Here is a 144,179-nt window from a genome sequence, read left to right as displayed (position 1 = left end):
TGAGACTGCCACCATCATTCTCATTACTAATGAAGTTAGTTTGACATTTACTTGGTAGGATACACCAGAAAATAGTTGTCAAGGACAAGAAAATATGAAGATAGATCCAGAAGGTGACACTGGAGATATGGTGCAAGGAGGTTTTTCTTTTTTCTAAAATCTTTAGTAAAACAAACGTGCAGACATTTTGGGAAGATACTATTAGACTTTTCATCAGAAGCCAAACTCAAATGATTTTGGGAAAGATTTCTGAGCATATATCTCTGACTAGCAGTTGATTTCATAGTTTAGGACTAGACACATTCCAAGTGATGTAACAAAAATCTTGGTGACTAGCAAGTTCAGGTTCATGGCATGTATTTTATAGTTCATACTTCATACCAGCCAGAGAGCACAAGCACTGCCCACAGAACATCTGACGAATCACAGAAACCTCAGACCATGACAACATATGAATCACTAGTAAGCTAGTACTGAACTACTAGTCCAAAGCTAAATGAGAACACTACCGGGACATTCATTTGAAACATTTCATAATAGTCATTTTATGCATAGAAGAAATTGTAGAAGCGTATTGATAAGCATCAAATATGTTTGGACATGAACTTTAACAAAACATCTAGATGGTAAGAAAAATCCAGGGACAGATTATGGGAACCAATCTTTAGGATGATCATCCTCGTTGAGAAAATCACCAGTATATCTTGAGTCAAATAAGGGTAATGGAAACAATAGTTCTACATTATGTCATTGTTAAAGTGAGATGAGAAGATAATGGACAAAAAATAAACTACTGAAGAGAATGATTTGCAGATATTTTCCAGTTTTTTTGGCTGAAATTTGTCAGGTTAAATGTTTACATGTGTAATTGCTTGTGGTAATCTAGGGAGTGCTCGCCAATGTGTATGGTTTTGTTTTTGAAAACAGAAACAACCACCAAATCGGTAAAAACAATATAATTTTGCTGATGTAGATGTTTTTTTGTTTTTTGAAAAGAAAACCATAAACATGCGAACACCACCCTAATTGTGTGGATGTGATCTTCAATTCTGACATCCATAGCACAAAGCATTGTTGTTTCAGACTAAAAGCACAAGGATTTTGTACATTAGTCAATCTCCTTTTGATTGTATTTTTTATGGTCATATGGAACCTAGTTCAACCAGCTAATAAGGTCCAATTTTCAAAGCACTGCAAGCTACTAGTATCATCTATTGTGGACCTCATCATGCATTGCAACGAAGAGATAATAATGTGAGACCAATAATTGAGATGCCAATAGAAGCAATTCTATGGATCACTAGCCTATTAGATCAAGAGAAGAGATTGATGTAGAGTCTAGGAAGTAGGAAGTTAAGAAGCAATACAACATACAGATGAGTACAGTGGAGGTTCAGATGTTAAGATGGATTAGTGGCAAAACTAGAAAAGATAAGTCAAATGAGAGTATTTATAGAGATTTAGAATAGCCAAATAGGTGGAAGTAGACTAAGATGGTTTTCGTGGAAAGAAGATAATCTACCTAACTAGTAAGATAGGGGCAGGCCAAAAAGAACACTAGTTAAGGTAATGAGAAATGATTTTTGAACTTAGCCAATAATATTATATAGTCCTTGATAGAGTGGACTGGCAAAACAGGATCTCTGTATCCACACCCACGTGGTCGGAATAAAGTTTTTGTAGTTAATTTATGTGTATGCTTCAAACTCAAAAACAAAAAAGCAAAAAAAAAAAAGAAAAAGAAAGGAAAGAAAAAAGAAGGGTATACACCACATACAGTTAAATGTTTTTGCAGTTGATTTATGTATATGCTTTTTTTATCAGCAATAATTTATGTGTATGCTTCAAACTCAAAAACAAAGAAGCAAAAAAAGGAAAGAAAAAGAAGGGTATACACCACAAACAATTAAATGATTTCTTCTTTCAGACCAATAAAAAACATTTAACTAATTGTTAAAACTGGAAGGATAAAAGGAGTAAGACCTGTTATTTATTTCCTCATTGCTGATAGAGAATATGATAATCAAATTCTTGCCCATCATCAATGGACACTAGAAATGAAAGGCAATGCATCAAGCAACAAGAAGAATCAAATAAGTTTCACACCTCTTTCAAAGTAACAAGGCAATTATCTATCGCACACTTTAAGATCATTATTATGATCATTTATTTTGAACAAAAAAAGAAGAAAAACCATAATATGTAGATATATAGCTTTGATGTATGGCCTTATTTCATTTGATTTGCAAATTGTTAAGAGAAAACTGACAACCCATTAACCACATCAGCTTTTGCTTGTATAATTGGGACCAAGGTTCAAAGTATCCATATGATACGAGTTTCGGTCACATCGTATCGGTACTTAGAAACAGCCAATACATACTTTTTTTTTAGTTTTTTTTTTCAAAGTTTAGTTTTTTGGATAGCTTATAAGATATTTTTTATTATTAAAAAAAATTGGGGGTCCAAAACACCAGGAAACAGGCGTTTCGGACCATATCTTTTTCAAAAGATACGATACGATACGCCCCGTATCGGGCGTATCGTATCGATACTTTGAACCATGATTGGGACTAAATAAAAGTATTTGTTTTGTGTAGAGAGGAAAAAAATAATAGGGTAGACTAGAGAGACAATAAGGATGAAAAGAAGAGAAACAAGAGAAATAAATCAGCTAGAAAAAAACTCGAGATGGCATGCAGCCCCCATTCTCTTATTTGCGTCTTAACAATACATAGAATGACAAGCATACCCCTGGCCAAGCATAACAAGAAAAAACAAATAAACAATAAATAAAACAAAAATAAAGTATGCAAAGTATCCCAATACTTATCCTTAGATTGAACATGGACATTTAGCATGCCCACCTTGCCTAAACTATGACTTTAGACATTATAATCCCCTAAATAAATACATTAGCTAACTGCATGTCAAATGTCAAAAATGGAAGACAAACCTCAAAAAATCATATGTTCCCCAAATGAAGTGCCAATCAACCTCAATGCATTCAGTCCTGTCATGCTTGAGGCTTAGGCTTCTTACAGAAATCACAGCAACTACTTTCTTGTCTTCCATATTACTCACCCTATCAACAAATGTAGGCATTGGCTTTAACATTGGATAAGCTAAACTGATCATCTATAAAAGTCTGTAGCATCTGAAACATCCTACTCTCCCCAATAACTAAAGAATAGGATTGAAATAAATAATACTATCATAACTGAGAATGTCCTACTCAACTGCCTCTAGGTGATCAATCTCTTACCATAAAGATTTCAACATAGAAAAGTACTCCACATATTTTAAATGCATGCATGTGTGCAATTATGCCAACTCTAAATAGTTAACACCATCAAGTTTCACAAATAAGTGCCTGCACACTCGAGCTATCCTTGATACCACTCTAAACAAGCTCACGCTCAAAACCATGATTGAAATCACTAACAAAAGAGTCCATCAATTCCAAATAACTATAATCAATGGTCCTAAATCCTAAAATGCAAAAATCCTTGACCTAAAATCAAGATTCACAGGGATAGATTCCCCTGGCACCAAAATAAAAGGGGAGAAATAGGAGCATTCACTCTAGAATGTTAGATTGCTATGCAACCAAGATTGAGCTCTAAAAGACTTCAATATACATTAATTTACCTAATTGATCAAAATTTTGCATTAATTTGTACCTAAACACCATGCCAAATGCTGCTCCCTAAGCTTCAACCAAGCAAAAACTTCAAAACTCTGTTTTTTATTCAATTTCTGAGAATTTCTTTGGAACTGCTCCAAGGTGTCAAAACACTCACAATCAATCTCCAAATCTTCTAGAAATCAGGCAAATCAAATAGCATTGACCAGCCTTTTCAAAATTCCAAGTCATATGTTCATCATGGAACTGTATGGATTTCATCCCAAAGAATTGTAGAAACTCCTTGTATATGTATGTGTATGTCTGTCTTAACAATACATAAAATGACAAGTGTTTTTCAAAAAATACATAAAATGACAAGTATTTATCAAAAAAAAAAAAAAACATAAAATGACAAGTATACCTCTGGCCCTAGTCAACCATAATAACAAAAACAATCAACATCATCATTCAAGCCTCATCCCAACTATATGGGGTGGGCAGATAAGAACAAATCAACAATAAATTAAAACAAAGTGTGCAAAATATATAAATGGAAGTGTTTTCCTGGATTTCTTCTCAATTACACAAATTCTATTCCAGCCCAGCATTATTTTCCAATAATTTCAAGCAACAGAAATTTCAGTAAGAAAAATTTCCATAGCAAACTTAAAAATCTAAAGAGATGGAAATGCACCCACCATTTCATGGTTCCAAAAACAATATTGCATCCAACCAGTGTAGAGTAGTGCAGCATTCTTTTCCGGAGCTCCTCTTGACCAAAAACATCAGGATCTTCCCAGTCAAACAGTTCCTTGGAAACCCACTGGCTGCAGATAATTGAGATCCTACTCAGAGTAAACTAAGGAGGCTATCATAAACTAGATAAAAAATAAAAATAAAAGAAAAGAAAAAAAAAACCAACAACTTACACACCAAAAAAATCAGCATTCCAATTTCTTACATCTATTAATAGATGGTTGCAAAGAATTTTAACTTGTTCACCTCACTGTAAAAAAAAAGTCCAATAGAAATATGATTAATTGATTTAAGAATGTATAAAGAAGATTATTAGCAACAATTATATGAGCATGCACCACTAATAGCAACTACAATCTCAAAAAGGGGAAGTTTGCAACCTATTTAGCTTAAGGAGGAAACAAGGAGAATTAGAAATGGATAAATAATTTGGATCAAAAACTTTATTTATTACTATGTATAGAACAATCCTCCCATGTCTAGATTTCATGTACATGAAAACAATAAGCTCACCTAATAATGAGATGATTTCTTATGCAAGTAGAAAACACCCTCAATTTGGCTCTTTTTTTTTAAATTTCATGCACAGATTCAAGTGCATTTTGCCTTCGTGTACATGAAAACAAGAAGCTCACCTAATAATGAGATGATTTCTTATACAAGTAGAAAACACCTTCAAGTTGGCTCTTTTTAAGAAATTTCATGCACAGATTCGAGTGCATTTGCCCCCATCTGCTTGATTTAAGAGAACATAACATGTCAAATTAGTTACAGGTGCATCATTTGACATGAACACTAAGTTATTTACTTTGCAATAGAAATCGAAATCCATTTATAATTAAGAGAGACTTATGATTTAACATGTCATCTTAAAGGTCTAAATCACCAATTTACAAATATAGATGGAAGAAATCATAAATAATTATGAGAACGAAAAATTGTATCAAATCAAGCAAGACAGACATAAAGGTAGCAACTATAGTTTCCCATGGAAGATGATGGTCTATTTACTTCCTCATGGTGACCAGTTTCCACAACCCAGAAGAACTTCTCAGACATCAGGCTTAAATCTATGAAGCCACCATACCCTCATCACTACCTAGCAAAGAGAACTGGCAATCTTCTCATCCTCCATTGCAACTTTAATTGATGAAGGATCATTAACAGGTTTATCAAAAAGACACTTGGGACTTCCTCATTGCACATCTATTACATTAAACAAGAATTTGTCTCCTAGTCATTAGAACTCTCTAGTCATAAGAAACAAATTAGTTAATGAGCTACTCTGCCAACATAATCTTTATAGAGGATGTGGAGACGAAAAATCAGAGAAGATGAGTGATCAAGATGTGGCTGCAGTGTTTCACAATTCACGATAGCATCAAACACAATGTATGCTCTTTTGGATGTTGTATTCATGACAACAACTTCTGATCACGTCACTGAGAATGATTAGCCAATCATCCAAAAGGAATTGAAATCCCACCAGTACATGTATAACTCAAAATTGTGCATGCCAAGGAAGACTGCACCTAAACATGCCTATGCAGATACTATATGAAAAGATTGTTTTGGGAAGAACATCGCACATGATTTACTTATTGATATAGATAATGAGATGGTAAAATATCGCTACCTTTCATAGATGGCCAGTAGGGTATAACAGACAAGACAATGAGGCAATAAGCAGGCATTTAATGAAGCTTGCATCACTTGGAAAATAAATAACAAAAAATCAAGCACAAGGGCCTCGATCTAAAATAATTCACTTGACTTGTCTACTTTTGGTGGAACAGTTAACTTTGTCTTCACAGCTGTCTTTTTTCTCAACCAGTTAAGTAGAATGGAAAGGTAAAATAAAGAGAGAATATATAGGTGTAGCCGTAAATTGTGCCGCATTGTTATTTCAAGTCACTTCTCTAAACTGTGCAAACCTTTTAAAGAAATCCAAGAATAGCTGCCCAACAGCTCTCTTCAAGATTATTAATTCTCAAGCGGGACAAACTTCTGGTTGCATCTTACAGAAACTTTACCCCTAAAAAAGGTTATATGGGAGGCATAAAACCTAAAGAAAAGTGAATCTACAGTTTCAATTTCATGGATAAAATCCGATAACATGTGCTTTATTCAACTGGTGTGCTGAATTCATTTTTCATAGAAATGGTCAATACTCGATGCCACTCCAGCCATCAAGAACTTTCATACAAATAAAATGAAAACATGAAAACTCAATTTAAAAACTACAAATGCCTTCGCCTCAAAAGGGAAGTCCATGGGTTATTCACATTAAAGAGGAACAAAAATTTGGCATCACAAACACAAACATAACTTGGAACAAAACTTCATTTATTCACAGAACGAAATAAACACATTAAAAAAGACTTCTTCCACTTTTTAGGTTTTCAAATGCAAACTCCAAAACATCCGACCTCCGCTTGTTTCTCTTTTCTCTATTTATAACAAACTGGTCTAATGAGAATCAAAGAGAATAGATACAAAGCGTACAGAAAATTATCTAATCAGTCATCATGTCCCATGGCAGCTAAGCAATAAACCTAGAAAAAAATTGTTATCCCGCGTTATTGTAAACAAAGAGAAATATCATATTCTTCCATACATGTTACCAAACCAAGTTAACAGATTGGGAGAAACACTGAACCAGTGAAAGAAACTACAAGAAAAGAGGTTCAATTCAACCATGGGAGCCACGGAACTGTAGATTGAACCAAAATAAACTAGACCATCTCAGCACATTCCTGCTTCCATTTTTCTTTTGGTTCTGTTTCCACGAATAGCAACACCAACCATCAATTGTAAGAAGCATCGCCCTTCTAGCCTTCTAGGATCTCCGGCTCCGAGTCCGAGAAGCTATTGCATCCATAGGACTAATTGGAGAAGGTGACGAAGAATTGATTATCTTTTCACCCTCCCTCGTTCTCTTGTTTTTCTTCAATGGGCTACCCCTGCTTCTCCCTGCAATAATAGATCCATTTGCACTTGCATCCTTCCTCTTCCCACCATCTGTTTCAACTTTCTTCAGTGCAGGGCCACCAACAACCTTATCAAAATCATCTCCAAGCTTCCTTGCCGCCCGCCGAAGTCGCGCAACAGGGGTTTCTTCCACTTCTTCCTCCTCTGAATCATCCGCATTTATACCATCAACCCTCCGCGAAGGTGCCGGTGGTGGCGATGCGGGAGAAGCAGCAGATCGACGGGCTGAACTCCTAACCGGTGAGACCTTCTCCTTCGCATTCTCATGTACGACTTTTTTCCTTAATCTCCGAAACCGAACAGTCGGGCGTTCTTCTTCCACTAAATCGTCCTCATCGACAAGAAAATCGCCTCTCCGGGTGAAAGGAGAAGGAGAAGGATCCGCATTAGGCGAAGTAGACACATCGATATTGCTTTTCTTGAGGTTCTTCTCCGTCTCTTTGGCTTTCAACTTGTTCTTAAGCTGCTTCTCCTGCTGGGCTCTGAGCTTTTTGACGCTGCCTTCGATCCTTCCTTGGAGCCTGCAACGCTTGAAGCTAAGACCGCCCATTGACCAGTGGGCGTCGTTGGCCCAGGAAAGCAGTGGCTCGAGAACGGGCAAAGGGGGATCAACCCTACCCTCGTCGCTCAGCTTCACGTTTGTATAGATCCATGGCCTCGGTAGGCTGCTCCCGTAGAACTTCCCGGGACCGAGCGCAACCACCATGACTAACCAACGTAGATCGAGAGAGAGAAAGAGAGAGAGCGAGGGAGGGAGGGACGAAAGGATGGAGAGAGATGGCGCGAAAATGGCGTCCGGATGTGTTCCTTTTATAACGAACGGTGCCCATGGATATGGTGGCGGGATTGTTTTGGCGCGAAGATTTGACCGTTTGGCGGTAAAAAGAATAGAAAACCCGCCATGCTATGCACATGATCTCATCAATGTGGAAAGAGGGAAGGAATGTTGTAGATTCCGGGGCCCGGGCCCGGGCTGATGCCAACTTGGCTCAGCCGGCTTAATGTATTTTCAGCGGACCACATCCTGGCCGGGTTTAGACATTGATCCGATAGGAGTTAATTTCTTTCGACTGAAAAATAATGCTAGTTGGCGTTAGGTGTGTCAATTGGACTGGATTTAGTCCAATCCGATCCAGAAGAATGTGAGCCACTTGCAAATGGACCAGATCCAATCCAATCCAATTTAATGATTTTTTGGACCATTTGGGACCAGTGCAGTTTAATGTCTAGACCGTCTAATGATCAATTTGTTTTAATTTAGATATAAATACATTATGGATGCATCAGGTCCAACCCAATTCAATAAATATTTTAGACGGGTCCAATTCAATATGTGTTATTGGTTCATTCAATCCATCCAAATCGATTTTGGTTTGAACGAATCCAATCCAAAACAGGTCCATTAACACCCCTAATTGGCAACAGAAACATATTAATACACCAATAACACAACACAGATAAAAGTCAAAAAAACCACCAAATTGGGTGTTCACGGGAAATTTGTACCGAGTTGATGAAATCGAACCCAAAAAAAACAGTTAGTTAAACTGATAAGTTCAGTTTTGATTTAACTTAAAAGACGTAATGGTGATTAGTCGACTGAATGGTATAACAGTTCATGATTGCACGCCTCTCCTTTCTCCTTTAATCCTTTCATGCTTTCTTCTTAACTCTCTCTCCTTCCTCCCTTTCTCTTTCCCAACCATCCATTAAGGAGGGGCTTAGCTAGGATTTTGTATCAATGGAAGCCAAAAGCTAGCAAGCATGGATAGGGGGCAAAAGGTAGTAAACATAGGCATAGGTAGGGGCCAAAATCTAAGAATGATTAAATTGAGTACTATGGGGATTTTTAAGGCAGGGCCATTGCCCCCCTTTGCCACCTGTTATTAAGCCAAGCCACCAAAGATATAACCTATCCCATTAAACCACGTCACCCCTTTCTTCCCAAAACCTCTCCCTCTCTCGACGAGTCATGGCAAGCCATGAGAGAATAATGGAAACCACATTCACCAATAGAAATTTCTAGAAATAAAAAGTTGTTATCCTATAACCTCCCCCTCTTCTTTATCATTTACCTTCCTCCTTGTCAACACCCAATTTTTGTTTAATACCCTCTTTAACCCACTTCTTACACCCCAAATGTCTTATATGACCTCACCAATATCTTTAGAACATGCTAAAACTCTAGGAAACCAAATCTCAACTCAAATACCCTCAAATTCACTCTTAAATCAATAAGATTCCCTTTTGATGGTTCCGATTATGCAACATCACCACACTCGTTACCCTACCAGACCCCATCACATGAAACCAAACCTTCAAACAACCAATTACACAAAATTTCAGTCATAAATTCCCTGATCTTGTCATTCATCCATCAGATATTCCATTTCAACGTACTTAACATTACAACAATTATTGAGCCCAAAACCTGCAATCCACACGTCTCTAATGCGATCAAACCTTCACAACAACCTCGTAATTCAAATCCATGCCACTCCACCAAATTCCAACTTAGAATTCCCTTATTTACCCATCAATTAACCCAATATTCCATTGTAAGCCCCTTCATTTGCCAAAATACTCATAACATAGATCCTCATGATTCCCACACCACTAAAACCACCACACACTTCCATTAGACTCCAAGGACCACAAGATACCCACCGCCCAAATTTCATATCCAAAATTCCCCATTTTGCCCTCATTTCAAAAGATTTCAAATCGATCACTCTTGTTGCTTGCTACTCTCAAAATTTTAGATATTGGTTACGACATCCCTCCCAAGACAAACAAGTCTCACCAAAACCTTCATCGACAACTTGATTGACCATCCGACAAAATTTAGACCCAAAATACCCATTTTACCCTTCATCCAAGAAGATTCCAAATAAACGATCCCCATTGGCCACCACTCTCCTAATCCGAGATCTTCATCGAGATACTCCATCCAAGACCCCAAAACCTCCATCAACTTCCCGATCAACCATCCATCCAACTTCATACCTCAAAATACCCATTTTTCCCTTCATAAAAAAAGATTCCAAATTGACGATTATCATTGGTTGTCACTCTCCAAATCCAAAATCTTCATCGAGGCACATCATCAAAGACCCCCCCAAACATACCAAAATCCTGATCAACTTTATAATCAACCGACTGTCCAACTTCAAACCTCAAAATGTCCATCTTGCCCTTAATCCAAAACGATTCCAAACCAACGATCCTCATTGGCCACTACTCTCCAAATCAAAGATCCTCGATTTATGATCCTTCACATTTCATGCCTTAAAATGACCTTTTTACCCTTCGCCCAAAAGGACTCCAAATAGGCCATCATCGTCTTCTGATACTCTATGAATTCAATATATCCATCGTTACACATCATCCGCTACATCCAAATCTTATTAAAACCTCTCGATCATCGACTTGTTAAACTTCATACAATAAATTTATGATTTTACCCCTCATCTATAAAGATTCCAAATCGAGGGCTCTCATTGGCCACTACTCTTATATTTCAAGATCTGCATTGTGGTACACCCTTTGATACACCTAGACCATGCCATCACCTTCTTAAACACCTGGACAAACCCTCATCCATTTTTAAAACCCAAAATGACCATTTTAGCCTTCCATCATGAAAAATCCCGATTCGACGACCCACATTGCTTGACACACTCCAAAACATGATTTATCACTCTTACACACCCCTCGAGCACATCAAACCCCTTCATTACCTTTGTTGGATGCCCTATAATCCTCATAGAAATTATCGCCACAAAATTCCCCATTTTCCCCCTCCATCTACAATGATTTCAATTTGTGCAATCTCGTCGGTCGAGATAAACCCTAACATCTTGAGTTTAAATCTCAACCCTTGAATCCTACACATCATATGCCTTCTCATTGCAAAAAAAAACGTTATATTTTTCATTTAAGTCCGTACACATTTTTGAAATTCACCTCAAAGCCCTCACTAAACCTAAAATCAATCCTAGCCCTAGATTTAAGCCCCCCATTGCTTCTCCACCCTAGGATTGGCCTAATCCTCACTTCCACACCCCAAAACCCTAAATTCTAAAACCCTAGTCGCCCCCTATAGTTTTGGCTCCTAATTTTGAATTTTAAAATTTAAATTTCAAATCCCCCTCATTCTAGACATTAAATGAGGGGGAGACAAGTGGGAATGAATTAAGGAGCCTTGTCTAGGAGACCCCACCCATTAGATTAGCATAAATAGATCCTAGCCCTCCAACCACTTTAGCCAAACCCTAAAACCCTAACCATTATCACTTAAACCCTAACTAGACACTAACCCAATTTGGTGCAAATACAAGTAGACCACCCCAATTCGGTCCATTCCCAACTAATTGAACCAACCACCCTCCCTTCAGTTTTAAAGAAAACCTATGAAAAAATAAAAATAAAAAAAAAGAAGAGAAAAACTATAATACAACAAACTGAACCAACCCTAAAAAAAAAAATAAAAAGATAGTCCCACTCTTCCCACAAAACTCTCCTCATCTTCTTCCTCCACCTCCTTCCCTCACCACCAGACACTACCTCTCTTCAGATAGAACCCCATTCTCACAACTCTCTTCTCCCCCTCCCACCCATCTTTTCTCCCTCACAACCATTGAAACATCATCGTCTCTATCCTCTATCTCCCTCTCCTTCCATCATATTCTCTCAAGCCAAAAAGAGAGAAAAATAGTAAAGAATTTTCATTCGGCAAGAAAAGAAGAACAAAGAAGAATAAGAGGAGAAGAAGAAGAAAGAAGTTAAGAAGGAAAAGGTCTACTTGCCCCAAGGAAGAAGAAGAAAAGCTCACCCATTTGTTCCAAGAAAGAAGGTAAAGGAAAGCCCTTCCTACCCCGTTCAACCAAGTAAAGAAACCCCAACCCCTCTCTCTCTCTCTCTCTAGCTCTCTCACCCCTACACCTAAACTGAAAATCCCATACTCTTTCACCATTCATCACCTTCTACTTCCCTAATTGAAATCCACTCCTTTAGCAATGTCTTAGGGTCGAGTTAATCCCAATAACAAAGCAAGAAAGGAGATTCAACCATTGCATTTGTGCAAACCTGAAGTCAATATTTCAACATCCTCCATTCTACAGGGTACTTGATCAAAGACCACAAAGAGGTGAGTTATTCACCTCATCCCTTTTTTATTTTAATTTTTTTTTATATTTTCTTCAATTTTACTAATGTTCTAGGATATATATTTTTTTCAGCATTATGTATCTTGTTGGTTAAAGGTTGTTGTGTTTTTTTTTTTAAAGTTGATTTCATAATTGATGCGATGCAATCCGGTTGCTCCTAACTGGAGATGACTTGGCTTCCAATAGACGACAGACTTGGCTTCCAATAGACGACAGACTTGACTAATCTGCACAAAGAGAATCAGAGAACCCGGGGGTGCTTACCCGACAAGGTCGCTCCGATGCTTAAGTCAGTAACTTGCGAGCTGATGGTAGCTTAGAAAGTAAGGGAGCTAGTGAGCAGAGATTACGCATCATCTTTCCCCCATTTCTCCTTATTTTTCCTCCTCCTTCGCCCCTGGGGGGTGAGCTCTCTATATACTGGAGTCCTCGCGGGTTTGGTGGAGCAGTTCCTGGATTCTCGCTGTGATGGGACCTATTTTTGTGTCAGGTGGGGATAAAGCCACCAACCGATAAGCTTGCCAATTTCCGCCTAAATGTGCCAAGGTAATTGCCGACAGCCTAGCAGCTATTTCTGATAACCCCCTTTAGTCACTGTGATCACCAATAGGACTGATTTTGATTTTCTTACTATTAATGATATACTGGGACTTCTCTTAAATCATGAGGCATGGTTGGAACAACACAATCAGCCCGCCACTGATAACCCCCTTTTGCAAATTTTGCCGCTCATGGAAAAAAAATTGGAACTCCAAAAATACAAATCGAGGGGGTGGTTTTTCTCCCGGCAATGGCAGAGGTCGCGGCGGTGACCGCAACCGCAGAGGTTATCCTAACCAGCATAATGGCGGCAAAAAATAACGGTGGTGGCCATGGGAAAGGAAATTTTTCCCAAATCATCTGCAACAAACCAGACCATGGTGCTCTTACCTACAGGAGGCGCTATAACTTATCATATCAGGGAGAACAACAAACTCCTTCAAACATTGTTGCGTATCACACAAGTGTTGGGAATGAGTTTGATCCCACGTAGTATATAGATTCAGCCGCCACTCATCATCTAACTCCAAATGTAGACAATCTGTAGAATCGGTCCGAGTACATGTGTTCGGATCAGGTTACTGTTGGTAATGGATCAGGTTTGCAAATTTTTGGGTCTGGACTCTGGACTAGGGAGGGGAGCGTGGCTAGGAAACAAAACATTCGATGCTCATGTGAAACCGGGGGTTCTCCACAGACCACGGTCTGAGATATTTCCCTTGTACATGAATATGCATAGCATTGATGTTTCTTTAATCTGGGTTGGAGAAGTTGGCCCTGTTTCTTGTTTTGGAATCGTTAACTTGCATAACCTATTATTCTCTATTTGAAAAGTTTAATTTTGCAAATGGTACTTTATTCAAATCTATATTCAATCTAATTAATGTGGTCTAATTTCATCCATTTAAATGGAATATGGATAAACCCTAATCTTTTCTGATATGATTCAATAGCTAATATAGCCGTTACAGGTCACAATCCCATAAAATGTGAGGTACGGTGGTGAGCCAAGTTGCTTGGTGGCGAGCTGCCTACTGCCTGCGAGTGCTGCATGGTGACGAGCTGCCTGTAAGTGGCGAGTTGCCTAGAAGTGGCGAGCTGCTTGGTTAGTTAGCACTTAGTTCTCATGAGGTGCCAGGTGTCATAATGTCATTAGAGGGCCAAAACCGCCCTCATCATTTGCACCCCCACTCCCGAGCTAAAAGTAACTCGGCGAAGGGAGTAGATTTATCCTTTTGGTCTGTAATTCGACGAGATCGTAAGCGCTGATTCAGTTTCTTAAGCTCTGGGAGTTGCTTGGAAGCGAGCTACCCGTAAGGTGCCGAGGTCTATGCCAGTTTGGTACTGTAGCCCTTAGGCTCTGGGAGCGACTTGTAATCCACTCCTGGACTTTGCCCACGCCGAAGAGGCGACTGGGTCTTATGAAGTATTGTAGCCCTTAGGCTTCGAGAGAGACTCGTAATCCACTCCTAGATTCTGCCCATGCCGAAGAGGCGACTGGGTCTTGAGTAGTATTGTAGCCCTTAGGCTTTGAGAGCGACTCGTAGTCCACTCCTGAACTTTACCCATGCCGAAGAGGCGACTGGGTCTTATGCAGTATTGTAGCCCTTAGGCTTCGGGAGAGACTTGTAGTCCACTCCTAGATTATGTCCATGCCAAATAGGCGACTCGGTCTTGTGAAGTGTTGAGCTGCTTGTGAGGTGCTGGGCTATCCAGGTGTCGAGCTGCCTGTGAGGTATTTGATTGACCAGGTGCCGAGTTGCCTGTGAGATGTCGAGCTGACCAGGTGCCGAGCTGCCTGTGAGGTGTCGGGCTGACCAGGTATCGAGCTGCCTATGAGGTGTCGGGCTGACCAGGTGTCGAGCTGCCTGTGCGGTGTCGAGCTGACCAGGTGCCGAGCTGCCTGTGAGGTGTCGGGCTATCCAGGTGCCGAGCTGCCTGTGAGGTGCCGGGATGACCATGTGCCGAGCTGCCTGTGAGGTGCCAGGCTATCTAGATGCCGAGCTGCCTGTGAGGTGCCAGGCTATCTAGATGCCGAGCTGCCTGTGATGTGCCAGGCTATCCAGATGTCGAGCTGCCTATGAGGTGCCGAGCTGACCAGGTGCTGAGCTAATGAGGGCAGATTTGGCCCTCCAATGACATCGTGACATGTGGCATCTCGGAACAACTGGGTGACACACGGAACCACTTAGGCAACAACTTAGCCAAGATGATGGTGTCCCGAACTGGCGACCTGGCAACCTGGCACTGACGCCGACCTGGCGACCATCCTTTATGCCGAACTAGCAACCTCGACCACAACTCAGGTCGGCTAAAAGCACCTCATCCAGGGCTGATCTGCAGCACCTCGTCACTGGCCGAAGTGACCTCGACGCAAGGAGCAACCTCCCTTTAGGGCGTGCCGGCCTAACTGAGGTCCAAGTGGCGACCTGCGATATGTGCTCGCTGACAAATTCGGCACGCATATCCCAACACTCCCACGATCCTTGGAACTTGGCACACGTATCGAACATTCCGGAGGGTGGTCAATGTGCATGGCGGTTGCCTCCGGGAATCTCGAACCACTTAGACGACCTCGCGGAAATCTTGTATACGGTGCGTGAAGCCCACGCCAAACAATGCCTATATAAAGGCACCAACCCCAATTACATGGGGGGGCAAGTAAGCATATTCTAGCTCTCATACTTTATGATTTTTTAGCTCTCAGTCTACTATGAGAGTACTGACTTAAGCATCGGAGCGACCTCGCTGGGTTAGCCACCCCGGGTCCTCTGACATTGATTCTTTCCAGGTCTCTAAAGAATTACGAAGCTCAACAATCAATCCAGCTCGCCACCAGTCAGCTCGACACCTAGCCTACCCCCAGTTCGGCCTGGTCAGCTCGGCACCTAGTCCACTCCCAGCTCGGCATCCATGTTCTCACCCAGCAAAATTCTCCACTTTGGCCTTTGAGTCATCGGCCACTTGGAAGCAAACCGAATGACAAGGTACTTAGCACCAAAATTTGATTCATCAATAATATTTAGGTGTAGGGAGCATTAGAGTTATTTTCTTTATGGATTGGAATGAATATTCATCGTCTTGTCTGGAGTTCTTTAGTTTAACTTGAACCAGTATTAGTGTTGACCTTTTTTATAGTGTTCCAATTCAGATTTGGCAAATTAAGTGAATATGCGTGCTAGTTTTGTTTGTTTGAATGTTAAAATACATGTGTAATAGAGTTTTAGCTTATTTTAAACTTTAATCCAAGCTAGTTTTCTATATTGTTTATTGGATATTTTTGTCTCATTGTTTTTCGTTTTAAATCCTAAATGTAGATTGTGTTTAGTGAGCCCTAAGTGAGGTGGCTCATAGGGGATTGATTCCCTTGTATTTTGATTTCTCTCATTAGCCTAGTGGGAATGAGGGGAGCCTTGGATAAAGAAGGAGGATGCATGTGGTTGCCTAATCCTTTGCTCCTTTAAGGGTTTCCCTCACCCAAAAAGATAATGAGAGGGTTGAATCACTTGGGAAACAAGCCACCATGACTATTAGGGAAATGGTACTACATGTTAACTATGGAGGAGGGGTGCTTAACACCTTCCCTCTCTCCCCTAAAAATACCTAGAATAACCTTGTTTTGGGTATGTATGAGTCATGTCTTGTTCCTTGAACATGGGAGGCCCATACTCCAATGTTTTTATTCTGGATGAGTGGCGGCTATACTTGTTCATGGGCCGAGCAGCGCAATCTAAGTCGGGCTTGGACAATATTTCAGGCCCATGGACTCAATCTCATGCTTATTTTGGGCCCGACCTACGGGCTTTATCTAAGGGTCGGGCTTGGGCTCAAGACCTAGGCCCAATGGTCGGGCCGGGCTCGAGCTTGGGCCTAAACATATTCTGTCAATGTAGAGGTAAAGTTCCGGCCCAACCCATGAATAGGTCTAGTGGCTCCTTGCGTTTCAGCCAAGGAGTGAATCCCAAACTCAATTTGGATGTTCACACCCCCCACATTTGGGTAATTATGCTCACAAGCATGTATGTATGTGCCGCTTCAATCTTATTAATTCTATAATATATTCAACTTATTTGTTCATTGTTCACAAATAGAGATTTTCCAAAACGACCATGCCTATCAACTGTATATGGTTTTCTTCAAACTATAGTGAACAAAGTAATGGTTTAAGCTAACAGAGATTTTCTAAACCGCAACCTAATGTTCTATGTTCAAGCCATTAGTTCTATCAGGTAATGGTCCAAGGTTTCTCTTATATGAGTTTCCTAAATATTTTGGTTAATGTAATCCATTAATCGTAAGTAGTTCATCGTCATCCATTAGAGCTTCCTCTTACATTCATGTTGACTTGGTATCTAGAATGGAGAGAGAGAGAGAGAGAGAGAGAGAGAGGTTTCTTAGGTACAGCTATCACTTCATGTTTTAAAATAGAAAAGCATGTTTATTTGAACAATTTCTTATTAGGAACCAGTTTTGGAGAAAATCCTGATTTATGTGGGGTGTTTTATAATCAATGTGTCTTAACTTCCAATAACAAAGACAAATAAATGTTAACTTCAAATGTATATGTTACAAAAGACTATTTCTGGTTCAAAACTCTATTTATCTATACTATTTATAAAAGTGTCGATGCAATGTAAAATTTTTATTATACTAAAATTACACTCTATTTATTTGTTCGATGAATTGTGTAAAAGTTATTTTATTATAGTTTTAATGGCTACTAAATGTAATGTACATATTTGTGTATTTAATCCATCTCTGATTGTAAGGGTTAAAAATATAACTTAAATTATTACTTTCCACCTCATTTAACGCCCTTTCATTAAGTGTTATACTTAAGGAATTAAATCCCATTTGCTCTTATTAAATCCAATATTTTTAAATTATTTTTCACTAACAAATGCTACTAATTAGATTTATGTCAATATTTTTAACTAAATAAACCCATATGTTTTAAAATTGATTGAAAAATAAAAACATTTTTTATCCAAGTGGTGTTAAGCAATTCAATCATTCGAATCAAATTGATCAACCTATAAGGTTATAGTTAGGTAATAAAATTTTTATAATGAAAATAAATATAGAAAATTATAAAAAATGCATAAAAAATTAGACACATTTATGATATTTTTATTAATCAAATAAAAAAACAAATGTACTAAACAATAATTATTTTTATTGATAATAAAAAATAAATACATAATTTATAACTAACCAAAAGTGAAATATAAAATTAATAATAAATAGTTCACTTTGGGGTTAAATGTGTTAACCTTTAATTTCATAGATAAATAAAAATTATTGAAATATAAAATATAAAAATGAAAAAAAAACATAAATTTTGCAAGAAAACATCCAGGCACATGTATAATATCATATATTTATCATATTAAACAAAAAGTAAGTGTGACATATCAAAATTATTTTATACACAAAAAAACAAAAAAAAGAAAAAAATTGAACACATCTATAATTTCATATTTACACTATTATTAAAAATATGAATAAGATTGTGAAACTTTCTTTTGATTTTAGTCTCTATTTAACTGTAAGGCTTAAATTGTAAATTGAACTATTACTTTTCACCTCATTCAATTCCCCCATTTAAATCTTACATTTTTTGATAAATGAACAAAAGAAAAAAAGATGCACCTAAAAATTAAAAACACTACAAAAAAAAGTGTCTAACCAACACAACTCGATTCGATTATCACATATTTGGATGAGGTGTTTATATAATCATATTTGAATTTTGCAACTTGCATCCAATTAATAATAAAAAACAATACATATATATATATAACATTAAAAAACACATAAATTTTATAAACAAATTTTGATACATTATTACTATCATTATCATCATCTATAATTGCTATGTGCAAAGCACATGCACATTTACTAGTACCTTGCTGAAAGATAGCAACATATTACATGATAGGCTAACCATTTCACATTTGATTGGTTGTTAATGCTTGACAATAAGGGTGAGCAAATGATAGGTTCTACCTGAAACTGAATGGAACTAACCTCAAACTGGACTTGAACCAACCCTACCCAATCTATTACAGGGTAGGATATGGTTCGAAATTATTGGAACTGACCTCTACCTAGGCCGGTTATAGGGTATAGGGGTTTACTAAACCCAAACTGACTCGATGAACAAGCCTTGGTTAGCCTTGCTGGAACCTACTGTGGAATTGAACTTGTACTTGAAATAAACCACAAAATACATTTTGGAATGTGAAGATTTGAGCCCAAGCACTCATGGTTATAAAGGCCATGGTCTCACTTGACTATTAAAATACTTAGTTGATTTGATCATTTGTTTTCATTATAATGTGTAGTAAGTATTGTAAAAGGTAATATTTATAAAATGTAAATTTACACATAAGTTTCGAACCATGCAATGATAATCTACTTATTAATTTACTCAATTTAATCAATAAAGATGATATAAGTTCTAAAACTATATATTATATTTATTAAAAATAAAGTTTTTAAAGAACATGCTTCATTTTTTGAATGGGGGAGTAAAAGAAAAAATACAACCATAAAACCACAAAGGCCAGAATCGACATTTACAAGGTAGGTTATATTTCCAAAAACCTTGAACCAATCCCTACAGGATAGATTCCAAGTCATGTCATGGAAACAAACCGAGCCAACATATGCTCGCCCCTACTTTGACAACAATGTGTTTTGAGGATTTCGTATGTGTACCAACAATTTAGACCTAACAACCACTTTCCGGCCATTGAATGAATCCAATGTCATAAAATCAATTAGTCAAATTCAGTGAAATTGGCTAAATTGCCCAACAATTTATCCAACCCATTTTATTTAATTACCAACTTTAAGTGATTTGATCAATCTAGTTTGGTTGGCCATGTTTGGGTAGGTACATTTGACCCTGTTATGTAATTTTGAATAAATAATTGATACATTACTAAAAATAATGATACATATACCAAAAAATAATGGATTATTTTAGTCAAAATAACAAAAAAAAAAACATTGACTGATATTTTTGTGGTTAAATAATATAAAAAAAGTAAAAAATTAAAATTAATATTCTCATAAGATAGATACAAATAATAGGAAAATATCACAAAAATAATAGAAACATATGTCCATACTATTAATTTCTATGTAAATATTTATGTTAAACAAAAAAAAACACAAACACAAAAAAGAAATGTAACAATAGAAAACTTAGGAAAATAAAGCAAAAAATTAGCACAAAAAAATATGCTAATTAACATCAAAAAATAACATACATTTTCTCAAAACTATTGATAAATATAACTCTACAAATTTCCATTATCCAATTAGATACTAGGTTTTTCGGTACATCCCATAGGGCCCTAGAAGAGAGAGGGGAGATAAAGGGGGAGGAGATAACCAACAGAGAAAAAATAGTACTTAGGGAGATCCAACACATAGAAAAAAAAAAAAAGAAAACAAGGGGATCCATGCAAGTCTAGCTTGGTCACACTAAATAAGAGCATGGACCATGGCCTCAAATTCCTTTTCCATAAAGAGGGCACATAGCATTGGCATTGGCATTCATACCTCTCTTTGCTATATTATTTTTAACCATAATACCATTGATTCAAAATTTTCAAGTGAAGTTTCTAATGTTTTTAACGACATTCAATACCCATTATTATTTTTGATGTTTCTTTGTTAAACCAGATAAATAATGCATTCCATTTCATTTGAAGATGTTTGATGAGCTATGGCATAGATTTGACATATAACTTGCCTTTAGAGTCCAAAGTCCACATTAGCATATCAATACCACTTATTCTATAAAGCTTCGAGTTATACTTCATGTTAGTGACAGTGTGTTCAAACATGTTTATATTTTTTACCCCATTACAACAATAATTGTTTTAGTGATTCATGAGTTTTGTAACCCGTTTTACTTGATTTGCCTTTACTATTGGGCCAATAGACTTGAACTCAAACATAAATTATAACCAAGGATCATCCCACGTATTAATAATTGGGGTGTCAACGAACTTCAAAAATTTGAATATCCAATTCATGTTGATTATCTAATCGGATTTAAATTCGGATATGGCCTGATTCAATTCGATAAATATCCAAATTCGACCGGTTGTTTAGTTCTTATATATAATACATAAAATATTTAAATGTTTTATGTAGTTTATATATATGATAAATTAAATGATATAAATAATTTATATACTTTATATAAATAATTATTTATTATATATATTACCTAAAATAATTAATTGCTCAAATTCGACCCATTTACACCCCTAATTAATATTCTCCCTATTTCCATATTTTCAATAAGAGCACCACTCCTCGTTAAAAGACTTTTAAAACCCCAAGAATAGTTCAATGGAGCATTCACCAACCAAGAGTAGTGGATCCATCATTTCTCGATGCAGTGAAAAAAAAAAATTAATGAATCTTGAATAACCAAAATCACACTCATGGTGGTGCATAAAACATAATTTGTGAAATAAAAAACACAAATCTATTATGGAAATACGATGTGTTAAAACAATTCATTGGAAAATTAATTCTAACTGCAGCCTCACAATTGTTTGGCATCCAATATTGTTTCACATAAAGCAATTGTAGTTAAAATTCCCAATCATATGCATAAATCATGATCCAAAATAAGATGAGAGGGAGAAAAAATGGTTAGGCAGCTCCAAGATTGCATTGACGATCCTTTGGCATATGGTTCAGAAGACAATGTATTTTGCAACCATAGAACCCACCGCCTTTTACATCGTATATAGTTTGCACTCATTTTTCAATTAGGAAGCTTTGTAATTACAATTACAACCCTAATTGTTTCAATTAAGTCCTGTATTAAGACTCATGTTAGCGATTATACACTTGTTCATACTTTGTGTGTGTGTTTTGCCCTTTAATGTGTGTTGTTTCTTTGATTCAATATTATTAGGCAATGACAAATAATGTAGAATTCATTCGACATTCCAAATATAACTTATAGTTAAATAGAATTAAAAGTCATTTATTTCTCCATTGAATGTGAACAATCACCATTATTCATATGGGTTAGACATACAATGAAAACACCTACCGGTATAACATTATTCTAACAACTTGGATTTACCATGAGTAACATCTACCGGTATGACACTATTCCAACACCATTATTCGCATATAACAATTTCTCTCATCATGGAGAATAATTCCCTTTTTAGGGCATAAGTATTTTTACAATAAAATTGCAATGATCCATACATAAAATATTCACGATGTATCAAATATAGGGAGTATTTATATGTTTGAAATGTTAGTTATCAATTACAATGGAAAGTAACTCCATTGTAAAGGTATAAATATTTGCACCATAAAGTTACAATGCTCCATAAATAAGATATCCATGGTGCATCAGATTTAAAGAGTATGTATATGCTTGAAATGTTAGTTATCGATTAATGACTTCATGCAATGTTTAAAGTATCGGAAACACCAAGTGTATCGGAAGGGCAATTTTAAGAGACGTATCGAGATACGCATGCGTATCGGAGAAAAAATAAGATACGTATAGATACACTTCAAAACACTATAAATACTTTAATAAATCACAAAAATACATAACAACACTAAATATAAGACCTAAATGAGGCGTATATACATTAAATTAATATATTTTAATGGTTTTATGAAGAAATACATTGTAGTTAATTATAATTTCATTAAAAATCCTATATCTAACTATAATTTATAAATTATAATTCTTAAGTTTTAATTTAAGGGGATGGGAAAAAACCAACTCTCTTATCCAATCATAAAATATGCATTAACACAACTTCTAAGTGAAAATATACTTAATAATTATTTATTATTTATTTAAAAAATAAATAAACATTATATAATATATTCAAAAAGTAGTTATTAAAGAAGAAATTTCAATTGCCTTATGGAATATAAGATAGATATTCCATAAAATTATAATATATTCAATCATTGTGATCAAACAATAAAATATAATTAGTTAATTAATTATTGTTCTATGGATATGATAGATAAATCTATAGATCTAAAACATATTTAGTCTTTATATGCGGTGAAAAATTTATATTTTCAAATTTTTTGTTAATTTATATTTTCCCTAAATATCTCATGAAATTTCCATAAATCTACAAATAACACAAAAAAAATGTGATTGTGAATGTAAGAAATGTAGATTACCATAAACTTATACATTCAAGAAAAACGAAATCATATGATATTATAAAAAATTGATATAAATTTACTTATTTTTTTTAGAATTTGAAAATTCTTAAAAAAAAACGATTCACACTTGTTTCTTGCAAAATTTTGCAATTCAAGCACTCTAGGAATGAGGTTTGGAGTATTAGAGTCATTTGGGGGTGAAAGAATCTTACTTTTCCCATTTTATTTTATTTTTTTGATTTTTGGTCCTATCTTTTTTGTCAATACGCTACCGATACATCTCTGATACGGGTCCGATACGCATGAAAAAATACGATACACACGACTTACATGCGTATCCCATATCTGTTTTTAAAAGATACGATACGATATGTCCCGTATCGGGCATATCGTATCGAAATTTTAAACATTGATTTCATGTAACTGTTTTATTATGTGTCATGTTAAATGAACATGTTCTCTATTAGCCATCCACATGTTTGGTTTATTGTCTCTACGTAAGTGACTTAAGATTCATCACCCCACAAGGCAAGCATAATATTTGCTAGTTTATCTAACCTATCAAAGACCCTATTATAGTCTTATGAGTAAAGACCATTTTGTAATATTTGCATTATGTGAAAACTTGTATCAAAATTTCTAACATATTTGCGAATATGTTTATTTAACAAATAAACTATGTGCAAATCATACGAAATTTTGATACAAGTTTGGTTTTAGTGGATGGTACAACATTGTCCTTATATATTATCACACATTTGGTTTTAGTGGATTTGACTAACATTTTATATTCACACGAAATTTTCAAGCTAAATTTGTTAACAAAACCTTATTACAATCTAGTGTCGCTCAAAAGTAAGTCCCCCAAAATTTTTCAATTTATCCAAAATATTATTTTATTATTATCCACCACCACCATATGAATATTTCTTTATACCAAGTTTTTCACACAATATTTATGGAAAAAGAAAACATGGCATAATTAACATGATATCAATCACTGTTTTTTAAGACAAAGGGGATGCCAATATAGGTGGATGCCATATTCACCTTTTTTATGTCAAATGCTTTAGATAATTTTTTTTCGATAATTTGTTGATGAAAATCTAAAATCAAATTAATAAGTTAGAATGTTGTCTTAAAACTAACTCATATATTCCATGTAATATTTATCTCTTCAATGATGTTTGCTATAGAGAAGATATATGAGTTTTTTGCAATAAAAAAAAGTATCAAAATGACAGTGGTTATTGGATTTAATGCCAAAATTGCACCATTGGTCTAGAGTATTTGCAAATAACAAAATGAAGAGATACAAGAACAAATGGTTTCATTGCTACAAACCTATGGTGGAATTATTTTGGGTACTTAGACTTCAAATTGTGATAATTTAATGGGTTTTTCTTAAAATATACTATATTATTCATTCAACAAATTTCTTTGACTTCTCCCCAATACCTATTTTCCACATCACATATTTAAAAAAATTAAATTTTATTATATCATAAGCCTTGTTAATGTTTGGCATTATTGTTGTCAATCAGTGCTTTTACTTAATAGTTTTCATAAAATATATGATTTAATATGAGACTAATATTTTGTTAAAATATAGTCTAGATGACAATAACTCGCTTTTGTATTTCAATGTTATATAAAATTCATATTCATCAAAATATTTGCAATAATTTAGTAAATTTAATTATAAAAGATAATAGGGTATAATGTGAATCCATTTTAAGATTTTTGCAGTTCATAGTTAAGGTTACAAATGTATTTTTTATTTTCTTTTATTAAAAGCCCATTTGAAAGTGAAATAATAGTAAACTTATAAATGAATCAATTTCATAGTTAACCCAAGATCTTAATGGGAATTTGACTATTGCAGTTTTTATTTTATTTCATAATTTCATATTAAATATATTGATTGCAATAATCAAGTTAACCCAAGTTGTTATTTGATATAAATAACACTATCCATAAATTTGTAACTTTTATGTTTTATAAAATATATTTATTGGGCATTGAAAGTAATAGTTGTTGTATACTCTATAAGGTTCAATTTTCTCACTTTGTGGTTTGGATTAACTATTATTGTAATGCTCTTTATATATTATATTGAGATATAGGTAAATTGGATGGTGTGAGATTCCTATAGGGTTTTAAGACTTAAAAATTAAGATATAATAGAATAATATAGAAGCTCATCTCCACCACTAGATATAAATTTTTTATTCAATTTATATTATGTGTATAGTTAAGATTAAAATATTTAATTAATATTGTAATTAGGTTCAATAATTATTTTGCAATTACTCTGAAGTGTATATAACTTATTACTTGTGGCATCCTATTCGAAGTTGATTTTAATTTTGCCATTTCACATAACACTGTCCTATTGTGATCATAAAACCACATATGCGCAACTATCTAAGAATTATACTTATACTTAAAAAACCCCTTAAAGACATAAAATTTGCTTAAAAACACTTTCAGTAACAATATTAACATATAATAACCTGGATATAATAGAGATTATATAATCAATCAAAATATTATAAGATAACCATGTAAACTATTATATGTTATAGTTACAGTTTGATACTTTTTATATTCATCAAATGCTGATTTATGGACAAAATACAATAGTAATTGTGCAATTGGGATTCCTCCATTAGGAATCCTGATTTGATTATAATTCCTTTCACATTTACCCGGTGTTATCCATAGACTTATATGATTCATTTAATATAGTCTTAATGCATTAAATTTATTGGTTATGTCAATTTCATATAATTTGGAAATGCATATCCTTATTGCCATTATCTAAAATTTTAATATCACTTTACAATCTCTTAACATACAAAGCAATTAATTGTGATCCAATTGTAATTATACACGTAGTTTATCAAAATAATTGAACATGATACTACAACTCAAATGATCTCTAATGTCCAAGGGCAAGGTATCTAAGTGATTTTATTCACTAACAATGACTAACAAAACATGTGATTGACCAAATTCAATTGGATCAGTATTAGTGTGGACATAAAATACATATCTACATGACAACCCATAATCTTACTGTTGATAATCAAAATATCAGTATTAACTACCCATATAACAATCATAAAACGAACTATAAAAATCTACCATTTAGTTGGGATATAAAGATATCATCATCCGAATGCCTTACAACGTGACATATGGACTAGATAACAAATAATACATGCAAATAATAATAAGAATGCCTCAAAATGCATATTTTTATTAATCAAATAAACAATACAAACATACAAAATAGCTTTAAATAAGTACATATATGTTATATTTCCAACACTATTGTCAAATAAGTACTTAAGAACATTACAAATGTCCATGCCCACAAAGTTAGGAAAACCATATGGTTTATAAGCCATTTAGGGATGCATTTGAAAATAGTGCATATTTTATTTCATCTCTCACTTTTTCCCATATCCACAATCACCATTTTCAATAAATAAAAAGTCAATCCCAAATCACCATTTCTAATAAATCAAAAACTTCATAATCCAACACTGAATTGGGGGTTTTGTACATTTATTTAAAATGATTTAATATATCAACTCCTTGTTTTGATTTCGACATAAAACTCACTATTCTTGATCATATTTGAATAAGGAAATTATATTTTTTATTCATCTTTTCTTTGTGACTACATTAAATGATATAGTATTCATATCCCTCAATTTCAACAAGTTTTGTATTGACTTTAGAATCCATAAAACCTCTTTCATTTTTAATCATTCATCTAAAAAAATTTCTAACTCTTGAACATTTGTTTTGACTAAAAGAATTTCCCACGTTTTCCTCCTCTAAACTTAACTCCAATTAAATAACATTTATTCTATCTTGAATCTTCCATATAACTTGTTTATTCCACTTCAACAACTTATACTTATTTACATTTCATCATTATTGTACTTGTTGTCATTAATTACCATGATATCCTCTTCTCAAGCATTTGAAACAAGGTTCTTACAATCTTCGTGAGGTATAAGTGATTATCAAATCGATGGGAGGTTTAAATGATTGTAAGATAATACTCGCAAAAAAAAAGAGATTATAAGATAATTTATAGACTTTTTTTTTTCTAACCATTCCCTTTAAATGAATTTGGATGTATTCCTTGTATAAGGAATTTTTAACAATTAGAGGTGGGTTTAAGCTAAGCTAAGCCAAATATTTGGTTATTTTAGTTCAGCTTGCCAGAAAACCACGAGGCTCGAACTCGAGTTTGGTTAGAGAGTTGAGCTCAAGTTCGACTCAACTCAAAAGATCGTAATCTCAACCTCGAATATGAGCCAATATTCCTATAAAATTATTATTTTTTATTTTACATATAAGAATATAAGAATTATAAAAACTAATTATTATTACACGTATAAAAATTATATATCTCAGATTGATTAAAAATGAGCCTATATATTGGGCTTGAATTTGACTCAAAACTCAACTTATATCGAAATGAATTGAGCTTTTTTTTTCCATGAGATGAGCTTGAATAAAAGGCTTAATTCATTTCCACTTATAGACAAATAGGGGTGCAACTCGGATTGGCATGAATTGATATTTTACACTACTCCATACTCGGGCTTCACATTGGGCCTTTCAATTTTTGACAATATCTCAACCCTAACCCACTGTGCACTCGTATTTAAATTGCAGTCATGCATTAGGACTATGACAATTTTCTTAAACTACCCTTATGGTTTAGCTAATTGATTAAGTATACCCCTATTGTTTGATTATTGTCCAATGCTACCCTTACCATTTCGAAAATTTATCATTGCTGTTAAAATATTGATGGAAGGGCTGAAATGTCCATTTTGCCCTTAAGTCAAATGTGAAACTCCTCTTCTTCATCTTCTTCGGTTTGTAGCCGGTAATTATCTAGTTCGAACTGAGAAGAACATGAAATGTTTCTTGTTAGAGATATTCCACATGCACAAAATAGGAGAGAGAGAAATGCCTAAACTCCATTAGTCGTTGCAACTCCACTAATCGAATATTTGCATGACTAGGGCTCTACAGACTACAACTCCATTAATTTAATATTTGCATAAATAGGGCTCTACAGAATACAATTTCATTAATCGAATATTTGTATGAATAGGGCTCTACAGACTACAACTCCACATTGACAAAAAAAAAATCAAATGTTTGATGCCTCAACTCTCTTGATCTCTTTCCTTTGGACTCCATATTGAGCAATAACTTGATTAAAAGCTTCCAACACTATTCATCTAAATTGGACTCCATGTTAGAAGGCGGAGAGCTTATGGATGCTATTACATTATTGGTTTAACTGTTGATCTACAACCCCCCGACGTTTCCTCCAATAACTCTGTTTCCCAAGTTTCTTCTCTTACTCCTTCGATCTATAAACTCAAGGTTTCTCCCTCCGGTAGTCTAGCTTTGTTTTTATTTTAGGTTAACCCTGTTATAAATAATTAGCTTTATCGCTACTCCCTTAGATTTTCTTTATTTGTTACAATGCTTTTTGCTATATTCTTATGTTGTCGGTGCTGAGCCTAGACAATGGAATAACCATAGACATGCCACTAAGAGTTGCATTATGGAAAATAGATGGGAAAATTTGTCCTTTTCCAAAAATAAGTATGACCATTTATAACAAAATTTTGACAATAAACGATAATTAAAGTAGATATTAACATTGCTGCAAAAAGCTGCTTGGTGAAAATGGAAGGAAATAGGATATGATTACCCCAAGTAATATATGCAAATCTGGATAGAGGGGAAGTAAAGACGCAGACATGGCAGAGTAGGAGTAGCAAACACAGATATGGACGAATGGGAAGTAGTAGATGCAGATATGAGCGGATCTGGCTTTGAACATATGCAAACTTGGATGGAGGTATAGGGTACACCGAGAGATAGAGAGGGTTAGGAGGTGGAGGAGGCTATCGCCACCACCTGCCATTGGTTAAGGTTTGAGCCAGCTTGATTACCGCTATTGAAAGGAAGAAGAATAAGAAGAAGAAGAAAGGGAGCGGGATGAAAGGTAAAATTGGATTTAGTGGATGCTAATAGTAATAGTAAAGTTAGTCAAAGTCAAAAACAATAGGGGTGGTATTAGACAATATTCAACACACAAAATTTATGTTTGATTTGAAGGAAAAGATAAGGAAAGGCAAGAAAAAAAACTAAACATAACCTAGGGTATACTTAGTTTAGCCAAACCGAGTAGTTTAATAAATTTGCCCGAATATCTCCTAACGAAGACAACAATAAATGTGTGAGGCGCTCCCTGCGAGTAGTAGTCTCCCGGTCTCCCCTGCAAATCGCGCCGAGGCTATTTACGTAATTCCCCCGATGCCGGAAGGGTATGAGTCGTATGACAGCGGAAGAGCTTTTACAATCAGAGCGGCTATTAACGGTTTTCTTTCTTCCATTTTATCCTTTTTAGATGCATTCTGATTTCTGATTCTCATAAGAAGGGCCCACTTGCGTGTGCAAATACGGTCACTTTGGTAAAACTTTACCACTCAGCGCTCTCGGCTCTACCTTCTCTGCAACTTCAGGACCATTGGAACCGAAAACCTAGCAAAAATTTTGATTGAAGTTTGAATCTCCGTTCATTTTGAAACACTTGAAACATAGCGATCTCTGTTGGTTGGTTGATCGATTTTTTTCGCCCATTCTATTGTTATTCAGCGTTACCATGGGAGCCAGTCGAAAATTACAGGGTGAGATCGATCGAGTTCTAAAGAAGGTCCAAGAAGGTGTCGATGTCTTCGATAGCATTTGGAACAAGGTAACTTTTCCGATAGACAACTATTATATACTTCATCTAGTCTCGATGACTACCTTATACACTTACATCTCGAACACCTGCTATTTTCTTATAGTCCCATTCCTATTCTTTTTTTTTTTTTGTTTTTTAGGTTTACGACACCGATAATGCGAACCAGAAGGAGAAATTCGAGGCGGATTTGAAGAAGGAGATTAAGAAACTTCAGAGATACAGAGACCAGATAAAGACATGGATACAATCTAGCGAGATAAAGGACAAAAAGGTTAGATGGTTGCCTTCTTTTATCTGGACATGGTATCTGCATTGCAATAGAGTCAACTGGATGAGGATCGATATACACAATATTCACTAATAGGCTGTTTGTCAATATGTACGATTTTGTTTTTTTTTTTCCTAAAAAAATCAGCTGGCAGTTGTTTTTGTTTCTAAAAAAAGCAAAATACCACACATTGGCGAATTTCTTCATACTGTTCTCTGTAATGTGTTGCAAGGCGTCCATTTAGCATTTGCTTCTTTTTGTAGTATTCATGGAGCATCGTTCTCTAGAACTTGGCAGACTAGCTAAAAGCTATCCAATTTAGAGCCAGAGAGTGTTCGCCATGATAGTACTGTGATTCTGTATTCAAGTTCTTCATCACAAGTTTATTTATTTATTTGATAATAAAGGAAGATTCATTAAAATAAAAGAACGATACAAGATAAGGTGAGAAGGTATAACCAGGAAGCAATAACAACATAACAGCCTTACAAACCACCCCCTTAAAGAACAATACCAAGACTGACTAGTACCTAAGTCTTCCTTATAAAGTAACAACCAAAATCCAAAAGGAAACTAGACCCATTAATCATCAACGAAACATAATAGTCCATCCAAACTCAAATTCAAACAACAACTGAACATCACTCTTCACTAAGAATCTCCTCTGGGACTTCCTTCCCCCACTGCACCTCTGTTAACTTCATTATAAGCTTAATACAAGATGATCTCAAGAGACCAAAAGGAACTGGGGTTCAAATCCTTCTCTAACATGGCTATCAGCTATTGGCTAATATGGAGATTGGAGATCCAATGCAATGAGGGGCTCATCTTAGATATCAAAGATATTGCCTCTCCAATATGATTGTAGAGTCCTCAAGGAAATCCTTTTTTTTGATAATTGAATGAAATTTATTAATCGGCAATAATAATTAGTACAAGGTCCCCAAGGAGAGGCACGAGATGCAACCTCTCCAAGCTAGTTAAGTACAACTTTCCAATATACTAGAACAAGTTACAATGTAGCACAAAAAAGACCTTCCCTGGAAACCCCCTGTTTGGCCAAAAAATCAGCCATAGTATTAGCCGACCTACTTACCCATTTAACCTCAATTCTCATATTATTGGTTAACTACTTTACTTTTTTGATGAGGTCTTTGTAGCCCCAAATGGTAACATCCAGGTTTAAATGCCACCCTGTTACCACCAGTGAGTCCCCTTCAACTAGGAGATGTTCCACCCCAAGTTGGTTGGCAGTCTGGATCCCTTTTACAGCCGCTAGTATTTCTGCCCTTGTAGAGCCCCCCACTCCCATCGGTCTAGAGAATAAGGAGATGATGTTGCTGTCCTTATTCCTCACAACACCCCCTATACTTGAAGGCCTAGGGTTACCTTGGCTGCTCCCATCAAAATTTAACTTGATGACACCTTCTGGAGGCGGATTCCATCCTACCAAACTTCTATTCTTCTTGGTAGAAGTATTAGCTATTACTGACTAATTCCTCCACAGGCCATCAAAAGAGAAATCAGCAAAAATATCCAAGGTTTTCAACCAAAGTATTGCTCTTGTTAGGATATAGTCCTCTACTTCATCCAAGCTTCTCTCCTTCTCTAAAAAGACTCGTGCATTCCTTTCCTCCCAAAGAGTCCATAAGGTGGCTGCCCTGATACATTTCCACATGATCTTGCCTCTTCTTGTATGCCAAACAACAATAGATGGGTTAAATAACAAACTCACATCAGATGGTGGATACCACCAACCTCAAAATAAACTAAGGCTCCAACTCCATAAGGCCGTAGCAAAGGAGCAGGAGATCAACAAATGGAAACAATCCTCATTTTGTGCCTTACACAAGGAACTACAGTTCAGGGAAAGACAAAGAGAAGGTCTATTTTTCTGCAAGTTTTCCAAAGTATTGATTTTCCCATAATAAACTTCCCAGCAGAATACAACAATTTTTGGAGGAATAGGTCGCACCCAAACTTCTTTAATAGGGAACACTCGGGAACTGGGGTAGGAGCTGAGGTCTCTTTCTCTGCAAATTTTCCAAAGTATTGATTTTTCCATAATAAACTTCCCAGCAGAATACATCAATTTTGGAGGAATAGGTCGCACCCAAACTTCTTTAATAGGGAACACTCGGGAACCGGGGTAGGAGCTGAGGGATTTTAGAAAAGAAGCACAAGTAAGTGTACCTTTTGGAAGAGGAATCCAAACTTTTTGATCAGAAGATGTGGGGTCTGTTGAGCAGAAGAAGAAGAAGAAGAATAAAGGAAGGAAGAAGAAGAAGAAGGAGAAGAGAAGAGGTTGCAGACTTAAGGCCTCAAAAGAGCTGCTTCATGCGAGTGAAGCATTTGTATTTATACTATACTGGCCGTACAACACAAGATGTCTACAAAATTACAAAAATACCCCTGCGGGCACTCAACCTGTGTACAGTACATACAGTACATCTGTCAACACTCCCCCTCAAGTTGGGGCATAGATATCAATCATGCCCAACTTGTCACAGAGATCTTGGTGTCTGGAATGGTTTAGCCCTTTTGTAAAGATGTCTGCTAGTTGGTCTTCAGAGCTGATGTATGGAGTGCATACTTCGCCTGTGATGATTTTCTCTCTGATAAAGTGCTTGTCAACTTCAATGTGCTTTGTTCTATCATGTAGTACCGGGTTAGCAACGATACTTATAGCTACCTTGTTGTCACAGAGTAGAGTCATGGGTTTGTCCACTGGAAAACCCAACTCTCCCAATAGATTCTTTATCCACATACCTTCGGCTACTCCGTGTGCATTGCACGGTACTCAGCTTCAGCACTGGATCTAGCTACCACGGTTTGCTTCTTACTCCTCCAAGTAACAAGGTTCCCTCCTACAAAGGTGCAGTAACCACTAGTAGACCTTCTATCACTTTGAGATCCAGTGCAATCCGCATCTGTGTAAATTTCAACTCTCAAATGTCCATGTTTCTGGAATAATAAGCCAGCACCCGGGAACTTCTTAAGATACCGCAGTATTCTCTCCGCTGCTTCAAGATGAGTGGACCTAGGTGCATGCATGAACTGGCTGAGGACACCAACAACATATGCTATGTTTGGACGAGTCATAGAGAGGTACAACAATATCCCTACAAGCCTCTGAAATTGCTTCACATCCTTAAGAGGTTCACCTTGGCTGTCACTTAACTTATGGTTGGGGTCAATGGGAGAGTCAACTGGCTTAACCCCAATCTTTCCAGTGTCCTTAAGCAAGTCTAGGACATATTTCCTTTGGGAGATGAATATACCCTTTTTTGATCGGGCAACCTCAATTCCAAGGAAGTATTTGGCAGGTCCTAGATCTTTTACTTCGAACTGAGTGGCAAGGAAGCCATTCAAACTTTGAATTTCATCCTTCCAGTCACCAGTAACAATTATGTCATCCACATATACTATTAGGGCAGCCATTTTACCTTCTCCCCTTTTTACAAACAGTGTGTGATCTGACTGACATTGCTTGTATCCCTTCTGTTGAACTGCAGTATGAAATCTGCTAAACCAAGCTCTTGGTGATTGCTTCAGCCCATATAAAGACTTCTTTAACTTGCACACTTTCTGTTCATTTCCTTGAGCCAGAAAACCGGGGGGCTGAACCATATAAACTTCCTCTTCAAGGTCACCATTCAAGAAGGCATTCTTGATGTCGAGCTGATGTAGATCCCAATTCAGATTGGCAGCAAGAGAGAAAAGTACTCTAATGGAGTTCATTTTGGCAACAGGGGCAAAGGTTTCTGCATAATCAACTCCATATACTTGAGTAAAACCCTTTGCCACAAAACGAGCTTTATACCTCTCCACGGTTCCATCAGCCCCATGCTTAACTGTGAACACCCATTTACATCCAACTGGATCCTTTCCCTTAGGGAGATCAACAAGTTCCCACGTGCCATTCTTGTAAAGAGCATCAATTTATTCCTTCATGGCATTTGTCCATCCTGTACTGAGAGAGCTTCTGCCACATTCTTGGGAATAGGGATACTGTCAATGGAGGTAAGGAAGGCACGAAATGAAGGTGAGATGTTCTCATAGGAAACAAAGTTGGAAATGGGGTGTTTAGTGGTGCACGACCTAACACCTTTCCTGTGGGCAATAGGAAGGTCAAGATCATTAGCAACAGGGAGGTCAGGACCATCATTGGGAGTCAAGTTACCTGAGTGAGTATGAGCTTCCCCCGAGGAATTTGATGGCACTTGAGGTACAACTTCTGGATTCTCCATAGCTCTTGAACCTGGTTGGCCTTTACGACAACGAGAAAAAACATGGAAAGGTGGAGGGTCAGAAGGAGGAGAAGGATTAGGAAGAGGAGGAAGCTGAACCAGTTTCTCCTCATGTCTACACTCCCCCTGAGGAGAAACAGGAAAGAAGGGCTCATCTTCAAAGAAGGTAACATCCATGGAGACACATAATCTCCGAGAAACAGGATCAAAGCAATGATACCCTTTCTGAGAGAATGAGTAGCCAAGAAATATGCACGGGATAGCACGAGAGTCTAATTTCCCTTAGGTGGGAGATAGGTTTTGGACAAAGCACCGACAACCAAAAACACGAGGAGGGATAGAAAGAAGAGGGGCCTTAGGAAAGAGAAGCTGATGTGGGGCTTTGTACTCTAACCAACGAGAGGGCATTCGGTTAATGAGGTATGTAGAACATAGGACAACCTCAAGCCAAAATCGTTTGGGAACATTCATGTGGAGTAGTAGACCCCGTGCCACTTCAAGGAGGTGTCGGTTCTTCCGTTCAGCCACACCATTTTGTTGTGGCGTGCGGGCACAAGAGCTCCGATGAAGTGAGCCATGTGAAGCAAAGAACTCCGTGAGGTCACTATGAAAAAACTCTTTTGCATTTTCTGACTGAAATATTTGAATCTCGGTCTGAAATTGGGTGAAGACCATCCACTGAAAATCTTGGATAATTTTTGGTACTTTCTCACGGGTTCGCATTGGATATACCTAAGTGTATCTGGAATAATCGTCAATGAAGGTAATGAAGTACTTGTAGCCACTCTCAGAAGGTAAAGTAACAGGGCCCCACACATCAGAATGCACAATGTGAAAAGGAAACTCAGATTTACTATTTACTTGAGGAAATTGAGTTCTACAATGCTTGCTTAACTGACACGTTTGACAAGAAAAATTAGAAACAGACACTGACTTACACAATTTTGGGAAAACAACTTTCAAGGACTCAAAGGACAAATGACCCAGACGACAATGCCACAAATATATTTTACTCTTTCTGAACTAACTCATAGACTCTGTAACATGAAGGCCAGCCGTATTCTCCTGCATGTAGAGTCCATCAACCATACGTCCCCTACCAATTGTCCTCCCCGAGGCCAGATCTTGAATCACACAATAGGAAGGGAAAAAAGTCACAGAACAGTTTAAGGAATTTGTAACACTACTGACTGAGAACAAATTCATAGGGAATTTTGGAACATGAAGAACATCAGAAAGAGTAAGGCCGAGGGGAAGAGAGAGAGTTCCTTGACCAGCTATGGAAGTGTATGATCCATCAGGTAGTCTCACTTTATCTCTTCCAGAAAGAGGGTGATAAGTTTGAAAGTAAGAGGACATACCAGTCATGTGTTTTGACGCTCCATAATCAATGATCCATGGAGAGTCAAGGTTGTGAGAAGCAACATGGAAAGCTGTGGCAGGATTATCTGATGTGGATGCAAAAGAGGTGGTGGGAGGAGCATCCACCTGGCAAATTGCTCTACCATAAAGCTCCAAATGGTCACTGAAGGAGTTTACAATATCCTCCCTTGGGTAAGATCTAGAGTAGCTATGTTGGCCATGTGGTGTTTGAGTCACAGTAGAAGTGGAGGACTGATTCTCCCGAGTAACCATGTTGGCCATGTGGTGTTTCTTGGTACCCTGTTGCCCGGGCCTTCTAATTACATCTGAGCCTTGCTTCTTAGGTAGATCCTGAGCCCACTTTGGTTTCCCATGGAGATCCCAACAAGTATCTTTGGTGTGCCGGGGCTTCTAACAATTAGTGCACCACAATTTTTCCTTATCTTCTGCTTTCTTCTGGAGATCCCCTCTCTTGGAAGAAGGTCCACCACTAGTAGAGGTTCCCCCTTTTGCCGCCAACACAATTGCATCCCCTCCGGTGCTGTTCATCAAGTTTCTCCTGCTCTCTTCAGACTGGACAAGAGCATAGACCTCCTGAATTGAAGGAAGATCCTTAGAACTTAGAATTCATACTCTGATGGATTCATAGATAGGATTGAGACCATGTAAAAAAGCAAACACTCTTTGCTGTGAGACAAGTTTCTTATACAATTTTGCATCTTCATCACACTTCCAATCAATATTCTGGTAATGGTCCAACTCCTTCCAAACAGTGGTCAAGTCAGAGTAATAAACTGATAAACTTCTCTCCCCCTGTTGACAAGTAGATGAGGCTGCTTGTAGTTGATAAATCTTGGCATAGTGTCGAAGTTCAGAATATGTGGATTTTGCCTGTTCCCAGATCTCATTTGCAGTTTCAGCCCACATGAAGTTCTTCCTTATTTGCGGTTGCATGGAGATCAAAAGCCATGACATAACCATACTATTCTCCTGATCCCATCTATCATGTTCTGCACTTCCAGAAGGTGGTTCTTTGATTCTTCCATTTATGTAGCCTATTTTTCCCCTTGCAGTTATGTATAACTTGATCCCTCTTGACCACTCTAGGTAATTTAATCCATCAAGAGGAACAACAGCCATAGGGAAGGATAGGTCACTACTCCCACTCATTCCATTCAGCATTGTGGAGATTCCGGATGTAGCTGAATCTTCACTATTCATGATTCTAGGTTTAGAAGTACACAAAACCAAAGGCACACTGCCTTACAGAGCTGCTACAGTCCACAACTAGGCACTTGCTGATTTTCGGTTTCACAGAGAACCAAGCATAAACACTGCAGCTGCAGTACTAGTTTGCAGTGTAACCAGGTCTGAATGACCTAGGAGTCCACAGAACAATATACGAACACTGCACTTGCAGTGTAACTAGGTCTGAATGACCTACAGTTTTACAACTTTCATGAAGCTCTCTCAGTAGGAACAGCAATACAAGTGGTGGTTCACCACACCTAATCGGCTGATATCCACTTTCCAGGGCAGCCGAACAGTCCCTTAGGGTTTAGGGTTCATCAATAGTCCCTTAGAGAGCTGAAAAGAGCAACACACAATCGGAGGAGGGAAGAAAAAACAGCCGAACAGTCCCTACTCATATTTTAGGACATTAACAGTCCATCGAAATAGTGCAAGAAGATAACCATAAACAGAGAAACTTCAGTTCAGTACCTAGGTCACCCGAACTGTGAATAGGCAGTACACTCATGGACTCAATCTTCTCTGCAGGCCAGAACCCTTCTTCGTACATCTGGGATGGTTTTCTACAGTCTTCTTAGCCGAGCAACTCCAGTCACCAGCACCTGGGCTGGAGGATAAAGAAGAAAAAACTTGTAGCAGAACCCTTTTCTGTGCTAGGAAGTTGAGCAGTCAGCTTTCTTGTAGCAGAACCCTACTCGGCTGTGGAGACTAACCGAAGCACTAGAGAATGCTTCCTCTTCCTTGTCTTCGAGCATCAGGACTATAGCTTCTATGCAGCAGTGGAGAGAGACCTCAGCTGGTTGTTTTCCAGGCCTGGTTGGTTATGCTCTGATACCATGTTGAGCAGAAGAAGAAGAAGAAGAAGAAGAAGAAGAAGAAGAAGAAAGGAAGGAAGAAGAAGGAGAAGAGAAGAGGCTGCAGACTTGAGGCCTCAAAAGAACTGCTTCATGCGAGTGAAGCATTCGTATTTATACCATACTGGCCGTACAACACAAGAGGTCTACAAAATTACAAAAATACCCCTGTGGGCACTAAACCTGTGTACAATACATACAATACATCTGTCAACAGGGTCCAAACAAACTGGCTCAAGTAAATGAAGCAACTCAATGACATAAGTCAACTCAACATCCCTTAACCCCCTACGAAATCCAAAATCCCAGTTTAAAGACAAGGGATTAAACGGGTTTGGAAGAAACTTTGCCATTGGCTCATTTTTGTGAAGGGAGAGAGAGTAAAGCGAAGGGAACCGATCTTTGAGGGGTTGATTACCTGCCCAAACATCCTCCCAGAACTGAATAGAATCACCAAAACAAGCATCATACCTGAGGAAGCGAGGGAGTTGGAAGGTCACCAAGGAAATCCTTGATCTGTCACCAATACAAAAGTGGGTCTTTTGGGGTACTTATAGACAGATTGGATAAGGAGGTTGACAAAGAAGGGGAGAGGAAGAGGCTTTTGATAGGGGATAAAGGAGGGTTTGGGAAAGGATATAGAAGGGTTCAGAATGGAGAGGTGGATTGAGGGTAGGGTAGTTGAAACAGAAAACCAGACAAGTGGTGGTTTGGAAGTGGATAAGATTGGGGGTGTAGTTGGGGAGGAGATTGAGAAAGAAGTAAGTAAAGAAGGGGAAGGGAGAAGAGAGAAAGATGAGAGCAGAGCTGACTGATCAAAGGTTTACAAAAGGAAAAAGAGCTGTAGAATTTTATTTTTGATAATTAACAAGAGCTATAGAGTGAAGCCACTACAAAAAGTTAAGGAAGGTGAACGAAAAATATTTGAGGACTTGGACCCAGAGGAAGATGAAATTATTATTGATGAGACTCATGAAACTGGAAGTTGATTGACTTGGACATGGTGGTAAACACAGGGGTGGAGGTGAGCAAATTTTTGGGTTTGTATTTTATTAGAGGGTCGGAATTACCAGGGAAGCTTTTTAAGAAGGTGGAGGAGAAGTCTAGTTTGCAGTCGAAGGATGAAGAGAAGAACTGTATGATTCCTGGTGTGTCAAGTGTTAAGGAAAACAATGTGGGGGTTAATGAAGACTTGAATCCTGAGGAAATGGTAAGGGACAACTCTCAAGAAGGAATTAAGGAGATGACAAATCAGATTTTTGTGAAGAATGCGGTCTTTGACGTTCATAAAAAAAAAGAATGTGGTCTTTGAGTTAGAAAGGAGAAATCACAATTCAAAGGGTTCAAAGGTTACTGAAACCTTCCTGAATGCTTCTACTAAATGGTTCAGAAGCTGAAAAGATTACCAGTACAAGTGTCAAGAGTGTTTGCCAGGTTGAAAGGGGGTCTATTTGGGATTGGATGGAACAAGAAGGGGAAGAAGACAAAGAGGCTTATAAAAAGAAGTAAAGAGATTCGTAGCACAGACTTTGGAATTGTAGAGAAATCAGTTGAAGGATGGCAAATCATTCGAAGGGGCTTGGGTGTGTAGGGTTGTAAAGGGTTAGTTGGCAAAAAGCTTCTGCAAGGTGTTTTGGGGTATCTATTGCATTTTTGTATTATGTTAAGGGTGTTTTTGTTCAGGGATGGGTTTTGAGTTTTGTGAATGTGATATGGGTGATAGTTCTCTGTTGGAAAGCGAGATGGCCTAAAGGGGTGTTTTGGCTTTTGGTTTTCTTTGACGTACTCTTTGTGGGGCAATTTCTTATCACCTTTTCTTGTATCTTTTCTCCTCTTTTTCTAATTTAACTTTTTTGTTGATCTTCAAAAAAAAAAAAAAGAAAAAAGGATTTGTCACCACTCTTAGCAGATGCTATAAAATGGATTGGATTGAGAATTTTTGTCAAACAGTGCTAAAATGTGATTGTTCTCTTACAATCTATATCTATATCTGTATCTATACTATTATTAAAAGTATGGATGAGAGCGTGATTTTTTTTGACTAAAATGCCCCTATTTTTGTGAATTTGGTCCCTCTCTAATTGTGATGGCAGAAAATATAATTTTAACTAGTACTTTTCATCTTATTTAATTCCCTCTCGTTAAGTCTTATATTTAAGGTATTAACTCCCATCATCTTTCATTGAATTCTATTCTTAACTAAACTGCCATTATCTTTTAAATAAGAATTGTTGAATTTAAGAATATAAAATGCCCTTATCTTTTAAATAAGAATTGCTTTATACACAAAAATATAAAGAATGTTGAAAATTTGGAAACATATCATTACTATCATCATCGTCGTCTAAAATTGCCATGTGCAAGTGCAAAGCACATGCACACTTACTAGTATCAAAATAGTGTGCTGCATATATTGCATTCATATATGCCAAAAGAATGGAAAACTTTGGAAAGCTGTGCAGCAATTTCTAAGTTTTAAAGGTGTTCAATCCTTTTTGGTTGTTCACCAAGAGTATTTAAACTTGGGGTAAGCCTTTATGAAATGGGGATAATTTGAGAGAAAATCTACATTGGGTCTGGTTTGAAAGCAAAAGGGTTTTTGACTTGATATCCAATCCAGGATAGCTTGGGTTTCTCACCCATGTTATGTCACAAAATTAATATACATATTTTGTCGTCTTGTGTTATTTCTGTCTTGGAGCTTCAATTGAGTATCTTATTTATTTCTATTCTATAGTAACATGATATATCCTTGTTGTTCCAAAAACTACTATTTTGAATGCTTTTTTTTTGTTTGTTTTGTTCTGGAAATTTTTCCCAACTGTTATTGCATCTGATCTTTGGTTATGTTTGTGTTAGTGATGGTTCATGTTTTTGCAGTTATGAGTTTGTATGAGTAACTTTACCTTTATTATCTGGTGTTTAATGGATTAAATGTGGATTATTTGGTGTAAAATGTATTGATAGTAATCTGTGATTGTGGAGCTTGAGATTCCGGACTTGATGTTGACAATTAATTTTTTTGTTGATATATGTTGACATAGGTTAGTGCCTCTTATGAGCAGGCTCTGCTGGATGCTCGCAAGCTTATTGAGCGTGAAATGGAAAGATTTAAGGTTTGTGAAAAGGAAACTAAGACAAAAGCTTTCTCAAAAGAAGGGCTTGGACAACAACCCAAAACTGTAAGTGCTACTCCATCCTACCTTTGACCATTGATACAAACTTTCCATGCATTGTATTAGGACCCTACGATTATTGACTGTTTTTTTAATCGCAAAAGGGAAAAATCTATTAAAATAAAAGGAGAAATATAAGCAAATGGTGATGAGATTTCACCGTTCAGATATTAGCAAAAGCAAGAATACAAGAATAATCCACTATAGCTCCAAGTCCTAAATTCTAAATTCAAAGTAGACATTGCCAAATATCTCTTCTCAAGTCTTTAAATTGTGGGAGGAGTAAAGACCACTGCACCACCATGGCAAAAATTTCAACAACCAATTTTCTTTTATGTTGATATTTCTCTTGGAAAATACATTTGTTTCTTTCTCATCATATACCCCAACAAACAGCAAATGGACTGATACTCTGTGCTACCTTGGCTTTCTTATTCCCTCCCGACCTAGGCCATGCCAAGAAAATCTCCTTTGGTGCTGATGGATTAAAGCTACATTAAACATAGTGAAGAAGAAATCCCATATGAACTTTTTATTTTTTTTATTGGAAACAGTAACTTCATTAAAAATTTAAAACTATGACAAAGTACATCTGTCAACTCCTAAAATGAAGTTGACCCAAGTTACATACTCATTACAGCACTGCCCAAAACATGTTCTTCCTTACAGTCCCTTGTTTTGCTAAGGTATCCGCTAGCTTGCTAACTGACCTTCTTGTCCACTTAAAGCACACATCAATCTCCCTCGTTATATTGATTATTTCCCTTATCATCTGTCTATATTTCCATGCTCCCAAACAACCTCACTGCATCCACCCCATTAACAGCTTAGAGTCCCCTTCAATCTCCATTTGATGTAGTCCCAAATGTTTGACATATCTTACACCTTGAAGTAAAGCTATCCCATATGAACTTTGTCCAGCAACAATGTTTAAATAAATGATTCACTTCTTTCTGTTTCACACACAAAATACAATAATTGGCATCTGAAAACCTCTTCATTTCAGGTGGTCAATTGTTAAGATACTATACAAAGCATGGAGCCATTTCCATGCAAAGGCTTCAATCCGAGGAGGAATTGGATTACCCCAAACTCCACCAACATTGGATCTGCCAATTCGATTACTGATAATAGCTTAATAGAAGGATTTGGCAGAAAATTTCCCATCTATACAGACTATCCACCATCTTGGATTTGGCACATCAGCATCAATCTTCATACTCTCCAATCTTGAAAGCAGTAAGAGGCACTTCACCTCCCTGTCCAATAATGATTATCTTTGGGCACCAAAGAACCTGCTTAACCCTCCTCAAAATATTGTCTGACTAATTTTTGAGAACTCTATCTTCAAAAAAAAAAAAAAGAAAAATCCTATATAGTCTTGGACAAATGACATAGTTTCTCCTCTCTGGATCACAAATCTTCCCAAAATTTGATTTCTCTCCTGTCCCCTGCCACAGAATTTAGTATATTAATTACTCATGGCACTTCATAATTTCCTTTCCGAATGCATCTATGAGATGCCAACACTTCTCTGGAGTCTCAATCAAAACTTTAAACTCCATACTAACAATCACTCTTCTCCACATATCTTCCCTCTCTTTTGTATTTGTTTCCTTTTGGGTTTTAATGTAGTTTACTTTTAACTACTTATTTTTTTCCTTTTAAGCATAAAATGTTAACCTTTATGTGTACATAAAGTTCAAATCCTTTATTGATTATGAATCATTTTCTAATAGGATCCAAAAGAGAAGGCAAAATCAGAGACAAGGGATTGGCTAAACAATGTGGTATGTAGCTATGCTCTTTGTTTACATTAATTATCCTTTATTTTTTTTTTGAAAAAGGTAAAGTAATTTTATTCAATGAGAAAGCCAAATACAACAAGACTCAGGCCAACTAGGCCTTCCCGAGCCCAAAACATATTACAAGAACATCCATGATTTAGTACAAAGAAGGAGAAACATTCTGACTTTTAAACTCCTCATTCACCGACACCCAGGAGCAAATTTTCCCCACCACTTTCTGCACAATCTCATCTGGACTTTTAGATTGATTACAGAAAATTCTATTGTTTCTTTCCATCCAAATGGACCAAAGAACAGCCTGCGGAATAGTTTTCCTAACAAGCCTACCTTTCTTGCTAAGACCCTCCAATCTCCAACTCATAAACAGCTCCTTCACAGACTTAGGCATAGCCCAACACACCTCTAGTTTCTTGAAGAAATGTCCCCAGATTGAAGAGGAGATCGGACAGTGAATGCACAAATGATCTATAGATTCAGCACCCATGCCGCATAAAACACAGGAGGGATCAGGAATCTGAATACCCCTTCTCTCCAAGTTGACCCTAGTTAGACATTTATTCAAAACCATTGTCCAAACCAGGAAGTTAACCTTGGAGGGACAGGTGGGGTTCCAAATCTGCCCATCCGGGAAGTTCTCCTGACCTGAGCTGCATATCTTAAGGAAAAGGGATTTAACTGTGAATCTACCATCTGCATTCCACTCCCATACTCATATCAATTCTCTGATTTTGAATCTGCCCCAACAGACCTACATACTCCTCCACTTCCTAGTCTGGCAAATTCCTCCTACATAGGGGAGTCCAAGAGAAGGAGCCCCCAGCGGTACTAATGTTATTAGCAACTGAAGAATCTTGATTCACTGCAATTTGAAACAGCCGGGGAAAAGCATCAGCCAAGGGGCCTTCCTCACACAAGGAATCCTTCCAAAACTTGATTCTATCCCCTTTTCCAACTTTAAACTTGACCCCGTTCATGATAAGAGTACTGATCTTAGAAATACCAACCCATAGAGAACTACCCCCAAATGAAGGGGGATCGAGAGTTTTCCAATTTCTCCAATCCACACCATACTTAGCCGCAATGAGGCACCTCCCCCAAGCATTTCTCTCATAAGCAAATCTCCATATCCATTTGCGAAGAAGAGCAGCATTGAAATCTTTTACTTTCCTAACTCCCAAACCACCCTTCTCCTTAGGCTTACACACTTGCTCCCACTTAACAATGTGAATTTTCTTCTCATCCTCCCATCCCCTCCATAAGAAGTTCCCTTGAAGCTATTCCAACCTCTTTGCAATTTTATAGCCATCATTTTTTTTGCCAGAACAAAGGAACTGGATCCCTCCACTTGAAGTTCTTCCCACACTTTCTTCATCAATGGTCTGAGAGTTTCCTCCTCATACCAAGAGTTTTCAAATTTAAAGGGAGTTTTGACCTTCTCCCTCTCCCCACAAATAAGCTGAATAGTACTGTGGTCTGAGACAGGTCTGGGTAGAGATATCTGCCTAAAGTCCAGAAAGATGTCCTCCCAATTTGAGGAAACAAGAAATCTATCCAATCTGACCAGGGTAGGGGTATCCTGGTTATTTGTCCAAGTGAACCTGTTACCTTGAATGGGAATGTCCATTAGATCCATATTATTAATGAAATCTGCAAACTGCCTCATCGATACAGTTCTGCCACTTCTTGTATTCTTCTCTTCCACCGACAAGGTGACATTAAAATCTCCCCCAATAACCCAAGGATGAGTCAAAGTCCTCCTCATATCAGCCAGTTCCTCCCAGAAACTCCTCCTAAGATTAGAAACTGTTGGACCATACACGTTTGTGACTTGAACTATATTACCATCCTGCAGCTTCAAGACAAGAGAGATCGAGAAATTCCCACTTCTGCAAGAAATAAAACTACAAACAAGGGGGTCCCAAAGACATAGCAAGCCTCCCGCACTCCCATTGGCTGCCTTTGCCCTCCATCTTACCTGACCATCTCCCCAAATACTCCGAATAATACCAGCATCAATTTTCTCCAATTTGGTTTCTTGAATCAATACAATTCTCGAATTTGAAGCCTTTAAGGAATCACAAACCACCATTCTTCTTCTCCCAGACCCCAGCCCTCGAACATTCCAAGAAAGAATTTTAATATTCATTGATATAACAAAAGAAGAGCCAACACCTCCTACTCCTAGAATTCACTCCCCCCACCCTCTCAGTTTTTCTTCGACCCCCTTACATTAACTATCCTTTATCCATCCATGTGGTAGGCTTGAAAGAATTTCTACTCGTTTTCTTTGATTGGTGACAAAGTTTCTCTTCTTTTTTAATACAATACTTTACCTTCTTCAAAAAAGTTGCTTTGAATTCATTCACATTCATTTCCAACATTGTGCCAATATGTGCAGATTGGCAGTACAATAATGTTTCTTTTGGTCATTATATTTTCTCTTATGTGCACGTGACTTACCAGTGTACTAATAGCATTGCTTAGGCCATCAACTGAACTATCTACCCATACAACTGCTTTAGTTCTGTGCACGTGCCTTTTCCACTATGAAGTAGTCACTAATACAATCTTAACATGATAGTTAAAAATTTTCATGTAATGCACTAATCTTAACATAATAGCTATCCCACTCATCCTACTGACTTTTTTGTACTTGATCATCAGCCAGCTTGGTTGCCAGATGTACTGAACTATCTATCTATCTATCTATCTATCTATCTATCTATATATATATATATACTAGTAAACATGTACGTGCATTTGCACGTGACAGTATCTCCAAGACAAAACTATTTACAATTCATGGGCAGTTTTTGAACAGTTATAAGTGGACAGTTTTTTGGAGTGAGAGTAAAGGACATATATGCCCTCTTTATGCCCGTTGTGTGCTGCTTAGATAAGGGGTAGAAAATGTCCAATGAAAATTCCAGAAGAAAGGGACATTCGCTCTTTTATAGGTAGTATAGATATATATGTACATGTATATATGTATTCTTTATATATCCAATATAACAAATAATTACTCTCACAAAGATGTTTAACAGTTTAGGTTTAACTGAGGGAAAGGAATTTAGAAGAGGGGAGAAGAAAATGGTTATCCATAGAAATGAAAATGACAAGTTTTTGGGTGCAACATTGTACGCAGATTAGTGCAACTGTGGCATCTTTCTTCTTTTATGATTCTTGCTGATTATCTATGATGCATGATGCATCTTATGTTTCCTGCTTTTTTAGGTAAATGAGCATATATTTGTACCTTCTGTTTACTTTCCTCCTTGTATTGTTTTCTGCTTATGGGATAACTCCCATCTCTCTGGAGTTTTTTATGCTTTCACATATCTAATATTAACAAAGCTCTCTTGATCCGGTTATTATAGAAAATGAAAATGTCAAAAATATTGATTTTTTCTTGGAAAAAGCTCTGGCTTTTTTTTTTTTTTTGTGATTTATGCTTGTTTTATATGCATGTGGCTCTATATGCACGCACATGAAGTTTGTATGGTTTTTAACTGTTTTTCTGGTCTTTGATGGTCGGTTTCTTTTTCTTCATGCTTCTAATTTTCTATTACATCATTTTAAAGCAGTTTTTTGTGCACATTGTTTTGATCTTTTTTTTTTTTTGATGAATGATACATTGTTTTAATCTTATTATTAGGTTTCTGAGCTGGAGTCTCAAATTGATTGCTTTGAAGCTGATATTGAGGGGCTCTCTGTAAAGAAAGGAAAAGCAAGACCACCCAGACTGGTAGAATGAAAACTGCCTGTCTTATATGGTCCTAGGACATCCCCCCCTCTTTTATTGATGAAAAATCTTTTGTTTTGCAGACCCATTTAGAGACCTCTATTACCAGGCATAAAGCTCACATAATGAAGTTAGAATTGATTTTGAGACTACTGGATAACGATGAATTGAGTCCTGAGCAGGTCAATGATGTTAGAGACTTCTTAGAAGATTATGTTGAACGCAATCAGGTGTGTGCTACAGACAGAGAAATCTAATTCCGTTATTTATTTGATCATTCCCTCACAATCCATTTCCTTTCTATGTAATGTGAAGTATCGGAATGAGGCTGTGCATTACATTGCCTCTGTTTGCTCTTCGATGCAAATGGTGGACTTTGGATTGCCTGTTGTTTAACTTTGTTTCATTTTTATTTTTTATGCAGGAGGATTTTGAAGAATTTAGTGATGTTGATGAGCTTTACAATTCTTTACCATTAGACAAAGTGGAGTCGCTTGAAGATCTGGTCACAATTGGTCCTCCTGGCCTTGCTAAGGTGTCCCTATCATCCAGTTGAATAACTTTTGATGCTTTATCTTAAACTGTAAACTCAAGAAAACAATTTCTAATGGTGGGTGGCTTCCTGAGATGGAAGTTTGTGGGGAATAAGAAAAATGATGTTATGGATGGGTAGCAAAGATTAGCCCATAAAAAAGGGGCTTAACAAGCATGCAGGTCTATGTGTGTGTATTATATTGGTTGGTAATGGTTAACTTTTATTAGATGTTAAAAAGATTGACTTAATTACATAGCATGCCAAGCATCCCTAAATTATAGGCTGACAGAAGCCTCCTAGCCCCCTATCTCCTTCTTCAATGCTTAAAACAAGACACTTTTTAAAGACAAGGAACTAAAACTAAATTATAAAACCAATGTTTTAAGTAGGAATTAAGAATTTAAGACCCTAGCAAGGACTTATTTGGCACCCCTGCTTAAAAAAATACAAAAAAGCGCAAAATTTAACAATGGCGTCCCTGGGCTAAGGCGCATCTAAAGTCACTATGGCTGGGCCTAGGCAAGGTGCAAGCCTTGAAATGCGCCTCACTTGTGCTCCTAGGTGTGCCTTTTCAATCACTGCATTGAATCTCTTTTTGCTTGATGTATTTATGATAGTTTTCTTTCACACATTCCCAATATACAGCTTCTCAATGTACATGGGCGGATGTAATTTTTTTTTGGCTCTTTAACACAATACTTTCTCATAAAAAAAAGAAAAATAAACCCCTCCCCATACCTTCACAAAACAGCATCTTGTTTGCAAATTAGAGGTGTGACCACTACCAAATTTCTACCAGTCTTTCCATCCTCTAATCATTCCAGCTCTATCTGCCTTCAGTATTAACTGGCTAAACACATAAGCTATTATGGTAAAAAGGAAGGGGATAGAAGCTCTCCTTGGATCAAATCCTTATTGTTAGAAATAAATCATTCACTACCTCAATAACCGAGACTAATGACATGCCTGCAAACACCCCATGATACACTTTCTACATTTTGTTCTAAAATTACATTTCTCCTTGCCTCAAACCCTTTTTGTTGGAAATGAGTCCTTCACTGCCTCAAAGCCTTGATTCTGAATAATGTGAGGGTGAATAGCACGGGGAGGGACAAGAGAGTTTGGTTAGGGGAGAAATCAGGTTCTTTCACAGTCAAATCCTTATACAAAAGTATTTGTTCTGAGGCTGAAGAGGACGTGGTTTGGAAAACAGTGGCTCCTCTAAAAGTATCTTTCTGCTTGTGGGTTACAGCTTTGGGGAGTTGTCTAACAGATGAGAAGTTGTCAAAGAGAGGTAGGGAGGTAGAGCCCTGCAGATGTGTTATGTGTGACAACAGTTCTGAGGAGCTGGAACATCTCTTTCTACACTGTAGTTTCAGTTGGGAAATATGGATGAAAACTTTAAGGGTGTTTAGAATCCAAATGTGTTTTCCAAAGGATGTAATGACACTATTACAGGGTTGGTTTTTGAGGGGTTTGTCGAGGAGATGTAAGATTGTTTGGAAGGTGGTGCCAGCTGTGGTGGTATGGTCAATTTGGACAGAAAGAAACATGAGGATTTTTGAAGACAAATTCAGTTCAGAAGAGGAAGTTCTAAAGAGCATTTGGGGAAGGTTATTCTCTTGGGTGGTGACTCATAAGTTGTTCAATAGCTCCTTTTTTTAGCACATCACTCTTTTTGTATGAGCTTTAAATCGTCGTGTTTGGGATGTAAAAAGTTTTCTTTTTTTTCTTTCTGCCCAGTACCTTACTGGGCAGGTCTGTATTCTTGTTCAGTTTGTTTAATGAAATACTTTACCTTTTTCTCAAAAAAGAAAAAATTCTTCACTGCCTCATTTACCAAGAGTACTAACATGCTTGCTAACATTCCATGATTCACTTTGTAAATTTTGTTCTAAAATATTTCTCCAACATCTTCCCTCCATGATCCAGTTTTTGCAAACACCCCATGATTAATAAAGTTCCTTGAAAGTCCAATAACCAATTCCATGTTCTTATTAAAAATTTCTTGCTTTTTAATTTTTTCTTAAATATCTTAATGGAATTAGTGAAAATATCCCTGAAATTTCCCCATCCTTGCATGGTGAAATGCCCATTATTGAAATTGCGAACAATGGTTGTAATCAATCAGCCTTGAGGTTTGGTGTTTGTTTTATGCATAACCTTTTGTGCTGAACTCTCTTGTTTTTAATGTAATGAATTTCCTTGATATGTTACTTATAAAAATAGAGATGACTTCATCAAATAACATTTTATGTTTTCTAGGGTGTTGGTTCTGCTAGTGCAGTTTTAAGCTTGAAGACTTCCATAGCAGCTTCACCAACTCAAACACTGGTATGTATCCTTTTAATCTTGGGAAAAAACTTAAACCCTGACCATGTAAAAGTTTGCATTTCAAAGAAATGTCACATAAATATATTTTAGTTTTGCTTCAATATAAAATTAGCTTCTTTGATCACTATTTATAGCTGAAACACAAGATCCATCCAAGAAATGACCTGCAAAAGAAAGCTTTCCTAATTTTATATTAGGCAGCACAATAGTGATGATTTAAAAAAAAATAGTTTTTACTAGTAGGAGTGCAGGAGTCATGAGAGCAGAATGAAATTTGTTGTTTAAAGAAAGCATCTACATGACTACATCTTTCCTCCTCTTATAATGAATTGTCTTGCTATTCCTTAATTGTTTTGTTTTCTTATTTTGTTTAAGAAATCACAATTTCAGCCAAGTATAACTGTTGGAAAACGTGGGGTTACTAGTGCAGATCTATATTTGGTAGTTGTGTAAAAATAGAATTGTATATATTCCTAGGATTGTGGAAGGATTGATTTAGAAAGTTTTTCTTTCTATTTCTTTCTTTCTATTCTTGTACTTTCTATTTTCTTTTCTTTCTATTTTTCTACTTTCTATTTTATTTTCTTTCTATTTTTTTCTTCTTTCTATTTATTGCAGCAACTTACTGTATAAATATGCCGATTGGCAATAGAATGAAATACATTAGTATTCTACCATTCCAAAACATGGTATCAGAGCTCTATGTTTGTCAACCTTGAGATTTTTTTCGGCCTTCATTGCCAGTTTTTTGTGTTTTTTCTCTTCTGGCCTTCAGTGTTGATCTGTAACCAGAAGTGTTCCTTTATTCTCCTTTATTCCGGCCAGTTCTTCCCTTCTTTATTCTCCTTTCCTACTGGCCTTATTTTTCCTCCATTAACAATGTCCGACATGACTGCAACAAGTGCTCTCGTCCAAACCGATGAAGGAGCAACAAATTCTCATCCTCACATTGGTGATTTGCAGAATATTCAGATAACATAAGATTGAATGGCCAGAACTACTTGAAGTGGTCACAACTAGTGCGTACCTATTTGAAGGGAAAAGGAAAAATTAGTCACCTTCTTGGGACAGGGCCAAAGTTGGGCGAGCCAAATTTTGATGCTTGGGACGAAGAGGACTCCATGATTATGTCATGGTTGTGGAGTCCAATGACACCCGAGATCAGTGATACTTGTATGTTTCTTCCCTCTGCAAAGGCTATTTGGGATGCTGTCTGACAAACCTATTCCAAAGCCCATGACGCTGTTCGTGTCTATGAGGTCAAAGTGAAGACAGTGGCGGGCAAACAAGGGAGCAGAAGTGTTACAGAGTATGCAAATCTACTGCAAAATTTATGGCATGAGCTTGATCATTATCGGGTTCTTGAGATAAAGTGCCCTGATGATGCTGTGATCTTGAAGAATTTTATTGAAAGAGATAGGGTGTATGATTTTTTGGTCGGACTGAATGCTGGATTTGATAAGGTCCGAATACAAATTCTTGGCAAAGAAGAAGTGCCTCCATTGAATGAAGTCATAGCCCTTGTCAGAGCTGAGGAAAGCCGCCGTGGAATCATGCTTGAGCCTAAAGATCCCGAAGGCTCAACCATGGTGGCAAGGGGAGGAAGTTACACTGGTTCAAAGGGTGAGAACAATCACAACTTGGCTTGTGACACAACTACCCATGATTCTAACGATAACCTCTGGTGCACCTATTGCAAGAAGCCCAGACACACAAAAGATCGGTGTTGGAAACTTCATGGGAAACCTCCCACATCCAGCAAGGAATGGGGAAATTGAGGAGTTTCAAAAGGAGTTCAACAGGCCCATAATGTCTCCACAACCCTGCAGCAAGAACACTCAAGTCAGGGACCATTTAATGATGAAGAAATTGAAAGGCTAAGGAGCTTCCTGAAATCCTTGAAACCAGGAAGTGGTTCTACCTCTCTTGCTCTCTCAGGTGAGTCTTTATCTCTAGGATTACATGCCTCGACTAGTGTTTTTCCATGGATTCTTGATTCTGGAGCTACTGACCACATGACACCCTCTTCACTACATTTTCTCACCTTTACACCCTAACCTAGTAAAAGAAAAATTTCTATTGCTGATGGTTCTTTCACCACAGTGGCTGGAATTGGGAATATTCAAATTACTCCATCCCTATTGCTTAAAAATGTGCTTCATGTTCCTAAGTTATCCACTAGCCTTATCTCTATACATAAACTCACCCAGGATGTGAACTGCAATGTTATGTTCTTTCCTTCTTACTGTGTATTTCAGGACCAGGTTTTGGGGAAGAAGATTGGACTTGCTAAGGAAAGGGATGGACTCTACTACCTTGAAACAACCAGCAAACCATCTCACACTGTTATGCATGTCACACACGAGTCATTCTTATCTACCTCTAATAAAGATTTAATTTGGCATCATCACTTCCGTTTCGGTCATCCTTCATTTCCTGTTTTAAAAACAATGCTTCCTTCCTTGTTTAAAAGAATTGATGTTGAAACCTTTCATTGCGATGTTTGTGAACTTGTTGCTAAGCACAAAAGGGTTTCTTTCCCAATCAGCAATAAAAGATCTTCAACTCCTTTTTATTTCATTCATTCGAATATATGGGGCCCTTCTCAAATTCCCAACATTACTGGTTCTAGATGGTTTGTCACCTTTATTGACGATTGCACTAGGGTCACGTGGATTTTTCTTCTTAAGTCTAAATATGATGTGGGTACCATTCTTCCCAACTTTCATAACATGGTCCAAACTCAGTTTGGTGTGAGAATTAAAAGGTTTCGATCTGATAATGCTACAGATTATTTTAATCAGAATTTGTCCCCATTTTTTCAGAAAGAAGGCATTGTGCATGAATCCTCCTGTGTTAATACTCCCCAACAGAATGGGATAGCTGAGAGGAAAAATGGCCATCTTTTGCAAACCACCCGAGCCTTTCTCTTTCAAAACTGGGTGCCAAAACAATATTGGGGGGAAGCTGTCCTTACTGCTGCATACACCATAAACAGACTACCATCTAAAGTTCTTGACAACTGAAGCCCAGTACGAGTCCTTTCTCAATTCTACCCTGATATTCGAACCTCAAATAATCTCACACCAAGAATTTTTGGCTGCATTGCCTTTGTTCATGTCCATAATAAGGGAATTTGGATCCACGAGCAATCAGGTGTGTCTTCTTGGGATATTCCCCAACTCAGAAAGGTTATAAATGTTATCATCCAACCACCAGAAAATTCTACACCTCCATCGATGTCACATTTGAGGAGGGACAATCCTTTTTCACTCAACCTTATCTTCAGGGGGAGCCCTCATTAATGGAAGATAAGGCCTCGGATCTACTCTCCTTAGATGTATTACCCTCCTCACAGTCATCCAACCGTCAAGAATCACATCCCTCTGAGTCACAATCCTCTGAGCCCCACATTCTCGAGTCTCAACAAGAGTCAAACAACCTGACCATTGAACCAAATTCAGACACTGTTAACCCCACCAATGATGTGCATGATGATGTGAGATATATGCAGGTTTACTCTAGGAGAAGAAATCCAGATCCTCAACTTGTGCAAGTCCAAGATTCAACTCCTAATCCTGGAACTGAGGGATATGCAGAACCTGAACCTGCACCTTCACAGTCTGAGTATGACCTACCTATTGCACTGAGAAAAGGAACCAGAGAATGTACCAAACGCCCATTGTACCCTTTAGCCAAATCTGTGTCGTTCCAAAGATTCTCTAAATCCCATAAAAGTTTTCTAGCCAGCCTTAACACCATTCCAATTCCTAATACTCTAGCCGAGGCACTTTCTAATAAGGAGTGGAGAAAAGCCATGAGAGTGGAAATGGAGGCACTAGAAAAGAACAACACATGGGAAGTTGTGGATCTACCAAGAAACAAGAAGACTGTATGTTGTAAATGGGTGTTCACAATTAAGTACAAATCTGATGGGTCGTTAGAAAGGTACAAAGCATGACTGGTAGCCAAGGGATATACACAGACTTATGGGGTAGATTATCAGGAAACTTTTGCCCCAGTAGCTAAAATGAATACAATAAGGGTGTTGCTGTCTTTGGCTGCTAACTATAATTGGGATTTGCAACAGTTTGATGTAAAGAATGCATTTCTCCATGGTGATCTAGAAGAAGAGATATGCATGGACATTCCACCGGGTTTTGGAGAAGGCATTAAGGGGAACAAAGTTTGTAGGTTGAAGAAAGCACTATACGGCCTCAAACAATCTCCGAGAGCATGGTTTGGAAGGTTTACAAAGGTGATGTTTAGTACAGGTTACAAGCAAAGTCAAGGTGACCACACATTGTTTATCAAACACACAGCCTCAGGGGGAGTTACTGCATTATTAGTCTATGTGGACGATATAATCGTTACTGGGAATGATAAAAAGGAGAACGAAGCATTGAAAAACTGTTTTTCCAGAGAATTTGAGATAAAAGACTTGGGGAGACTAAAGTATTTTCTCGGAATTGAAGTTGCACATTCTAAACAAGGCATCTTTATCTCTCAACAAAAGTATGTTGTTGATCTTTTGAGAGAAACAGGAAATATGGCATGCAAACCAACTTCCATGCCTATAGATCCCAATCATAAACTTGGAGAAGCTAGCGAGAATGCAAGTGTAGACAAGGAGATGTTCAAAAGACTGGTTGGAAAACTTATTTATCTTGCACATACATGGCCAGATATTGCATACGTTGTAAGTGTAATAAGTCAGTTTATGCATAATCCTAAAGAAGTTCATCTGCAGGCTGCTCATCGAATTCTGCACTATTTGAAAGCCAATCCAGGAAAAGGAATTTTATTCAGAAGAAATGGGGGACTGGCTCTTGAAGCATATACAAATGCCGATTATGCAGGATCTCCAGTAGATAGATGGTCCACTTCCGGTTACTGTACCTTCTTGGGAGGAAACTTAGTCACTTGGAGGAGTAAGAAGCAAAATGTAGTGGCTCGGTCAAGTGCAGAGGCAGAATTTAGGGCTATGGCACAAGGAGTGTGTGAATTACTCTGGTTGAAGATAATTTTAGAAGACCTGAAGATTCCACGAGAAGAGCCTATGAAACTATATTGTGATAACAAGTCAGCCATCAATATTGCTCACAATCTTGTTCAACATGACAGGACGAAGCACATCGAAATTGACCGACACTTTATAAAAGAGAAACTGGACAACAAGTTGATTTGCACTCCCTATGTGTCTACAAAAGGACAACTGGCCGATGTACTTACTAAAGGGCTCAATAGTACAGACTTTCGAAGAATTATAGCCAAGCTGGGAATGGAGGATCTCTATTCACCAGTTTGGGGAACCCAAGACCTTCAGGAATTGGGGGTGTTTTTAGGAATGCATCTGGCAATATAGTGGCTCTGTTTTCAGGTCCTATTGGTGTGGGCGACGTGGGGATTCTAAGCTGATAATTGAAGGGGATTCTAAGCTGATAATTGGTTGGCTTAGGAATTCAGATTGTGTTGTGGGGCATATAGGGATGTAATGAAAAGATTCAAATGGCTGACATAATATGATAGTAAGAATTCAATGGGAAAGGAGGTCGGCTAATGGTATAGATTATTATTTAGCTAAGCAAAGGGTGCAAAGGGATTTGGGCTCAGTTGTAATGGGGTGCTGTTTGGGTGGCTTCATCTCACACCTCCCCTTGGGAAATCTTTGTATAACTCAATTCTGATGGTCTTTTAATAAAATCACCTTCTACCACTTATAAAAAAAAAGTACACATAGAAAGGGCATGCAGTAAAATTTATACATAAATTGAAAAAGTGAATCTAGTTTCATTTTTACATTATGTATGGGGTTCCCTCTGAACTTTTGCAAGTGAATAGACTAGTTTCAGCTCAGGGGAAGGAGAGAAGGAAGATGTAAGAGGGGAAGGGTGTGTTAGAAAAGGGAGGAAAGGAAGGGGGGGGGGAGTTGAAGGAGGTGAAGTCAGGAGTGCAGAAGAATGCAATCTAGAAGAGGCAGCGGGCAAAGGAGAGAGCAGCCTTTCTGATGTTAGTGACAACCTCTTAAGAAATGAAGTCCCAGTTGGTAGACTTGGAGCAGACTTAGGTTGAAGGAAACTGGTGAACAAGGAGGGGGATGAAGATGCGTCAGAGATGGCAAAGCAAGCTAGAGAATCAAATTCCAAACTGTTCATATTTCAAAAGTAGTTTTGAGATTAAAGGCCAGTTTGATTGATGCTGATCCTACAAACAAGTTTAAGAAAGTTTATAAGACGAGAGGATCTATGGTCAAAGGTTTAAAAAAGAAGATTGTTGATTGAGTGGCTACAATCTGGTAAGTTGGGATCCTGTATTTATAGACAGCCCATAAGGGAAATCCTCAACACAACAAGGGAGATCGGTGCATGCTTCAAATGGACAAGGAGATCAGCTAATGGTTTAGCTGACACGTTGGCTAAACAAGGGACTGTGAGGGAGAGAATGTTCTGGGCAGTTTTGTAAGAAAGATAACTGGGGGCTCAACACTTGTTTAGGGGTTGACAGCTTTACTTAACTCTGGAAATTTATTCTTAAGTTGTATTAATGAAGTTACCGTTTCCAATAAAAAAAAGGTTTAAAAAAGAAGATTGATGAGAACTGGGAAGTCGAGTCTCAAGCTTTAGAGGGGGAGGAGCTTCATTGGCCCTTAGTTTCTACGGATGGCCTGGTGACAAGGTCATAGTCAGAGCGAAAGGAGTCCGGGGAAGATTGAGAACGCAAGATGATTCTAAGTGAGTCTTTCTCTGCCAGGGTGTGGGTAAAGGGGGATAGGCAGAGATTGAGAGTTTGGTAGATAGGCATGTTAGCAAGAGAGAAGAGAGACTAAAGAAGACCATTTTTGGCGAAGGAGGAAAGGCGTGGAATGAGGATGGAGATGGGCACAATGAAGTGTTTGAAGTAGAAGGCTAAGATTCTTTTGGTTGGGGGGCTCTCTTTTGCTCTCTCCCTGATTTGTAATCATTGATTTTCTCTATTGTTTTGTTGGTTGGGTGTTATCTTAACGCCCTATTGATGTTTTGTAATCTGTTCCTTTTTTCTTTTAATGAAATTTTCTTTTTTACTTTTCAAAAAAAAAACATCATAGAAATTTCGCTTGTCAACTTTACAATCCCAATGTTTCATGCAGACCAATATGCACAAAGTTTAAAATGTCGGTGTTGGTGGAAATGTTGATCATCCAAATATAGGAAACATGTCGGAAACGTCATGGAAATATTGCAAAAACTATAGACATGGTGGAAAGTGGAAACATTGTGAAATATGCAAGCTTATCAAAAAAATGTGAAATATGCAAAAATAAAGAATGGTATTTAAGTAATGATAAAAGATGTATGGGTAGACCCTTTTAAATTATTATGTTGTTCCAAATCATCAAAGTTACATGATAGAGTGAGTTCAAGCAAATTTTAAACTCGTAAAAGTGCAAATGATTCTGATAGTTCAACCAATTAACTAATTATACAATAAAAAACTAAGATTTAACTTATATTTGAAAAGAATTTCAAGTGGGGTCAAAGTGGTAATCATGGCCATTAGGTGGAATATAGTACTGCTACTCCACGTATCTAAAATATTGTCACCAACTTATGTTATAATACTCCCTTGTAACTTCCTGAACAAGAAAATTAAGTTTTCGCTTTCAACTAGTTCCTTGCCTCTCGCTCTGCTCGTTTGTGCAACTCTACCATTCAAAAATCAAAATTGTGCCATTTCTCCTTTCAACAACAATGGAACCTGGAGAATGTTCTTGGAGCTAAAAGCTCAGATGAACCCTAGGCCAAACTTAAAATGCAGTGTTAGCCATGAAGACATCAAAGTTAAAGCAGAGAGAAGTAGGCTCATTCAACATTCAACATATTTTAGTGGCCTCCTTGTTGGGAGTTTCAGGGCTCTAGGTATTCATTTGATATCCATCATCACAGATTGCTCTATGGAAACATGAAGTCGAGAGAACAAGGTTTCACACAAGTGAGAAGATAGAAAAAGGAAATGACGATCGAAGTGATGAAGTTCATTCAAGAGGAAGGTAAGAGTTGAAGTTGAATGGTAACGAGGAAGAAGCTAGGTTCCGTATGGAAACAAGGTGGAGACAGGAGTTAGAGCTTGAATCAAAGAAGTTTACCTTTGAGGAGAGCAGAACTGGAGGACAGGGCTCTTTGAAGATCAGGGAAGAGAAGAAAGCAACGGTGTTTTTGGTGAAGCTACATTGTGGCTGAAGGGATTCATAGGAGCAGCTTATTCAGTAAAAAGAAACGGTTGGAAGATATAGTTGATACAGTAAAAGAGAAGATATGAAGCTGTATTGAGATGTAATGTCAAGGGCTGGTTTATTACAGTTACAGAAAACTTTGGGGATGGGAAGAGGCAGATGGTCTGTATACCAGAGGGGAAGAAAAATGAAGGATGGCAGAAATTTGCAGATAGACTTGAAGCTTACCTGACAGACCAAAGATCAGAAAAGATGGAAGCGGAGGAAAACCTTGAGAGGGGGGGGGGGTGGAGACCTGACAGCCTCCAATGCAGTAGCTGAAGCAAAGGAACATGAAATAACTATTGCTAGTTCGACAAAGGTTCAAAAGCTAGAAATGGAGGTTGAAAAGGGGGTTTGGGAGCAGAGATTTGTTCTTACAGCAAGACAACAAATTGTAGATTGGAGGCCTATCATGGAGCTGATAGTTGAGAAATTGCAGATAAAGTCCTTGGCAATGGTGGTTCCCTTCAGTAAATCGAGGGCAATGCTTGATATTGGAGAGGAGTTTGTGGAATTTGCTTTTATTAAAACTGATGAGGGGCCCATACTGATAGAGAGGTGGCATGTGTCATGTAATGAACGAGAGATTACAACGGGAAGCTTCACAGTAAAGCTGATTGGGCTCCCCTTCAATTATTGGAATGGAAAATGCCTTGATAAGATTGTTAGACTTCTGGGTGAAGGGATGAGAGATTCATCATATGGATGGCCGAACCTTGCAGGAAGGTTGGGCGAAATTTAAAAAATTTTTCTCACATTCCCTATTTTAGAAAACTGCATTTTCAAGGATCAATCTTGAACCAAAATCGGACCAGATCTGAAACCAAAAGGGAGGAGATGGATATATCTGATACGAAGTAGCAGTAACTCCCAATGAAGGTGTTCATGCCCAAGGAGAAGACCAAAACCCGCTTCCACTGAAGATGACACAGTGTGTGAAGAAGCAGGATCAACAGGGTGGTTCTTCAACAAGAATCGAACAGGGGCTGGTGAGCACGTCTTCAAACTGTTTTTTTAACCAAGAAACAATATCAAGAACCTTTCTTGATCAATTCCTCAAGAGGAGATCGAACTGGGTAGGGATGGCAAGAATATGAGAGAATTTTGCAAGTTGCTGTGTTGTAAAACTGAGGAATTCACCCTCTATTTATAGTCTTCTTTGGATCAGCCTCCTAATCTAATTAGGAGAGAGTTTCTTGATCCAAATCTGATATTTGGATCTGGACTCTTAAATGGATAAGACTTATCTTATCCTTTCAACTAATCCTAATAAGATTATAAATCAGATCTTGCCTCCTTTTAATTAACTAATTTAAGCCCAGTTCGAATTGGGCTTTAGGCCCACTAAGCTTATGTGCTCACTTACCCCTTAACCTGCTGCCCAGTTGGCTCTCTTTGTATGGCGTGGGACTCAAACATTGATCTACACATCAGCCACATGGTGATGGACTCAGGGGTTACATCAATCTGATTGGAGCTAAGGGCATAATTGTCTAACACTGGGTGAGAGAATGAAAGGGAATAATATTAACAACCTACAGGCGGCTTGTGTCAAAATATCAAGGGTTAAGCTAGAGGAAATCCCACAGTTGTTGGTTCTTTTCACCAGCGAATGATGGAGGAAGATTAGATCTTGTCGGAGATGGAAGCAATCCTGTGGAAGGAGTGCACTGAGGAGAACAGTGATGCTGAGGTGGAGGCGTTGGGCTCATGTGGCAGGAGAAGACAGGTAGAGGGAGGAGAAGATGGCAGTGTTCCAAATGGGGAAGGAGAACAATTGGCGTCTAGAGGTCGAACCGACACCTGCTAAGAGAGTTTATCTCCCCTCTCCTTTTTGTATTTTTTTAATTATTTTTCAATGAAATCCATTCAGTTGTTGGTAAAAAAAAATCACATTAGCACTTGTAGCTTTCATTTGGAACTATGTTGATTCTGATAATATTTCGTGTTGTTAATCATGAAAATGGAAATGTGCCGTGGAAATATTATATAATACTATCTCTTGTAACTTCACATAGCACTTGTAGCTTTCATTTGGACATATGTCGGTTCCAGTAATATTTCGTGCTAGTAATCATGGAAATGGAAATATGCTGTTGAAGTATTAGGAAATTTATGAACATTTTAAGCCATGATAGGCATTTTTGATTTCTCTTAAAAGTTAAGAAATTGTTGGAAAAGCAATTTTAATTAGAATCACCTTCTTCACATATCTTAGGGTTGGATTAGGTTTCTTCTTTTAGGATAAATTGTGCCAAGAAACTTTAGAGGGAATTAGAGACGTGGTGAGTTGCTGAGTGCTTGTTGTACTTTGACATTTTAACCTTATTTTCAAGAATTACATCAACTTACCAGGAGTAAAAGTTGGGATTTGTTTGCCTACCCTCCTATCGGTTTGGAACACTGGAGGTTTTTCTGTTAAGAGGGGATATTCTCTGGAATTCTGTGCCTTCTTCTGCTGTTTGTTGAATGGTATGGAAAAGAAGAAATCATGGGGTCTTTGAGGACAGTTTTATCTGTGGAGGAGGTGACTAGTAAAACTGAATGAGCCCTAATGCAGTAGACAAGTGTTTTGAAGTAGTTTTTTGGGACCACAGCCAGCAGCTTTAAGGTTCAATGGAACATAATTGTTTTTGATGTTTGCTGTAAGGTTGTAGGTTTCATATGGTGTACAAGTTTTTTGAGGAAAATACAGAGGATACTCTATACTTAATTGTATATGTTTTGTAAGGGCATCTCACCCTCTTTATTGTTTTGGCAATACAATATACTTTTATCAAAGAAAATAGGATCAGTTTGGTCTTATAGACATCTGGGGAAGTTGCTTTGTTTAATAAAGTAGTATTAGATTATTTACTTGGCCTAGCAGAAATTTAGGCTTTGTTTGGGTAATCTGTTGCTTTTGGAGCTTTGGGCTGTGAAAGCAAAATTGAGCTGAGGTGTTTCGAGTGTTTGGCAAAAGTCGCTTTTGAAAACATTATAATTTGAAGCCAAAACAGTTTTTGATTGAGCTGCTTTGGGCTTTCTGGGGTTTTCACCAAACATTGCTTATAGGCTATCTAGGTGGGGCCCACCTTGTAAAGCCAGAAGGTGCTATGTGGAAGCCCTCCCAAAAAAGCACTTATTATTGTTTTTTGATAAGTAATAGCAACTTTATTAATTAAAATCAAAGGATACATAGAACAAACTTCCCACAATGAGGCACGAGGAGCACTTAATTTCTATTATTAAGCAACAGCAATATATATTATGTTCCCTGGGCATTATTGCATGTCAAGTGTTGTATGGGTTCTCTAAGGAATAAGCCTGAAGCTACACCTGAAGAAGAGCCACTGCCAAGGTGCTCTGGGGCTCAACTACATATTGAGGTATGCTTGTGAGGCATGAGTCATGGCACACTTCACACCTTTTTCATGCTTCAAGCTCGAGATATTGAGCATCATGAACATGATGCATGACTTCGATAAAGTATGAAATGCAAAAGAATATTCTTTTCCTAACTAATCAATTGGGTACCTAAGCATTAAGATTGTTTTTGTTAAAGTTTGTACTTTGTTACTGACAAAGAGTACATAAAACCAGAATTAGATATTATATGATTATATATTTTCTGAAAAAAAATGTTCCCATGAAGTTAGTGCCTCGTGCTTTAGGAAAGTGAAATGTTTCAGTCTATTAGGAAAAGAAAATAAAAGGAATTGCCTCGCCTCAGAGTTCAGGCCTTAGCATTTTTTTGATGAGTAATAGTAAATTTTATTAATTCATAACCTGATTTAAAAGTGTAATTTCATACAACCCATGGAGAGGCGCGAGCTGCAGCCCCTCCTAGAAGCTTACAAGTATACTAAAATAAATTACAGAAATCACAGTTGAGCCCAAAACATTTCTTCCCTATTTACCCCTTGTTTGGCCAACCCATCAGCCATAGCATTTGTTGATCTCCCCGCCCATTGTATAGAAACCAACATATTCCTTGTTTTTTTTTTTTTGATCAATAAGAAAAACTTTATTAATGATGTGAAGATTTGTGAAACTTTAGATACAAAAGGGGGAGGTAAAATGTCTTAGCTCCCCATCAACGAAATACAATGAAAGAAAGTTAAAAATTAGCCCAAAAGATAAATTATCAAAAAAAAAAAGCCCAAAAGATAGACTCCCTATTCACCCCTTGCTTGGCCAACCCATCTGCAAATGGGTTAACGGTCCTCTTCACCCAGCTGTTTTGTATCTCAATGTCCCTACACAGCCATAAGAATTTTTTCTTTTCATTGTTATAGCTCCATAGACCACTGTCTTCTTTCTTCAACCAACGAATCACCACCTTCGAATTACCTTCCAGGACCAAGCGTTTGATATTTAGTTCCCTTGCTCTTTGAATTCCTTCTAGAGCTTCAAGGATCTCAGCCCTAAGAGAGTCTCCTTCTCCTATAGGGCCTGAGGACAAAGCAATAATAATCCCTTCCTCATTCCTGAATACTCCCCCAATCCCAGAGGGACTTGGATTCCTTAAGCTACTGCCATCAAAATTCAATTTTATAAATCCAGAGGGAGGGGACCATGAGGGACTAAGAGTCCTCTTACACAGAGCAGAGGTAGCTATCTCTTTCCAATTTCTTAACAAGTCAGCCACCTGAAAGTCTGAAAACAGCTCCATAGATTTTAGCCAATGGGCAGCCCTTAAAAGTATTAGGTCTAATAGGTCTTCCAGGGTTCTTTCCTTGTCTGAAAAATTCGTGAATTTCTTTCTTCCCACAGGGACCAACACACGGCTGCCCTAATACTCCACATAATCTTCCCTTGCTTCTTAGGCCATTTGAAAAACGAAGGAGAGAACAACCTTTGGACACTCTCGGGAGGATTCCAAGAACACCCAAAACGGGAAAGAGCCCACTCCCATACAGTTTTAGTAACCTTACAAGAGACCATAAGGTGGTAACCTGATTCTCCATCAGCTTTACAAAGAGAACATCTATTAGGAAGTAAACAATAATTGGGTCTCTTTTTTTGAAGTAAATCATTTGTGTTTATTTTTTCCAGGAAAATTTCCCAACAAAAAATACCAACCCGAGAGGAATAGGCTTGCTCCAAAATTCCTTAATCGGAAAGGACAACCCAACAGGGACAGAAGTGTCCAAATTAGGGCCGCTTGGACGCATCTCCACATAATTCTCCCAACTTTTGTAGGCCAAGAAAAAGTAGAACGGTCAAAGACCATGTGAACTTCTGCTGGTAAGCTCCAACTACTCCCAAATAGCGAGTGTAACCAATCCTCCCCATAAGTCTGCAAAAAAGGACACACTATTAGTAGAAGGTAACAATCCTCCCCATTAGCTCTACAGAGGGTACACCAGTTAGGAGAAATATAGAGGAAAGGTCTTCTCTTTTGTAAGTTATCTAGAGTGTTTATTTTCCCTTGGTACACTTCTCAACAAAAAGCTATAATGTTTGGGGGAACTAACCTGCACCAAATTTCCTTTGATGAAAAAAGTTGTTGGACAGAAGACTGAGAGATGGACTTAAAGTACGAAGCACAAGTAAAGTTCCCTTTGGGCCTAGGAGCCCGCACCCTTTTGTCTAGCTTAGAGGGGTCCAAGCAAACCTGATTGAGGCTGCCAAGCAAGTCAGAGAGGGATTCAATTTCATTGTCCCTTAATCCCCTACGAAACTCGAATCCAATTAGGAGCCATAGGTGTTCCCAAAGATGAGACAAAATTTGAGGCCACCTCTTTTTTATACAATGAAATAGAAAATAATGATGGGAATAGGTCCTTTAGATGGGTGTTTCCTACCCAGATGTCCTCCAAAAATTGGACAACATTGGCAGAACAAACTTCATACCTGACAAACCTGAGAAATTGAGGAGGAGTGTTGTGGATGACCTTCCAAGGTGTTGCCAAGTTAGCTTGCCTTGATACACCAGCGTCCCACTCATTCTCTGGACTCCCATGAATGCTTCCCACCACTTCATGCCAAAGCCTCTCACTTTCTAGTGGCCATTGCCAAAACCATTTCCCCAACAAAGCTTGATTTTTTTCAACAATCCTCCCTATTCCCAAACCTCCATCTTCTTTCCTTCTACAAACTATTTCTCATTTAATCAAATGATATATTTTTTTTCCTGCTCTTGACTCCCATAGAATATCTTTCATCAATTTCTCTAACTTCCTGGCTTCCCTAGGTGGTATCCTAAAAACAAAGAGGAAATAAGTGGGTAAGTTAGCCAATGTAGCTTTTATTAGAGTGATTCTCCCTCCCAATGAGGTGTAATTCTTATTCCACGAAGCCAATCTCTTCCCAAAATTTTCTAGCATTGGGGTCCAAAAACTACTCTTCTTAGGATTTGCCCCTAATGGAAGCCCTAAGTAGGATATAGACCAAGAAGAAATGAAACACTCAAGACACTCCGCTATGGCCTCAATCTCCCAATCCTCCAGGTTAATACTCGCTATGCAGCTCTTTTCCAGATTTATTTTCAAATTTGATACTCTTCCAAAACCTTTGATTAGCTCCTTTAGGTTTTCTACCTTCTCGCTAAGACTTCCTTCACAAAAAATCTATAGGTCATCTGCAAACTGAAGGTGGGTGACTGGAATCTGATTTCTCCCTACTCTCCAACCCCTAATGGTATCTTCTCTATCAGCCTTACTAATGATTCTGCTAATCACCTCAGCTACTAAAGTAAATAGGAAAGGAGAGAGTGGGTCCCCTTGCCTAACTCCCCTACAAGCTGGAAAAAAAATCTTTCACCACACCATTAACCAATACAGAGTAGTTACAAGTACTAAGATGCCTAGATATCCAACTACACCACTTGTTCCCGAAACCACAATTCCTCATCACCTCTAACAAAAACGCCCAATCCACCAAATCATAAGCCTTTTCAAGATCCAATTTACACATGAAACCTCTTTTCCTAGATCTTTTCATTTCCTCCACACATTCATTGATAATTAGGATCTGATTTTTTATTTGTCGCCCTTGAATGAAAGCCCCTTGAGTTTGGCTAATAATAGATGGGGGAACTTTGATCTTCGAAGAGAGCACTTTAGCCATGATTTTATATATGCTCGTCACCAGACTAATAGGCCTGAAATCTTTTTTGGTGGTTGGCATCAATCTTCTTAGGGGTTAAGGCTAGAATGTGGCATTGACTCCAAGGCTTATTGTGTGGTTATATGCAAATTCCTTAAATACTTCAACTAGATCCTTTTTTAGTACCTCCCAACAATCTTGATAAAAAGGCATTGTAAAGTCATTTGGGTTTGGAGCCTTAGATCTATCCATTAGAAAGACAACTTGCTTTATCTCTTCTTCCTCGAAATTCCTTTCCAACCACCTTGCCTTTGTTAGATAGTGTATGCCCTTAGCTCCAATCAGATTGATGTACATAAACATTTATTTGTACATTGTTGTTTCATGTTCATATTGGTATGTTTTCTGTGTATTACCCCTTAAACTGGACACGTAAGAGACTTGTGTTAGTTTAGAATGTTCTCAACTATTGGATAGACTTGGGGAGTTTATCCTGACAAGGTTGACACTGATTTGCTGCCAAGTAGTTGGAACAACTTGTCTCAACTGCTAGGGTTAGACCCGAAGCACAGACAGTGGGTGTTTGGAAGAAACACTGAACCCGGACCAATTTCCAGTTATGCCTTGGACCTTGGAGATAAATGTGCAAACCTGGAATGTTACATTTTACCCCATACTTGATTATGGCACTGCATTAGGTTGTCTTAGATATGCCATCAATGAGATCCAACAAGGGTCAAATACCTGGGCATGTTGGGGCAGTTTGGGAAATCACCTGAGTGGGTGATTATAGTGATAGGATTGGTCCCTTTGTTGGACAAAGAGAATATTAGGGTTTACACTCTCTCTGATGGAAACCTAAGCTGTCGACAGTAGTGGATTTCAACTGTATTTGAAATCTGATTTTGTAAAATGTATTTATATGTTATACTACTATTTTATGCAAAAAGGTTTGCAAAAGGTTTTAATCCTGGGATCTATCCGAGCAGAGAGTGTGACACTGTACCTTGCAGTCAAGGGAGAGGTCCTTCCCTGTCGGGCAGTGTTGTGATCACTATGAGCCGAGAGGTTAAGTGTAAGAGACCATTACAAGGCTGATTACTTGATGGGCTTTAACTCACATAAGTCCATTATCCTTGTGTCTTCATAGGGTGGCTGAATCCAATGATCATTTATGTGTAAATGTTGGCCCAAATTAAGCCCAGGAGTTTACTGCCCTGAGTAGTGAATTCGGCCTAACCTCTTTTAGAGGTGGGGCCAAACCCTCATGGACTTGTGTGAGACCTTTGTGGGTCCCATGCCATACAATATCAGGTCCAAAGTGGCCATGCAACACCTAGGGACGTGAGCCTTTGAAGAAAATGGGCCAAAGGCCCATTACTAATATGATTAGTTAAACTGTCATGTGATTTGGGTCGAAACTAGACATGGTTATCTCTTAAAAGGAGGACAATGCTTATCTCTTAAAAGATTCCAGATTCAAATCAGATTTGGATAATCTCTTAATTAGATTAGGAGAATTCTCCATATAAGGGGGTTAAGAGGAAGAGGGCAAATAGAACTTGTTCTCTTCACTCTCTTGCTCTCTCTTCTCTCTTCTCTCCCAGAAACCCTATCACGACCTAGCCATTGCAAGAACTGATTTTTATCAGTTTTTCCTCTGAGTTTTTGCAAGAAAAACATTGGGAAATCAGATTCACACATCCCATCTGATCCAAGCAAGTTGGATAGCAATTTTGCTGAAAACAATGTTGCTGAACTGACTTCTCCCGTACATGGTGCCATATTTAGTTGGAGGCTGGTTTTGGGACTGATATTGGGCGTGAACATTCACTATGGGAGCAGCGATTTGTGATCTCCGTATTAGGTACAATCAGCTTTATTTTTGGTTTCAAATCTGGTATGGTTTAGTGCAAGATTTATCCAGAAATCCAGATTTTGAAATTACTGGGAAATTGGTTCCCAGGTTGGGATAGAAAAATAAATCTTGCACCTTTGCCCACACTTCATTTCATAGGCTCTGGCAACATTAAGGGGTTGGGAATAGGTTTCTTTCACAACATCCCATATCTCTTTGGCTGTCTTTGCCCACAAGTAATTTCGACTGATATGTGGCTGCATAGAATTACACAGCCATGCCATAACCAAATAGTTCTCTTGAACCCACTTGGTGTATGTTGGGTCCTCCTTGGAAGGTTCTTTCACATCTCCCAAGAGGTAACCCAGTTTTCCCCTTCCTCCAATAGCCATCATGGCTGATTGAGCCCACTCCAAATAATTTGACCCATCAAATCTCAATAGTTGTAATCTGAAACCTAGTTTCAGATACACTACCATACTGTGGTTTCCAAAACTATTTTCTCCCTGAACTCCATCTTTGATCAAGATTCAGTGGCTACAAACTGTTGGAGCCACTATACCAGAAAACAGAGTCAAACAAGCAAGTCTGAAATCTGATCCGAAACCAACACAAATCTGATCTGATCTGAAATCTGATCTGATCCGAAATCTGATCTGAAACCAACCCAAATCTGATCTGAAATCAATTGCCTATCACAGTATATGCAAGAAATCAACTCAAATCTGATTTGAAATCAATCGGCATGCATAGTACCAGACAACCTATCAATCTGAGATGCTATTTTTTGAAATCACTACTGTGGGGCCCACTGCTACGAGAGCAAAATTAGGGTTTCAACTGTAGGTCTGAAGTAAGTGCTCAGCTGCACTCTCCAAGCAGTCCGCACAAGTGGGACTTGTCGTAGGGCAATATGAAACCCTAAAAACTAATCACCTTTGAAGGGGGGGGGGGTTCAGCCCAACAGTCAAACCCTAGAAACAAACTTAAACACAGTTCGGCAAGCCAAACCCTAGAAACAAACTTGAACACAGTTCGGCCCCTCTTTCTAGATAGGTCCAACCTATCTCGACTGATTGCAGTCTCTGAAACTCAATAAAAATAACTTACTTATGTACTTCGGTTTACTGTCTTCTAGGGTTACCTGAACCCTAACCTTCGCTGCTTCTTCCTGATTACCAACTCTCTGCAAGCCACGACAAGTCTTCAACTTCTGCGAACCTCTCCTGGTAATCTCCAAGATTCAGCCACCGAAAACTTCTTCAAAGCTTCCAGCCCTAGCTAGTCCTCATGTGGTTGGCTGGACTAGACACACATGAGAAGCCCTAGATAGGCTCTGATACCAAGTAGAAGATCAAGACTGTAATCAGTCTTGAATCCTAATAGGTTTTAGGTTTACAAAACAGAAGAAAAGTGAGAGAAAGGAGAGAGAATAGAAGAGAAACAGGAGAACACAAGTGGTTGAAAGGAGGGACAGATTCTAACAGATCTGCCGCCGCCATTCTCTTAATATTTATAGGTTATGTTTAGTACATAATGGAAAGGACACATCTGCCCTTAGTACTTACATAATAAATAAAGTAAATAAAAGCTGAAATAAATAACAACTGAATTAACAAACTGACTCAAACTGACACTACTATAACTGAAACAAATAACTACACTCCTGTCCTACGAACATAGTGGGGACCACTGCAGTGGGGCCCACATCAGTGTTCTCTACAGTAATCACCTCCTCATCTATCTTCAATTTGGTCATAATATTTTTTCTTTGTCTCCCATTTGCCAGGTCATGAAAAAATCTAGTGTTTCCATTGCCTTCCTTTATTCACTTGTGCCTAGATTTTTGTCTCCAACTAATTTCCTCTCTCAATAATACCTCTTCCAAATCGTTTTTCAATCGTCTCCTTAAACTTTTGTCTTCCTCGGTCACAAGATTTTGAGATTCCTTCATGGCCATGTTGTCTATCCGAGTGATTAGGCTCATTTTTTTTTTTTTTTTGATCAGCAAAAAGACTTTATTAATGACAGAGAAATATTGAATTACAATTACAATAGTTATAGGTTGCAGAATGCATTAACCCAATCTGCAAACACATACAAACAGTTACAGTTTTGCTCAGTTCAAGGTAGATCTATTTGCCCCCTGTTTTTCTAGGGTGTCCGCCAACCCATTTGCAGTCCTTTTGACCCAACCAAACTGAGAGTTGAACCTCCTTGCAATTATGTCAATTTCTTTGTAGATAAATTTGAGCTTCCAAGGTGCTGATGTGATGTTTTTGGCCCAAGAAATGACCAGTAGATAAATTAGGCTCAATTTTTGTTCCTCTATTCTCCTGAAATGATCCCTATTCCACTCTCTTATTTTTTCTCTCAACCTCTTTAGCTTCTTATGAAACTTGACCCCCCCCCCCCATCTCCTCACCCCACCACTCCTTCACTTTCTTCACAAAATCTGGATGAGTTAGCCACATATTTTCAAATCTAAAAGGTTTAGGTCCAATGGGAAAGGATTCCGTACCTATCTGGATAGGCAATGATCAGAGGTGACCTTGGGTAAAGCTCTAGCAACCAAGTTTTCCAAACTGTTCTCCCAAGATAAGTTAAATAAAAACCTGTCCAATTTCGAACACGGGGGGGTTTTTTGAAGGTTGGACCAAGTATAATTGGTTTGCAAAAGAGCTGTTTCCTTCAACTCACAATCTTCAATGAAACCATTAAACTTTCTCATGCTAGTTGTGATTGTCTGATGGGGGTTACTAGTTTCATCAGAGAATCTGGTTACATTAAGATCCCCACCCAAGCACTAGGGGCCATCCCATAACCCTTTGATTTCATATAACTCCTCCCACATTTCGTTTCTCTCTCAATAGGAGTTGGGGCCATACACATTGGTTAAAACCCATATGCACCCATCCTCTACATTCTTGAACTTGATGGAATTGGAAAATCTACCTATCAAGTCTTCCACTACTTCCACTACATCCTCCTTCCATAGAGTTACAATCCCCCCTGAGGCTCCCCAAGAAGGAGCCTAAGTCCAACCTCCTATACCTCTAGACTCCAGATAGACCTAACCCATCTTCCATCTAAATCCATCAGTTTGGATTCTTGTAATAGCACAGTGTTGGGTTTTTCCCTTCTAAGTAGGTCTTTGATCACCCTTTTCTTTCTTGCACTCCCTAATCCTCTTACATTCCAACTAATAATTTTCATTAGGACAAAGGTGATAACAAAATCCCATCAAGAAACCTCATCCTCCTTATTTTAGGCCCTTCCTCCTATCCCCTTTACCGCTGAATTCTAAGTTCCCCTCAATGTCCGAAATCAGCTTTTCTATTTTTGATCTTTTTTTCCTTTTTTCCCCTCCCCCTGCCTAAAACAACTGTCATCCGCTTCCTTCTCTGCATCCTTTTCAGCCATTGTAATCCTCCTCTCAGCCTCTGGCACTAGTTCTACCAATTTATTTTTTTTCCCTATTTGTAGGAAAACCAATTTTGCAGCACTCGCACTCTTTTTGGCTACAATAACTCTCTACCAATTTTGCAACACTAGTTCTACAATAACTCATTTTTTAAGTTCCTCCAACCCTGTTCATATCAGTTTCCAGATTCTATCTTCCTCCTTGTTTGTCCCCCTACTACTTCCTTCTACCACCCTCTCTTCTCCCCCTACATATCAGGCGTTAGCATTTTAAAACCTGTGTCTTTATATGATCTCAAAATGCACTGTACTTTAACTTCTATTCTTAGTGAGTCCTTTCAATCTGTTTTATCCCACTTTATTTTTCTTTCAACACTCAATACTCTGTTTTAGATATGAACATGCTGTTTTACTTCTATAGAATGTTTAAAGGCAAAGCCTCCCAAAGGGCCAAAGCAATGGACTATTAAGGGCTTTAGCTTCTACCATCTTCTGTTGGTTTTATGTGCACTTTTCTGCTTATCATATATATCTTTTTCAGGGGATGTTTTCTGGGGATTTGCTGTATAGTTTTTTGTATAGGCTTCGGAGTTTATATCCTTGCAAACTCTTAGGTTTTTTCTCATCTTTTTCATGCAATATATTACCTTCTGCTTGCTCAAAAAAGGGAACAAAAGTTATCAACAATTTACATAACAAGGCACTGATACATTATTTTGGTGGCTACCCTTGTACAAGTGTCTAATTTGCTGACTTTTTTTTTTGATAAGTAAATGAAATTTTATTAATAAACATCAAAATAACAAGCATTACAAGGATCCCGTAGAGAGGTGTGAGGACGAGGTGCAGCCTCGCCTGGTCACTACAAACATGATAACTTTGCCAATACAAGTGACCCCTGTTTATTTTTTGCTTTGCTCAATGTGTCTAATTTGCTGGCTGGAAAACATAAATTGTGTACATCTACATACATTTTATTTCATGCATGTATACTAAGATATGCTTTTAATGTGTGTTGATTTATGCTTGAAAATAAATGCTAAATATATAAGTTCACTTAAGAAGTTAGCATGCATTGCAGCTGAAGAATGTCATATAAAATTACAAATTGTTGAAAATAAGAGAGTGAGAGATGGTGAAGTTTTGGTTTAGTATCATCAACAGCATGTGTCAATAACCCAGGTCCTTCTGGTATTGGAGGGGTTTTTAGCGGTGGTGAAGACAGAGTTGTTGGATTATATTTGAGCCTTATTGGAGTAGGCGATTAACTAAGGGCGAGGTTATGGCTGTCATGGAAGGGAGTTCCAAAGACAAAGGAATTGAATACAAAGAAGTTGATTCAAAGTTAGTAGTGGAATGGCTGCAAAAGGAAGAAAATGGTTTCTGGATTTTCAGCAATGAGAAAAATAGATTTTAAGTGGCTGACTAAAGATGTGGATGTGCAATTCAGCTGGGTTAAAAGGACTGCAAATGCTTTTGCTGATGTTTTAGCAAAACAAATGGGCCGGAAGGAATCGATTGTTTTGGGCTCAATTGTAATTGCATTTTTGTTGTGGAGAGGTAAGACAGTTTACCTCTCCCAATCCTGTAATTATTTATTTTTATAAATCTAATGAAATTCTGTTATTGCTCCAAAAAAAGCAATAAGAGGCATCTGAATCAAGAAAATAAGTGTTTAGTAAATGTTCTTTTTTGTTTTATTGGTAACTTAGACTTTACTAAAATAAGATGGAGGTGATATAAGTATTACTATCAAGCCTTCTAAGGTACGTGGGATATGGGCAATACTTGGTTCCTGTCCTACCCCGTTGGAGGACATGCGTCCTACCACCTCTTGATTTTCAGATTTAAACCCTGAAATCTAAACCCAAAAATTAAACTCTAAACCCTTAAACCCTAAAAACCCTAACCCTAACCCTAAACCTTAAATTTATTCTATAAAATGCCTTTGGTAGGACGCATGTCCTCCAACAGGGTAGGAGCCAAATATTTTCCGGTGGGATAATAGAAAAACCAGCCTTTACTCTATAACAAATGTAATAAATTTCTACAGAGATCACAAAGTCATTTAACTAAAACAACAAGAGCATGTGAAATGTCTTTCTGCATGTTTAAAATCTACTCTTAGTTATCTCATTTCCTCTCTGATTTATTTTTGGTGTTGTAATTTTTGGTAGTGTTTGTTTTTTCCTTTTCAGGCCACATCATCATCTACTGTTCAACAAGGTACATTGAATCAGGACCAAGCTGAAGAGACAGCTTCCCAGGACAGTAATTCTGATATTGCCCCAAGGACTCCACCTTCTAAAAATGGTGTAGTGGGTTCTGGGGCTTCATTGATAGCAGCAGGGAGTCATGCAACTACGCTTACTAGCAATATTTCAACACGTAATTTGGCTAGTGGGTCAACTGCTTCAGCAATCCTTTCAACTCCGGGGTCTATTCGTGGTGTTCTGGATACTTCTGCTGCTACCGTTTCTCCATCCCCGGTAAACTTGTCTAATTCTACAAAGGAGGAAGATAACACAAGCTTTGCTAGTCGGAGATCGTCACCATCTCTTGCTGAAACTGGTATAGGGAGAGGAATTGGTAGAGGGTCTATAGGTGGTGTATCCAGCCAAACATCAAATAATACACCTCTAGGTTCTGGCAGTATACTTCCTAGCAATGGAGCACTTGGGGCAGTTCCTGCAGTTCCTGACATGTCAAAGAAGAATACTTTAGGTGCTGATGAGAGAACAGGAAGCAGTGGTATCATGCCACCATTGGTTTCCCCTCTAAGCAATAGAATGCTCTTGTCACAGGTCTCTAAGGGGAATGATGGAACTGTTTCTGCTGATTCTATTAATGTTAGTGAGGGTGTAGGTGGCAGAACTTTCTCCCCTTCAGTAGTTCCAGGTGCCCAATGGAGACCTGGAAGTTCATTTCCAAGTCAGAATGATGCGGTATTCTACTTTGTTATCCCATATTTCATGCTTCACCACAGTGTTACAATGCATCTTTCTATGCAATTTCTTAGCAAATGCTACATTTTTTTTTAGTTTTTCTTTATTTCTTAATGAACCATAAATGGATTTTCTAAATCTTGCAATGTTATCTACCAATTATCACATTGGAGAAACTATTACTTACTCTCAATTACTCTTGCCTTTTTGCATGCACTCTTTATTTAGTGATATATTGATTAACCATTTAACCTTGTTTGTCTTTTTAGTCTTCTATGTCCCTAATTTGTTCAAATCTTAATAGCTCTTCCTTTTGCCATGATCTGTTATGAAACATGCTTAATTCCCAAGGTTTCCCTTACTGCTAGTACTTTACAGTACCTGGGAGATGGAAACCCCTACAACTTTTATCTACCTGCCTTTTTTATTTATTTTTGTTGGGAATGGATATAATTTATTAAAAAGAAGCAAGGGCTAGAAAAAACTCTTTCTGAAATGCAGATGAGAGCTAGCTTCATTGCTACTTTCCAACAAAATGCAAATGTGATACCCCCAGATACAATTGTCAATAATCAAAACACTACTCAAGGGGTTGTGGGCCCCAATGCAATTAACATCTAGCTAAAGAATCAGTAAGAGTGTTTGTCTATCTGAGAACCTGATTGAAGGAGGAATTCATGCTGGAAGCTAGAGATCTAGCTTCACTAATTGGAAAAAGAAAAAAGTTTCGGTCGAATGTTTTCTACAGTAGATAATGGTGATGATGTTGTGGTTGGGCCTACCATTGCTACAGTGCTCATGGTGCCAACATGGTGCTTTCCATACTGAAACATGACACCATTTCATAAAAAATAAGGAAAAAGCAAAAATACATAGACCTTTAAAAGGAGATTTGGGCCGAAATTAAAAAGCCCATCTAAGGGACCCAATGCACATTTAAGTTGGCACGTGAGGGGGAGAGTGGCATCGATAGATGGTAACAACCATCTATCATCATCTTCGTTGAGCTCCACAGGCTGAAGCCAGCTGTCTTCGAATCTCCCTGTACCTGGGAACTCACTATGATGGGTCGCGCCGGAGAAGACGAACACGGTGTTGCTGGAAAAAAGAAACCCTAGGTGTATCAGACAAAGGGATTTAGAGAGGCTGGAGTTGTTTTCTCATTCTGAGGAGGAAGATTTCAGTGCCACTGATTCAGACGACACACTAAGTTTAGGGAGTATCGACCTAAGCAGCTCAAGGAATGTGTTTGATGAAGACAGTCCTGGAACAGAGGTACTTTTTCAAGAGAACAAGGAAGAAGATGAGGCACCAAAGTTTGAGGAAGTCGTCGTGAAGGTTAAAGATCAGTTGCCTAAGGCTACGGTTCAGGTGCCGCTTGTACCTGCAAAGGAAGTCAGTCCATTAGTGCAGGAAGAGCAGGATATGATGCTGGGAGGAAACTCTTCTCACGCTCCAACCTGCAACGTAACACTAGAAGAAGGACAGAAATGGAAGTCTTTCACCTATTAAAGCAGACAGGGTTTTGATTCACAGTGTAAACTCTCTCACGCAAGCTCAGTCACAGGGAACAGCTTTAGGCCCATCTCCTTATGAGAATCCCTCTCCCTTGGAAGTTGTCCCCTCAGTCCCAAACATTACAGGTACTGTTGTCCATTCGGTTTTGGTTACTAATGTGCCTTCTGTGCTTGAAACAGATACACTAGCATCCCGAGCGGAAGTTCCAGTAGGGGGGATGAGAAGAGAGACTGGCAGCTCCGAGTGTGAACTGAGAGAAGGTGAGATGGCAGTGGAAGAGGGACAGAAGGAGGAACTAGAGAGAATTTGGGAGAGAATCTGCGCGTTGTTGGAGGAGTATAAAGAGAGGGAGGAGAAACTAGATCAAAGGGAGAGAGTAACAACTTTTCAAGAAAAGGACTATTACAGGAGCTCTAATCTGGGGGGGAGATAAATGAAGCTAGTGCCTTAATGAGGAAGACTAAGGGTAACAATAGGAGAAAAAAGAAAAAGAGATCTGAAGTGGAGAGATTGATTTCGGATATTGAGGGTGATATTGAATTTAGTGGGAGAGGGGAAAGAAAGACTTTGCTTTAAGGTGGAGTCTTTGAGAAGAGGTTTTTTCGAAAAAGTGCTTGATGAAGATCATTAGCTGGAATGTAGAGGCTTGGGAAGTGAAAGAAAGAGAAGGGCAATTAAAGATTTGTTGAGGAGAGAGAAGCCGGACATCGTCTTGATGCAGGAAACCAAGCTGGCAGAATTGGATAGAAGATGGATCAGAAGTGTATGGAGATCAAGAGGAGTTTGTTGGACTTCGGCGCCGTCCTATGGAGCCTCTGGAGGTCTAGTAACCTTATGGAGGGAGGATGCTGTAGAATCAGTGGAGGAGCTAATAGGAAGATTTTCTGTGTCCTTAAAGGTTAGGAATGTGGGGGATGGCTTCACCTGAGTTTTAACCAATGTCTATGGGCCAAACTCGTATAGAGAGAGGAGTGAGATGTGGGAAGAGTTGTATGCCATACGAGGTTTGTGGGAGCGTCCTTGGTGTCTTGGGGGGGACTTTAATGCAATTAGGTTTTGTACCGAATCTAATAACCCCCAAAGGACAATTACAACCAGCATGAGGAAGTTTAATGATTTCATTAATAACTGTGGTCTAAAGGAGTTACCTCTCTTACAAGCCAATTTTACATGGTCAAATTTTCAAGAAAACCCCCTTTGCTCGAAATTAGATAGATTCCTCTTTACTGAAGAGTGGGAGAACCATTGAACGAACTTGATGGCTAGAGCCTTACCTAGAGTCACCTCTGGTCACTGCCCTATCCAACTAAGTCCTAAAACCTTAACTTCTGGTCCTCGGCCTTTTAGATTTGAGAATATGTGGTTAACTCATCCGGATTTTGTGCACTTGATTGGGGAATGGTGGAGAGAAGAATTAAGAGGAGTGAATTGGAAGGGAGTAAGATTCCACAAAAATATTGAAGAGGTTGAGATCCAAAATTAAGGAGTGGAATAGGGAACACTTTGGAAGGATAGAGGAGCAAAAAATTGACTTGATGTCCAGGATTGAGGAACTTGATTCCAAGGAAGCTCAAAGGATGATGAGTGAGCAAGAACGGGTTTTGAGATGAAATCTAAAGAAGGACCTGGAAGAGGTCCTTTTGAGAGAGGAAATCTCGTGGAGGCAAAAGTTGCGACATAATGGAGTAATGAAGGGGATGGAAATACTAAATTTTTCCATGCATTGGCTAATGGGAGGAGAAGAAAAATTTTTGTGGCTAAGTTAGAGGTGAATGGGGAGGAATTCACAAATCAAGATGAGATAGCCAGATGTTTTGTGGATCATTTCAAATCAATCTATAGGAAATCGTTGAATAATAGGCCAACCTTGGAAGACTTGGAGTGGACTAGATTGTCTGAAGAACAAGCAAACTGGTTAGAAAGGGACTTTAGTGAAGAAGAGATCAGACAGACAGTGTTTTCAATGGATAGATCCAAAGCACCTGGTCCAGATGGCTTTACAATGGCTTTCTATCAGGGTCGTTGGGATGTGGTCAAAGAAGACCTTGTTGGGGTGTTTCAGGAATTTGTAGATAAAAAAACGGTGAGCCCTAGAGTCAATGCTACCTTCCTAGCCCTAATCCCAAAGAAGGCAGATGCAAAGAACCCTAAGGACTATTGGCCAATCAGTCTAGTGACAAGCATCTATAAAATCCTGGCTAAAGTGTTGTCATTTAGAATCTGAGTAGTACTACCCTCCATCATCAATCAAGAACAAGGTGCTTTCGTGCAGGGAAGGCAAATAATGGATCGGATCCTAATAGCAAATGAGTGCGTGGAGGACATGAGAAAGTCAGGAACCCAAGGTTTCGTTTATAAACTAGATTTGGAGAAGGCTTATGATCTTGTGCATTGGAGTTTTTTACTAGAGGTCCTAGGGTGCTGTGGGTTTGGAGCTAGATGGTGCAATTGGGTAAAGGGCTGTATTAGTTCCTGCCATTACTCCGTTTTGGTTAATGGGGTGGTGAAAGACTTTTTCCCAGCTTGTAGAGGCCTTAGACAAGGTTACCCTCTCTCCCCTTTTCTTTTTACCCTAGTTGCAGATGTCTTTAGTAGATTAATCTCTAAAGCAGATAGGGAAGAGGAAGTTAGAGGCTGGAGGATTGGAAGGAACAATGTCCGGGTAACCCACCTGCAGTTTGCCGATGGTATCATAATTTTTTGTGAAGGGGGCGACAGGCGGGAAGTGAGAAATCTCAAAGCATTGTTACAACACTTTGAGAATGTCTCCAATTTGAAGATAAACCTAGATAAGAGTTGTGTGGTAGGGGTTAATCTGAATGAGAGGACTTTGCAGTCTGTGGCGGATTGTTTAGGTTGTCCCATTTCTTCTTGGCCCTTGCAGTATCTTGGTCTCCCTCTAGGGGCTTAACCCAAAGGAGAGTAGATTTTGGACCCCATTTCTGGAAAAGTTTGAGGGAAGATTAGCTTCTTGGAAAAAGAACTACATTTCCATAGGGGGTCGAGTGACTTTATTGAGAGCTACCCTAGCAAATTTACCGGTTTATTTTCTCTCTATCTTTAGGATTCCTATTAGGGAAGCTAAGAAGTTGGAGAGGATAATGAGATCTTTTTTGTGGGAGCCTAGGGAGGAAAAGAAAGATCATCTAATCAATTGGGAAATAGTTTGTAGGAGTAAAGAGGAGGGTGGACTGGGAGTAGGAAGGTTAGCTCAAAGGAATAAAGCTCTCTTAGGGAAGTAGTTGTGGAGGTGGCCTAGAGAAAGGGAGAGATTGTGGCATGAAGTGATAGCTAGTATACATGGCAGACGGGAAAATGGTTGGGATGCGGGTGTATCACGTCAAGCTACGTTGGCATCTCTTTGGAAAGCAATTCAGAGTGTCCTCCCTCAGTTTCTCAACTTGGTCAGTTATGATGTCAACTCTGGTGACTCTGTTTTATTTTGGGGAGATACTTGGGTGGGTACTGTTGCCCTTAAGGACAAATTACCGTCTCTCTTTCCCTTTACAAGGAAAAAACTGTTTCTCATTTTCTTCTTTCTATTACTTCACCCTCTTCCTTAAGCTGGGACTTTGGTTTTAGGAGAGGTTTGAGGGATGTTGAACTTAGTAGTGCTTCAGAATTGTTGTCTCTTCTTGGCAGTGTCTTTCTGGACCCTCTTCGCTCGGATGTGAGACTTTGGTCCCCTCATCCAAAAGGTTTTTTCACTTGTGCTTCCTTTTTTAAGTCTCTTTGCCCTTCCATGGGACAGTTGGGTTTCACCGCTAAGGAGATTTGGTTCAGACCTGTTCTTCCTAAAATTATAATATTCTTTTGGGAGGTGTTTTATAGAAAGATCAATACTCTGGATTGCTTGCAGAAGAAAAGGCCTTTCATGTGCTTGTCCCCTAACTGGTGTGTACTTTGCAGGGCTAGTGGTGAGGATTGCTCCAACTTATTTGTATCTTGTTCCTTTCTAGTGCTATTCGGAGTTGGATCTTTTCTTTGTTTGGATGCAGGTGGAATCTGTCCTCAGAATTAAGTCAGCTGTTCGATCCTTCTTGTTTTGTGTGGCCTACAAAAAAAAAAGAAAAGAAAAACGATGCAGCAGCCTTGTGGACAATTTGGGAAGAAAGGAATGCTAGGGTGTTCAAAGAAAAAGAAAGAAGTTTACAAACTGTTGAGGATTGTATATTGACTAGAGCCATTCGTTGGCTAAGAACTTTGGACTTCTTTCATACGTTTTCCTTTGATGACATTTGGAGTAACTGGAAAGTGGTAGCCACTAGTCATACGAGGAAGGACAAGGCAGCTGCAGTGTGGAAGCCTCCGCCTGAAGGTTGGGCAAAGCTGAATTTTGATGGTAGTAGCCAAGGAAACCCAGGCCCTTCGGGGATAGGAGGGGTGCTGAGAGATAGAGAGAGCAACATCCTAGCTTTGTTTTCAGGCCCTGTGGGAATAGGAGACTCAAATAGAGCAGAGATCTTAGCGGCTGTACAAGGCATCCAAATTGCTGAACAGTTAGGAGTTCAACACTTGATAGTTGAAGGAGACTCTAAAATTGTTGTGGGATGGCTGACAAAGCCAGCTTCAGCTATGTGGCGATATAGAGATTTATTGAGGAAAGTCAATTGGCTCACAAGAAATATGACAGTTACCTCTCTTTGGGTAGAAAGATCAGCAAATTCCTTAGCGGATGGACTAGCTAAGCAAGGGGTTTCAAGGGATCATTTGTTTTGGGCTGCTATGTAATTTTATTTCTGTTTATTTCTGCTTATCCGGTTCTTAAGTGATGTAATACTTTGTTAGAAGAGGTAACAGCTCACGCCTCTTCATGGTTTTCCTGTATTGCCTTATATTCTGATTTAATAAATTATTTTCATTCATCAAAAAAAAAATACATAGACCTAATGCTAAATAACCAAATATAGGAAATGAGAAATAGCCTGTTAGATCAGTTGGTTACATTATTGTGTATAACATGGAGGTTGTAGGCCTTCATAGGCCATCACATATAGTGCATGCTCAAGATGCCAAATTAACAAATAAAAAATAAAAACTGTTTGCGTAAAAATTTAAATGACATATTCCAACAATTTATGCATAAATTCAAATAAACAAGCATTATGGGCATCACAAATCACGAGATAATAAAAATAATTGTTCCATTGTTTAGATCTGCAAAAGATAAAGTGAGATTCAATATTCTGGATTGTTCAAATTCGCTTCAAGTTCAGAGATGAATTGACAATATTATTAGATTTTATATGAAAAATATTATGTGCAAGTACCATAAATAGGGACAACTTGAATAACTTCTGAATATATACATTAAAAAACAACTTTTTTATTCAACTTAAATATGGTGTTTGTCATGCACCAATAATGAGCACCATATTTAAATCCTCTTGCTATGGTCATTCCATGGCATTGTACCAGTGCAATGCCTCACAATGGTTTCATGGTGAGCAGCATGGGTGCCATTGACAGCATTGGTGTTTCTACATCTATTCTATACTGCTTGTAAGTTAAAATATGGGTGATAGCTATTGTTGTGCTTATTACAAAATAAATACCATATCACGCGTTGATGACTTGATGCTTCCATATTTTGTGGAGGCATTTTTGTTTTATTTGCAAGATGTAAGATTTCTGGTGTTAAATCTGATGTTTGGAAACCATTGTTCTATTTCATTCTTTTGTCAGGGTCAATTTCGTGTTCAACCTGATCAAAGGGAGAAATTTTTGCAGAAGCTCCAACAAGTTCAGCAACATTCTCAACTTGCTGGGGGAAATCATATGCAGTTCAATGCACAACAGCAAAGCTCACTATTACAACAGGTTATATTTATGGATTTTAGTGCAAAACATACTCCTACCTTTCACATCTTTCTATATAAAGACAACTCAGTAAACTTCTAGCTGTGCAGTTTAAAATAAATGCTAGCTTTTCCTTGTTATTTATAGTTTTTCTTATTTTGATACTGATGTAACATAAGGAGCATTTTTTCCCTAGAATTTGTTTTAAACCATGTCTCAGAAACCATTCCCCATTTTTTTTCCATGTAAAATGAGACAAGTTTTCTGTATTTTTTGATCAGTAACTGAAAACTTTATTGATTGAATTAAAGAATGATTAATTTTTACTTACATTGCAGTGCTTTAAAGAATGATAAAGTTACATTGCAGTGCTTAATCACCCCTATATTTGGACTAGCCCCTGCTAGCTATCCCTCTGTCCTTACATTTTTTTTTTGATAGATAACAGGTGACATTTCATTAATATAAACAAGAATACACAATGAGTTACAAACGGGGTATGAGTACCCCTAAAAAGCAGTTAAAACAACTGATCCAAACAATCACTCCCTGACCACCCCTTGCTCTCAGGAGCAGGTAAAACAATTGTTCCTTAAAACAACTAAGCCCAAAACAATTTTTTAACCAACTGACTACTACTTGAGAGCCTCCTATCATCAACCTTCTTATGTTTAGATTTTTTGCTAATTGAACCCCACAATGCAGAAGACAATTCAGCTTTAGTTGAGTCTCCTTGAGCAATAGGCCCCGAGAATAAAGCTAAAATATTTCTATCTTTATCCCTGAAAACTCCTCCTATGCCTTAAGGGCCTGGGTTACCAAAACGGCTCTCATCAAAATTGAGTTTTATAAAGCTTTCTGAGGGTGGTTTCCAAATCGGAACTGTTCTAGTATTTTTTGTAGAGAAAGAAGCCACTTCCCTCCAATTCCTTTTTATGTCGTCAAAGAAGAAGGGTGAGAACTAGTACAAGGACTTGACCCAATGAATCACCATCAAGAGAACACAATCTAAGATTGTTTCTACATTTCTCTCCTCTTCCTTGAATAGTCTCACATTTCTTTTTTCCCACACTCTCCATACAACAACAGCCCTAGTGCATCTCCATAAAATTCTTCCTCTTTTCCTTGGCCACTTGAAGGATTCACCTACAAAGAAACTAGCTAAGCTTGTAGGTAGAGTCTACTTGCACCCAAAGAGGTTAAAGAACCACTCCCAAATTCTGAATCAAGGACACCTTGGCGGTGACTAGACGAACCAGTTTGGCAAGTCAGCCTCAAGCACCTCGTCTAGGCCGACCTCCACCTTGGCAGAGCCGAATTGATGGGTTTCCTGACTCGCAGCGACCTGCCTCAAAGATCGGCCGAGCTGTAGGAATCTATAGTGACCTGCGAGCGAGCTCGCTGACTTGTCTCGAAGAGACGTTACCAGCCTGAGATCTCCGGAACATTAATGCCTCGACCGTTGGACTAGCCTACCGCACCACACGCCCCAAAGTTACTCGGACAGATCGTAACCCCCACACAGAACACATAACTGACACATAACTCACCGAACTAAGCGGAAACGACTCCACGAGAATATAAGACCCGTTGTAAGGGGACTTAGACCACTGGCGCCTATATAAGACACTCATTTCTACTTGTGAAGGAACGCACGATTACAAGCTCTCTCATTCTCTAAAGACTCTAAAACACTCTCTGACTTAAGCATCGGAGTGCCCACCCTGGGTAAAGACAACCCGGGCACTCTAAGTTTTTCTCTTGCAGAACAAAACCAGATTGGCCATCTCTAGCTTGGCCTAGCACAGCTCGGCTTGACAAGGTACAACCCGAATCAAAGTCCGAATCATTAGACACGCGAGAGGAGCCAGATCATGCGACATCAATTGGCGCCGTTTGTGGGAAATTGACACAAAAAGCTTGGTATTTTTTTGTTCACAAATTTTTAATACTAATGGCATCATCAAGCAATCAACCTTCCAACAACAACAACAATCAGGTCAATGGGCAGCTCGGGGCAATCCAGAAGTCTCCTCAGTGACCATAGGACAAATTGACGTCCCTTTGAGCCCTGAATTCGCACTTGTGAACGTGCCTCCCCTTATAGACGAGCCCGCAACGACTTTTGCTGGGGTTGGTGTGCGCCAACGACCTGGTGTAGTGTGTACGGGGAATGAGTGACCAACTCAAATTCTAGGAAAGTAAGTTCGCCACCATGATGGGGGGGGGCAACAACAACAACAACAATACCAGCAACCCCGACACCATCAGAATCAACAAATAACATCCCAACAGCAACATCGACAGAACGCTGGGCTTAATTAGATCGGCAACCAGAACTTGGCCCCAACTCGGTTTCCTAGCCAGGTACACAATCATGTCTCCAACCGGGTCCCTGAACCAGTCAACAATCAGCTTCCGATGGACAATGCGGTCCCTGATCAGAATCAGAACCAACTTCCGGTGGAGACCCGAACTACAGCTCCCATCGGGATAGAGGCTGCCATCTCTTTAAAAGGCTCCAAGAGGTGCAGTAGACATGCTCATCGCGCCTCCAAGAAGAGTTAGCTCACTCTAGTTGGGAGCGTGATGGACAAAAAAGAAGTAAGCAAAGCAACTAGCCAGGTAGGCGCATCATTAGAACCCCTCATAACTCGGGAATCATCACTCGCACCAGAAATCCTCCAGGCTCCGAGGCCGAAGAACTTCAGAGTGCCGACCTTCGAGATCTACAAAGGTGCATAAGATCCGATTGATCATGTTGACAGCTTTTAGGCCCTAATGCTCCTTCACGGGGCCAATGACGCTAGCATGTGTATAGCTTTCCCTACTACCCTTCGAGATGAAGCTCAGCTCTGGTATTCAGGGTTAGCGCCTAGTTCCATAAAAAACTGGAACTGGTTCGCCAACTTATTTATTGCACATTTTGCCACAAGTAAAAATCACTCTAAATCAGCGACCTGCTTGCTTAATGTAATACAAAAACCTAATGAAACACTTCGGGAGTACATAAGAAGATTTAACTTGGAACATCTGCAAATCCCGAACTTGAACCCAACCGTACAGTTCATCGCGGCCAAGAACGACGTACGTCACCTTGACCTACTCTGGGAGATAGAATCAAATTCTCCAACCACTATGGAAGAATTCCTCGACGTGGCGGATAAGTTTATAAAGGCAGAAGAAGCACTGGGTTCGCGGTCCAAGTTATCTGGGAAAAGGAAGCGAGCTGAAGAAGAAGTAGGCAGCAACAAATCTAAGAGGAGAAGCAAGTCTCCCAAAAGAAGCAGGTCACCAAGAAATCAGCGAAGCAACTCTCCTAGAAGAAAGAGTAAGTCTCCATAACGGGGTTTAAACCGGTTCTCCAGAACCCCACCATTGTATAATAAGACCTTTACCCCCTGAATGCAAAAAGGGGAGAAATACTGATGCAAATAAAATCGACCAACTATGTAAAATGGCCACCCAGGATGAAGGGTGACCCAACAACCAAAAACCTTAATAAGTACTGCCACTTCTATCGTGACGAAGAACTGTTGGAATCTAAAGAACGAGATTGAAGTCTTGATCCGCCGAGGATACCTTATGCAGTTCGTGAAAGATGAAGGCCGACCTGCCGAGCAAAGCAGGGAGGTACCTCAGAATAGTCGGGAGCAAGAAGCAGCTCCCAGGAATCAGCAACAGGAAAGACCTGTCCGGGGGGTCATCAACATGATCACTGGAGGGTCTATAGTAGTCGGTTGTACCACCTTGGTCAGGGAACTTGAGCATGATAATGACAATCCGCCAAAGCTCTCTCGAAGAGAAGAAGTAATTTATAGTAGCCGGTTGTACCACCTTGGTCGGAAAGAGCTCGGTTAGGGAACTTGAGCATGATAATGACAATCCGCCAAAGCTCTCTCGAAGAGAAGAAGTAATTTACTTCATGGAAGATGACACGCGGAATACAATACTGCACGCGTGGTGTGGTAGGCTGATCCAACGGTCGAGGCATTAATGTTCCGGAGATCTCAGGTTGGTAACATCTCTTCGAAACAAGTCAGCTCGCTCGCTTGCTCGCTCGCAGGTTGCTATAGATTCCTACAGATTGACTGGTCTTTGAGGCAGGTCGCTACGAGTTAGGAAACCCATCAGTTCGGCTCGACCGAGGTGGAGGTCGGCCTGGACGAGCTGCTTGAGGTTGACTTGCCGAACTGGTTTGTCTGATCACCGCCGAGGTGTCACTTGAAGGCCATGTGTCGCGGAGTAATTCGGAGGACCAAATTATCAGGGCAGGTTCAGTTGGGTGTAGGGTTAGTTAGTAATTTAGGGTTTTAAAAGTCTAACCCAAGTTGTTTTCGGGTCTATCGGGTCATGATATCCCCTACATATAGAGGGTATTGTTGTAATTTTGTATAGTCTAAATCTATAGCCCCAAGGGTTGCATTTCATTTCATTTACTATCTTTGAATTTTTTTTGGAAGAGGCGACTAGAGTTTGGAAAAAAGGACAACCAACGAATTACATAGCACTTAGGAGAAGCTCTCTTTTGGTATCTCACTGGTAAGTTGGTCTTCTCCTTCTGTTTTTCTTCTCCTATTTTTCTTATGGTTCAAACTTCAAATTGTTGGGGCTTTACAGAAAAATAATTGTTGAAAGCTTGAAACTTGAAAGAAGAAGAAATGTCCAAGCAACTCTGGAAAAATTGTCTATTTTAACAAGTAAAAATATTAGATTAGAGCCACTGTCATGAGTTTTTGTTTGAGCATTAACCCATGAAAATCACAAATAGGTGATGTGGGAAACCTTGGAAATACTTCTCTTTGGTTTCATTAAGTCATAAAAGGAATTTTCTTATTTTGTTTTTTAAGGATTCTTCAATAGATTGTTATTCTTCTTTGCCCAACCAAGTATGGAGCAAGTCATATCCAAAGACCAATTCTATCTTCATAGAATATACTATAAATGTATCTATTGGAAATAACCACCCTGATGCATCAGTGCATCTCCATTGGCGAGAAGAAACATAAGCCAAGTTAGGTCAGGTTGGCATTGGGTTTTGTCTTATAGGGTCGGGGTGGGTTTGGAAATTGATCCTTTTGGTAAGTTGGGGTGGGGGGTGGGTTTGGGTGGAGACAATACAGGGTCGGGTTAGGGTTGAGGCAAACCTGTGCTGAACCTGACCCATTGACATCCCTATTCTTTATAGAGGCCTTAGGTTGTTCTACTACTAGTTGACCATTGAAATATCTAGGTATGCCTTTAGGAGCCAACCCATAGGATGAAAGCTTTTGGAATCCAATTCTTGAAAGTTATGTTAAGAAATTGTCAACTTGGAAGAGGATTTATGCATCTCTGGGGGTTGTATTACTCTGATAAAGTCTACTCTAACAAACCTTCCACTTTACTTTCTCTTGTTCTTTAAGACACCACAAAGGGAGGTGTTGAAAGTAGAGAAGATCAGGAGAGAGTTCTTATGGGAACTTGGTGAACAAAGAAAAGATCACTTGGTGAGATGGAATTTAGTTTGCCAAAGTAAGGAGCAAGGGGGATTGAGTATAGGCAATATAGGGAAGACCAGCGTTGCTTTATTGGGTAAGCGGTTGTGGAGATGGTCTCTAGAGAGGTAGAGGCTTTGGCACAAGGTCATAGGAAGCATTCATGCATGTGTAGGTAATGGTTGGGATGCTGGAGTGTCTCGGCGGGCCACTCTGAACTTTTCGTGGAAGGCTATCAATGGCATCCTTCCCCAATTCCTATGCCTTATCAGATATGATGTGTGTGCTAGAGTTTTGTTTTGGGAAGGCACTTGGATTGGTAATTCCACCCTTAAGGACCTTTGCCCCTCTATGTATTCCCTCTCCATCTTTAAAAAATGAACCCATTCGGAGGTTTGTTTCTTTTTGTATAGTTGGAATCTGGGTTTTAGAAGAGACCTGAGAGACTCTGAGCTTGACCAAGCTGGTTTTCTACTCAAAACCCTTGGCCCTGATTTTTTGGATCACTCTAAACCTGATACTAGAATATGGACTCCTAACTCTCTAGGTCTTTTTTCTTGTGCTTCTTTTTTCTCTCAGTTGTGTTCTTTCTTTTGTAAAGAAATTTGGTCTAAACCCATGCCCCAAGGTGGGAGCCCTTTGCTGGGAAGTCTCTTGGGAAAATAAGAACTTCAGATAATTTGCAAAAGAGACGACCCGACCTTAATATCTTCCCAAACTGGTGTATCCTTTGCAAGCTACAATTGGCTAAAGCCAAGGTTCAAAGTATCGATACGTATCGGCCGATATGGGCCGATACGTATCGTGCCGATGGCTTCCCGATATGCCCCTCCAGGGGTTGTAACGGGTCAGGCATTGGTTCAGAGGGTGGTTGGGCCTTGAACCAACCCCTCTGAACCAGTTTCGAAAAAAAATAAAACCTAAAAAAAAGTACTGATACAGGCCGATATGCCCTACCGGCGTATCGACCTGTGTTGATACTTTGAACCTTGGCTAAAGCAAACCATCCCAAACAGTATCTGAAGTGTTTGGGAGAGATCTGCTAAGAACAAAATCTTGCTTCCCAGTTTCTCCATTATCCCAAACACTTTGGGTAACTTGCAAAATTTTCTTCAGCTAAGAACAAGCCAGTTGTAGCCTGGAAGCCTCCCGAAGAAGGTTTCATCAAGCTAAACCAAGGTTCAAAGTATCAACAGTAGCAGTACTTTTTTTTTAGGTTTTATTATTTTTTTTTGAAACCGGTTCAGAGGGGTCGGTTTAAGGCCCGACCACCCTCTGAACCAGTGCCTGACCCGATACAACCCCTGGAGGGGCGTATCGAGAAGCCATTGACACGATATGGATCAGCCGATACGGGCTGATACATATCGATACTTTGAACCTTGAGCTAAACTTTGATGGTAGTAGCCTCGGTAATCCTGGGCCTTCTGATATTGAAAGGAGTATTCAGGAATGAAGAGGGTCAGATTATTGCTTGTTCTCTGGTCCAATTGGAAGGGGGATGCGGTTAGTGCAGAGATCCAAGCAGTTTTACATGGGGCAAAGATTGCTAGAGATGAACTTTGGGAGATTGGTCATTGAAGGTAACTCTAGACTGGTTATTTGGTGGCTGAAAGAGCCGAAGACTGTAGCCTGGTCTTTCAGGGGGGGGGGGGGGTGATGAGAAGATTTAAGTGGCTAACTTATTAACAGTTAGAGTCCAGTGGGAAAAATAGGCTAATGGGTTGGCTGACCTTGCTAAGCAAGGGTGCATAGGGATTAATTATTTTGGGCTCAATTGCAATTTTGCTTTGTCTTTGAGGCAGCATCTCACACCTCTTTGTGGGAACTCTCTGCTGTATTTTTTGTTAGTTCATCTTGATTAATATTAATAAACTGCTTCTTTACTTATCAAAAAATACTATATCCATTTCATTCTGCTTGTTTTAAAAAAAAAATTGTTTGATCCCTTTCACTTGTCAAAAAAAAAAAAAAAAAAACTTTGATCCCTTTCCTTACACACCACCCAAATGATTGCAGCAGGGGGTATACTCCACAGGATTCTCCCTCTTTTCTGCCTCTTCTACTTAATCCCTGTAGTCTCCATTCTTGTAATAGCTGAACCAAAAAGCCAATTTGACATCCTTGCAGACTGAAGCAAGATAGACCACAGCTGATGACTGAAACTACATTGGATAAAAAGGAGATTTTAAGACTCACTGTAGACCCCACAAAGGCTGCAATTGAACTGATCAGTCCATGCCTCTTCTGATCAATTTGTCAGCAGTTAAACACTTCCCAAGAATTGCAGTCCAAACTAGGAAAGCTACCTTGGAGGGGATGTATTTACTCCGAACTTGTATCATATAAGTACAGTATTCCTAAAGCACCATAACTTTGTCGTTTTAAATATAATAATGCTAAAATCAGTAAACCTTAATCCACTAATCTTAAGTCTAAGAAACAAGAACATTTAAGCAACATGAAGTCAAGAAGCTGGGCCAACCTGATCCCAACAAAAACTGAAAAGTATGGTTGGGTTAGGGGTTCAACAACTTTGGTTGGGTTGGGGTAGACTTCAACTTGATGGTCCCGACCTAACCTGGCCTTACTTTCACTTAGTGGCAACTCCATACTACCAAACTATTGATGGGAGGAAAACTTAAAAGAACCTTTTTCTCACTTTCATCTTTTATTTTATGCCTTATTTCTATTTTATATGCCATGCCACCAGCCAACCATGTTCCATCACAAATAGGAGCTGGAAGTGAGTCTTAGAGTCCAAATAGCAGCTGGAAGTTGCTATTTTGGGTCTATAAAAGAGTGTCAACGGGTCTTATAGAGAACAATCCATTCCATTCAATTGAATAAAGATTTTTTTTTTCTTTTCTGTTTCTACCATAGCCAGCAGCTATAGTAGAATTAATTCTTGCTTCCTCTTCTATTTTCTCTTCTTTATTTGCTTGTTAATACTTGTGGCTGAAGCTTCTTGTTATGTGTCGGAAATTTTCTGCTTCAATTATAAATTGAACTAATAATCATTGTAGAATGACCTAACCACCCTGATACATATGAAGATAACATAACACTGGCAAAAAAGACAAATACTCCTTACATGACCACGACTTCCAAAACAGGCAAAAATGAGTATATAAATAACAATTCTTGTGAGTATGAGCATATAGATAAAATTAAAACTTAAATTCCAAATTCCTGAAGTCAAGTTGCTTTCAATATCTTGTGGGGATACAAATAATTGTCAAACAGAAAGTCTGGCATTCTGGTTGGAAATCTTTCTCAGAATATCTTGTTGACATCCTCTCAAGAGAAAAATTCTTATTGCAATTTCTAATGTTTAATGAAGGAACACATGCTACTTGTACATAAAAAAGACATCGTCTTTCTGGAATCTCTATGCTTTCAAATTAGTATTGGGGTTTCACTTTATTGCCTTCCCACTTTTATGGTTTCATGTGCCATTTGATTTTGAATTCTTGATGCTCATTATCTGAGAACTGATAACCTATGCAGTTCAATTCTCAAAACTCATTATCGCCTCATATTGGACTGGGTCTTGGAGTTCAGGGACCAGGTCTAAATGCTGTTGCATCAGCTTCATTACAACAGCCAAATTTAATTCATCAACAATCCACTCAGCGTGCTTTGAGTTCTCCTGTGCCAAAAGAATCAGGTGCTTCTACTATGGCTTCACTAATTGTCCACACTTACAATCTGTATAACAAAGATAAGAAGGTAACTATATGGCTGTTAAATATGATGATGCAGATGTTGGCCACAATAAAGTTGATGACCAGCAGCAACAAAATCCATCTGATGATTCAAGTGGGGAACCTACTACAAGTTCTGGGGTGAACAAAAATCTCATGAATGAGGACGATCTGAAGACTCCATACTCAGTAGACACACCTGTATGTTCAGTATTTATAGTTTAATTCACATTCTAAAGACATGATTAAGTTTTCTTTCTTTTACTTTATTTTTTTAGTTTTTGTGTTTTAGGCAAACAAACATCACTTCAATCATGGTAGATGTGAGTATGGACCATATATCATATCTTTGGAGTTCCTGCTGGTGTTGTGTTGCCTACCAAGAGTTTTGGTTTGGTATGAAGAGTCTTCTATAGCCTTCAGAGACACAAGTGGATAACCATAAAACATGGCTAAAGTCTTTTTGCCTTTCTCTGCCAAGAAGGGATGAACATCTTTGGAAACATGAGTTTATCTGGCCCCGTCCCTCCTTTCTCGTGGGTCATTCTCTCCTCTTCTGGTTTTCCCTCCTTACAGCAGCCCACCAGTAGCCCACCTACCTTCCCTCCCTCCTTTTCTATGTAGTACTTACACTCTTTCCTAATATGCAGTAGAACTGCTGTTAGCCTTCATGCACATGTTTACATATGTATGTGTTTTGGGGCTTCAAATTTGATGCTCCAACAACTTGATCCTACTTCTTGCTTCTGTTTCTCTACAGTGTTATCACTAAGGTTTGTCCTTTGATCTTATCTCCTTGTTCTCCCTATCCCTCCCCCCTCCTCTCTCTCTCTCTCTCTCTCTCTCTCTTTCTGTTAAAACCTCATTCCTCTTTCTATGTCTTAAATTTGCCGCAGTATATCTTCTAGAAATTTCAAACCCAATTTACTAAATTACTGCTGGTGGAAGAATCTAGAGAAACTTGATTTCTTCCCTGGTTTCCATTTTTCCATATTTGCATCATGGAATCCCAGACTTCTTTAGTTGGAAAAACACCACTTTGAAATTTTAAATATAAACAAACTATAACTAGATAAATTAAACCCTATTATTGGATCCCACAGAAAATTGCAAAAATGACAAAATACCCCTACTGTCCAAAAATACAGAAATACATAAAATATCATAAAATTCCAATTGACTCTTCATCTCCTGCATCATTCTCCCCCGGTTCAAAAAAACTCGTCCTCGAGTTTTGAAGAACTTGAGGATGAAAAATTGATATGCCCCAATTACAAAAGGAGTAGGACTTCCCACAACTACATGCCTGGATTGTAGAGTAGAGGCCACACATAGAACTACAAAAGGATTTTGAAAGAAACGTAGTTTTGAAAAACTACCTTTCATAACCATCTTTGTTAAATCATCAATAACATTAGTTTCCTGAACATCTAATTCATCAACCAGCCTTTGTGATGAATCTTCCCCTTGCTTATCCAAATTCTCAACTACAACATTTGGAACTTTTCCTTCAACTTCTAGCTTAGGAAACACTATCTCTATGTGTTTTTCTATCCTTGGTTCTTCAACAAACTCTAGGACTCCTTCTATTGTTGATGTTGGTGGAACTTGTGCTATGTCGGGTTGTAATTCTTGAATTAGTTCTAGTTGATCTTATAACGTAAATTCACATACTTCCGTACTAGGATTTACTACAATCAGCACATTTGTATCTTGCACATGAATTTCTTTAACTTGCTCCCGTTATATTTCTTCTTGATTATTAACCTCAAGCTGATCATGGGTATTGGAAACTCCAACAATTTCTATTTTTGCTTGGCTTACACCTTCTTGATTTTTAATATCTACAACTTTTATAGCTTGAAATTCTTCTTCTTTAGCTTCATCCTCAACTTCAACTCTGGGATAGGTATCAACGTGCAAGGAATCATCTACTTTCTTATCTACTTGGAATTCTTCTTCTTTAGCTTCATCCTCAAATTCTTCTTCTTTGCTCGAAATTAGTCAGCTCCATATATAGATCATCATGGAAGTTTAGTGGGATGTACTTTCCCTGCAAACACCTCTTCATCTCTGCCGATGAACTAATTGGATCATCGCCTCTATTCTCTAGTTGTTGCTCAAGAGTTCTCCACCATACTTTAGCATGACCCGTCAGCTTAATGCGCACAAATCTAATTCTTTGTTTGTCAAACATATCATGCCAATCAAAATATTCTTTTAGTTCAGCAACCCAATCAAAGAATGCTTGTGGATCATCATCTTCTTTGAAATCTGGTATTTCCCTTTCTCTTCTAACATGTTTGAAAACCTTACTCCCATAGTTAGCATTATTAGATCTGTTTTCTTCCACCATCTTCTCAAATAAGTCAACCAAAGACCCTTCATATGGTTCAAAAACCCAATTATCATTGATTCTAGGCTTGTAAGATTGTCTAGAAGATACCCTAGGCCTAAAGAATCGATCACTTTGTGAGAACATAGTGAATAAACCATTAGTTCTTTTTAGTGATAGTTTTCTGCCTATGTAACTTTCTGAGTGCTTAATTGTTGTGTACATCTCCTCATGTACCTCTTTTTATTTCAAATAAAGTTAACCTTCTTTTAAAAAAAAAACCATTCCAATTGATGTAGGACTAGCTCAGTTATAGTCCTTAGAGAATGTTGAATGGTTCTTGGATCAGAATTTTATGGCTGTTGATGGCTGTAATGGCTTCTTGAAGGAATAAAAGAGAAAATAGGGAGAAAAAGAAGAGAGAAAATACCTGGAATAACTCACAGGGTGCCTAGAATCACTCTAGGGCATGGGAAACACTCACCATAGCTAGCATAAGCTGATAAAACTCAATAAACTTCATTGCCTTTGTGTAAAACGTCCATACATATTTATAGACTCTAAACTCATAATAATCCTAGGAGTCAAACTATTAGACTCATAATAGTCATAGGAGTCAAACTGTTAGACTCAATAATCCTAGTAGGACTCAAACTAAGCTGTTATTATCCTATTTCAATTCAAAGAAGACTCAATAACTCTAATCCTACTTATGTAATGACTTTGAAATTTTAAATATAAACAAACTATAACTAGACAAATTAAACCCTATCATTGGACCCCACAGAAAATTGCAAAAATGACAAAAAATACCCCTACTGTCCAGAAATAGATAAAATATCATAAAATTCCAATCGACTTTTCATCTCCTGCATCACTAGGACTCAGTAAGCCAGCTTAAAAACTGATCTGCCTTGTTTTGTTGTTTGTATCATTTTGCCTTTATTAAGAAGATGTTGCTTTTATGTGTCTAAATCAATAAGGATATTCTTATTAGCTACAAAAGATATGTATTTCTAGCTTAAGCTCAATGACTAAGATAAAGTTTTCCTTAAACCATGTTTCTTGAGTGTATTTATGAAATGAAAACTTGCTGATATTAAAAAACACTAGCAGATGATTTTGGTGCACTCCACTTCTCATGCTTTACAGTGTTGCATGCAGTGTCCCTGTTGGACATGCGTCAGATTTTGACCCTTCCTTGATTCCTGAGGGATACTACAATGTAACATTTTCTAATTTCTCCTAGCGTACTTATTTGACATAAATGAACAGCTAATGTACACAATTGATGCTATTTTGCTCGAAAACCCTATATGTGCTTAACGTTAGAATTAAAACAATAGGCTGTTTTAATGGTAAATACTTTTTTGTGGATATCCTTCAAGTCGATGTATTTTTTCTTTCTTTTTTTGGACAAGTTAAATCTTGGACACGCATCCAATTCTGACCCTCATGTTTGTATCCATTCAACACTGGCTTTGCCAGGTTTGGATATGAATGTTCAGGAACTTATATGAACCTGGCTGGTTGGCCTTACCCAGGAATGCTCCTTCAGAATGGATCTTGATGTCAACTATTCTACTTACCCCAACTTTACATGTACTAAATCTCACCAAGTGAATTCTAGGAAATTTCAAATCTCTGAATGTGGAATGTATGATAGTTCTGGTGTTGTTGACTTTCTAGTTTTCTTTTTTCTTTGTTTCCTAGACCAGTAAGGTAGTAACAGATCAAAATAGTTTAAACTAAGAGTAATAAATATAGTGAAGTGGAATTTCTTGCTTTCTATGGTGTGTAAGAAGTTTGCATGTAAAAATTTCTGGAACCATGGTCTGATCTTTTTAAGTGCTTGCATATCAGGTTGGAGGATCTGGTTCTTTAGTAGAACCTGCCCAGGTGCCAAGAGATACTGACCTCTCTCCTGGACAACCATTGCAGTCCAATCAACCTTCACTTGGTTTGGGTGTCATTGGTCGAAGGAGTGTTTCTGATCTTGGTGCAATTGGCGATAACCTCAGTGGATCCACTGCAAATTCTGCTGGAATGCATGATCACACATACAATATGCAGATGCTTGAGGCTGCATATTACAAGCTTCCCCAACCCAAAGACTCAGAACGTGCAAAGAGCTATACTCCAGTATGGGAGTTTCTGTTCTATAGTTTATTTTTACCAAGACTTTATTTCAAAATTAACTGGTAGATAATTTTGTTTTTCTGCTTACAGAGACATCCTGCAGTAACCCCTCTGAGCTATCCTCAAGTGCAGTCACCCATTGTTGATAATCCTGCCTTCTGGGAACGCTTAGGTGTTGATACTATGGGAACTGATACCTTGTTCTTTGCATTTTACTTTCAACAGGTGCGATGTTTGCTTATATTCTTTTTCTTTGTTGCTGTATGATTTTATCATATTGGGCTTGTTCTTAAGCTAAATGCAATTAACAGAATACTTATCAGCAATACTTGGCTGCAAGAGAGTTGAAAAGGCAATCATGGAGATACCACAGGAAATATAGTACATGGTTTCAACGTCATGAGGAACCCAGAGTCACAACTGATGAATGTGAACAGGGGACTTATGTGTACTTTGATTTCCATATTGGCAATGATGACTTACAACATGGGTGGTATGTTTACTGTATCTCATACCTTTGCCAAAGGGAATATAACTTTGTTGTTGAGTTGGTCCGAGTTGTTTTTTATTTAGTTAGGAAGTTGTTGGGCTTTAGGCCCATTAGTTTATGTTTTTTTAAGTTGACTGTTCAGCTATATTAGTAGCTGCCCTACTAAGGGCATCCTTGTAATATCTCTTCCTTTAAGTTAAGTATAAATATAATGAGAGGTAGGTGGCTAGGGTTAATTTTACAATCTTGGTTGACTTCCTACTCTTTTCTTCTCCTTTCTTCTCTACTGCTGAAATCTTCATCTTCTTCCTCTTTCCTTTCACAAGAAACTCGACTAAATCTGCAACTAGTGATTTCTACTTGGTATCAGAGCGGGCCGAAGGTTCCTTGAAGTTGTTCTCTCATGCAGCCCTAGATCGGCTGACTGCATGGTGATTTAAGAGGCTGATCAAAGCTCTCAGGTAAGCCTAGTTTTTGGATTTTTTGGTGGATCTGTGTGCCTTGTAGTTGGTCTAGGGTTTCTCATCAAAATCAGGAAAAACTGGAGAAAGGGGAAGAGTCCTGTTTCTGTTGGATTCTTCAATTTTGACCTAGGAAGTGGCGCCCTAATTTTTTAAGGTTCCTTGGAGTTTTTTGTATGGGGCAATTCAAGTCCTACCTGATTTGGAGGCTTCTAGAGAGAGCGGCTGCCTCTTCTCTCTCTTCTTTCGTCCTATAGAAAAGGAATCTTTTGTGGGAAGAAAGTCTAGGACACCAGAAAGGCGTTGGTTCCAAAAGGTGTTTTGTTTGATCTTGTTGCAAATTTCAGTTATTTTCTTTACAATTTTTTAGAAGCATGGAGGGCCACGGAGTTGAAAATAAGCCCGAGAGTGAAATGGGACCAGTGGGAGGAGGTGCTGGAAACCCTTTCGGGGCTGGGACCATTACTACAGTTAGGTTGGATGGTGCAAATTACTTAGAATGGTCACAATCTGCAAAGATGGCCTTTGGTGCTCGTGGGAAATTATGGTATATCACTGGTGAAGAGGTGAAACCCGAAACTAGCAACTCCCGGTGGGTACAGGAGAATTATATGGTGATGACTTGGTTGTGTAAGTCCATGTTGCCCCATATAAGTAAAAAATTTTTATGGGCAAATACAACTAAGGAAATATGGGATGGGGTTGCAGAAACCTATTCATAGAGGGAGAATGTTGCTAGGGCTTATCAGTTGAGAAATCAGATTATTTCTACAAGGCAGGGAGATAGACCTGTTGCAGCCTATTTTTCAGCCCTTAAAACCCTGTGGCAGGACCATTTAGAGACATTTGCTTGGGAAACCACCAAGGATGCAACTACCTATCAGAAACATCTAACGAAGTATAGGGTGTTTGAATTTCTTGCTGGCCTTAATCCTGAGTATAATATTGCACGACAACACCTTCTTTCCAGGGACAGTGTTACTCTCTCCCAGGCATATGCCTTTGTGTCAGGGGAGGAGTGCAGGAGAGATGTGATGATGAAAAACCTTATTCCTGATCAGTCTGCCATGGTAAGTGCTGTGAAACCTAAACAAAGTGGAGATCGGGGTGGCAGTGAAATCAAGAAGGAAGACAAGAGATTTGATCTGTGACTACTGTAAGAAGCCTAAACACACAAGAGATACTTGCCGGAAGCTTCACCCACATCTTGTGCTGACTAGATTGAAAAATAAGAAGGGAAAATGCACACATGGTAGTTACTGGTGACATTCTGGCCCCTCCTACTACAGCTGCTTTGGAGTCTGTTGCAGCTGCTGCAATAAGGGCCGAACTTGAGAAGTATGGGCTACTTCTAAACCAGCGAGATACAGCCAGTTCCAGTTCAGCCGCAAGCGGACAGCAAGGTACATGTGGCACTGGTGGAGTCCACTCTATTTCCTTTGCTCACATAGGTAGTTCACACGTTACTGCAAATTATGTTTCTACTTCAAGTAAGGAGGGACCTCCTTGGATTATAGATTCTGGAGCCTTAGAGCACATGACCCAGAGCTCTACTGTTTTTTCAACTTACCAGCTCTGTTCTGGCAGAGATAGGGTCTCCACAGCTGATGGATCCCATGTTCCTATTGCTGGGAAGGGATCTTTCAAGATTAGTGATTCTATTTCTCTACCCTTTGTCCTTCATGTTCCCAGATTGAGCACTAATTTGTTATCTGTTAGTAGTTTGACTAAGAACCTGAACTGCTCAGTAATTTTTTCTCATGGTCATTGTATTTTGCAGGATCTGGATTCAAAGAGGACGATTGGGAGTGGTCGTGAAGTGATTGGAATCTACCTCCTGGATGTACTTCCCCCTCATCAGAGTCATCGTGTTAGCAGGGATAGTGAGTCAGGGTCAGTGGGTCAAATTATGCTTTGTCATAATCGTTTGGGCCATTTACCTTTTTCTTCTTTGAGTTTTTTGTTTCCAAAACTTTTTGAGTCTGTTAGTTTGTCAAGTCTAGAGTGTGAAGGTTGTCAACTTGGAAAGCATTGTAGACATTCATTTAAACCTAGTAATAAAAGATCCTCTTCTTCTTTTGATGTTATTCATTCGGATGTGTGGGGCCCTTACCATGTTCCTTCTATGGGAGGCTATCGATATTTTCTCTTATTTGTGGATGGTTTCTCACGATACTCTTGGATTTACCTGATGAGATCCCGCGATGAAGTACCATCCTTGGTGAGGCAATTTCATCAGATGGTGCTAACACAGTTTGGAACAAGAATAAAGGTGTTCAGATCCGACAATGCCAGGTAATATTTTGAAAGACACCTTGCCTCATATCTGTTAGAATATGGTGTTGTCCATCAGAGCAGTTGTCCCTACAGTCCACGGCAGAATGGTGTTGCAGAAAGGAAGAACATACACATTGTTGAGATTGCAAGAAGCATGATGATCACATCTACAGTTCTAGTTCGGTTTTGGGGTGATGCAGTTCTCACAGCAGTATATCTGATTAACAGGGTGCCCTCTCGTATACTTGGATTCAACACCCCATTCAGTCTCCTTTTTCCTCAGGGGGAGATGTTTCATATTCTTCTCAGGGTATTTGGGTGTGTCTGCTTTGCACATATTCTTCTCAAGGAGACAGTTGGATGTAGATGGGTTTGCACAGTAAAATATAAGGCAGATGGAAATATAGAAAGGTACAAGGCAAGACTTGTTGCAAAAGGGTACACACAGACCTATGGCATTGATTACTTAGAGACCTTTGCACCAGTTGCAAAGATGACCTCTATTCGGATACTTTTTTCTCTTGTTGCCTCATGCTCTTGGCCCTTGTTTCAACTTGATGTGAAGAATGCTTTCCTAAATGGGGATCTGCAAGAAAAAGTGTATATGGATCTTCCTGTTGGTTTTTACAATGATACTGAAAAGGGAAAGGTATGCAGGCTTAAGAAGTCACTTTATGGCTTGAAACAATCTCCCAGAGCATGATTTGACAGATTCAGAAAGGCCTTGATTGCTTTTGGCTACATTCAGACTCAATCCGATCACACTTTGTTTGTGAAGCGAAGGGGATCTTTGGTGTCAGTCCTAATTGTTTATGTGGATGATATTGTTGTCGCCGGGAATGATCTGAGTGAGATTGATGGTCTGAAAAGGAACCTACATAAAGAATTTGCAATTAAGGATCTTGGAGAACTGAGATACTTCTTAGGCATTGAAGTTGCAAGATCAAAACATGGAATTTTTATCTCTGAAAGGAAGTATGTCTTGGATCTTCTTCAAGAGACATGGAAGCTTGGAACAAAGGCAATCAACACCCCTATTGATCAGAACCATAAAATCAATGCATCAGAAGGTGAACCGGTAAAGAACATTGGGAGATATCAGAGACTTATGGGTCGGCTGCTATACTTGTGTTTGACAAGACCAGACATTTCCTATGCAGTAAGTGTAGTAAGTCAATACATGCATGCTCCACGAGTCCAGCATTGAGAGGCAGTTGAGAGGATTCTTGCTTATCTGAAGGGGCACCCGGGTAGAGGCATATTGTTTACTGATCATGGACAGTTGAAACTAGAGACTTATACAGATGCAGATTGGACAGAATGCCTTGATGACAGGAGATCAACTTCAGGAGTGTGCACCCTTGTTGGGGGTAACCTTGTCTCATGGAAGAGTAAGAAACAAACAGTGGTGGCAAGATCAAGTGCTGAAGCCGAATATAGGGCCATGGCACGTGGAGTTTCAGAACTTCTCTGGATCCGTTCCCTGTTAGAAGAAATTGGTGTACAGGTAGAAGAACCTATGATGCTATATTGTGATAACCAGGCAGCAATTAACATTGCCCATAACTCAGTCCAACATGACTGAACTAAGCACATTGAAGTGGATAGACATTTTATCAGAGAAAGGGTAACTTCTGGAGAAGTTTGTCTTCCATACATTGCTTCTGATCTGCAACTCGCTGATGTTCTCACAAAAGGTGTTGCAAAGAACAAGCTGGAGCATGATCTACGCAAGTTGGGAATGTGTGACATTTACTCCCAACTTGAGGGGGAGTGTTGAGTTGGTCCGAGTTGTTTTTTATTTAGTTAGGAAGTTGTTGGGCTTTAGGCCCATTAGTTTTATGTTTTTTTAAGTTGTGACTTTTCAACTATATTAGTAGCCGCCCTACTAAGGGCATCCTTGTAATATCTCATCCTTTAAGTTAAGTATATTAGTAGGCGGTTAGGGTTAATTTTACAATCCTGGTTGACTTCCTACTCTTTTCTTCTTCTCCTTTCTTCTCTACTGCTGAAATCTTCATCTTTCCCCTCTTTCCTTTCACAAGAAACTCGGCTAAATATGCAATTAGTGATTTCTACTTTTGTATTGATTTATCAAGTTGAAATTTTTGTGCAAAGCTTGTTCATGTTATTTAGATGCTCACAAGTAGGGGTTATCGTTGCTAGCCTGGATCCTTGAAGTCCAGGTGCCAGGCCTGGCCTGGGTCCAGCCCATGATCACCCTTACTGACAAGGCACTTGAAAGCAGTTTTGTGAATGTGGTCAGGTGATGACTAGTCATGTCTAAATGCTGACTAGTTGACCACAGAAAAATCCTAAATTTATGATATTAATGCAATCTCATGTATAAACTAAAATAGATTTTGTATATGCAATAAAAGAATGATATAGAACATTTAGTTTGGATAGACTGAGCTGGGGATTGACAATCTTTGTTTCTTAGAGAGAGATTGCAACCTTGACTATTTGATGTGGTCCATCTGTGGTAACTTCATACCAGCACATGACTAAGTTGCTATAAGAAATCAAATATAAAACAGGAAACAAGAAGAGAAGGGAATGTCTTGAATGAATGCAAGAAACAAAGTGGGTAATGGCTTTTGCAACACTTTAGAAATAGCAAAAAACAAAATAGTAGAAAGAAATGCATGACATGAAAAGGGTAATATATCATAAGAAATAACGTGGATCAAAAGGTGAGCAATACTAGCAGAATACTGTTTACATTGAAGTATAAAGAAAGGATAGAGTATCAGATCGGGTATTTTTCTAACAAAGAGCATTTGTGGATAACCAAGTTTTGGTTAAAATTCTGTATTGGCTTGTTGCTAAGGAAGGTGTTAAGAGATGAAAAATGTAAGCCACCATGAATATGTGGAGAGGATGTTGTAGAAAAAAGGTTAATGGAGCAGCAGATGGAGAGGATGTTAGAGATGAAAAATGCAAGCCACCATGAATATGTGGAGAGGATGTTGTAGAAAAAAGGTTAATGGAGCAGCAGATGGAGAGGATGTTAATGTAGAATTTCTCAGGAAAACCACCATGAATATAAGCTTTGAGCAGAATGTAAATTTCTTTTTTGCTCTTAATGAAATAGTTACCTTTCTTGACAATGATGCGAGAGTTGGAGGAAATTAGTTGCGAGAAAGAGATGGGAGAGTTTGTACCAGCAAGGAATTGAAGGTTCTGAAGATTGAGGCTAAAACTCTTATCCTGGAAAGAGTGTGGACAAGAAAAGTAGCAGCTTTGAAGATTGTAGAGTTGAGGAAAGCTTCCTTGATTCTAGGCTTCTAGCAGGAAGAGCTGTTTCATGTTTCCAAAGAGTTAGAACCAGGAAGGAGTGGAAACTTAGCCGCATTGAAGAAGGTAGGAGATACTTTGCAGTTAGGAGAGAAAACAGAAATGTCCGCTTCATTGGGCTCTATGAGTATTTCAGAGAAGGACGAAGGCAACTTATATGTTTTCCAAAGGGAAGAAATGCTTCTGTGGGTGGTTGTTACTAGCAGAGGCGGTACAGGAATATTCATGGTTCAAGATGGTGTCACAGAAGGATTTAAAGGAGACCTCGTGGAAAGCAGAGGTAGCTGAATCAAGACGCGAAGAACCTATGGAGAACTCTAAGATGCCAGTGGAAAGTGGAGAGAAAGTGCAGTATACATTAGAAGTGGTGCAGCCGAAATCTTGGGTTCATGGCCCTAAAGAATTTTGTCAAGATAAGCTGATGATTTCGGTGAATAAGGAGATTAAGTATTGGAATAGGTGGCGGAAGACATTGAAGGGGTAAAGTGTATAGAAGAATTGGAGTTTGTTCCATTTGAGATTAACAAGGCATTGTTAATCTGTCCACAGTGGCAATCAGAGTTTGTAACAAGATCAGTGGAGACTGAATTAGGCCTGATCACGATTCAGCGTTGGGCCTTTTCTAGCAATGAAAAATTCTTGGAGCCAACAACCACCATCGACCTGAAACTATTGGGACTCACTTTCCATCTTTGGTCAGAGGAGGTTATAAGTAAGGTGTCGAAGAACTAGATTCCTTTAATTCTTCAGACCTTCAAGCAGTGAGAATGAAATTGATTGGGGCAAAGACGGAAAAGATACCACGAATGATAGAGGGGATGGCCTTCAAGGTGTGGATAGCTTCTTCCATTGAAGCCTGATGGTGGAAGGAAGGGTGTGCCAGTGGGGAAGACGACTCTAACAAGAAAGAAGACAGACCATGTGGCAGAATGCGAGAGGTTGCGCAACAAGGAAAGTTGGGAAGCACAAGTAAGGAGACAGAAGCTTGAAAGGCAAAAAAGATGTGCTGCAATTTTCTAAATTTATTAGAGGATCTTACCCTTAGCCTGATGATCGAAGGGCCCAGTTTAAAACCTTTGCATAGGTGGTTTTACTATGGTTTTTTTTCAAGATTGTTAGGTAGTGCTGAAAGATGATTTGATGTGGGCTTTTGATGAATTTTTTTGAAAGGGGAATAATAAATCTAGGATTGAACTCTACCTTTATTGCCTTGATTCCTAAAAGAAATGGAGCCGACCATCCCAAGGATTTTAGATCTATCGGCTTGGTGAATAGGTAAAGTGTTGGCTCTAAGAATTCAGGAAGTTCTCCCCTGCATTGTTACATCCAATCAAGGGGCTTTGTGTAGAATAGGTAAATCACTGATCAAATTCTAATTGCTAATGAATGTGTTGAGGAAATGAAGAGATCAAGGAGAAAAGGAATAATCTGCGAACTGGACTTGGAAAAGGCTTATGATTTAGTTGATTGGACCTTTTTAATTGAGGTTTTGAGGCAATGTGGATTTGGTGGGAGGTGGTGTAAATGGATTTTGGGGTGCTTAAATACTTGCCATTATTCAATTTTAGTTAGTGGCACAGTGGCAGACTTCTTTCTAGCTAAAACATGAGATAAGACAAGGAGATCCCCTTCCCGCCTTTCCATTCACACTTATAGTTGATGCTCTAAGCAGAATCATATTGAAGGTTGGTGAGAAGGTGGAGAGTGGGAAGAGGTGGTGTCCCTATTACCCATTTACAATCTGCAGATGATACCATTCCCTTTTCTGAAGGAAATGAGCTGGAATGGGTAAGAAATTTAAAGCTTTCAGTGCAGCTTTTTGGAAGGATGTCAAATCTAAAGATTAATTTTGGTAAGAGCTGTGTAGCTGGAGTCAACATGAGGGAAGGGGAGCTGGCAGAATGTGCAGAAATATTAAGTTGCAGTGTTGTGTCTTGGCCCTTTTAGCTAATCCAAAAGAAGTTGGGTTTTGGGAAGTGTTAGAGAGGTTCTCCAAAAAGTTAGCTATCTAGTAGAAAGGATATTTGTCGTTAGGTGGCAGGGTCGCTTTGATCAGTTAAACCCTAGCTAATCAACCTGTTTATTATTTGTCAGTCTTCAAGGCTTCACTTAGTGTTTGTAAAAGAATAAAGATGAGGGATTTTTTATTGTGGGAGCTAAGGTGTGGTGCAGACCTATTCCACCAAGGATTGCTGCTTTTTCTTGGGAAGTTGTACATGGAAAGATTAACACCCTTGACGTTCTTAAATGAAAGTGGCCTAGTTGGTGTTTATCCCCTCACTGGTGTGTGTTATGTAAGGCTGATGGTGAGAGTTGCTATCACTTATTTATTTCATGTTTTTTTATTACCCTTGTTTGGGAATGGTGCTTTTCTTTGATTGGGTGCAGGTGGAATCCTCCTATGAATGTACAAAGCATGTTTGATGCAACTACTTTCTCTTGACTGCAAAAGAGGGGAATTATGTGGAGATGCCTAAGAGCAGCTACTCTTTGGATGATTTGAGAGGAGCGGAACTCAAGGATTTTTTCTGGATAAAGAAGTAAATAAGTATTTGAAGCAGTTAAAATAAAAGTGCCGCATTGGTTGAAGTCCTTGGAGGGTTTCTCATGTGTTTCAGCAAATGATTTACTAAGAAACTGGAAGGCAGTGGCGGATTCATCTGTTCATAAGATTGTCACAAGTCACCATTGGAGCCCACTGGATAGAGGATTTATTAAACTCAATTTCGATGGTAGTAGCTTAGGAAATCCAAGACCTTCTGGCATTGGAAGTGTATTTAGAGATGAGGGTAAGATCATTGCCCTATATTCTGGACTGGCTGAGGAAGGAAATTCATTGAGAGCAGAAGTAATGGCTGTAATGGAAGCTAAAGGGTGAGAACAATGAGTCAGCAAGCTAATTGTCGAGGGAGATTCAACATTGGTGATCACTTGCCAAGCAGGTGGCTAACTAGAGATATGGAAGTAAGGATAGGGTGGGTTACACGGAATGCTAATGCTGTAGCTGATGCACTTGCCAAACAGTGGGTTGAGAGAGGTTCTTTGTTTTGGGCACAATTGCAAGGAAGTTGGGGCACTTTGGGGGAGAGATAAGAGGTTTTATCTCTAACGACATAGTTTTCAAGGCATCAAGGCCAGCTAGGTGATAGGGGAGCGCCTTGTCGCCTAGGCAATGAGTTTTTTAAAATAAAAAATATAAATGCTAGGGTAGATCCCTAGGTTTCATAGTAATATGTAGTGATCTTTAACTAATAATCATCGTAATTCTCGTGAAATAAGTATAAGCCCCATATCAATAGATAGAAAGTGAACATACTTATGAGTAAAAAAATAAGAAAGGAAATAAGCACACAAAACATAAAGGTTGAGCCCTTGTGTTGGTCCTATGAAGTCCTATTGATTGCTCTTGTGTGTCAATTGGATAAAACCTTCAAGTTATTTTTTACTTATCAATCCAGGTTTTAAACTCCTAAAGGGTTCAAGAATATGTCAATGCCTTGTGTCTCGATTGAACCCAAACAAATAAGAAAATAACAAAAAGAAACTAGTATAAGAATAACAATATTAATGCTATAAACCCACAATATGAATAATTTAGTGCAATAATATCTATTGTACTACTATTGTTAATATAAGATATAAATATGTAGGTGTTTGGGGGAGGCGACCCTTCAAGAATGCCTTATTGCCTAGGCGTCACCTTGACAACAATGTCTCACGAACTTTAAACTGTATTGAATCAGCAGTACTTACTAATATTTGCTCTTATTAATAAAGTTTTGGAGTTATTGATAAAAAGAAGAAATAGTTACCTTTCTCAAAAAAAAAAAAAAAAAAAAAATCTGCATTAACATACTTGATTAAGTGGGTACCACTTCGAGGGAAAACTGGGAAAAATAATATCTAAGAATTTATGAAAATCTAAATTCTCAAAGAAATTAAATATTTCAAAAGGCCCATTAACCGGTTGGTTTGAGAATCATCTTATTTAAGACAAAGGATGTAGTAAGTTAAACTATTTTGACTCTTAAACATCATAGCTACAACCTAGAGTATCTTAAATCATCTATTTAAACATCAACTTCAAGGTTAATATGTCAAACTAGGGGTGCAATACAGGTTCCTAATTTGAACAATTTACATGCATCGAGCTCAATCTTTCGGGCCAGGCCCATTCAAATATACAAGTGAGGTGAGGTTCACCCCCACAAAATGAGCCTTACCTGTGAGGTTAGGCAATCTTTTGCTTCATTCAAAATCTGATTCTTTTGTTCCATGGATTGTTGAAAACCATGGGAAGGATTTTATGGACTTCGTAAGTGTTGGTCTTGTTACATTTAATTAATGAGGATGAACTGATTTAATATCTAGTCTTGAACAAGGTTTTGGTTTGTATTCCAAATCTGGGAACTCTGGTACTCATGACTTGTCAATGTTCATATGCAGGTGCCAAAGGATTAAGACTGAATTCACTTTTGAGTACAGTTACCTTGAAGATGAGCTTGTTGTATAGAGTACCTGCAGAAAATGAAGAACCACATACATGTAAAGTGAAACTTTCAGTATGCAAAACTTGGAGTGTCATTATAATCTCATCTTTATTTTTTCTTCTTGTTTTGGTTTAAAGCAGTAATTTTGATGCATCATAGCTGGTGTGTAATATTTCTTTATAACTAGGGCAGATAACGGATTTTTTTTATAAATCACTAGTAAACATGGCATGTCATCAACAAAGTTCTGGTCCTCCTTTATTCCAAACTTTTCAACCCATGGTTGAACCAGCAGTTTGACCTGTAACCTGGCCAGATGTCTGTTTCACCCCTGTCGCAAAAAAACAAAAAAAATAAAGACCTGGTAACTCAGCAGGTTCAATCGCTGGACCATTTGACCCTGTTAATGGATCATCAGTCAATAATTCTCATTTATCACACTTATTTTTGTTTAACACTGTGCAGCCTTACCCTTTCACGGAGAAACTGTGCAAGGTTAAGGCTGCATACATCTATCCCTCCTCAGACCCTACATTGGTGGGAGCCTCGTGCACTGGGCTGCCTTATGGTAAATATATAACTATTCACTATCTTTTTTGTTTTTCTTCTCCTTTTCTTTATGCACTCGTTATTTTACGGTGGTTGTTCCTCCACTGGAGTAAATTTTGGGATTTAAAAGAAAAAAATCATGTTTACAGCTAACTGGAACATTATCTGGAGAAATTGTTTCTTCCCTGCCTCGTTACTTATTCCAGCACTTTTAGAAATATCATAGATATTGGACTGCACTTATATGAATTTGTTGCAGGGAAATCGCCGACGGTTACAGACTGATTGGTTGCTTAGCAAAATGATATACATGTATATGAATTCGTTGCAGGGAAATTGCTGACGGTTACAGACTGATTGGTTGCTTGGCAAAATGATAGCCATTAACATGCTTCTATGTGGATCAGTGGACGTCCATGGTGGACTTTGTATCATTTACATAGTAAGGTTTCTTTTTTATTTTTCCTGGCATATTAATTCTAAATGAAAATCTAATTGGCTTAAATAAATTTGGATTAGTTTTTATTCTCTATCTGATTGTGGACAAGGAAAAAACAGTTGATATCTTATTTTCTGGCGTGGTGGGGGAATCTACTGCAATATTTTTCCATGAAATTTGTGTTATCTATTCTCAGTCTCTCACTGCTTCATTTTACTTGTCATTGCAAGTTCGCCCATTCCCTCCTGTCTTGAGGGCTATAGAGGAATGGTGCAGTCGAAGGAAGCTGCTATATTGCTTTCATCACAACTTGAGATAGGGCTAGGACATCATCGCACATTGGCATGGATCTGGTTAAAAGTTCAAACCTAAAACAGGGGCAGGGTTTTCGCCCAGTCACCACTCACCATCACCAGTGGGCGTACCTTTAAAGTTTAATCCAGACTCTCCATGTGATGGAGGATCTTCTGGCTTTGTAATCGACCTAGCAATTGTCATTTCCTAATAGCAGGCCTTGGGTTTATATATCTGCTAGTGTAGAGGCTAATCGATCGAATCCAACTATAGTGCGGAAAATGTTGCCTAAAAACTAATAATCTATCAACCAGTATCATCCGATTCATAATCAATCTGGGTTTTTGATTGGTTAAAATGTTATGGGTACCATGCCTTTCTAGCACCATAGAAATTCATAAAACAGAAAAGCAAAATATCCCTTAACCCCACGTAAAATTGATCATTAAGGTATTAGGCATCACACTCCCAGTTTAGGGTTTCGCCCTATTATAGAAATTTTTTCCCAGTTTCTTTGCCAGTTGTGAAAGTTTTAAAATATTGTAACATGCTGGTGCAATACATATCGATTTTAAGGGTCACTGATTTGCTTGGAGCTGACTCTGGATTTGTTCCTCAACACAACTTCACAGCACATTGCAGTTATACATTGGGTTCAGTTTGGAAAGAGAGAAACAGTACAAGTACAAATGCAAATATTTACAGTATAAATACATACAAAATAATACAAAACTATGCACTCTATATACTTGTATTTGTACTCTTAATTGAGCCTTAGGCTGTGTTTGGTTGCAATGCAAATGTAAATATGTACACTGTATATTTATCCTTTTTTCAGTTCATGAAGGCAAACGTAGTTCACATTTTAAACCATTTTTTGCAGTCATCTTATTTTTTGAAATTGGTGCAAAGTGTGGGCTCATCATTAAATGCTACAACTATCTTTATGACTCATGCTCCAATGCCTTAACTTTGGTCAAAAAGTTAATTATCAATAGGGCACAAAATTGTATTAAAAAAATAGATACTTAGAGTAAAGAAGTGTCAGAAAATATATTTTTGATCTGATAATCATTACTTTTTTTTATTTATCAAACTAGTGCTCGCAAACGCGAGTCGAGGTACATAAATACCCCAATTCAGTGTTTGTATCACAAACAAATGGAGCCTTAGACTCAATTTAAAAAGAATACAAATACAAACATGTACTAAATAAATACATAAAAATAATATAAAATATAAAGTTTTGCACTATAAATATTTGCATTTGCATTTATGCTTCCAAACTGAACCTTATAAATATCACGAGATACAAATACGGAAAATGTTGAAAGTGTTGTAACGTTGATGTCAGAAGTATGAGCAAATCCGGTTTCAGTTGGGATGATTTAGTGGTTTTAAACGACTGAAGATGTCATATCATAATCTCTTACAATTGTCTAATAAAAAAATTAAAAAATAGAGTTTCGGTTGATCGGAAGATAGTTTTTGCCTTCAATATTGGAAGTAGATTGCGGCTAGCAAATTGAAAATCATATTATAAGGTTGGAAGGTCGTACTTATCAGCCTAAGTTGATTCTGTTGAATTTGAACTAATCGCTTGCTTCACCTGTACTCAACTATCACCGGATCCGAATCTTGATGGATCCATAATCCATAATTCTTTTCAATCTGATTATGTATAGTTATTGATATCCATGTCCTTAATTAAATACGATTTGAAACCCCATACACTGACACACTGACCAATCGAGTTTAATTTTTCATTGGGCGATGCAGCTAATGTGCTTTGCTTATTCATTAATCAACCATTAGCGTACCTTTTCTCAATTGGATTAAATTTGGTCCAATCTGATCAGGTACAATCCAATGCATTGAATATTTTGGAGCATTTGGATCAGTCCAATTCAATGTTCGGACTGTTCAACTGTTCAAATTGGTTTTAACTCAAATTTGGTCTATTGACACCTGTATTTTTTTCTTCTACCAATGGATTGGATATTGATTCAATTCGACTCAATCCAATGGCTGGACCATGTCTAATTCAATCCAATAAATACTTTAAACCATTAAATTTAGATTGGGCAAATTTAATGTCTTATTCGTCTATCCAATTCATTCAAATTGATTTTGATTTGGACAGGTCCAACCTAAAACCGATTCATTGACACCCCTAATTACATTTTACATCACAATCACAACCCAGAACCCAACTGCTTCCTAGTTCCAACAGAGCTCAACACCGGTGGTCTGATGGATAAATCCGGATCATTACCCATACCCAATTGCCCAGTCCCAAAATTGGGCCAACCCTTTCAAAGGTTGGACCATGGACTCAGAATTCAGATGGTCTTGGAACTGTTAAAGTTGATGCATGGTTTTCAAAATAAGACCGAACTGGATGGTCAGACAGGAAAAACTGGGAACCAGTCAGGTGATTGGTTCCATTTTTCCCCCAAAACCAGATTTTTGCCAAAAAAGAATATTGATTTGGTCAGTAAATCGCTGATATGGGCATTCAAACTGTTCAATAGTTTTGACTTTTTTACTTTTTTTATTTTTTGTCAGAATGGGCCGACCATTCGATTCGAAGGGACTGTTCGACCTAAAAACCAGACCCCTGAACGGTTCATTGTGTGAGTCGGTTTTAAAAACCTTGAGCTGATGTGATCACTATTCACTACTTGCCAACTCTACCTAATGCAAACAATTAAAACAAGTCGGTTTCTTCACCCCGGAACCAAACAAAAGAGAGAAAAAGACAGAAGAAAACTCGGTGTTTGGATGGGAGGGCGACCTCTTCCAGTCTTTTTCCTCTCTTAATAACTCTGGATCAATACACAAATAGTAGTGATTGATGAATTAAAGAGCATTGGAAATGTATTCAACAATTCAAGTACACAAGTCATTTTTATTACTAGTGGAATGGCACGTGTTCGATTGTCTGGACTGGATCAAATGGGTCATCCCTGTAACATCACAAATAAATTACCCTGTTTTAAAATTTAAACTATGATATAGAGATAACTTGGAAGCAGGAACAATACTTAAAATAGTGCTAAGAAATAAGAATCCACCATCAACCACTGCCACCAACTGACCAAATTGTAAGCATTTTACAGGATACAGAATTTAAAAACTGAAACATGGGGCACCCAAAATAATTGATGAAATCACATCTTTTCTCTTGAAAAAGAAAATTAAGCATGAAACCAACCTGTGAAGTTGGGGGTGAAAACTTGGAGGTCAGAAGTAGGGATCGCCACAAGTCGAAATCTCACGAGCTATTCGAATTCGATTCAGGTTTCAACCAAGCTTCAAGCCGAGTTTGAGTTCAATATACAGACTTGTTTTTTAATTGAGTCGAGTTTGAGCGTAATAAAACTCGGCTCGTGAGATTCACGAGCCGGCTCGAATAGTTACATACATAACAATAATAATAATAATAGAAAATAATATATATAATATTTTTATTTTTATATATAATAATAACTAATTATTATAATTATTTATTTTTTAAACAGCAAATAAAAAATATTTTTTATATATATTTCTTTTATTTTTATAAAATATTTTTCTCAAGTTGAGCGCTCGAGCTCGAATTCAAGCCTCGTACTACCTTGGCGAGCCGAGCTCAAATAGCTAGCTATTTGGCTTGGCTCGGCTCAAATCCACCCCTAATCAGAAGTTTAAAATAGAATGCAGAATGCATTTGATCTTTTTTTTGCTTCTCAAAGTTTTCATTGTTTACCATAAATCTACTAGAAAATACAAGGGAAATCATTGGATATTAGAAGGTCATAACAGGAATAAAAAAAAAAAAAGGAATGATCCTTTTTCACAGTGAAGGATAAAACTCACCTCACCATTCCCTCCCTTCTTCTATAAGGAGCTAGCAGATTTTTTTTTCCAGAGAGGGACAAGAGAGGAAAGGGTTGAATTTTATGACAATTTCTATGATATTGGAAATGTATATATAATGCATGAAAAACTTTAACCAACCAGAACCCACCTGAACTTGAATTCGAATGAATAGGAGTTGATTGCTTATCAGCTTTTTAGGCAGTGATACTTTTTGTTAGCATAATTATACTCTGAGGATTAACCAAACAGTAAAATTAAATTTTCGGTTGATAGAATGCACCCAAGTTCACACAGGTCTGGACCACTACAATAGTATGGAACTGGTGTCACTTTGTTTATCAGAGTTTCACCACTCTGTGTGTGTGTTTTGTTAATTTAATATGGAATTGAATCATTTCCAATTGGTGGGTGCCATGAAATAATCCAAAAAGAAGGATCCCCAATAAACAATATGTGCATGGTGATAGAGAAGTGGATGAGAAAGCTAGCTCAAGTAACAAACCTTATCTTCTTCCTTTCCTTCCCTGCATGAGCTGTATTTGTCAGGAGCCACATAAATGGGGTCGAATCACCTTTGAATATATCACTTTTGAGCCTCTTCTGCCCCTGGATAATCAAGCAATAAGTAATGACCTTTTTTTTTCTATTTTACTTTTATAAATATATAGTATTCTCAAACTTATTTAATTCAAGTCAGAACAACAATGCCTTAATGACCAAAAGGCATTAATTTAAATGGAATCTGAAATGACTAAAGTTGTAATTTTTGTTCTATCTAAAAGGAATTTAAATGACTAAAAGTTTCATTCCATCCCTTTCCTTCGTGTGGTAAGCTTTAACCTCATATCCCACAGTATCCAGGCAAAAGGTTTTAATGTAGCACCTTGAAAAGTGAATCAAAGTATCATTCTTTTTCCAATTAACAATGTCCAAGGATGTATGGTGTGGGGGAGGAATTCCAAGTGGGTGTTTGGGAGGGCTTAAAGCCTTGGTGTTTATCATCATCTTTTTCACTTTTCAACGTGTCACCTTACAATGGTGATTCAAGAAGCACTAAGATCAGTCAGATTGCTATTCAAGAATCACACTTCACTTTCTTTTCAAAATTCTAGCAATTTCTTATAGGATCCATTTTTTTACATGAATTTATCAAATTTCGTATGGCTGTCAAATGCATCACCCCAAACACCATCCAATTCCAAGTCTCCTTCATTCCAACTTTAAACTAAGGATGTCAATGGACTGGGTTTGGGTTGGACTCCTTTTGAATCAAAATCAATTCAGACTTAATGATTCAAAGTACTTATTGAATTGGATTGAATCTAGTCCTAGATATTTATATATTTATATTAGGTTGGATCAGATTTAACCAATATCTGATGCATTAATAGCAAATAAGGTTGTATTTGGAATCGATGCAAATAAGCGTAAATACAAATATGTAGAGTGTAAAGCGATCCATATAAAATACAAAGTTGGATTAGTTTTACACTGACAAATTTACCTTCTTACCAAACAGACTTAAATGAACCAGAGTACAAATTTACCCTAAACCAGAATTTACACTCTGTTTGCATCATTTCCAAACGCATCCTAAGAGTCTAAACTAATTACTTGCCACCAGAAAGGTTAACAAGTTATCCAAACCCATAGTTTCTTTCTATGTATATATAAGAAGCAAGTAAGGTACAAGGAATTTGCAATGAGCAGGGAAAAAAAAAGACAATAGGTCCATTTTTTGTATATACATCTGTGTTTGTTGAGAATTGGCCACTTGACACCCAAATCAAAAGTAAAGATGTCAATTGCTATACAGCAAGTATGGATTGCTTACTTGTTTATTTCTGATTGGGACATGGTTCACAACAATTTTACCTGCTATTGAAAACATGACCAATATAAATTCAAATTGTACCTTGTCTTGTTCATTCATGGATTAGATTGGACACTGCTCAAGCTTTCAAATTCGAGAAATTTTCAAGAATCCCGGATCATATTTTTCTAAGTTATTTATAGTATCTATTGTATGATTTATGTTGATTTTATTCTTACAACTTTTTTTTTACAACATAAAGCTTAAGCCCATGATAGCCATCTATTACAGGTTGAAAGTGGCAGAAGGACTATGATCAGATTTAAAAAAAAAAAAATCTTACTTTAACAATAGATATGATACCAAAGGAATTTAGATTTCTTTACAAAATTAGTTTTCACACCTCTAGGAATATCTCTATAAATCAATCAAGTTTTTTTAAATTAAATCAGACAACGAACCGGTTAAGGGTCTGGTTTCTGGGTCGAACAGTTTGTCCATTCAAATCGAATGGATGACCCATTCTAATAAAGAAATAAAAAATTAAAAAATAAATAAAAATCGCCAAAACCGTTGGACGGTTCAAATGGTTCAACTATCCAGGTCAGTGGTTTGTTGACCAAATCAACAACTTTTTGCAAAATAACGGTTCTAGGGTAAAACAGAATAGATCATCTGACCGATTCCCAGTTTTTCCAATTCGACGGTCTGATCTAATCCAGTTTTGAAAACCATGCTATACATATATGTTTTTATTAATGAGAGATGTTTCCAATGCACTGATGTAAAAGATCTGAGGTGGGTGTAAAGACCAATTTTATGAGGAAACCCGATTGAAAGAATATAATTGAGATAAGGCTTAGATGATGATGATAAATTTTGGGCCGAATGGTGCCACCCATATCATCCAATTCCAAACTAGAAGCAGAGGGTATTTGAGTGCGATGTTTCAGATGTCAAACAGTCCTCATCTGCCACGTCACAATCCCCCTTTGTCCACGCTGTCACTCTCAAAGAATAACAATATAATTAATAATAATAAATTATAGGATTACATGGTCAAGATCCATTCGTCCTTTTTGAATTCTAGAGATTGTCCGGTGATGCAAACCACTAAACATATGACCCTCACCTTTTTACTTCATTTTATCTCTCGGCTTCTCCCCACTTTGGACCTTTGCTTGAAAACGAAGGTCAATTTCGTAAAATGCACCCACCAATGACACGCTTTTTCATAAATCCTTTCAAAATAATAATATTTTATTGCTTCAAAACTCCCTCCAACGTTCCTGAAGTCGGCCACCGACCGCCATGGCTAGATCTGCAATTGTGTAAAAGGTCGATGATACCCTCACGTCACATTGCCAGTGACATGCCTGTCCTTGTGCAAACGTGGAGGGTTCGCTTTATCAGCTTTCGAAAGCTGCGATTACGACCGGCTTCTTTCCGTTGTTCGTTCGGCCTTCTTTCTGCTTTACGAATCCGAGAAAGAAAACAGAAAGGAGGACCTCCTGACCTTGCCTTTTTTTCTTCTTTTCCCTTTCTCTTAAGGCTGTTCGTTTGAGCTCTGAATCTCTCTATACGTCCTCGACATACCCACCTCGCAGAGGCAGAGTCCGGTGCGGTGGTGGTTTCACTTCGTGTTTGTTTGTTTGTATTCTGCTCTCTTTTTTATTGGTTTTGCATTCCAGCTCTGAGTTCTCTGTTTGTCACAGGTTCTCAAATTGTTCTTTTGGGTTTGTGGGTGTCTTCTATTCTTCGTATCTCGCAGGCTTTCGGCTTCTTTTCGACGTCTGTTCGAGAACCCACTTTCGAAATCGATTCTTTTCACCGGTTTTGGCAGTTGGTCTCGTCGTCCTCAGTTTCCGTGTAGCATCTCAGCATACATTGGAGACTGCGATTTTTATTGTTTTCTAGCTTTTTACTCGCAATCTCAACTTCTCTCGGCAATATCGCTAGATTTTTGGAGACCCGTGAACCCACCTGCATATAACTGTTTTTTTTTCTTCCTCTTCCCTCTCACTCTACTTCAACGAGAAAATAAAGCCAGCCGAATCTCAGCTGTTTATTGAGAACCCATAATTATTTCGTTGGATTCTTCCTACCCATCGTCGAAAACTCTAGTTTTTTCGACCAGGAAAGAAGTTTTCTCGTTTCTTCTGCCAGAAAAGTTGGCGAGTCTTTGGTTTTAATTCTTGGTTTTCTACGATCAAAATCTGGTTTCTTAGAAATCCGTTGTTTATTTCATTGAATTCTTGCCACCCATCTTTAAAATATCCAGTTTTCCGGCCAACAACTCTGGTGGTTCACCGCTGGGGAGGTGATTTTCCGGTTGGGTTGCCTGAGAAAATGGAGAAGCTCTGGTTTCTGTTCTTGGTTCTCTGCTTTAGCCTACTGAGTTTTACCATTGAGGGTCTCGGCGTAAATTGGGGAACCATGGCAACTCACAAGTTGCCGCCTGACACTGTGGTCCAGATGTTGAAAGACAACGGTATAAAGAAAGTGAAGCTGTTCGATGCCGATCAAAGTACCATGAGTGCGCTGGCTGGGACCGAGATTGAAGTGATGGTTGCCATCCCAAATGACCAGCTCGCAGTGATGAATGACTACGATAGAGCTAAGGACTGGGTCAAGAGAAACGTTACTCGGTATATTTTCAATGGAGGAGTGAATATCAAGTGAGATTTCTACCTTCTTCATTAGCTTCTTTAATTCTTTTCTTGTTTGGAGGAGTTAATTTCCTATCGTGATATAGAGATGATAGTCATTGTTGTTCTCTACTTTTACTAGAAATCCAGCTCCATTATCGTTATGATCTGTAGTTTTATGTGGTCTTAGTTATATTCTGTATTGTTGGGATCCAATTTGATACGTTTATAGGATCTGTGTGAGCTGAGAGCACGGATCTGGATTTATAATCCATATGGGATGAAATGCCACCTTCACCTTTCTGCAACTAATAACTGAACCTTTGCTTCAGAACCCGTAGGAACCATTGGAGGAACTTCATATGTTGTGCCACTTAGCATAGTGGGCTAGTTGGGTATCAATCCTTTAATTACCGGGCGGAAGCACCAGAAATTCTAGAAATTTGAATATCATATGATGCAGGCCATGTGTAAGAACATGAGCTGGAGTCTGAGAGCAACCACTTTGTGCCTAAAAAATGAAATGTTAAAGGTTAGGTTGGTATCCAGAGCCCTCCCAAAACCCCAGATAGCTGGGAGTTCTTAATTAGGATAAAATGAAATCTTAATGCATTTCTCTGTATTCTTTTTGGTACAAAGTATATAACCATTGTCTCTATATCAATTTAATTATCTTCCGACTTTCAGAGTCAATGCCTTTAAATTTCAAAATCTATGAAAGTCAAATGCTAATTCCAATAACTTATATAGCTATTGGCAGAATAAATTATTAACTTTCTTCTGACTCTGAGAAAATATGAAATTTAAACTTCCATTCTGGCACTCTCTATCTTTATATAACGTTTTTTTTCTCAGGGTATCAGCAACCTACTTACATCTAACATACTAAATGTGTCTTCTCACATAAATGTGGTTTGGGATTGTTTTGAACATGGGTATGTGCTGCTTTAGCATGTACAAATCATCACCAATTGATTGCTAAAATCAGTTAAATTTTACCCTCTTGAAAGATGGGCATTATGTGTCATCAATGCAAACGGAACTCCAAGGAAAGATCTAACCCTTGTAGGATACATTAGATGCATTCTCAGTCCTGACAGTCCACTTACAAGAAGTTACACATGTCCACTAACATAGATCCCTTGGGAGCAGATTCAAAACCTGTAGGCCCCTTGAATGCTGATTTCATGATTTGAATGGCAGTTTCAAGTAAAATACCTAAGACAAGCTAAAGGGGAACCCAAATTCTAGATTATGCCTTCTTGTTAAGACTTTTTTTGGGGCTACATTCTTGTTAAGAAGTTGTGGGAACTGCAAATCAACTTTTTCTCATTGCAAATTCAGCACCTTGTCGCAGGCTCGGTAATTGGATATTTTTGGTATGAAATGGTTCTTCCCTCCACAATCAATGAAAGTCTTGAGACATGACAACATATTAAGCTCAGTAAGAGAGAAGCAACTATCTGGAAGATGGTATCCCTAGCTATTCTATGCATGCTATGGTTAAAAGAAATTTTGGAATTTGAGTGCATTGATCTACTAATTCAAAAGTGGAATGTAGTGCCAGAGTCTGTTCTTGGAAAACAAGGAGTTCAGGGAACACCCTCCTATCAAAGTTCCATTGATTGCTTGTATGTATTGCAATGATAACTTTTTTTATTGGTCATTGGACCATCCATAGCTCTGCTCCCTCTGTGCAGATTAAATTGTGTAGGAGCATTTTTTTGAGCAAACCCTTTACTTTTGAGATGTGGTAATATAATTTCGCTACACTCTGTTTGGGTTTCTGTCACTTCCACTGGAAGGCAAATAGCAGCCTCTTATTATAAACTGCAAAAGCACCAAGGTGGAAAGACAGCCATATATTTTGCCTGCACATATTTTGATAGTGGTTCTTAGCTATGATACATGGGCACCTCTACATGTATAGAATACCACTTAGACATGACACATACCTGATACAACACTGAATGTTGCATGGATACTTTATTTAACATTAACACTTACAAAATTATGTGAAATGGATTATTTTGGTAAATCATACTATAAAGAATCTATATATTAGAAGCTTAATTGAATTTGACTAGATAAATGGAATGAAAAATGACACTTGGCTTCAAAACTAGATACAAAAGCATGATATAACCATATCAAATGGGATAGCCAGTCCATACACTTATCCATGTTTTGAATCTTAGCAAATGAAGAGCCATATTTCTGTTTGCTATATAAATGTCCATGTAGCTGGAACCAACATTTGGTAATGGCCTTCTATCAGTATTTCTGTATACAGTAGAGGCATTATAGATAAATAAAAGTGAAATTTAAATACTCGTTTCCTTGTCTCTACTCACCACTGACTGATGTGTTGATACTCCACTTGTTTCAAAATGAAATGCAACTGCCTTTTTTTTAAGTTTCTTCAATGAATACCACAGTGCTCTTGTTCTTTGTTCCATTTTTTGTGATAACAGACAGATGTTTTCATCATATAAACTTTGATGCAGCAGATAGATAGATGGATTGATTGATTGATAAAGATATTGATCTGTTAAGGATAAAAAATAGATTGATTTATAAATAGGCATATAGGTAACCATTAATTCAGTTATAGGGTGGCCTGGAACCACTTGGAATAAAATGATCTCATTTTAGTTTTTAGTTTTCCATTCCATTTAAGAGCCAGAGGTTTTAAATGGAACTACTTCCAGTTAAAAAAGTTAGAGATGATGTCATCTCATGAATTTAAAAAACCAATCCATTGCTTGGATAAAAAAAATAAAAATAACAACTAGAAATTACTCCACTTAAATTAATAACTAGAGATGTCATCTCAAGTGCCATTGAAAACTAGAAGGAACCTGGTAGTCCATAAAGTAACAGAAAGAATCAAAGAAAGCCCAATATTGGCATTGGGCACTTTTTTGTTCATTTTGTTTATTTATTTATTTTTATATATTTTGGTATTTGGAGGTTTATTCATGATTAGCTCAAATTTTAAAATAAATTCAATGGAGGATGTTAATAAATTCATTGTCATTTAAGATTCTATTTCTATCGATACTCAATCTTCTTCCAGTTGTGCCAGAAATTATCATAATAAAAAATAAATGCTCAGTTCAGGATTCAGCAGGGTCCAACATCTTGGGCCAGACAATGATATTAACTTAGATTTGTAGCTAGTTTGTTCCAAAAACAGAAGTAGAAGTGGCAAACAATTAGTACGTCTCTACATAGTGTACAATGAAAGCAGATAATTCATGCAAGTTTGAGTTTTTAAGCTTAATTTTTACCAGACTGACTTGATTAGCATATTTCCTTGTTAATTCTGTAATGTTGGTTTATATACACCTAGAATTGTATGCATATAGCTACTATCTTTTATTTCTATTGAATTGATAAATCCATTACTTAGGCATCTCATTTTTCAAATTTTTTATCTTCTGACAGATATGTAGCAGTAGGGAATGAGCCATTTCTCCAATCTTACAATAACTCATTCTTGAACATCACCCTTCCCGCCCTCCAGAATATCCAGAATGCACTGAATGAGGCCGGACATGGTGACTCCATAAAGGCCACTGTGCCTTTAAATGCTGATGTCTATAACTCACCTGTCAGCAACCCTGTTCCTTCTGCTGGAAGGTTCCGAACTGATATCAGCGATCTCATGACTCAGATCGTGCAGTTCCTCAACAAGAATAATGCTCCCTTCACTGTCAACATCTACCCTTTCCTAAGTCTCTATGCTGACCAGAACTTCCCTGTGGACTTTGCCTTCTTCGATGGGACAGCCAACCCTACAACTGATACTGGGAATGGGATTCAATACAGTAATGTCTTTGATGCAAACTTTGATACATTGGTTTCAGCTCTCAAGTCTGTAGGCTTTGGAGATATGCCCATTTTGGTGGGGGAGGTAGGTTGGCCAACAGATGGAGACAAGAATGCCAATGTGGCTTTAGCACAGAGGTTTTATAATGGTCTCCTACCGCGGCTTGCAGCTAATAAAGGGACTCCATTGCGACCCGGCTACTTGGAAGTTTACTTGTTTGGTCTGATTGACGAGGATGCCAAGAGCATTGCTCCTGGAAACTTTGAGCGCCATTGGGGAATATTTAGGTATGATGGGCAGCCCAAATTTCTATTGGATATCTCAGGTCAAGGGCAAAACACTTTACTCGTGGCTGCAAAGAATGTGCAATACCTACCTCAGAGATGGTGTGTCTTTAATCCAAATGCGAAGGACCTGAGCAAACTCGCAGATAATATTAATTATGCTTGCACCTTCTCTGATTGCACAACACTCGGTTATCAGTCATCATGTGGCAACTTGGATACTCAAGGGAATGCATCTTATGCATTTAATATGTATTTCCAAGCTCAGAACCAGCAAGATATGAGCTGTAATTTCGAAGGTCTAGCCATGGTGACAACACAGAATGCTTCACAGGGAAACTGCAATTTCACCATTCAGATTGCCTTGTCTTCCTCCTTCAGGCCTTCACTAATGGTATCAGCATTTGTGCTGGTACTCATGCTTTTCTTTGTTTAGTCACTGTTTTTGTAGATATTTCAGCGTACCATTGTTTCCTTTAATTTAATTTGTTTATTTTTTTTACAGCCTTTGTATGTGGATTTTTGGGTTAATGTCATTCCTTAGATTACTTATTAAATCTAAGTCCCTTTGGTTTCAGTTCCCAGTTGGCATTTCCGTTTATGTTTTGTTGATTATAAACAGTCAAGTGGGATCCATTGGTTTCTGATTATGTTTCCTTCATCTTGTAGTATTTGGCTTGTATCATAGGTCGATATTAGTCTGATCAGTTTTCTTAACTGACTTCATAGCAGATCAGTACACTCGAGCTAAGCCATACACACTTTCTGCGACATTGCCCAAGGCTTTGGCTGGTTGATGTAAAACAAAAGAGAGCAAATGGTTTCCTCAGCGAATGATGATATTTAGGCTGCGTTTGGTTGCAGTAAAATTTTATTTGCACTAGTACAAATGCATGATAATGCAAATAAAAAAAAATGCAAATTCTCCTTTAATTTTGTTTGAAATTTTACTTTATTCTGCTTCATGTCTTAATCCACTTCATTTGTACTGCAATCAAAAAAAATAAGCTAAAAATTTGAAACAAAAATAGGTCAAAATTTACACTCAAATGATTTTCACTGCCATGGTTTTGCATCAATGCAAATTTATTTGTCAAAATTTGAATGGTCAACAATGTGAATTGTTGACATGGGCCAACCCAAGAGTCTGGATCTGTTCCTCACAGAGCACATCTCACAGCATGTATTGGCTGTACATTGGGAACATCTCCCATCTATCACAGCATGCTCTATGAGGAACAGATCCCAATTCCAACCCAAGTTGCACCACTAACTACACATTGAGATTGGATCTTCTCCTCGCATCTGGCGCCTCACACACATCCTATCATACATTGGAAACATATCCCATACTTATTAGTTATTATTCAAGGGGGATGTTCCTAATGCACAGTCGATGTGACCAAGGCGTCCATTTGTGAGGAGCAGATCCCGGGTCCTACACATCAGGCTGTGCCATCCCATCAAGACGAGTGTATTATTGGCTTGGCTTTCAAGTTTCAATTTTGCCCGTTTGGGAGGCTTTTCAAGGTGGGCCCCACACATACAGCCTGTATGTTATGCTATGCTTAGACGGGATGGGCTCCCTATAGAACGGGCCCCACAGCCCATCCCTCCCGTGAATTGGGAACATGAATTGGGAGGGATGGGCTGAGGGCACGCTCTGTGTGAAGCCCATCCAAACTCTCCTATGCATTACTCGAAGTACCAGACTCAATATATTAAAAAAAAATCATTCATCAATTATATAATAATATATAATATTAGGAATAAGTTGATTGCATTCCACCTCAAATATATAAATAAAAAATCATTCATCAATTATATTAATATACAATATTAGGAATAAATTGACTGCACTCTACTCTCCACTCAGAATTCAAAATTTAATAATTATAAACACCTCCACATATAACACATATACCCGCCTGTCAATTAGCATTAATTCCGAGCTGACACCTACAATGGAGCTAAGATTTATGAAGGTGGACTGAACAATAAAAACCTCATTATTTTGATTTAACAATTTATCAAGTGATGTGAAATAATATCTCCTTTGTTATTTTGATTTAACAATTTATCAATTGATGTAATATAATATCTTTTATCATTTAAATAGGGAGAATGACGATTCAATCCAGCGTCAGAATTTTTAGACCCAAAGTACAATTGGAGTGGGTGCCAGTTCGGAATTGATGTTAATTCACGGCAGACATTTGTGTATAAAGTAGGGGTTTTTGACATTTTAAATGCCTATAACTCTGCAGTAGAATTCAGAAATCTGCATCAGGCTTGTCCATACTTCTCTGCATTTAAAAATACTGTGGGGTCTATTTGTTCACATTAGGAATCGAAATCAAAATCAGAATGATCTATTCCTTCTCTGCACTTTGTATTGCACGATTAGCTGAAATGGATTTCAGCTGCTTTAAAAGTGAAACCCTCTATATAACGACTTGTTTATAGCCCACCTCAGAGAGCCAGAAGCCGCTGCACTTCAGCCCTCCCAAACTAACACATGGTTAATCCAGAGTAGTTGAAACTTCAAAGCAATTGAACCAATTTAGCTGAATCTACAGCCCTAAGTCTAAGGTCTGTTCAAGAAAGCAAATCTTGTCCTAGTTTACTGCAACCGTGTGAACTGTGATGCAAAAGACATTTCATGCCCAAAATGGCAAACCCTGTTAGCAATCCCTCATTTCAATAAATCTACGGTATCTCTGAGAAGAAAGAAATGATTTATAGCACTGAAAAGGCGAACGGCGAGGATCTCCTGCAAGCAAGAACATACACCCGCTCATTGGGAACATCTCCTTATGAATTTAAACTACAAGTACAGGAAATATTCCCGATATGCCGCTCAATATAATGTGAGCAGAATTTTTGCTTGCAGGAGATTCGGGGTCACTGAATAGAAAGGAATGGACGAATCATATAACAGACCCCATATTGTTAGGGCAAGGCCCTAATGATGATGTTGATGATAACCTTAATATCCCAGCCAACTTGAAGATAATCCTCTTGTCAGTAATTGAGGTTTAAGAAAGGATGCACCTTTTATCAATACATGACGCTAAATCGTGCAATACAAAGTACCCTGACTAGCTTAAATGGTCAAAACAAGACCATCAAAGATTAAACTTCTATTACCACTGTGTTGCACCAAAGTGGGTCCTATCAGTTCTTCCTCCCTTCACACAAGATTATGTGGTATCCATGCCTGCATCATTTTCCACAACACAAAAGTACGTCAACTAGCTGAGCTAAATACGCTTACAGAACTTCAAACTTTATTGCTATTAGAACTTGGAAGTAGTGTTAATTGGGAAGTTGCAGACAAAACCCAATTACAAAAATGCTGCATAAATCATAACGAGTATGTACTGGTAGGGCTGTAGAAAACAAAAGATACACAGTATAGAGGTTCTTTCTCAACTACAATAGTGCTGCATAGGTATGCGTAAGGCCAGAAAATAAAAGAGGTTCTTTCACAAGGCTACCAGTGGAGTTGGATGTCACTGAAAAAAAAAAATCCGACTGACCAAATAAATTTACTGAAAATAATAAATATAGACCTTAGCTTGAGTACAAGAACATGTTTTATTTTTTAGAGACGGATTACAGATAGAGGTTTAAATTGGGCCGCACCGCGTGGGTGGCAAAATTTTGCGCCAGCCTGACCCAATGGTCCACAACCCGGCATGATTGTATGGGCCAATGGGCTGTGCCAGGCTTGGGGTTTCAGGTCAGTGGGCCGGGCCGGCATGGCCCGCACTGTCGTGCCGTGTCACCCGTGACCCCGACCCAGCCCAGCTCATATATATTTTATAAATATATATATATATAGATATATATATTATATATTATATAAATTATAATTATATATAATATATTAATAAAATAAACATTTTTTCAATTTTATTATACTATTTTATTTAATTATTGTACATATAAGCAATTGTATACATCAAAATTCATATAAAATTAAAATTTTAAGTTTTTTCAATTTTTTAAATAAATAACTTTGGCCCGGCCTGGCCCAAGGCTTGGCCCACGAACCAGCCCGGCCCAGCACGGGCTCAGGCCCTTGGCCATGCCGGGCCAACCCCCCCAAAATATCCTGGGGGAGGGAGGCACAGCCCACACTTTGCACCGGCCGCACACAGGCCGTGCCGTGCTGGCCCAGCACGGCCCATTTTACACCTCTAATTACAGAAAGTGAAGAATATTGACTTACAGACTACAGCATACCCTTGAAGTCATATAGAGGTCGTGTTAACTCTCATCAAGGGTTCAAATAGTGGTGGTTGATTTGGGTATTAAGAATGCAATTGCTCTTAAAAATGAACTATCTACACTGCATGGTCTTACACATGGTTCAATCCACTCAAGCCTGATTGTTTTATGTCATATAAGATATCAGCCAGCCCAGACATGTGTAGTGATGATTGTAAATTAAGGATCAAAGACCAGGAGTTGCAAATACGTACGTCGATTTAAATGGTGCACTGGTAGCTCCAACAGGGGTGCTGAAAGCAACATCTTGAAATGGGCCTGCCATCTTTCCTCTAGGAAACCATCCAAGGTCCCCACCTTTCTTTCCAGATGGGCACTCCGAATATTCAGAAGCTAGCTGAAAAAATAAAACAAAGAGGTGGAAGAAACAGAAGAATGAGGAATGCACCTTTTTTGTTGGTAATGAGAGAAATGCACCATTGGAGACCTACCATCGAAAACTTTACTATTTTCTTCATCTGCTTATAAATACCAGAAATTCCACGGATCTATTCTATATAGGTTTTTCCTAAGGATCATATAATCTTCGGCTGACAATAGGGAGAATGCAAGTTTAAGTCTGAGGATGGCCACTTGGTTGAGAAAAGGCGAAGGTTTGAACAATACCCAGTCCCCTCCCCCCCACAAGTCACCAGGACCAGAATTAGGCGACAGCTTTTATTTTCTCCTTAGGATGTAATGACTTTTTTTTTTGAAAGATCCTCAGGATATAATGACTTGGTGTTTGTGTTTGGACACAACTCTGCAGATTGAATGTACAATTATTTGACTAATGAGTTGGACTATCTAATTTAAAATATCTGTAAGGCATTCTGATTTGGAAATTTCAGAAAACTGGAGTCAATATCTTCCAAGTAAATTATAAGAAATGCTGTTGTAGTACACAAGACTTTACTTCCAGACTTCAGTGCAGGAGGAAGGTGCCCATAAATTGCTGGTCAAATTTTCAAGAATCGGTGACAGCCATCTTAATGGGATACTTTTAACCATCTGATTGAGTGTTACCTCTAAAACTACTTTCAACTTAAGACAACTTTTTCTCGACCATAAATGAAGTAAAACCAGAGATTTATTTATAGTTCTGTGCATCCTGATGTTTGTCCCAGCAGATCCTCCAGGTAGTACCCATCTGACAGTGAGTTCCAATGCTCAGAATATGGGTCAGGTGGTAAATCATGGGGACCTCAGGGCTCAGACTTTGTGTCCTTGTCCACAGACCAAGGTCTAGCCTTGGGTACAAAACTCAATTTAGAACTTAATGGCTTGATTGAAATATATTAAGGAAACATGGAAGCTGGAGGATTACATGAGACAAAGCTACCTTTGCAAATTCAGCAGGAGGAACCTTGTCTCCATTGCTTAGCCAACCATCTTGTAGCTTCTTATATGCTTCATTGATCTTCCCTTGCTTCTCACATAAGATATGCCTTGCTGAAACAAATTGCCAAAGATGGATTAAGCCATATGAAAGCCAGGTAAGTTTTAATATCAGAACTTCCTAGAAAATTTATGTATGGGTTCCAATAAGAAGAAAAATAGGCAGAATAAAGAGTCAATACCTTACTTAGGCATAACAATACACAGCAAAGGAGAATTTTGAAGGAAAATGAGCATAAAAGTAAATTCATTTATTTATCACAATAACATGGGATGCAAAAGATCAATTTGCATATAAGACTGCATTTGATAAGAGTGAATTTGCACTCTGGTTCAGTTTTGCAGGCATTTTGGTAAGAATACATCTTTGTAATGAAAATGAAAGAAATTTTATTTTTTCTGACATGTTTGCATTCAAAATGGGAGCAAAGTTTGCTTCCAAAAACTGGAAACAAACTTTTGCACTCAAAGTTAGTCAATGTGAAAAAAGTAAATTCCAGTCTTGAAATTCACATTTGTATTCATCATAACCAAATATTTTTGGTATGAAAACAAAAGATATCAATACAAAACCATAAATATTTGCATTTGAACTCTTACCAAAGCGCATCCTAAATTATTTGATCTTCAACATAAAACCAGAGAGAAAACATGTCAAATTCTACAATGCTGGCGATGGATTTCTTTTCAAATGGGTGGCAGCAATTCTTGCACAAATCATGTAGTTTGGCTGATTGTCATACAATTAGAAGAGCAACATGTGCCTAAGATCAAGAATAATGACTTTTTGGGTATAGTATGATTTTCCAAAGATGTTTATTTTCAAACAAAAAAAAGTTACCCACAAGCTTTAATATATCTGCAAAAGCTATCCGTTGAGTAAAATCAAATTATTGAATAACAATTATATAAATCATTTCTGTGTTGCTGATAAAAGAATAACAATCATATCCAAAACACCACACAACTATGATTCTTAGAAAGGGATCCTTCAATAGATGCACATAAATCTCAACTAAAATTATCCCAAATGAGTCTAGAATGACACACCTACGCCAAGGACTCCACAATATAAATCAAGCATCCCATACATCACATCTGATGTTAGTGATCTTATCATTCTTAAAACCTTTTGTGGTCCATCCAGTTCACCATGAAGCAATGAGACATACAATATCAAAGAGATAACGACACCACAAACTAATATACAAAAGGCAAATTGCAACAAGTCTAAGATGTTTAAGGCATAAGAAAGGACCTTTGACATAAGTGCAGGTACCAAGTCCATCTGCTGACTTCCCAGATTTCCCCTTACCCTTTGAAGCATTTTCATCACTTCCACCCCCTGCCTGCTTTCCCTTGCCCTTCCCTCCTGACTCCTTTGGTTTCGAATCCTTTCCCATCACCTTATTGCTTATGTACCAAATCACAGAAAGATCAAATGTTATTTTAGATGGAAACCTTCTTTGTCGTTGTGGGAGGAATAAACCCAGATAAAGTAAGCTTACTTATCAACTTATAGAAGTACTGAAGGCAATCAATGAGAACATACTGCAAGTTATTATATAATATACCCAAAAGCACAAAACCAAAGAGAATGATTGCGACAATCTTACTATATAGATATCAGAACAAGAATAATCAGATTCTCGAACTAGAAACACTAAATTCCAATAACGATTAGTTACTAATGCCCAAATTCGAAGTATAAGTCGAATCAAAGACAAAGATAGACACAATTTTAAACAAAAAGTACGAAACTAAATAAACCCAAAGCACAAATACGAATAATCTATACAACAGTGAGAATATCAGATCAAAACCACAAACCTAGATGAAACTATTGCAACTTTTCGATTAAGGACTGAATCCAAACATGATCAAATGAAAAGTTATTGCCGTTGTCTCATCAAAACTATGAAATTTTGCATATAAAATAAATCGTAAAAACTCTTACTATAAGCCCGAACCAGAGCAGACCCGTTATTACATGTACCTTTAGATCAAAACCCAGAAATTGAAACCTCAAGATAGTGCACTAGGAACAAAAACAACCAGTAGGAATTGCATTACTATGGACTACTGCACGAACCCAACCAAAAGAGAAAATCAATCAATACAGAGAAAGAGGAGAAACTTGAGATTACCTTGTTTTTTTCGCTAATAGCTTGAGATTACCTTCTTCCTTCGCTCAAGTGACGGCTATCCAAACAGCTAAATCAGTAATCTCCAAAAAAATGAAAAAAAGAAAGAAATAAGACCTCAGTAGAAAAATATTTAGAAGCCGCGCCACCCTGAGCCCTGATTTCAACCCACATCTCAGAATAGCCCATCAAGGTCCAAACTCCAAAGAGCCAATCCAATTACATAGCTAATATAAATGTGTTTGGTTTGAAGGAAAATGTAAGAGATGGGAAGTGACCTAATCATGGGTCGGGTCGGGCCAGGCTTTGCATATGTATCAACAGAATACATTTAGGCCCGAGTCTGAGTCTGGCTCAACCATCGGGCCTAGGTCTTAAGCACGGGTTCAAATTCGAGTTCAGCCCGACCATGAAGCCTAGGTCTCAAACTCGAGCCCAGCCTTCATATAAAGCCTAAAGCCCAGCCAGAAATTTGAAAATAAAAATCTTTTTCTTTTTTTATTCAATAAAAAAGTGTTTTATTTATATTAAAAACCATCAAAACTCAAAAATAATAAACATCTCACTATTACAAGGAAAAAAAGAGAAGAATAAAGAAAAAATATAATATATATTAAATAAATATATTTTTATTATTTAATATATAATATCAAATCGGGTTCGGGCTCAAGCCAGGCTTTTTTGAGAAAGCCCGAGCCCGACCCAAAAAAAAAGTCGGGACTGATGCTTTAGGCCTGAGCCCAAGCCCACGGGCCTAAAATTATGGCCAAGCCCGACTTATAACAGGCCAGGTCTAATTAGCCTGTCGGCAACCCGGCCCATGAACACGTCTAATGGGAGAGAAAAGTATGGAATATTCTAGAATATTCCTCTCTCCCCATATTTAATTTATGGGATGTCATGAGATGGGATGGGAAAAAAGGTGGAATTAGATCCCAATTCTTGGAATATGGAGTCCCATCATTTTAGTGGGAAACAAGTGAGAACATAGAGAAGAATCCTTGATGACTTTGCTAAGGCTTCGGGTCAAAGCCCTAATTTTGCAAAATCTTCAATTATTTTCTCTAAGAACATGCCTAGGAGATTCAAGAAAATTTAGCTAAAATTATGAAAATTCCATTAGAAGCAAACTAAAAATCCTATTTAGGAGCCCCCATTATTAGGGGTAGGGTCACAAAAAAACACTTTTCATGATCTATGTGAGAAAAATGTTAGTAGGCTGGCTAATTGGAAAAGGAATTCTCTTTCTATGGTTGGAAAAATCACTCTTCTTAACTCCACTATCAGTAGGATTCTTCAGTTTGTTATGAGATCCTTTCAAATCCCATAGAATATGATTAAGGAGATTGATAGAATTCAAAGGGGATTTCTCTAGTCCAACTTTAAAGGCAGGAAGCCGATTCACCTAATGAAGTGGGAAAGAGTTTGTACTCCTAAAGATAAGGGTGGTTTAGGCCTTAAGAACCTTGCCTGGGTTAATGAAGCCAACTTTACAAGATTAGGTTGGAAAATTCTTACTAATGAAAATAAATATCGAAAAGCAAGTAATTTTCTAGATGCTAAAGTCGAGAAAAGTATCTTGTGGGCTTGGAGAGGGATCCTCTAAGCTAGAGAGCTTCTTATGAAGGGTTTGGGCTGGGAAATTGGTAATGGAAAATCAATGAATTTTTGGAGAGATAGATGGATTGGAGATTAGAGATAAAGCTATTGCTGATTTGGTTCCTCAAGGAAACATTGGTAATGAGGGACTCTTAGTGATGTGATTGATCTAGATAAGAAATTTTGGAATAGATAGAAAATATGCAGTCTTGTTATGATATTTGGCTGAAGATCAAAACTATTTTCATCCCATATGAGTCTAAAGATGATGAATTGGTGTGGTGGTTTAATGCTAATGGCAAATTTTCATCAAATTCTGCCTATAGATTGAAATGTGGTATTATTTCAAATCCAATAAATAGTTTTAATTGGAATAGGAACATTTGGAAACTTATGTGCCCGGCAAAACTTCAAGTGTTTATGTTCCTATTGTTGAACAATCGACTTCCCTCTAAGGCTCTTCTTAGGCGCAAGTGTTTATGATCCTCCATTCCACTTTATCATAAGCTTTGTTCATATCTAGCTTTATGGCCATGAAACTTTATTTTTGTCTTGTTGTTTTCATGAAATGTAGTATTTCATGAGACACTAACACATTATCAGAGATCATTCTTTCAAGAACAAATTTTCACTAATTATTTTTGTTAGACACATCACCTCTGATTTTCACTAATTATCAGAGATCTAACCTTTAACCGATTACACAAAGCAAAGATAAAATAATAGAGAAGCCCAATAGCCCAATACAAAATAACCCGAGAAGCCCCTTGTTTAGCAAGAGAATCAGTCAAGGCATTTTCCATCTGTCCACCCACTGAAAATTAACTATCATATTCCTTGTGAGCCCTTTAATCTTTTTTTTAGAATGTCTAGAATTGCTCTTAGACAAAGTAAAACATGTCAAAGCCCCCCTCAGTATGTGCAGCCAATGGAAGTCTAAACAATCTGCAAAACATACAAAACAAGTATAGGCCTCCTTTAAAATGATCCCTATATAATGTGTTAGCGTATTCTATCAAAATTGGTTTCATTATCTCCTTCCTTCTAGGAGATAGTTGTACATACCTTATCTTCTTATCTCTTACTTCTTTCCTTATTGTATCCTCTTTAGGTCGCCGACCTTGTCTCCCTATTGTATCCCTATTATAATTAGCTCTATTATAAATAGAGTTGTAGCCTATTGAATTGGTAATACATCAAGAGAAACTATTATCTTCTTCATCCATCCTTCTTGGTTCCGTATCATGGTATCAGAGCCTGATCGGATCCGTCCCTCCACTTGAGCTTCGTCGGCGCCCTCTCATGAGTGCACGCTGTCGTTGCACCAATTATCATAGCACCTCGGGTTGAAGGCTAGCACCCTCGCATAACCTTTCATCGTGATCGTCGTCCTGTACACGACTTCCGGTGCACGCAAATCAATTCTTATTTGCTTCTTCTTGTCACCAGCAGACGCACCTCCCTCCTTCGACAGCTTCTTTCCTCAGCCGGTGCTTTCTCAGCCACCTTCTCCTTCTCTTCGGTCGGCTTCTCAGCTACAGGCTTCTTCTCTGTGGGCTTCTTCTCGGCCTTTGGCACCATCAGAATTTCTTGATAACATGAATGAAAAAGAAGCGAAGGAAAAACCAGGTGAACTGTAGAAGATTTATGTTCTAGTACGAGAGGGTGACCCAACCCGAATCAGGAGCTCCTTTACCCCGATCAGCTTCTTCATCCGGTGGTTCTCCACGAAGGCGGTAATCTTATTTGCGTACGAGACCTACTTCCCATGCACTTGAAGGTGTTTTGCATTCTTCCTCCTTAAGCCAGACGAACCCGGCTTCCCTGTTGTATCCCACCTCCTCCGTGCCATCCAGCGGCAACAGACTCTTGGGCAGCGATATCTCATCCAGAAGTTGCAGCGATTTCCCCTTGCAGCGATATCTTCTCTCTGTAATTCTCAATCGCTTGACTCGCCATTGCTGTTGTCTGAGCTAGTCGCTAAGGCTTAGTTGGGGGAAGACAGAAACAGAATTGATTGAAGAAAGCAAGAAAACGAATACGGGTCTGAGCCTGAGCCTGAGCCTGAGCGAGAGCCCCGGGTCTTCCTTGTTTCTTAAAGACAGTATTAAGTTTTTGCTTGATTTGTGTTGCTCCAGAGTTTTGTGTTTCTCCTCATGGATTCATCTGAAGCTGCTCAACATATCTCTCATCCCATCACTGTTACCTTCGATGGCTCTAATTATGATTTATGGTCCCAGGAGATGTGCAGTTTTCTCAAGGGACGCCTTCTATGGTGATATGTGACGGGTGAGATTCCCAAACCTACTAAAATTGCTGATGAAACAGAAGATAAATTTGCTGAACGAGTAGAAAAATGGGATGGGAAAAATCATCAAATATTGACCTGGTTTCAATACTTGTATTGCAAGCATCAAGTTGGAATTTCGTAGATATGACTCTCCTAAAGAGGTACGAGATTTCTTACAAGTTCGTTATTCTATTTCTGATGATGTGCATCAGTTTCAGCTCTATAGCCGTCTTCACCGTATGAAGCAGCAACCTGAACAGACCATTCACAGTTATGTCTCTGAATTACAAGTTCTTTGGGATCAGTTAGCATAGTGTCAACCTGAATGGGATAGTACCTCTGCAGCTACTACCTATTCCAAGCTTCGCGATCGCCAATGTGTTTGGCATCTTCTGATGACTCTCAGGGATGAGTATGAACCTATTAGTGGTACTCTACTTCATTATAGTCCATTGCCTTCTCTTGAAGTTGTGATCAAAGATTTGCTTTCTGAAGAAACTCGTCTAAAAACAATTCGAGATGAGCGATCCTTATTATCTACTGATGTTGTTCTTGCTACTCTGGGTACGTCTACTACTTCTTCAACTAAATCTTCAAAACGGACTTTCTGCAATTACTGCAAGAAGACTGGTCACACTATTTCTGATTGTCGTCGCTTGCAAGCCAAAAAGGCGTCTGGACAGAAGTCCTCATCCATGGGTTCTCAGGCTTTGAGTTCTACTGCAGCTGTTGCCACAGAGAATTCTTCTGATAACACATCTCCAAAATTTTCTCTTAGAGAACTTCAAGCTCTTCTTCACCAGCTCCAACCTGATTCTGGTATGCCTTCTAATTCAGTCTTGTCCGTCACTCCAAGTACTACCTCATCATGGTATTTTGATTCTGCCTGTTGCAATCATATGACATCCAATTCATCACTGTTTACTTCCAAGTCACATCCTTCTATTGCACCAATTGTTCATACTGCCAATAGTTCCACCTTAACTGTCAAAAGTATAGGCATTGTTTCAACATCTCGTTTGTCACTTCCTAACATTTTTTTGGTACATCAATTATCTCTAAATCTTATATATGTTGGATAATTATGTGAACTTGATTTTGAACTATATTTCTCAAGTCGTGGTTGTACTGTGCAGGATCCACGGACAGGGAAGATCATTGGGATAGGCCGTAAGGTTGGGAGACTGTTTGAGCTATCATCTCTTCAATTACCATCTCTTGTTGTTGTTGTCACCTCTAATATCTGGCATTCTCGCCTTGGTCACATTTCTACCTCTAAATTAGGATCTTTAATTTCTAATGGATGTTTGGGTCCTGTTAAAACAACACACTTTGATTGTGTTTCATGTCCTCTTTCAAAACATCATGCTTTGCCTTTTACTATAAGTGATTTTGTTTCTTCTGCACCTTTTGATCTTATTCATTCTGATATTTGGGGCCCTTCGCCTCATAATACCATGGGTGGTTCGCGTTATTTTGTGATCTTCGTTGATGATTTCTCTCGATATACATGGATTTATCTCATGCGTAATAAATCTGAATTACCTACAATTTATATTCAATTTGCCACCATGATCAAAACTCAGTTTTCCTCTATCATCAAAATTTTTCGCACTGATAATGCCATGGAATATAGAGATTCTATCATTACCCAATTTCTTTCACAAAATGAAACTATCATTCATAGATCTTGTCCCGGTACCTCTCAACAAAATGGGCGTGTAGAACGAAAACATAGGCATATTCTTGATACTGTTCGAGCTCTTTTAATCTCTTCCTCTTGTCTTGAACGTTTTTGGGGGGAAGCAACCCTCACTGCTGTTTATACCATCAATCGCATTCCTTCTCCTGTTATTGGTAACATTTATCCTTATGAACGATTGTATGGCCATTGCCCTGATTACCAATCTCTTCGTGTATTTGGTTGTGCTTGTTTTGTTCTATTACAACTTCATGAACATACCAAATTGGAACCAAAAGCACGTCTATGTTGTTTTCTCAGGTATGGTATTGAACATAAAGGATATCGGTGTTGGGATCCTCTTTCCCAATGACTTCACATATCTCGTCATGTTACCTTTTGGGAACACAAAATGTTCTCCAATCTCTCCCCATTTCGAGTTACCACTACATCTTCACATTTTTTTACTGATCCTACTATCTCATTTTTTCTTGATGATTTACCTGCAAGTCCGACTACTTCTTCATCTGATAGCTCTAACAGTACTACACAACCTGCAACCTCTCCTGATGCATCTACCTTGGCTATGGATCCTCCAACTCTGCCTTCTTCTGAGCCCTTGATTCCTCCTGATGAATTCGACCCTGCTCATTCTGATGTTTCACTCTGTCGCTCTGGTAGGGTCACTAAACCTTCCATTCTTCTTTGTGATTTTCATTGTTATTCTACCATTGTATCTTTATATGAGCCTTGTACCTATCATGAGGCTAGTACTGACCCTCTATGGCAGAAAGCAATGGCAAAAGAAATTCAAGCTCTTACAAGCACTCATACTTGGGATTTAGTTGACCTGCCTTCATATAAATTCGTGATTGGTTGCAAATGGGTCTACAAAATCAAGACCCGGGCAGATGGTTTAGTTGAAAGGTATAAAGCTAGATTGGTAGCTAAAGGGTTCACACAGGAGTATGGCATTGATTATGAGGAGACTTTTGCCCTAGTAGCCCGTCTCACTTCTGTTCGCAGTCTTATTACGATTGCTGCAGCTAAGCACTGGCAGTTATTTCAAATGGATGTTAAGAATGCTTTTCTCAATGGTGATATTTTGAAGAGATTTATATGCAGTCCCTTCCTGGTTATGATCATCTCTCTAATCAGGTTTGTCGTCTCCGTAAGGCTCTATATGGACTTAAGTAGGCGCCTCGAGCATGGTTCTCCAAATTCAGCTCTACTGTTTGTTAGTTTGGTTTTCAATCTAGCACTTATGATCATGCTTTGTTCATCCGAAAAACCTCTCAGGGTTGTGTACTTCTCCTCCTTTATGTGGATGACATGATCATTACTGGCGATGATTTGTAGAGCATTTCCGCTCTTAAGACCTTTCTTAGCAAACAGTTTGAAATGAAAGATCTTGGCCGACTAACTTATTTTTTAGGCATTGAGGTCTCCTCCGACCAATCGGGATATTATCTGTCTCAGACCAAGTATGCCACTGACCTTGTTTCTCGTGCAGAACTCACTGATACTAAGACTGTTAACACTCTGATTGAGCCTAATGCCCATTTGCCAGCCACTGATGGTACTCCTCTAAGTGACCTCACCTTATATCGGCAACTAGTTGGCAGTCTTGTATACCTTACTGTTACTCGTCCTGATATTGCGTATGCTATCCATATTGTGAGTCAGTTCAGGTCTGCCCATCGCACTACTCATTATGTTGTTGTGCTTCGGATCATCCGTTATGTCAAGGGCACTTTGTTTCATGGACTTCACTACTCCAGTTCTTCCTCTCTTCATTTGATTGCATATTCTGATGCTGATTGGGCCGGTGATCCTACTGATAGACGCTCCACTACTGGTTATTGCTTCTTTCTTGGAGATTCTCTTATATCTTGGCATAGTAAGAAGCAAACGGTTGTCTCTCGTTCCAGTACTGAAGCTGAATATCGAGCTCTTGCTGACACTACCTCCGAGCTGTTATGGTTACGATGGTTACTCCATGACATGGGAATTACTCATTCATCTGCAACCCCTCTTCACTGTGACAATCGTAGCGCCATACAGATTGCCCACAATGATGTATTTCATGAGCGCACAAAGCATATTGAGACTGATTGTCACTTTATTCGTCATCATGTGCTTGAGGATACTGTTCGCCTTATTCATGTCCCTTCCCAGGATCAGTCTACCAAAGCTCACTCTCCTCTTCACTTTCGTGCTCTCGTTGGCAAACTCCAGATGACTGATACATTACCATCTTGAGTTTGAGGGGGGATGTTAGCGTATTCTATCAAAATTGGTTTCATTATCTCCTTCCTTTTAGGAGATAGTTGTACATATCTTATCTTCTCATCTCTTACTTCTTTCCTTATTGTATCCTCTTTAGGTTGCCGACCTTGTCTCTCTATTGTATCCCTATTATAATTAGCTCTATTATAAATAGAGTTGTAACCTATTGAATTGGTAATACATCAAGAGAAACTATTATCTTCTCCATCCATCCTTCTTGGTTCCGTATCATAATGTATTACCAAACCCATCACAAGGGCTCATCATCTACACAAAGTTCTTTGGATTGAGTTCCATTTGAAAGTTATATATTCATATTGGATGCGGGATGCCAAGGGGGCACCGGAGCTATCAAATGACCATCTAAGAATCTCCTTCCGGGTCAATGCTCTCAAATTAAGAATTCCCAATACAAATCTTCCTTCATGGTCCATATTAACTATTACTATAAAAAAACTAGAGCATATGTCACATTTGGTCTGGTTTATTTGCATTATTCTTGTTTGGTTGTAATTATCGATATATGCTTATAATTATACTTATTTCAAGCATGTACAATGATTTGTTGGAATAAGTTGTTTGGTTTTGACATAATTCATTTAAATGAGCCACATCATTGACTTGGTGTGGAATTTCTTTCATTGTTAACAAACCAATACCTGTTTTGATTTCTAACACAGGCTCATGGTCCTGAACATCAGCTCAAAGTTTGAATTATGGCTATTTTGCCATACAACGGGTTCTGTTGCTCTTGTAATCTTAACATGACATTTGGTCCTATCTAATTTTTTAAAAGGAAATCTTTCTTATCCTGCTCTTATATAAGTTGCTATCCTACCAACAGTTGAAACATATTCTATTATTTCTGTAGAAGAAATTGGGAGTCCGCATTTTGTGCACCCATGGGTGCACTGGACGCGAGAACCCGCGAATAGGAGCACACGTCGATCATGTCAGCATTAACGTGCGTTTAAACGTTAACGTGGTCTGGTTGATTTAATTGGAATCGGTTTGTGTCCGCATGAACCGGTCTGGAACACAGGCAAAACGACCTCATTTCTTTGATTTTATTTCCTTCCACTGAACCCTACCTATCCACCAAACCCTTCCTCCATCTGCGGCGACAGAGCTCCGGTGGTTCATCGACGGCAACAAAGAGTTCTTCTTCTTCCACAAGTAGCTCCGGTGGTAAGCTCGACCTTGCGTGAGAAAGTTCAAACCAAGTGTACTGGTCTGCCCCTGGTAGCGAAGGTCCTCGGGCATTTCTTGAATTCCAAAATTATCGAGGAAGAAGATTAGACAAATATCTTGAATAGTGAATTATGGGGACCTATTGGAAGACAACAATGAGCTTTTTCAGGCTCTTTTGGAAAGCTGTCTAGCCCTTTCTAAATAGTTGAGGCTATGCTTTACATATGGTTCCATAATTCCTAAGGGTTCTGAATTTGAGAAGAATAAACTAGTCCACTTATGGATAGTGGAAGGATTTATTTCGCCGCATGCAGTGAGAAAAATAGAAAATATGGGACATGGTTACTTCAATTATTTGTTTTCTACGTCTTTCTTTCAAAGCACAAACAATGGCGTTGTTACGATCCATTTGTCTCATGTTGGTAGTATGGGATGCTGATGTGAGGTATCCCACATCGGTAGTATGGGATGTTGTTGTGGGGTATATATGCATTTGGGTTCCCTCCCTCTAACAGCTAGCTTTTAGGCATGAATTCTCTTAAAGCACATAACAAATAGTATCAGAGCCTACACTATGCCTTCTAATTGCATTTATGCGGCGCAAGTGGTAACATCGGTATTGCAGTGTTTGGCCGGGACTTGGTGGACTAGTGCAAAGCCAGCTTGCACGAGCGCCGGGACTGCAGAGCATGGTGTAATGTTACAATCAATTTATCCCATGCTAGTAGTATGAGATGCTAATGTGATGTTGTGGTGTGTTTGGATTCCCTTCCTCTAACAACAGGTGCTTCAAATAAAAACTCACTTTATCGAATGCATGATCTAATCCATGATTTTGCGCACTGGCTCTTTAGTTAGAAATGTTTGAAAATTGAAGATTCAGACTCTTCGAACAGGCTTGTCATTGATTAAGTGTACGCCATTTGTCAATACTTTGCAAAAGTACATTCGGCAAAAGCTCTTGAGGAGTTCAGTTCCTGCGAGAGAATAAGAACAATCCTACAGCAATGTGGTGGTCATCATAACAATATTCATCGGATTCCTTACTCTCTGGGTACACGGTTCAGAAACTCCTATCAAGAAACTCTGCAAAACAATTTCTAAACTTCCCAAATTACATAGATTGAAGCTCAAAAATTGTGGAAGCATTACTTACTTACCAAGCATGAAGAATTATCTAGCTCGGAGACGCTTTCTCACTCTTCTTTGTGGGTAGGGGTGGACTCGAGCCGAGTTGAATCAAATAGTAGTATGAGGCTCCAGTTCGGCTCGCCAAGTTTGTACAAGGCTCGAGCTTTGTTCGAGATAGAACATTGAGCTTGAGCTCGGCTCGAGTCAAAAATTCATAAGTTTGAGCTCGATATGAGAAAAAATATATTATAAAAATAAAAAATTATATATAAAAAATATTTTTTATTTGATATTTAAAAAATTAAGAATTATAATATTTTTATTATATATATAATTTTCTATAATTATATATACTATTATTATTATTATAATATTCGAGCTCGGCTCGTTTACTAATCGAGCCTATAAATTGGACTAAAACTCGATTGAAACCGAGCCAAACTGAGCTCGAATAGCTCATAAAGAGCTCGACTCATGGCCACCCTTATTTGGAGGAACTGGGGATGGACAAAAGATTGAAGAGATGAAGAACCTGACGAATCTTTAAGGATCATTGTGCATTTCAAAAAGAGTGGGGTTTAGCACTCTTAATATTCATTGCTTGGAATATTAAGAGAAAAAAATAACATGGAATAGAAAGGAACGGTCATACCGGAGAAGAAGAAGAATGGCCATCGGCCCTACCATTGGAGCTACTTGTTGAAGAAGAAGAAGAGAAGAGGAGAAGAAGAACACGTCGCCGCGAGAGGTCTCCTTGTCACCGTGGATGAACCGCAGAAGCCCTTTTGTCTGTATTCCAGATCAGTTCGTGTCCGCACGAATTGGTTCATGTCTGCATCAACCGTCCGAGTGAACCAAGCAGAGCGCATTAACGTTGGCCTGGTCAACGTGCCCTTCTCCCATTGGCGGGTTAGACTCGAAAATTGGTGGTGTTTGGGCATACTCTCCTTTTTTTTGTTGTTTTGGTGGTTAGATCAATATGGTATTGCAAAATTTGCTGAATGCTTTTACCTAAAACCTTGGGTAAGAATGTTGGATTAAATGCAATGGAGATCAGTTCCACTCTATATGCAAAAACATGCAGTTGGAAAGACAAAAGTGGGTATTGATTGAGAAGTGCAGGTATGGATGAGGATTATATACCAACATGAGTTTTTTGGTAACTTTCAATGAAACAAAAGTTTTGGATGTATTAAAAGGAAAAGAATGGAAATGTCCTTGATAACCTCCTTTCACCCTCTTTTTAACAATTTTTATTGCTTGTCTAAGATATTCTCTTTTTCTTTTTTTATTTTTTGTCAATAACTTGAATTGTGTAAATTATAAATCGAAGCATATACAATATTTGATGGTGTTGCAACTTGATGTGTACTCTGTAACTGTAATCATCCCGGCCTTTGTTTTATCAAACAGCTTTTTTCGCTTTTCTTTCTTACTAGTCTCGACATGTGCGATGCACGTGCTTTATTCAAAAATTTTAGGAAGGAGTTTTATGACATTTCCAATTACATAAACACTTTCCATTTGGAATTTGGAGTGTTGACGGAGTTTTAGGAAGGAGTTTTTGCACTTTTTTTCAAAACAATAGGGGGGTTTTTGTTAAGGTCAAAACACAGGGAATGTTCATAAGATTGTTAGAAAGTCAAGGTTTTTGGATTTTTTTCTATTTTTAAATGGATTTTAAATAGATTATAAATTAACTAAACAATATTCAAAATTAATAAAATTTTATTATTTTTTGTTTTTATTAATCCTTACTAACATTAATTAATTATATTAAGATTTTATTTTTTAGTGGAATTTAAGTTGGTTTTAGTTTAGTAGAAATTAGTTATACTAATAATTGTTAGATAATTTTGTGTTAGCTTTAAATTAATTTTAAATTGATATTAGTTTTTATTAATTACTTTATTTTTATTATATTATAAAAATATTTTTATCAATAACAACAATTAATAATTTTTTATATAAGTAATTTAATAAATTATTTTTTACTATGGTTAATTAGTTTTTATTATTTTTAAATGAAATATAAATTAATTATAGTTTTTATGATATTTTATTCAATGTTTTCAACATGTCACTGACTTAGACAATTAAACCATTCAAATCATGACCTACGGCTATTTATAATTTTAGTTTTCCTAAAACCCACCATTTTGTCAAAAACCATTGATTTGGTGAAAACCTATTCAATATGGGCAATTGAATTTGAACCACTAACCCTTTTTGATCTAGTCATTGGGTCACAAGTTATAATGTACAAGGTATTGAGAACTTCTATGGAGTTAAGTTTATGCTTGGTTATCCAATTGGGGGTGATTTTTTTTTTATTTTGAGTAATGCTTCGCAATCTTTATACAAAAAAAAAAAAACTCAATTTCTGGCCTTAAAATTCAATTTTGGGCTTTTATTTATAAAAATTTAAAAATTAAAATAAAATGTACAAATTAAAAATATTATATACACACACATAAATGTAGTTATGGATAATGTATCTAAAATTAATATAATTAATCATTGAATATCTCTATTTTAATATAATTAATTTTTTTAATAATTATAATATAATGAAAATATATCTAATGTATCTAAAATTATAATTAAATTAAGGGTAAATTGCTGAAACCTCCTATAAAGTTTGGTAATTTCAATCACCTCCCTTGAACTTTTTGACATAAATGCAAGTAGACTCCTTCTACTATAATCTTCTAGGGTTGTTCATAACAAGACCCAAACCGACCAACCCAAGTCGGCCAGTTTTTCTTCAGCACTGATCAATTTCGAGTTACAAAAAAACATAAACCGATGGCTCGTGAAAACCGAAACCGAACCGACTTAGATATATATTATATATATAATATATTTCAGATATATATATATATATATCAGACATATTTCAGTTTTAATATATATTTCAAATATATTTTTGTGAAAATATACATATTATATATAAAATTTCAGCTTTAATCCATTAAATCATTTTTAATTTCCAAGAATCCAACCTTCGCTTCTTAGACTTGAATCCTTTACCGTTCACACCAAGAGAATCATTCACAAAACCAATCCAAACCGACTCAAACTAACCAGGTCGGTTTTACTTAGTACAGGGTCAGTTTCAATTTCATTTCTAAGTAAACCAACTAGGTCGGGTCAGTTGGGAAAACACCAATAAACCGACCCAACCAGACCCATGAACAGCCTATAATCTTCTAACAAAGGCATGAAATGTCCAAAACACCCATACAATTATTATTGAAGCTAGGAAGGGTTTCGATAATCATTTATAAGAGGAAAAAATTTGGAAAATAAACATATTGGTCAAAAGCAATTGCATAGGTATTTTAGACATTTTCATACATCTTTTTAGAGGATTCAAAGGAAGGGAATATACTTGCAACTATGTTAAAAAGTTTAGGGGAGGTGATTGCAATTACCAAACTTTAGGAGTGGTTTCAGCAACAACCAAAAAATTTAGGGGAGGTTTTACCAATTTACCCTTAAATTAAAATGGATGTAGATATAAAGTTAATGAATTTAATGAAATAATGTATAGAATAGAGAATAGTTATTTAAAGAGAGTTTATGTCATAATCAATTATAAGATATAATTAAAAGAGTTAATAAAAAGAAGAGAGAGAGTTAATGGGGAGTTAATGAGGAGAGATAACTATCTTAAAGGCGATTGGCCGCTTGAGTTATTTTCAATTTTAAAATTAGAAATTTTCAAAAAAAATAGAAAAAAGGTAAGTGCCTTTCAAAAACAACCAGAAATAAGGAAAGTGTCAACTTAGCACATCCCATTTTAGCATGCATTTTGTTCCCTAGATGTTTTGTGATAGATCATAGATGTTTATCAAAACGTCACCACTTCAACATTTCCCCCATTATGTAGACCTGTACACATGTACACATAGAGACTTGTAAAAGCAAGCTTGATTTATGTCCATGCCTATTGTTGGGGAAAGCTTCATTTTAGCACTTCCCCCAACAGGTAGGCATTTATTCAATGTTTTATTGATGAAGTGCCTAATGGCACCTACGTGTCAATAAACAGTTCAAAACACCCATGGTTCCAAACACATACAAACATACTTAATATATAGATATATAAATTGCACAGGGCAAAAGAAACTCGGTTGTAGACTTGTAGTAAGGACTAGAGAGAAATGGGTCTGATGAATTTGACATATTCATTCATGGCTCATACCATGAATGGTGCAGCAAACATGTGTAGATGCTTCTACTGTTATAAAAACCAACAATTGAGGGGCTTGAAGATGAAAGGAGTGAGCAATATGTACACAATTCAGATATCAAAATCATACTAAAAATGTTTAGGCAAAACAAAGCAAATGAATATGCTAAGAACAATATATTAATTACCTTCATTGAGCAAATGAAAACACTCAAAGTTACAACAAAGGGGGGTAATAATATAGAGCTCTGAACGCAAGATCCAATGAATATTCTGTTTACAAACTGAACAAATTAGGTCGGAACAAGATTACAGCCTTCCTGATTATCAGTCCCAATTACTGACATGAAAACTGCAAGAAGAACGGAGAGGAGACAGACCAAATTTAGAACAAGTTGTCCTACACTTCTCCATTTTACATTTTTGCCTGCAAGTCCAGTTTTATCTTTGAGAACTGCTTCATGGGATACTTGATCACCATCAGCAGGAACATCCCCAGTTGATGACACCGATTCAGACCCAACTTGGACGTTCCCCTTAGTTTCAGATGGCTGTTCAGTGCCTCCAACATTACCATTTAATTCATAAAAGACTTCTTTCCCGTTGAATTTGCTTGCTGGGCTCCACTGTAAATGGTTAGAGGCTGGGCTTCTGAACCATCTGGCTTGTTTCTCAGCAAATTCAGAGTTGACATTATTTGGATCCTGAAGGGAGTGAATGAGCTTCCTTGGCGTTGTAAAGATATCATCAATGTTGAACTGAGAGCGTGGCCTCTGAAACATGTAAATAAACAAAGAAAAGTTAACATCAGCTATTCTTTCGCTAGAGAAATGACCTTTTAGTAACATGGGCCCTGATTAGATGCATGCACTGAAATTACAATTTTGTGCCAAAAAGTATGTTTAGCATATTTAATTAGCTTGAGGTCTTCATTTGCAATACAAAAGTTCACTCTCTGACATATGTATGCTATCATTACTTCCTTTTACCTATTTTCTCCAATGACTACATGCAGTCATAATCTATTTAACCTGAAAAGGTCAGAATCAGAAAGCATTCACTATCATTGAGCTGCCATTCACCCAACACCCAATACCCCAAATTGATGGGATTTTGATACCAGTTTTAGCATAAAAGAGGGCCCCATCTATTGGACTGGGTCCTCACCTCACTGTGCCTGTGTCTGTGCCTGTGTCTGTGCCTGTGTCTGTGTCTGTGTCTGTGTCTGTGTCTGTGTCTGTGTCTGTGTCTGTGTGATATATAAGATTAGTTTTACCACTTTACCTGAGGGCTTGGAGTGGCACTACGTGGGAGACAATTTCTTGGACTGTCCAGCACAAACCCTGAGAACTCTGAATGATCTCCTTGGTTGCGGCGCTCACCATCCCCAAAACCCTCAAGAAACATATTTGAGACGTTACTACCCATACCCACCTCTGAATATAAACCATCCTTTAGTGACACATCAACTCCCCCATTCTCGTTCCTCCAGAGCTTCCGGTTCACAGACCTTCTGCTGTAATCAAAGTTACATGAAATTTGGCCTGTTGAAATCGGTGATTCAGTCAATGAATCATACTCGATGAAAGAATTGACAGTTTGTGATTCTGGTGATACAGAACGAGGTGATTTTGTACTCCTGCAATGATCTCTTCTCTTACTAAAGTTTGACCCCGTGATTGAGCCTGCATCTTTCTCAAACCTTGAACCTTTCTCTGTGGCTATTGTTCTTGCAGTCTGCAGCGCTTCAAAAGCAGCCCCTCTCACAAATGCCATCTGATCAGAGTTGCACTTCTCCATTTCCCCAATCACCGTCCCCAGCTCCGAGGAAATACTCCGAGGATCCACACACTTCATCAAGAAATTCACCATCTGAATGGATGACAACCGCTTCTGAGAATTCCCATCAACAACCCCAGCATTCAATATCCGCAGACCAGATCTTAAGAGTGACCTAGCATAAGCCTCAATTGTCAGGCTGTTATGCTTCGCCAAAGACATAACCAAGCTCATGTGAGCATTGGTCTGGGTAGGCTTCTCCTCCAAAGCCCCTGCAACTTTCAGACAAACCTCATTCACCATCTCATCCGAAGCAAATCTCCAGTTATCAGCATCAACAAGAGCCTTCAGACACAGGGCGGCCCCGGAGGCAAGCCCCTCTTGAAAACCCAAGAGTGAATCGGACAGGGGATTACACAGGGAGTGTATAATCATTTTCTTCTTGTCTTCGGGAGTCGATGCATCAATCCCATATCTTGCAATGGCAGGTACCACCTTCGAACAGGCCTGGTGAAGAGGGAAGGATCCTGGGCTTGATGTCAAGGTCTTTATAATGGTGGACATAATATTATCAATCTGAGGGACAATTTTGGGACCATGGACACGGGCAAGGACTTCATAGAGAGAAATGGTGTATTCCCCGGATGAACTGTTCTCTTTGGTTTCAGAAACCTGGGCCAGAAAGAGAGGGATGGCCTTTGAATCAAGGTCTTTCACGTACGACTTCAGTGCTTTCATTGCTGATCTTCGACTCTCTGAATCCTTGTCAAGGTTCTCTAGCTGTTGTTGGAGTACTGAACTCAAATTTCTGCCCATCTTTGCAGCTGAAGCAACAGAGAAGCTTCTAGTTTAATTGAAATTTCAAAGCATAGATGCAGTTTGTGGCATAAAGAACTGAAAGAATGATGTGGGTTTGTATAGAAATCAAATGTAGAGCTTTTGGAGAAAAAAAAACTGAGAAAATTAAGTGGATGGGTTCTTCAAGAAATCCAATTACAGAATCTCGATTCATCTCACTGATTGTTTCTTTTCAAAGATTTTTCCCACATGGATCTGCCTCAATGATGAAAACACGAGATGAGCTTAAAAAGAAGATAATTGCTTTATTTAAATGGCAGAATCAAAGACGACTTTCACTCTGTAACTGATAAAATAGCAGACAAGAAAGAAAACAAATAGGCAAGTTTTTATCAATAACTTGTTTTTTCTTTTCGATTCTGAATGAACTAAAAGCCTTAAAACGAAGAGAGGAAGAAAACGCACCCGAACAAAGTACCTTTTGAAAACCGCTGATCTGTTCTACATCGCCGT

General features: G+C 38.2%; 5 protein-coding genes across 17 annotated transcripts in view; 2 read left to right on the top strand and 3 right to left on the bottom strand.

Annotated features, from left to right (window-relative positions):
* Positions 1–6,729: 6,729 nt before the first annotated feature.
* LOC104611169 (microtubule-associated protein) lies at positions 6,730–8,171 on the bottom strand. Its single transcript, XM_010278118.3, has one exon. It carries the CDS (start codon positions 8,079–8,081, stop codon positions 7,224–7,226), a length of 858 nt encoding a protein of 285 aa, XP_010276420.1. The 5' UTR covers positions 8,082–8,171; the 3' UTR covers positions 6,730–7,223.
* A 21,321-nt stretch (positions 8,172–29,492) lies between these two features.
* Positions 29,493–106,525, top strand: LOC104611168 (uncharacterized). 12 transcript variants are annotated; one of them, XM_019200070.2, is made up of 18 exons: positions 29,576–29,716; positions 29,995–30,094; positions 30,225–30,356; positions 41,115–41,252; positions 42,986–43,036; positions 46,710–46,799; positions 46,880–47,026; positions 47,221–47,331; positions 49,597–49,665; positions 72,428–73,174; positions 80,378–80,512; positions 89,479–89,638; positions 89,734–89,876; positions 93,874–94,152; positions 94,240–94,374; positions 94,461–94,642; positions 105,124–105,222; positions 105,976–106,331. In XM_019200070.2, the coding sequence occupies exons 2-17, from the start codon at positions 30,002–30,004 to the stop codon at positions 105,188–105,190; spliced, it is 2,679 nt and encodes an 892-aa protein (XP_019055615.1). In that variant the 5' UTR covers positions 29,576–29,716; positions 29,995–30,001; the 3' UTR covers positions 105,191–105,222; positions 105,976–106,331. The 12 variants fall into 12 exon arrangements, 9 of the variants coding, with proteins under 9 accessions (XP_088753773.1, XP_019055615.1, XP_088753772.1 ...); XR_016082386.1 differs by lacking the exon at positions 29,576–29,716 and adding an exon at positions 106,386–106,525 and having other exon boundaries at positions 29,801–30,094; positions 106,048–106,158; XM_088897647.1 differs by lacking the exon at positions 105,976–106,331 and having other exon boundaries at positions 29,493–29,716; positions 41,136–41,252; positions 89,533–89,638; positions 105,124–105,289.
* A 7,037-nt stretch (positions 106,526–113,562) lies between these two features.
* On the top strand, positions 113,563–119,450 carry LOC104611167 (glucan endo-1,3-beta-glucosidase 8-like). The gene is made up of 2 exons (XM_010278110.3): positions 113,563–114,804; positions 118,225–119,450. The coding sequence occupies exons 1-2, from the start codon at positions 114,476–114,478 to the stop codon at positions 119,327–119,329; spliced, it is 1,434 nt and encodes a 477-aa protein (XP_010276412.1). The 5' UTR covers positions 113,563–114,475; the 3' UTR covers positions 119,330–119,450.
* A 2,392-nt stretch (positions 119,451–121,842) lies between these two features.
* Positions 121,843–126,905, bottom strand: LOC104611166 (FKBP-like peptidyl-prolyl cis-trans isomerase family protein). The gene is made up of 5 exons (XM_010278108.3): positions 126,714–126,905; positions 125,825–125,979; positions 124,511–124,620; positions 123,384–123,526; positions 121,843–122,113 (listed from the first exon to the last, which is right to left on the bottom strand). Exons 2-5 carry the CDS (start codon positions 125,967–125,969, stop codon positions 122,071–122,073), a joined length of 441 nt encoding a protein of 146 aa, XP_010276410.1. The 5' UTR covers positions 125,970–125,979; positions 126,714–126,905; the 3' UTR covers positions 121,843–122,070.
* Positions 126,906–141,205: 14,300 nt separating this feature from the next.
* The window catches only part of LOC104611165 (ARM repeat superfamily protein), a 3,153-nt gene continuing 179 nt past the window's right edge, over positions 141,206–144,179 (bottom strand). Inside the window, exons 1-3 of one of the 2 annotated variants that reach the window (XM_010278106.3) lie at positions 144,132–144,179; positions 142,374–143,692; positions 141,206–141,862 (exon numbers count right to left, since the gene is read on the bottom strand). The exon at positions 144,132–144,179 is cut by the window's right edge and continues 179 nt beyond it. In XM_010278106.3, the coding sequence (XP_010276408.1) occupies positions 141,383–141,862; positions 142,374–143,684 (1,791 nt within the window). In that variant the 5' untranslated portion in view covers positions 143,685–143,692; positions 144,132–144,179 and the 3' untranslated portion in view covers positions 141,206–141,382. The remainder of the gene's footprint in view (positions 141,863–142,373; positions 143,693–144,131) is intronic. The other variant, XM_010278107.3, reaches the window with a different exon arrangement.

The sequence above is a fragment of the Nelumbo nucifera genome, chromosome 2 (genome assembly GCF_055504915.1).
Source record: "Nelumbo nucifera cultivar China Antique chromosome 2, China Antique-T2T, whole genome shotgun sequence".
Lineage (NCBI taxonomy): Eukaryota > Viridiplantae > Streptophyta > Magnoliopsida > Proteales > Nelumbonaceae > Nelumbo > Nelumbo nucifera.
This window is presented reverse-complemented; position numbering and strand designations above follow the sequence as displayed.

Excerpts from the sequence above, each read along its gene's own strand:
- LOC104611169 (XM_010278118.3), bottom strand. The coding sequence starts at position 8,081 with ATGGTGGTTGCGCTCGGTCCCGGGAAGTTCTACGGGAGCAGCCTACCG.
- LOC104611167 (XM_010278110.3), top strand. The coding sequence starts at position 114,476 with ATGGAGAAGCTCTGGTTTCTGTTCTTGGTTCTCTGCTTTAGCCTACTG. Across the intron at positions 114,805-118,224 it reads AATGGAGGAGTGAATATCAA|ATATGTAGCAGTAGGGAATG; the intron begins GTGAGATTTCTA and ends ATCTTCTGACAG.
- LOC104611168 (XM_019200070.2), top strand. The coding sequence starts at position 30,002 with ATGGGAGCCAGTCGAAAATTACAGGGTGAGATCGATCGAGTTCTAAAG. Across the intron at positions 43,037-46,709 it reads GGGATTGGCTAAACAATGTG|GTTTCTGAGCTGGAGTCTCA; the intron begins GTATGTAGCTAT and ends TCTTATTATTAG. Across the intron at positions 47,027-47,220 it reads ATTATGTTGAACGCAATCAG|GAGGATTTTGAAGAATTTAG; the intron begins GTGTGTGCTACA and ends TTTTTTATGCAG.
- LOC104611166 (XM_010278108.3), bottom strand. The coding sequence starts at position 125,969 with ATGGGAAAGGATTCGAAACCAAAGGAGTCAGGAGGGAAGGGCAAGGGA. Across the intron at positions 124,621-125,824 it reads TACCTGCACTTATGTCAAAG|CAAGGCATATCTTATGTGAG; the intron begins GTCCTTTCTTAT and ends AATTTGTTTCAG. Across the intron at positions 123,527-124,510 it reads CTCCTGCTGAATTTGCAAAG|CTAGCTTCTGAATATTCGGA; the intron begins GTAGCTTTGTCT and ends TTATTTTTTCAG.